Source organism: Pelobates fuscus, chromosome 3 (assembly GCF_036172605.1).
Source record: "Pelobates fuscus isolate aPelFus1 chromosome 3, aPelFus1.pri, whole genome shotgun sequence".
Lineage (NCBI taxonomy): Eukaryota > Metazoa > Chordata > Amphibia > Anura > Pelobatidae > Pelobates > Pelobates fuscus.
In genome coordinates this window covers 295,781,549-295,925,727 of record NC_086319.1, presented here as the reverse complement: position 1 = coordinate 295,925,727, position 144,179 = coordinate 295,781,549, and the positions used below count along the sequence as shown (strand labels likewise).

General features: G+C 42.6%; 2 protein-coding genes and 1 non-coding gene across 6 annotated transcripts; 1 reads left to right on the top strand and 2 right to left on the bottom strand.

Moving 5' to 3' along the window:
* Positions 1 to 33,134: 33,134 nt before the first annotated feature.
* MORF4L1 (mortality factor 4 like 1) lies at positions 33,135 to 52,563 on the bottom strand. Of its 2 annotated transcripts, none has more exons than XM_063448713.1 (12): positions 52,416 to 52,563; positions 43,125 to 43,171; positions 42,382 to 42,449; positions 41,366 to 41,449; positions 40,499 to 40,579; positions 39,917 to 39,942; positions 39,656 to 39,744; positions 36,859 to 36,960; positions 36,121 to 36,209; positions 35,822 to 35,994; positions 35,473 to 35,557; positions 33,135 to 34,819 (listed from the first exon to the last, which is right to left on the bottom strand). In XM_063448713.1, the coding sequence occupies exons 1-12, from the start codon at positions 52,453 to 52,455 to the stop codon at positions 34,735 to 34,737; spliced, it is 969 nt and encodes a 322-aa protein (XP_063304783.1). In that variant the 5' UTR covers positions 52,456 to 52,563; the 3' UTR covers positions 33,135 to 34,734. The 2 variants fall into 2 exon arrangements, with proteins under 2 accessions (XP_063304783.1, XP_063304781.1); XM_063448711.1 differs by having other exon boundaries at positions 41,366 to 41,452; positions 52,416 to 52,561.
* A 619-nt stretch (positions 52,564 to 53,182) lies between these two features.
* TRNAK-CUU (transfer RNA lysine (anticodon CUU)) lies at positions 53,183 to 53,255 on the bottom strand. The gene has a single exon. It is a non-coding gene; the product is annotated as a tRNA-Lys (tRNA).
* Positions 53,256 to 73,436: 20,181 nt separating this feature from the next.
* On the top strand, positions 73,437 to 142,152 carry LOC134603081 (A disintegrin and metalloproteinase with thrombospondin motifs 7-like). Of its 3 annotated transcripts, XM_063448708.1 has the most exons (24): positions 73,437 to 73,881; positions 100,827 to 101,188; positions 101,639 to 101,795; positions 105,699 to 105,904; positions 106,010 to 106,093; positions 106,430 to 106,554; positions 107,138 to 107,287; positions 107,803 to 107,946; positions 109,709 to 109,853; positions 110,033 to 110,125; positions 111,367 to 111,512; positions 115,628 to 115,797; positions 118,735 to 118,868; positions 118,998 to 119,118; positions 119,229 to 119,473; positions 120,039 to 120,180; positions 120,885 to 121,011; positions 121,279 to 121,492; positions 122,071 to 123,675; positions 123,907 to 124,059; positions 128,822 to 128,995; positions 129,875 to 130,021; positions 130,245 to 130,401; positions 140,995 to 142,152. In XM_063448708.1, exons 1-24 carry the CDS (start codon positions 73,818 to 73,820, stop codon positions 141,156 to 141,158), a joined length of 5,229 nt encoding a protein of 1,742 aa, XP_063304778.1. In that variant the 5' UTR covers positions 73,437 to 73,817; the 3' UTR covers positions 141,159 to 142,152. The 3 variants fall into 3 exon arrangements, with proteins under 3 accessions (XP_063304778.1, XP_063304779.1, XP_063304780.1); XM_063448709.1 differs by lacking the exon at positions 130,245 to 130,401 and having other exon boundaries at positions 140,995 to 141,134; XM_063448710.1 differs by lacking the exons at positions 73,437 to 73,881; positions 100,827 to 101,188; positions 101,639 to 101,795; positions 105,699 to 105,904; positions 106,010 to 106,093 and adding an exon at positions 106,095 to 106,162.
* The last annotated feature ends 2,027 nt before the right edge of the window (positions 142,153 to 144,179 follow it).

Here is a 144,179-nt window from a genome sequence, read left to right as displayed (position 1 = left end):
GGAACGATGGGTAGAACCCTGAAGTATGGACTGTCTCCCCGAAATCAATACAGTTGGGAGCAGTGGTGTAACTGCCAGGGTCATGACTGGACCCTGGAGTTTTGCCTGTCAGGGCAGCAGCAGTCCGTTTACTTTACTTACAATTCACTCGCTTGTTTCTGACCTGCACAGAATCCAGCTCCGGTCTCCACCCCTCCAGCCAAGGCCTAATGAAATTCAAATTATTCCCTGGTGGTGATCTCTCATGCTCTGCACTTTCTGCTGATACACTCTATACTATCCTCTCTCTGAAGGTTCTGGCGCTCAGTTAGTGAGTCAGGGCCAGGCCATGGCTCCTGGCAGCACTTTCACAGGTGCGACATTTTGCCACCCCTGTACCTTTAACAAATCGGCTGTGCAGGGCCCGGCCGTGTGTGTATGTATATGTGTGTATATATATATATATATATTGTGTGTGTAAAAAAACAAATTGTATCTGGGGTTTTTTTTTTTTTTTTTTTGACAATCTTTATTTTCAATTTTCAATTTACACATAGCAAGCAACAAGGACAGGCTGTAGCTCGTACTCATCATCAATAACATAAAAAGGTAACATGAATGAATGGCATAAGGATTAATGACACGGCATATTAAAATCACAGCAAAGACATGTATAGGGTGCCATAGAGTAACCAAAATAGGCAACTGGTAGACATGCATGCTTATATATTTGTAACCAGCGGTTGACACCATCGTGTGGTCCGTACCGTGCTACGTGGGGAAGACTTAGGTTGCCTCGAACCAATGGGGCGTACTGGGGAAAACTCCCAAACGTAAACAGTAGCATGCGTGATGGTAACGGTATTGATATATACCTCAAGCGTAGTTTCAAAGGCATAGGTGAGTCACGTAATAAGGGGACACAGTCTAAGCACAATCATTGGTTAGAAAACATTCAGGTGTACATGATCATCAATAACCGCTGGCAATAGAGCGTGTCCTGTATCGTGCTATGGAGGGGAGTGAGGGGACTCCTCTAGCCCATTGGGCATGTGGAGACCCACTCCCGATTGTGGGTTGTGCCTAGCATAAGGGTAACAGGAATGGAGCGTAGTGTACATTTAGTTTCAGGAAACATAAGGGGCTAACGCGGGTGAGCTGTGTGAGGATATATAGCCCAAAACAGCGAGATCAGGTGGGAATCACATGTGGGGTTTCTCAGATTGACCATAGTGGTAGTTGAGATTCCAGTTTATGCGGCTGTCAGTGACTGGGGCTACCGGTGAACGGCCTAGAACATGTCACATAAAGGAAAGGTGGGGTACCCAGGTTCAAAAGGATGTTTCGCCACACCTGGTCGTGGAGTGTCTGCGGGGCGGTCTGGTGAGTGTAGGTAGGGATCCAGGTCATACAGGGTCCGTAGTGTCGGGCTGTCGTCGGGGTTGGGTTCGGGACAGTCAAGGACGGGAGGGGTCAACGACCCTGTATCCGAGGTCGAGATATGGGTGTCAGGCAGTCAAAGCGGGGCAGGGCTTGGGTGACGGTTAGCCTATGTTTCATCGTAGGTAAGTGGGGAGGGTAGGGGAGGAGGGAGGGATGGGGACGAGGGGAGGGGGGAGGGGGATCCACGGATTCCGGCCCCGTCCATCATAAGGTACCACAGCCATGGCATCCAGATGTGGTCACACTTCTCTAATCTGCCCTGCAGGGCTGCCGTGAGTGATTCCATGTGGTGTATCTCCCCAACCCTGTCTAGCCACCGCTGGAAGGTGGGCGCGCCCTTTTGTCTCCACATGGTAGGTATGAGCGCTATGGCTGCAGTCAGTAGGTGTCTAAGCAAGGATTTTTTGTAGGCAGAGATAGACATGTCAGTATGGTGTAGGAGCATAGTGAGGGGGTGGAGGGGGAGTGTGACATCTGTTATGAGGCGGATAGCTTCTCTGATCCGTGTCCAGTAAGGGACAATATCAGGGCAATTCCACCAGATGTGGAGGAAGGAGCCGTCTGGCCCTCTGCAACGCCAGCATTCATTAGGGATCCCAGGGTCTATGCGGTGTGCAACATCAGGGGTCCTGTACCAGCGCGTGAGAATCTTATAGCCTGTCTCCTGAACTTTGGAGCTGATGGAGGTTTTGTGCGTCAGTATAAAGATCTTGTCCCATTCCTGAGCTGTGAGAGTAGTCCCTGTCTCCTCTTCCCACTTTGTCACATATCTGGGGTGTGTCTGGTGTTCGTTGTTTAAAAGCGTCGCATACAGCATTGAGATTCCCTTGTCTGGGTGGGTTCGAGAGATGCATAGGGATTCGAACTGCGTGGGGGGTCTGTGTAAGCACTGTTTGTTCGGGAAGGTCTTATAGTAAGCCCTTATTTGAGCATAGTGGAAGTGATCTAGTCCAGTGGGTACCCTATCACCCATGATGTCCGTGAGGGGCCTAATTTGCTGTCCCTGCAGGAGCTGTCGGAAGCTAAGCCAGTCGGGGTCGGGAAATGAGCGTAGGTCCGCTGGCGTGAGACCACCTCCCACACCCGGATTGTGTGTAATAGGTGTGAGGGGGCTGTCAGTAGAGGTGAGTTGACGTGTATACCTCAGTGAGCACCAAACCCGTAGTGTAGCGTCAATCAAGGGATTGCCTGTTTGCAGTGACGAAAGCGTGAGGGAGCTGAGCCATAGGCGGGAAGGGAGCGCTCCCCTTGCTTGCCCATGTTCCATGGGGACCCACAGTTTAGCCGTGGGGTGGGCATGCCAGTCTATCACTCTGAGTAGGTGTGTCGCGTGATAGTATCCTTGAAGGGATGGGAGGCCCGCGCCCCCCTTGCTTTTGGGGCGCTCTAATAGCGCCCTGCTGACCCTGCTCGCCTTCCCGTTCCATACGAACTGACGTATGGCTGTGTTCAGAGATTGGAAGTATGCTCTGGGGATAGTGATAGGGACGGCCAGGAACAGATACAGGAGGCGCGGCAGCACGTTCATTTTTACCACATTGATGCGGCCGAACCAGGAAACGTAGAGGTTCCTCCAACGTTGGAGGTCTGACTGTACTGTCGCGAGTATGGGTAGAAAGTTTAGTCGATATAGGAGTGACAAGTCATTGGGCAGCCAGACGCCAAGGTATTTAAGTTTGGATTCACACCAGGAGAAATGGAATTGCGATTTTAGGTGCGCGACCTTCTCTGCCGTGAGAGATATCGGCAGGGCTTCCGACTTGCTCAAGTTAAGTTTCAGGTTGGATATACCGCCGAAGGTCCTAAAGGCTCGGAGTAGGTTGGGAAAAGAGACTGTGGGGTTATCCAGAAAAAATAACATATCGTCCGCATAGGCGGCCACTTTGTGTTCTACGTTGTGAAGTCTGTACCCGCTAATTCCCCCATCCCGTCTGACCGCCTCCAGGAAGGGTTCTAGAGTGAGGGCAAACAGGAGGGGGGATAGAGGGCACCCCTGTCTGGTTCCGTTCCGGATGGCAAAGGGAGCAGACAGAGCGCCGTTAACCCGAATGCGGGCCGTAGAGTTCGTATACAGGGAAAGGATCCATGAGCGGATATGAGGGCCAAATTGCATGTGGCGGAGGGTGGCTTCAAGGTACATCCAGTCTACCCGGTCGAACGCCTTTTCCGCGTCTGTGGAGACCAGGATTAGGTTCCTCTTCATCGACCGGGCAGAGTGGATCATGTGTAGGGCTCGGGTGGTGTTATCACGCGCCTCACGCCCCGGAAGGAATCCCACCTGGTCCGGGTGGACAAGGGTGGGGAGCACACGGGAGAGCCTCATGGCTATGGCTTTGGCGAAAAGCTTGAGGTCGGCGTTGAGGAGAGAGATCGGTCTGTAGCTCCCGCATTCCGCGGGGTCTTTTCCTTCCTTCGGTATGACCGTTACGGTGGCGCATAGGGTATCTGTTGGGAACCGACCCTCTTCTAGCAAAGAATTGAAACCTTGCACCAGGCATGGGAGCAGTATGTCCCTAAACCTGCGCAGGTACGAGACGGGCAGTCCGTCCGGGCCTGGAGCCCTATGGGTTTTGGAACTTTTGAGTGCATTAGCTAGTTCCTCTACCGTAAGCGGTTGTTCCAATTCCTCAGCCAGGCCTTCCGGGAGCGTGCGGCCTATATGGTCCGTGAGGAAATCATCTATTTTGCGCAGATGTTGGCGCGCGTCAGTACTTCGGTCGGTGGTATCCAAGTTGTAAAGCTCTTCGTAGAAGAGCCTGAAAGTCTGCAGGATGTCTGTCGGGGTCCTTTTCATTGTCCCGTCTCGTCCTTTGATTTGGTGTATGTGATGCAGTCTCTGTCTCTGTTTCAGTGTGCGTGCCAGTGTCCTACCACATTTGTCAGAGAACTCATAAAAGTGTCTGTTGGACTTGCGAATGGTGTGTAATAGGTTCTGGGATAGGAGGTCCTTGAGCTGTCTACGTGTGTCCGTGAGGTGTCGATAAGTGTCGTCCGTTTGGTCAGTTTTATGTCGCGTCTCAAGGGTGGAAATCTCACGTATCAGAGTTCGGGTTTTGGCGGCGTGTTCCCTCTTCCGTTGAGTGCATAGCCTGATCAAATGTCCCCGTATTACACATTTATGCGCCTCCCATATAGTGAGGGGGGCGACATCTGGTGTGGTATTTTCCTCAAAGTATTGGGTCAGTGTCTGGGCTACGTGTGTGGTAATATCATTGTCCGTTAGGATATTTTCATTAAGTCTCCAGTGGCGTTCACTGGGTTTAAAGAGCGGAGATTTGATTGTAACCTGGACCGGTGCGTGGTCCGAGTCGTGTTGTATGCCAATGGAGGCGTCTATCAGGAAGGGGAGGTATTCCTGCGCAAGGAAGATATAGTCTATCCTGCTGTATCTGGTGTGGGCCGCTGAGTAGCATGTGTAATCCCTGTCTTCGGGGTGCGCCACCCTCCAGCAGTCAATCAGGCCTGATCTAGCTAAGGATTGTTTGGCCTGGCGTATACAGTGTGGGGGGATGGTGCTGGTGCCCGCGGATGAGTCCATCTGCGGGTCCAGAGGAATGTTGAGATCGCCCGCCAGGATCAGTGTTCCCTCCCGGAATCTCTCTAATAATGCAAGGGTTTTTGTTAAGAACCGGTGCTGTCCCTTGTTGGGGCAGTACACCGTGGCGAAAGTGTACCTATGGTCGGCGATTTCGCCCTTGACAAATATGTTCCTGCCCAGGGGGTCTGCCTGCGAGGCGGAGCTGACAAAAGGGGTACTGTGGGAGAAGAGAATGGCGACCCCCGCTCGTTTGGCTTCGGGGTGATTGGCGTAGTAGCCTAGGGGAAATCGTTTATCGCTAATCAGGGGGGCATCTTTACCTTGTAAGTGTGTTTCTTGAATAAATGCCACAGAGGTCCTTTGTGCCCAGAGGGAGCGTAGTAAGTGTCTCCTCTTTTCGGGAGAGTTAAGGCCTCGAACATTATGCGTCCGTAGGATCAAAGGCGAGGGCAGATAGCTCGATGCCATGGCTGAGTTCTGGCACGGAACGCGTGGGGGGGAGGTGGGTAAAGGAAGGAAAGGCGATATGGGGGGGAGTAGAGAGGGGTCGGGTCAGGGGTTATAGGCAACCGTGGCCCTAGGTCAGGTATGGGTGACCTGATATACAGGTGGGTCCGTTGCTGGGGGACTAGGAAGTCACGTGTGTGTGGTCCGTCAGGTGGTACCGGGTGTCACGCTCCCCTGGACCACATAGGGGCGGACAGCAACATTCAGGGGTCGTGTGAATCAGTACGAATAGAATAAACAGTATATGTGAAGTCAACGGTCTTAGTGAGGGGCTACGGAAGCATCAGACGTTGGGCGTTCCGTGCGGGCTGGCGTTTGGATGAACAGGGGACTAAGCCGTGGTACAGCGGGAGTCGGAGCTGGGGGGGGGCTCAGTCGCGTCAGGCTTGTTTCCATGGGGGGGGCATCTCCTGGGCATCCCAAGCATGGTGGGGATGGCGGGGTGCCAATAATGGTCTCAGTATCCGGGTCTTGGGGTGACTCCAGTCGGTCGGGGCAGAACAGGGGGGGGGGGGAGAGGTGCGCGGGGCAGGGAAATTGCACACATTCTGATAAAGGGAGAACAATTTTGCAGATAACATACAGTACAGGCAACATTATTCAGAATTAACAGTGAGTAAACCTTAGCTAAGTTCCCCCTAAACTCACTGTTCCCCATGTCTTAGCTACTGGGCAAAGGGAGGCCCGCCGGTACCCGTGGTCATTGAGAACTGCGGCAGCACGGGGGCGCAACAGGTATAACGGCCTTCCTGGGATCGCACTGTGTCTGACAGGGCGTGGGCGGTGCAGGCTGCGCGCTATCTTATATGCATCGCTCCGTGCAACTCCCAGGCCAATTCGAAACTCCCCGCAAGCCCCCCTCCCCCCTCCCCCCAACCAAGGAGCGGGCGGCCGCTCCATCACCAGCAAGGGGACATGCCAGATCCGGGAAAATGGCTACTTCAGAAAAGTGGCATGTATGGTGGTTATACAGGCTAAGATATGCATACAGTGGGTTGTGAGGGGAGCGAATTTACTAGTATCGTACATAACGGGCTACAATACAGTTGGCATGCAATATAACACTCATAACCAGAATCTCCCAATTCCCCCCTTCCACCCAGCACCCAACCCCAACCTGATGCTGGACCCCCCAATTCTAGCCGTTGAAACAGCAAACGGTTCCAGGGAATCCTGTAAACTTAAGGGGATTCTCGCCATTCGGCGTGGGCAGTCGGGCGGTTCTGGGCCGAACCCTGGGTAGCGTCCCGATCCCCGACCCTGGTGGAGTCGGATGTCAGAAAGAGGCAGAGTGCCCCAGTCCCCTGGTCGGGAAAAGGTCCGCCGGTGGGCAGTCCCGGTATAATATAGTGAGGGCCTACACCCGTTCCCCACCCAAAAGCCATAAACGGTGTGGGAAATAGAGTCCCCCCCCCATGCCCGGAGTGTCCCCAAAATGTCGGCCCCGGGTCCCCATGGCCTGCGTGGAGAGGGTAATAACTATGCACCCCTCATGAGGTTCAGAGTATGTACTTAGCTGTCGTCGATGCTTTCAGGTAGGCACATCATCATACGGGAGCAGTTCTGGAGGGCCAGGTGACACCGGGGCCGGGATCAAAACGGGTTCAATTATTCTTCGGGCCCATTAGGGCCTCCCCAGCGGATAGGCTGCGTGTCATTACGTGCTCGGTTGCGGAGTGGCTCTGGGACCTCAGGGTGGTCCGGGCGTGGTGGAGGTTGGTCCAGTATCCAATTGCGGACGTTAACAGGTGGCAGGTCCATCGATCTCAGGAAGCTGGGTATGTCGTTGGGCCACCTCAGGGAGCACCACGTGTTCCCCCGCTTGGCCTGGAGGCTGAAGGGGAAGCCCCATTTGTAGGGTATACGTTTCTCCTGGAGGATATGCGTGAGTGGCCGCAGCGCCCTTCTTGCATCCAGGGTGAGGGTAGACAGGTCCTGGTAGAGCGAAACAGCGGCATCTTGGAAGGTGATGGTCTGAGCACGTGTTGCTCTCATGATGGCGTCTTTAAGCTGGAAGGACAGTAGGCAGCAGATAACGTCACGTGGGAGGCCATCTCTCCTGGGGGGACGAAGGGCCATGTGGGCTCGTTCTATCTGGTAATCTTCTGGGGCATCTTCACCCAGAATATGGGTAAAAAGCTGTGTAAGGGCCGTGCCTAGGTTTTCATGCTCAGCCTCCGGCAGGCCTCTGATTCTTATGTTGTTACGCCGCCCCCTGTTGTCCAGGTCCTCCACCTGTCTGCGGAGCTCGAGCAGAACCGAGCCCTGTCTAGCAGTGGCGTGGTCAGCGGATTGGGAGTGTTGGATGGCCCTGATATTCTCCCCCTCCAGCTCCGTGACTCTTTCCTCCAGGGCAGTGAGGTCTCTGCGTACCTCTTGGATCTCTTCCCTGATCGCCGCCCTCAGTTCCGTTACAAGCGCAGTTTTGTCGCTTTTGGAGAGCATGTTGGCAGATATGGACGCTAGTTCAGCAGTAATGTGTGTTAGCTGGTCGCCCCCCGCCGGGCCCGATTCTGGGCCTGCAGTACTGTCCAAGTCCGACGGCGCGGCCGCCATCTTGTCCGCGTGTCTCGCGGCTCGGGGGCCGTCCGGGTAAGCTAGAAAATCATCCAGCGGTCCGGCGTTTTTCCTCACTGGGCTCGAGCCCGAGGGTCCTGGGGTGCCCTGGCGCTTAGTTTTCCCCATTTTAGAGGTGAAATGTGGCATAGATAAGGGGCTTTGTGGTCCGGGTTCGCGGAGCTCCGGCGATGTGCGACTCACTCCATGCACGGCAAGCCACGCCCCCCTGGGGTTTTTTTTTTATCTTGCAATACCTTTTTTTTATTGGATTCATTTTTTTAATGACAAGCTTTCAGGAGAACCTCCCTTTCTCAAGTCTGAAGCATCTCAAGACTTTCATTTAACCCCTTAAGACCGCAGCCAAATGTACAAGTTGTGAACGAAACAAAATGTAAACAAAACCTGGCATTTGCGCTATATGTCTGTCCAACCGTAATTCACCTCTTTCATATTAAATGCACCCCCCCTTATTATATATCATTTTATTCTGGAGAAACAGGGCTTTCATTTAATATCAAATATTTAGCTATGAAACATAATTTAATATGAAAAAAATGGGAGAAAATAAGATTTTTTTAATTTTTTTAGTTCTACATGACATTTTAACTGTCAATGTCATAATACTGTTTGCTTTTACTGCAATAAAATACACATTTTTGTATTCAGCAAAGCCTCACGTGTAAAACAGTACCCCCTATGTACAGGTTTTATGGTGTTTTGGGAAGTTACAGGGTCAAATATAGCATGTTACATTTGAAATTGAAATTCGCCAGATTGGTTACATTGCCTTTGAGACTGTATAGTAGCCCAGGAAATAAATTTACACCCATAATGGCATACCATTTGCAATAGTAGACGACCCAAGGTATTGCAAATGGGGTATGTCCAGTCTTTTTTAGTAGCCATTTGGTCACAAACACTGGCCAAAGTTAGCGTTAGTATTTGTTTGTGTGTGAAAAATGCAAAAAACGCCAATTTTGCCCAGTGTTTGTGACTAAGTGGCTACTAAAAAAGACTGGACATACCCCATTTGCAATACCTTTGGTTGTCTACTATTGCAAATAGTATGCCATCATAGGGGTAATTTTCATTCTTGGGCTACCATAGGGTCATAAAGGCAACGTAAGCAATCTGGCGAATTTTAAAGTGAAAAAAATGAAACACAAGCCTTATATTTGATGCTGTAATTTTTGAAAACACCATAAAACCTGCACATGAAGGGTACTGTTGTACTCGGGAGACTTCGCTGAACACAAATATTTGTGTTTCAAAACAGTAAAAAGTATTGCAGCAATAATATCGTCCGTGTAAGTGCTGTTTGTGCGTGAAAAATGCAAAAAAACTTCACTTTTACTGGCGATATCATCGTTGTAATACATTTTACTGTTTTGAAACACTAATATTTGTGTTCAGCGAAGTCTCCCGAGTAAAACAGTACCCCCCATGTACAGGTTTTATGGTGTCTTGGAAAGTTATAGCGTTAAATATAGTGCTAGCAAATTAAATTCCCTATACTTTCGGCATGGGTTGTCAGGCAGGTCCCGCTAATTGTAATTAATTAGGATACCTAATTATGTAAAATTATTACATAAATATATGTGTAGAATTAATATATGTATATATATACATATGTGTGTGTGTGTATATATATATATATATATATATATATATATGTATATATATATATATATATATATATATATATAATTTTTTAAAATATTTTTATTTATATATAGATATAGTGATATATACGTATATATTTATGTATATAGATATATATATATTATTTCGTTCTACGTGTATTTTGATATAAATATATATATATTAATATCACAATACAGTTAGAACAAAATAAAACACATCTATATATTTTTTAATATTTTTTTTTTAATTTTTTTTATTTTATTTTTTTTACGTATTTACATATATTTTTTGTTTATATTATTTATAAATATATATATAACAATAATTATATATATTTAATCAGTATCAGTCTACGTGTAATTTGATATCAATATATATATATAATTATATATATATTAATATTAAAATACACCTAGACAGTGTATGTGTGTGTGTGTATATGTGTATATATATATATACTTAGATCATATATATATGTAATATATATATATGATCTAAGTATATATATATTTTTTTTTTTACACTTATTTTATTTTTACACTTATTTTAATTTGATTTTCAGCCAGCAGGGGGACTAACTGTCATTACAGTTAGTCCCCCTTCTGGCATTGCTGCAGCCAGCTATCCCGGCCATGTGATTGTGAGGTCCTCGCAAGGACCTCACTCTCACATGACCGGAGGGGACCGGAGGAGGAAGATCTGCCGCGGGGGGGCTCCCTGGGAGTCCCCCCAACCGCGATCGCCGGCGTGGGATCACCGGCGACCGGGTAAGTGAATAAAAACCGGAGGGCGTACATTTACGTCCTGCGGCGTTTAGACCCGCTTTTAAAAGGACGTAAATGTACGCCCTCCGGACTTAAAGGGTTAATCAAGGATTTAATACATTGCTAAACACAAATACACACAGCAGTCAAGCCAAAATACTTGCTTTTCCCTCAGAAATCTCACTGTAACAGTGCTCTCACTACTGCAAGGGATTCCGGGTAGGCATATGCAAATTAGCTCAACAAAGAACCAAATTTTTGCCTCATAATTCCACTTTATACATGGATTCGCGTGTGTGTGTGTTTCTCCAAAATACCAGAGCATTGCATCAGACCTGAGGAAGAGAAGAAAACTATCGAAAGCTTGTCTTTGAAATATTATGCTAATCCAATAAAAAAGGTATCATTGCATACTGCAAGACATACTAAAAAGACCCATAAACATTGAAGCTGCACAATTTAAATCTTTCTTACTATTTTCTAACAAAGTCTTACGAGTGCCCATTCGTCCTAACATTTAATCTATATCTAAGTTCCATTTTGGAGTACCGGGGCATTTAAACTAAATGATTTACCTCACTGGATAAAGTGAGTGCTTTTTTAAAATGTATTTTTATATATATATATATATATATATATATATACACACACACACACACACACAAACCTTGGCCCCTGCTAGCGTGTCCTGTGAAGAAGGGGCCAATGAGTGTAATCTTGCCCCTCCTGCAGCATTCCGTCCTCTGCTCTAACAGCTCGCAATGGCAATGCTCACGCGATGCATTGAAAGAAAGGACCTAATGATTCAGGAGGTGCAAGATTATACTCCGGGACCACTTCTTCATAGAACACAGCAGGCTATGCCACTGAACTACCAGGGAAACTAGAGTCCCCACCCCCTGCCCACAGGTAAAAGGCAGGGAGGGAGGGAAAAAAATTATAACTATGAAAACACGTCTTTCCCCTCAGAGCCCTTATCCAACCCCATTACACTGCATCCACTACACTAACACAGACACTGCACGCACTACACTGGATCCACTACACGAACACAGACACTGCACCCAGTACACTGCATCCCCTCCCTCTCTAAATTAACCCCTTAAGGACACATGACATGTGTGACATGTCATGATTCCCTTTTATTCCAGAAGTTTGGTCCTTAAGGGGTTAAATCCTCTTGAATTCCAATAAAATTAGTAGTGCTCATTTATTTATTTAAAATTCTTTATTTGCCTTTATTTGCTTAGGTAAGCCTGCCAAACAACAATTACCCATTGAGAGATCCAACATCTGTCTCCTAAGTGGTGTTTGTACTTTTATCCAAGTCGGTTTCAATGTTTTCGATTTGACTAATGTCGCCTAAATTTTAAATTAACTTGAATTCTCAAAATTTCACATTTTAGTGAAAGACCTGCTTACAAATTCATGAAGCAACATTGTAATTTATACAAATATTTATGTGGTGATTTCACTATCCTTTAAAGTTAGAATAGTGAGTAGAATATCTTCTAGAATATCTTCATGAAAAAATATTTTTCTTATGATGCTGCATATGCATTTACTAAATTTAGATAAAGCAGTTTATATATGCCAAGGTACAGGAAGTTTTAGAAGAGGCAGTCCATCAACAGAAGCTTATGTAGGGAGAGAGGCATGCTAACAACTGTCATCTCTTCTACTATTTAACGGGTCTTAACAAAACTAGGGCCCACATGGGTATCTCAGGAATGGGTGACTCACACAACCCAATCTGAAGCCAGGCAATTCCTTCCGATAAGAAAACTAATTAATAAAGCTTCTTCTCTCCTTACAGATTATTATTTATTATTACTACTGGTATTTATATAGCGCCAGCATTTTCCGTAGCGCTTTACAATATTATCAAAGGGGGAGATGTAACAATAAATGAGACAATTACAAAAACTTACAGGAACAATGGGTTGAAAAGGGCCCTGCTCAAATGAGCTTACATTCTATAGGAGGTAGGGCGTAAAACCCAACAGGACAGGAGGTAGCAATCAAACAAGGTGAGACAGGTATGGGAGGCCATAAGCTTTCCTAAAGAGATGGGTTTTGAGGCATTTTTAAATGATTGAAGACTAGGGGAGAGCTTGATGGTTGTAGGCAGGCTGTTCCAAAGGAAAGAAGCCATCCGCAAGAGGTCCTGCAAGCGTGAGTTGGCTGTATAGGTGCGAGCAGCAGACAGGACAAGGTCATGGGCAGAGCTGAGAGACCGAGAAGGGGCATACTTGTGTATCAGTGAAGAAATATAGGAGGGGCTAGAATTGGTCAGTGCTTTATAGGTGTGGATTAGTACCTTTAATTGACTCCTATAGGATACAGGAAGCCAATGTAAGGACTGACAGAAGGGAGAGGTGTGAGAGGAGCGTCAGGAGAGGAGAATCTGTCTAGCATTCATTACAGACTGTAGCAGGGCAATATGACTTGTAGGCAGACCTATTAGTAGAGAGTTTTACAATAATCCATGCAAGAGATTACTAGAGCATGGACAAGTTGATTAGTAGCATCTTTCCCTAAAACGTACTAAGAAAAAAACAATGTTAACAAAATGGGGTTTGGAATGTGTTCAGCAGCTTCCTTTTGCATAGACAGCAATTTTCAACAGTTCACACAGAAGGCTCCTGCAGACTCTAGGAGGCTATTAAAGGCAAACTATACTGCCATGAAAACAAACTAGTTTTCCTGGCACTATAGCTACCCCCTCTGTCTAAAAACCCCTTCTGTCACTTACCTGGGTCCAGGGCCGATGTTCCTTGGAGCTGGCTCTGGTCCTCCTTCTATCCTCCCCTGACCCCTGTCGACTTCAGCCAGAGGGGAGACCTAATGTGCCTGCGCAGCAATGGAATCAATGCATAGCATGAGGATGTCCAGCATCAGTTCAGCTACCAAAAGTCACCGAACAGCCTGGAAGCCCATGTAGTGGCTGTCTGGTAGACAGCCACTAGAGGAGGAGTTAACCCTAGCAGGTAATTATAGCAGTTTATCAAAAACTGCAATAATTATCTGCTCAGGGTTAAGAGACCTAGGGGCAATGCACCCAGACTGCTTCAATTAACTAAAGTGGTCTGGGTGCCTATAGTGTCACTTTAACAGAAGAGTAGATAAGAAATTCTAAATTAAACAGACTTTCAAGATAGGAAGTTAAAACATTAGATCTCTCTTTTCAAGAAATGTGTAGGTAGGAACAGTGGCGAAAAGCGGCAGGCATGTACAATTGCAAGGGCATGTCAGGCTTACTGACAGCCCATCTGGCCATCTCCCAACCTAGAAGATCTTGCAGAGAATGCTGCTAAAACACTCTCTGCATGGTCCTAGTGCCGGTTCACATGTCCAGCATGTCTAATTTTGCCCTGGTGTTGAGCTGCCTGAACATGGTTCCCTGATGCCCCTGAATGCCAGAAACCAAGAAGCAAAATCAGGACTACAAAATCTGGACTGTCCTGCTAAAATCAAGAGTTTTGCAAGGCCTATTTACATGAACAACCGTTCTGACGCTGATCAGGCTACATATATATATATATATTTATTTTATAGAATTCTTTATTTTTGTAGTACATTATTTATCACAGAATTGATATTCAATATGCATATTACAGTCATTAATAGAAATAGATTAATTTTGTACGTAGCTGCAGTCAGGCACTATTTTATTTATATATATATATATATATATAAATATATATTTTATAAAAAAATAAAAATTATATATATATATATATATATATATATATATATAATTTTTTTTTTTTTTTTTAAAGGAACAAGATAATTGAAAACTAGGGACCTCTAAAGGATTTTAAACATTCCTAAGAGGCTTGAAGCTGGCAAACAGGTAGACTTTGTTGATTAGACTGCATATATATTTATGAAGCATATATCTATGAACCATACTGCTTTACTCTCATTCGTAAACCAGTCTGTGAGCTTTACTCTCATTGGTAACCATCACCTATGACCAGGTACAAAAACTTTTTTATCAATTACAAATAAAATTTAGCAACTCACTGACTTTGGTTGGCCTATACAACTTGTATAATACAGAATAACATGGAGGGTGTTGTGCAGGGTTTACAATGTCATGCATATTTAAAAATACATGCCAATGAGATTTAACCCCATTTTTGATGGATTTCTTTTAGATTAACAAAAACAAACAAGCAACACAATATATGAGGAATCGATTTATCAGTTTGGCTTATACAATGTATGGATATTTTTCATTTTAAAACGTGCAACAACAAGTTATGTTTGTAAGATGAGTGCACTTTGACTGCTCAATAAGAGAGAAAAAATGAAAACATTTTTAAACCTCTGGCATAATTATAGCCCAGGGATAGAACTCGACACCCTTTTGTTTGTAGAAAAAAAACAATGGCAGGTTCTCAGAGAATCATGTTTTACTGAGCCATTGTCCTGTAAGCTGGTCCTGAATGCTTACTGTATTGTATAGTTTTTAAATAAAGACAAAGAAAGTAAGTTACAAGAATGAAACCAGGTGTCTGATTATTCATTTTGCCAGCAACCATAAATTATATTATAAATACAAACTGTATGGTGTCTTAAATTGATATTGTCATAGCATTTCTCATAAGCCATATACCTTAAAGAGCGTGTGTAACGTGTAATAATAATTTTCGAATGTAAATATTTTCTAAATGATTCACTTTACACCTGGGTGTACATTATTATCTGTTTTATTGGAAAGGAAATGCACAATCTATAACACATTTAAGGACTATCTGAATTTTGATTTCTCTTCTTCTATATTGTCAGGGTTAAACAATAAAGAGCAGGGTCCCTGGAGATCATTTTAGATCAAGATAAACAAATTGCGGGGGAAAACAATAAAAAAAATCAGCTATGTGATAATTTAGGCAATTGTGGCGTTAAATTTTAAATTCACGACAATTGACGTTATATTCTGTAACCTTGTGTGTGTCTAAATTATTGCTATGCTATTATAGTGAATGTTATTATTATTATCATTATTATTGCCATTTATATAGCGCCAACAGATTCCGTAGCGCTTTACAATATTTTGAGAGGGGGGGATGTAACAATAAATAAGACAATTACAAGAAAACTTACAGGAATGATAGGTTGAAGAGGACCCTGCTCAAATGAGCTTACAGTCTATAGGAGGTGGGGTATTAGAAACATTAGGATAGGAAATATCAAGTAGGAGTGAAGCAGAGCTGGAGGAGAGAGCAAAGCACTATCCCATAGGAGAGCAAGCGACAGGTATGTAAGGGAGAGATTACTCTGGGAGGCCATACGCTTTCCTGAAGAGATGGGTTTTAAGGCCCTTCTTAAATGATTGAAGACTAGGGGAGAGTCTGATGGCAGTAGGCAAGTTATTCCATAGGAGAGGAGCCGCCCGTGAGAGGTCCTGCAAGCGTGAGTTGGCCGTACGGGTGCGAGCAGCGGTCAGGAGGTGGTCGCGGGCAGAGCGGAGGGTACGAGGAGGGGCATACCTCTGGATCAGTGAAGAGATATAAGAGGGGCTGGAATTGTTCAGTGCTTTAAATGTATGGGTTAGCACTTTGAATTGACTCCTATAGGATACAGGGAGCCAATGTAAGGACTGGCAGAGGGGCGAGGTGTGAGAGGACCGACTGGATAGGAAAATCAGTCTAGCTGCAGCATTCATTACAGACTGTAGCGGGGCAGTACGGCTTTTGGGGAGACCAATCAGGAGAGGGTTACAGTAATCCATGCGGGAAATTACTAGAGCATGGACCATCTCCTTGGTAGCATCTTGCGTAAGAAAGGGGCGGATGCGGGCTATGTTTTTGAGTTGGAACCTACAGGACTTGGCAACAAACTGGATGTGAGACTCAAAGGTGAGACCAGAGTCAAGTATGACGCCAAGACAGCGCGCTTGTAGGGATGGACTTATGTGGATATCACTGACTTGAAGGGAGAGTGAGAGAGGAGGATCAGTATTAGGAGGAGGAAAGACAAGGAGTTCAGTTTTTGAGAGGTTAAGTTTGAGAAAGCGTGACGACATCCAGTCAGAGATGGAAGAGAGGCAAGCAGTGACACGTTGCAGGACGGCCGGGGAGAGGTCCGGTGAGGAGAGGTATATCTGAGTGTCATCAGCGTACAGGTGGTAGTTGAATCCAAAAGAGGCAATAAGTTTTCCAAGAGAGGCAGTATAAAGAGAAAATAGAAGGGGACCAAGGACAGAGCCTTGGGGAACTCCAACCGAGACAGGGCGAGGGGAGGAGGTATCCTTGGAAAAGGAGACACTAAATGAGCGTTGGGAGAGATAGGAGGAAAACCAAGAGAGGACAGAGTCACAGAGACCGAGTGATTGAAGAGTTTGAAGGAGGAGAGCATGATCAACTGTGTCAAAGGCAGCAGAGAGGTCAAGGAGAATTAATATGGAGTAGTGACCTTTGGATTTAGCGGAGATTAGGTCATTAGTCACTTTGATAAGAGTGGTCTCAGTAGAGTGGAGAGGGCGGAAGCCAGACTGAAGAGGGTCAAGGAGAGAGTTGGAATTAAGGAAGTGAGACACACGAGTAAAGACAAGTCTTTCCAAAAGCTTTGATGAGTAAGGGAGCAGGGATATGGGACGATAGTTAGAGGGGGAGGACGGGTCAAGAGATGGTTTTTTCAGGATAGGTATTACAGTGGCATGTTTAAGGTCAGCAGGAACAGTGCCAGAAGAGAGAGAGCAGTTAAAGATGTGTGTTAGGATAGACACAAGACAAGGGGAGAGAGATCTGATGAGGTGAGATGGGACAGGATCAAGTGGGCAAGTGGTGGGGCGAGAGGAATGGAGAAGTGCAGCCACCTCTTGTTCAGTAGCTGGGGAGAAAGTCTGAAGGGTAGGGAAAGCATGATTTATGTGTGGTTGAGAAAGAGAAAGGCAAGGAGGGGAGAATTGTTTCCTTAGCTGTTCAATCTGTTAAATTGATCTTATCTTGCCACCATGCTAACTGGCTACATGGCACCGTAACACTGCTCTGACTACTGGTGCTTCCTAAAGGGATCATACTTTTTATTATATTATTTAATTTGATAATTTCATGTGCGTGCAAACACGCATGTGTGTACAGGAAGAGCAATCTATACACAAAATTGCAATTTTGTCTCGTGTTTCTGTGCTAGCTGGGCCATGTTTCAAATAAATGTTACACTTTTTCTTTTAACATGAAAATTACTCAGTAGAGGGAGAATTAAAGAGTTTATTGCAACAGATAACCAAGCAAGAGTTGCTGTAAAAGTTATTGGCATTGAATGAAGGTCATAAAAAAGAAGCTGCTGTTATTACGTGCTTCTCCAAGAGTCATTAACACTTACTCACTGACATATATACAGGAAGATCCAGCAGCAGGTGGCAGTGGCAGCGGAAGTTAATTAATCCTTGTATAATATTCCCTTTGGAAGTTGTTCATCACTTTGCTTTGCAGGCCAGTGCATCACATTTCAGGATCTGACCGCAAATGAGGGCAAGAAATGACTTCTGTACTGACAATTGAAGACTAAGAAACTCCTGGTCAATTTTAGGGGGAAACACATACACAGATAACCATCACACTGCACTCACTTGAACATGCACGTTATATGGATGCTGCTGGGGCCAATTGTAGATTATGCTAACGTAGTTTACCTATAATCTTAATTTTCTCTCTCTTTCTTTGTAGCGACAATAAACAGGTAACATACATAAACTATGAATAACAAGCGGATGGCAAAGTTCCAAATAATCAATGCTGAATTCCATAGATCCAGAAGGGGAAATAGCCGAAGAAGCTTGTAACTTTATCCTTGACTCCAGAAGAGAACCAATTACACTGAAAGAAAAAGAACAAAAAGAGAAAGGCATCTGAAATGGCCGAGTGTCCGCATATATTTAACAACTACATTATGCGAAGTCTTACGAACATATTAACATACATTCAAGTACACATTATCTGATTACTACAGAACCTTAGTGGGATCACTACAGAACCAAATAGTGGGATCACTTGCTCATCTAGAAAGAGTCCGTCTTCAGGCACCATGGGCATCAGGCGGCCCAGGGTGTCCTTGAGGAGACCTTCCTCCTTCAATACTGTTTCTCCGACATACTTAGAAGACGTCTAAAAGTGCCTCTTCACTGCCGCTTGGAAACTAGCAGGGCCTCACCTGCCACAGGGTAACTAAATCTTTTGGTGTATATATAAGCAAAAAATCCTTGCACACAGGCTAAAGGTTGCAGATGCCGGGTGCCAGCCAGGGCTGAATTATCCAAGGCAGAAGGGGGAAAAAACTGCACTCACGATCTTCCATTAAAACTTCAATTTATTGGATATGCATTAAAAGATCGACGTTTCATTTCACATCTAGGACTTTCTTCAGGATCAAACACACCTGGAGGAGCCTGCTTGCTAGCCTCCTGCCTCAGGACTATGGGCCGTGCTAAAAAGCTATTAAAAGACATTGGTTTGTGATATTCCCTTGGACTGTTCAGGAACTGAACCAACCCACAAACTGCGGACCACCTCTGAGCTTATTGACCCTTGTTAACCTTTCCTGACACTTCGATCAGTGTGGGTTCTAATTGTGCGGCTGGGTGGCCGCCATTCGTATGCATGAACGCGTGGGAACTGTTGGTTGCCATCTTGTTCGCGAAAATGCAGGCAGCGGTGTTTGTGCGTCAATCGCGTGGAACTAAAATCAGACACTGAAACTCCCGAACTTTGACGAACGTCTGCTTCTTTCCCACACATGTCAGGAGAGTGCGGTTTAGTACGTCTGTTCGTATGAACCATACGAACAAACGCTATCAAGAAGCCAGAATGTGGGTTTGGTTATCCTTTTACATGGAACTCCTGAAGTTGACCGGCCAAAAGCACATAACGCCCTGGAACTGTTTTGGTCATAGGAACATGTGTGTGGCCGGTCAGAACTTCCACACGATGGCGTATCGGTTCAGTTTGTGGGATCTGAGTGCTTTTCGGATATGTTGGGCGCTCAGATCCAGGCTATCCAGGGATGTATAGACTGTTGGAAATATGCATTTTTATGTGTTTTCATATTTTGTATTGTTTTGCTCAGTCATGGTGACACTGTTTTTCATGGGCATATTGTGGGTGTGTCACTGTACTGAGATTCTGTATATAAGTGAGCCATTTGGCTGGGAATAAACAGTTCTTCTTCACCCTTCACTAAGTCTCAGCTCATGGGTGATACTGCGGTTACCCCTTCAGCAATACCTATAATCACTCTGGAGCTATCACAACTAGGAAGGGGCGACCACAGGCGGTAGAAACCAATCTTCAGGAGGGTATACTGCCACAATATATATATAAATATCTTTAATATTAAAAAATGAGCGCACTCACTGGAGTCCAAAAAATCTAATTAGTTTATTAAATGTTCACAAAGTAGATCAACGTTTCGACCTTATATAAAGACCGTAAGATGGAAACGTTGATCTACTTTGTGAACATTAAATACACTAAATTGATCATTTGGAATCCATTGAGTGCGCTCATTTTTTCATATTGGATATATTTTCAACGCTGTGCTGCACCTTGGTATTGATCTATATATTTTTTCATTATAGAGGGTGAGTGCGAGACATAAACTCACACACACACACATAAACAATAAGGAAGTGAGACAGGAGAAGGGACAGGATAAATGATAGAGTGTCCTGCAGAGTGGTAGTTGCCTCGTTATAGAGGGGTGACCTTAGGATAGGTTGGGCTCGGGGAGATAACAAAAGAGGAAAGATAATTAAAACTTCACTTTTAATGTAAATAGTTCAAAGGGGGGTATACAAACAAATTTCAGTTCAAATAACTGTTGTAAGACATCCTCAAGTGATACAGTTACACTTCATTCAAATTACTGCTGTAAGAAATCCTCAAGTGATGCAGTTACACTGCCTGTTAACAGAGTGAAATGCCACTGTGGGAACAACAGCTACAAATTAGTAGTCTCAATAATGTATCGATAGGGGGCAGGGCCTGACCGCCGGTTGGATCAGACGTGTTTCGTCTGAGCTCCTGCTTCTGAGCTGAAATATTGGAGCTAACTGCGGGCCACAAGCAGACACTGACCTGAAAATATGATTACAGCACTGTTCAGGCGATGGGGATTCCGGTGATACCCGACAAGACCCCCAGCGGCACCAAAGTAACCCGGTAGAGGCCTGAGGCCTACAAGCTTGAGCCTGGGTGGGACGGCCGCTCGCCCGGTTCTCTGACCGGCGCTCTGCCCCCCCCCCCCCCCTGCTGGACCGGGGGGTCATCCCGGTCCCCACAGGCTACCACCACTGCATGCCGCAACACCTCCACTCCGGTCCAGCCGAGCATTGCGGTCCGGACGGCGTGCCCCAAGATGGCCTACCAGCACCTAACCAACGCACAATTGGTTGTGCGTTGCTTACTATCTAGGCAAGTGGAGCGGGGGGTCGCACCCGGTGGTGGGTTAATCATAGTGTGACCTGGTATGGGGCTCGGGCTGCTTTCTACTTAATTGTAGCGTTAGAGGTTGAAAGAGCTAAGGGTCTCCGGGTGTGTCGGCATAGAAATTAATTATACCAAACAGAGGGGCCCGGTGTGGCCATTGCATTACAGATCAACAAGGGAGGGAGCGATCCCGAGGCCGCCGCCGTGATTGGTATTAAACTTCTCGCAGCAGTGTGGCCCCGCGGCCCCCCCGGTTGGCACGCCGCGTGTACACCCTCTGTTAGCATAAAGTGAGACTTGGTAGGCGGCCCCGGAGCCGCGCCCCCAGCCACCCAGACGCCCGATACGAGGCCTCTCTTGGGTGGTGAACTGGGCCCGGACAACTGGGCCCGGACAAGTATTAGCCAATCCGTGGGGACCCCGCCAGCAGGAGCTGTGCCCCCACCGGCGGGGCCCTCCACAGGACATTGGAGATAGCGAGGTGACCAAGGGCCGCCCACGGCCAAGATACAATAACGCTTCAGGTTCGGCTTGTGGGGTATTATGTCCACAATAATAAGGAGCAAAACAGTGCAGAACGAGACATTATATTACATATCAGGCAACACTTCACATATCAAGCAATACGTCACTTAAGTCATACATCTCTTAAGTCCCCAGCCCCCCCACCCCCTGACCGAGGGCAGACCGTTACCTTCTGTTTCTACCGGTGATATGCAGGTTTTAGCAGGATCACATTGCAGTTAAAAGCCAGATTGAATATCTTACTGACTCATGCCTAGACTTAACCCCACCTAGAAAGTTACCTAGCTAAACGTATCACGCTTTTATTGTTGTTTTATATAAATTTAAAAATATGTGCAGCTGACACTGATGCCATGCTTGTTTTCATCTACTACACTATGCTGTCCTTGTACTAGCTGTCGTGGCAGTGCAAGTAATTGTGTTACTTCATTTTGCGCACATCAAAAATAAAGAATTAAAAAAAAATTCAAAAAATTAAAAAAATGTATCGATATACCAGTATCCGGGCTCAAGGAAATATAGCCAAGTCCCAGTAAGCTGCACTGAAGCTGTTAACAAAGCTGATAATATTTAACGAAATAGCAGTGTCTGGACTCCAAAACAAGCTTGAGAGTGCCAGTATACTGCAGAAAATAGCATCTCAGAAATGAGGACAGGGTCCTGTGTTAAAGACCGTGAGAAATAGCATCTAGAGGTATGTGCTGGCGGGAGTATCTGCAATATGGTAACTTGGAGGTACAAACTGCAAAATGTTGCCTGGTAGATTCTGCAGGGACTGGCTTAATGACCAACAGGCTATGGGTAGAGAGGGGTTAACTACAAAAACACTTGAAATCCTAGTGTTATGATATGTGCTGGCAGTATAGTAACTAGGAGGTGCAAACTGCACCTCCTGCCTGGCTCCGGTCCCCTGGCCTCGTTGCCCAAAGCTGGCTACTCCTGCTCGCCCCCGGCGTCCCCGACCTTGACCTGGGAGGTGACCCTGGGGACATGCTCTGTTCCCGACATCTGCCGAGGGGAAGGGAGACTCGCCTATCCGCAACATGGGACACCGCCCACTGCCCTGAGACTGACCCACCAGGATGGGGGACGACTCACTGAGCATGAGACCAGCTGCCGCTCTTTCGTGACCAACACTCCCAGCACCAATCCCGCTTGCTGCAGAGCCTGCCGTGCCAGTGGAATTCCTGTTCGCCTGAGATGTTCTGCATACATGGCTCGACTGGACAGCCGTATGCGCCAACCTGGATTCGTGGGCCGAACCTGCACCCACATCCGTACGATCCCATTCATGGCCCGAGCGGCCCTTTCCGTGGACAGCCCGAACATTCTGGCGATTTCCGTCTTACCTGTTCGTGCCCACCCTGTTCACTGAAACCGGCATTCGCCTGTTCGCGGCCCACCCGTTCGCCACTTCCAGCTGCCACTTGTTCACGGCCTGAACGTCCTTTCGCTCCCGAATGCGGCCCAAATGTTTGCACGCTCCCGAACAAGCTGGATCACGGCACGAACATTTGCCAACTTCCCCATGCTCCTGTTCGCGGCCCAACTGTTCACCATTGTCCGCCGATGCCTGTTCGTGGCCCGAATGTGACGGCACGACCTCTATCCCTGGTGACAACGGCCGCAAGCTTCTGAACTCCCAGGCTTCCTGCCTGCCTCCACATCCTTCGACCTGGCTGTCAGCGATGGGCTCACCCTGCTACGCCCAGTGGATCCATCTCCAGGGCTCAGGCGTTGAGGCGGTCGGGTCCTCCGAGCCGGTCGTCCAGGCCGCGTCTTGGCCGTCGTGTTGGACCCCACAGCAGCAGGCCCAGATGGGACCAGGGCCTCTCCTAACCGTTCCAGTTCGCCTACCCCTCTCTGCTGGACCGCAACACGCACACCAACCAGCCAATCTTCCATTCTTCAAGACATTAGCACCTGAAAGATGAGACACCATACAGACCTGCCACAAAACAGGTAAGTGAGGATTAATTAAGATTGCCCTTGATCTAAAATGGCCGCTATGTATACTCCCATAAGCCAAACCCCCACATTAACACCTCCTTTTCCTGTCTCCTAGCCATGTCAAGGCCCATTCCACTTAGCTGCGTTGCTCCATGGGCTACAGTATATATTATACTTATACACATAAACACAAAACTGATTATATAGGATGTTTTATACTTTGGGTAATGTTTAATTTTCATTGTTATAGACAATTTATCTTAAAAGTCCTAGTTGTCTAATGTTGCACATGTAGGGGTAACGGATATAGATCAGCTTAAAGAACTGAAATTACTTTATAATGCTTTCTTGTACACCATAGGACTTATTTCTGTAAATTCTATTTCTGTCATGTAAGAATTTAGTATCCCTGCATTTTTGTACACCTTAGCTTTCCTTATTCCAGATTATTTGTTTTGACTTGTTACTTTTTTTGTTTGTTCTTGTTCAGAATGATGTTAATGTACTCACACAATGCACCATGTTTTATTGTGAAGTTTTGAGGTGGAAAGATATAGGAAAAAGTTTACTCAAGTCCACTTCACTGAATATATTGTGCTTCAAGTGGGAAATAATAGCAGGATGTCCTATCTCAGACATTTAATGCAATTTCAAAAAGGGATTAAAATAAATAAATAAAAGAATTGAAAATTACATGTGCGTGTGTGTGTATTAGTTTGTAATGCATACATACAAGCTAATACCTCTTTTTAATGCATCTCCAGGTATACCATTGCTCTATCAGGCATTTATCTTTAAAGGGACACTATAGGCACTCAGACCACTTCAGCTCATTGAAGTGATCTAGTTGCAGTGACCCTGTCACCGTAACCATGTAAGAAACTTCAATAATTACACTGCAGTGTTAAGACTGTCTCTAGTGGTTGTCAGACAGCCACTAGAGCAGGGCTGCCCAACAGGTAGATCCCCAGATGTTGTTGTAGAACTACAACTCCCATGATGCTTTGTCATTCTAAACTCTAAAGGCATGCAAAGCATCATGGGAGTTTTAGTTCTACAACATCTGGGGATCTACCTGTTGGGCAGCCCTGCACTAGAGACACTTGCTGCTTGCTTTTTGTCGCTCTGCATGAGGACATCCATCTAGTGTGCATTCATGGAACTTATCATGTACAAGCTCAAGACATCTCAATAATGCATTCAGACCTTTATATTGTCCCTTGTTTTAGCAATTAAAATGTGATTCTGCCTAAAGATGGAGCATTGGTATGTCGGGATAAGCACAAATAGACATAGTTTTCCTTTAAGAAAGCCTCCACTCTCCATAATCTGTAATGCTTAAGATGGGTTGCGGTAAGTCCAAGGGAGGGGGTTCAATGAAGTATAGACATTTTACTACAGTAACACAAGGTAAGGATGTTATCTTGTTAATGAATAGTGCAAACATAAGAAGGCCAATAGGCATTGGACAATTGCTGCACTCTTCATAAGTTGGGGGGGGGGGGGGGGGGGGTGGACGACATATTCCGTTATTTTACATGTTCTTTACTGTCAAAGAAGTAATATAAAAAATATTCTATATTTGGAAGAAGTGGTACTAGCAGGCTGGACATTTCCAACACTTGAATCTTTCTCAGGACAGTTGAGACAAGATGGCCCTGTTAAAAGGCCTTTTGTTGATTATTAATTATCCAGCAATGGCAGTAGGTTAGTGGCTCAAATTATAAAACCAGTTTATACCATATGTTACAAAAACTTTTAGACCAATCTGTGCCATTTTAAAAAATAAATACAAAATTAAATAAAATGGATTTAATGATGCTTAACCACTAGATAGGCAACAGTACAATACCAATGCAATAACCCCTTAACAACCAGATGATGTCTATGTCATCATGCAGTGCAGGGCTTTAAGCCCCAGTGACGGCATATACCGTAATGCATTAAAGGCACCAGCAGGGTTTAAACCCCTGCTGGCACCAAGGAACTCATTGGCCCCCAAGTTTCAGTCAGACCCCAACATCTGAAAATACCCTGGGGAGGGCTCCCTGGTTGTCCCTGTAGCATGATCAGTACTGGATTTTGCCAGCTGTCCAGCATTGATCTCTGTGTGCTGCAGCATGAGAGAGCTCTCCCTCTCATGCTGCATTCACATAGATTAGAGGGCTCACTGATTTTGATTTGTATGGGAAGATTTTTGGTGTTTGGTTAGTACACTGTAATGAAAAATTAGAAGCTTTTTTTATAGCTCTATTTACATTCTGATATTCACCAGGAATTCTACATTTGTTTTGACTGGTTCATCAAAATCAAATTTCTTTTAATCAGCAATTTAGTTTGTTACTGGAGATATGTTGGCAGGACTATATTTTGTATTTCTCAAACATGGCTCACAGGCTAAATAGTAGATTTCCTTATGTAATTTTTGAAATAATAAAAAAAAAAGGACTTGCCAATTGTTGGAAAAGACCTAGATTAACAAAAGCATTTAAAACCAGCGGATTTACTAACCAAAATGGCAGTGTTTTGTGGATAGAATATAAGATAGAAATGGATCCAGAGACAAGGTGCAAATAGATATAATCTATAGGTGAAAAGCTGCCACTCAAAATAGGCTCACCCCAGTAAAGCCTAAGAAACAAAGGATAAGAACAAAAGGGGAGGGTGCAAGTCCCCCCTAGTGAGGGCGCTAATCAATACTGACAAGTACGTGAATATATAGAAGTATCAAAATGTATTACCATAAAAAGAATACAATGAAATAAAATACTGGGCAATATAAAACAGAGAGCCAACACCAACCACTGAGCTAGCAAATACAAAGATGAAACAAACAACCCTGGGTCGCGACTCCTAGGGCTGAATATACTTGCGGCTCCTATTACAATAGTGGTGATGAAGTCTCTGGACTGCAATGTGAAGGCTCAACGCGTTTCGTCCTGTGTTTTTCGGGACTTCCTCAGGAGCTGTGGATGCTGTAATATCTTCTCCGGATCTCTCTCTTCTTATTTTTGTGGATAGAATTTCCCACCCCTCCCCCAAAGTGCACTAAACATCTGGAAAGATGTATTTGTTGAGAGAATCCGGACAAAATTAACGTTCGTCTTTAGTTTTTATTTTCTAGCAATTTCAAGCAATTTCAATAATAAGCCCGGATCCCTAAAACAGTGGCTGTCAAAGTTGCAGGGGGAGCCATACACAAGTTCCCCATGGCCCGAGTCCACCTGGATTGGGGCTCGGGAAACAGGCATTTGAATGTCGGCCTTATGAAAGACCTTCCTGCGGATGTATTACTAGGCAACAATGTGGGGTGCATGACCTCCCAGCTCACTCGCAGCTCAATGACTGAGTCGTTTCCCGTGACTACCAGGGCTCAAGCTCACAGAGAAGAACCAGCACACTCCGAGGAACCTCAGGTAGGACCCTCAGTCCCTTCCCATACCCCATACTGGGATACCCCTGCAGGTTTTGAACAAGAGCAAAGGGGTGACCCCACACTGGCAGGGTACCGAAGGGAGGCCGACAAACCTCAGGTTGATCAGAGTCAGGAGCGTTTTGCATGGGATAAGGGCTTGTTATACTGGGTCACAGGGGGAGCGGGGAGCAGGGACACCCAAGTCTCTAAGCGGCAGTTAGTGGTACCCCGGAAGTTCAGGGCAGAATTACAGAATAGAAGTTGAGCCATGATATCCCCTTAGCTGGCCATTTAGGGCTTACCAAATCCAGAGATAGGTTGACCCAAACCTTTTTCTGGCCAGGGATATCCCAAGATATCAAAATTTATTGCAGGACCTGTGACGTGTGTCAAAGGACAGGGAGCAGGGGAGATCGCCAGAGGGCCAAGCTTCACCCGTTACCCATCATTGAGCAACCCTTTCACAGAGTAGCTATAGACCTTATAGGCCCACTTAGCAAGCCCAGCACCTCCGGGAAGCGCTACATCCTCACCGTGGTAGACTATGCTACCCGGTACCCAGAGGCAGTAGCCCTGTCCAACATCGAGGCGGATACCGTAGCTGAGGCATTAATCAAGATTTTTACTCAGGTGGGCTTCTCCAGGGAAATCTTATCTGATCAGGGAACCCAGTTCACCGCAACTGTAACCCAGCAGTTATGGCAAAGTTGTGGTGTCAAACCCCCGTTTAGCTCTCCGTACCATCCCCAAACGAACGGGCTATGTGAGCGTTTCAATAGTACCCTTAAACAGATGCTTAGAACGTTCACAGCGTCCTATTCAAACTGGGAAAGGTCTCTCCCTCACCTCCTGTTTGCCTACTGTGAGGTGCCGCAGGCTTCTACAGGGTTCTCCCCCTTCGAACTTCTCTACGGGAGAAAAGTCCGGGGACCCTTAGACCTTATTCGAGAACACTGGGAGGGCAATACCCTATCGTGCAGTACGTTCTGGAGTTCCAGGATCGCTTGCAGGCGCTCACGGAATCAGTCCGGGAGCACATGCAAGCGGCCCAGAGCCGCCAGAAGCGATGGTACGATAAGGGGGCTCGAGATAGAGTCTTGGAAATAAGGCAGCGAGTGCTGGCTCTGAAGCCCTCTAAAAAGGACAAACTTCAGGCCGCATGGCAGGGGCCTTTTAAGGTGGTGGAGAAAATTAGTGACACCACGTACATAGTCAGCAAGTGTTCAGATGAAAGGATCAGAAGAGCCTTTCATGTGAACATGCTGAAACCTTATTTTGAACGGACAGGGGATGTGGCAGCCGTATGCACCCCTGCCTGTGAGGACAGCGGGGGCTGCCATTACCAGACTTACTAGCTCACAGCCCCAACTCCATAGATCAGGTACAGCTGGGTGAGACGTTAACCCCCTGAGAAAAGGGCGAAGCCTCTCAGCTGCTTCAGGAATACCGGGCCATGTTTTCTGCCTTACCTGGGTACACCTCAGCTGCAGTCCACTGCGTGGAGACCCAGGGAGAGACCCCACTAAGGCAGCAGCCCTACCGTATTCCTGCAGCCCTTAGAGACAATATGCTCTCTGAGATACAGGAGATGCTCCAAATAGGGGTTATAGAACCCTCCTAGAGTCCTTGGGTCTCCCCGGTGGTACTGGTACCGAAGCGAGACGGCACAACTCGCTTCTGTGTCGACTACCGGAAGCTCAATGACCGAACCATAACAGATGCCTACCCCGAGCCCAGAATAGATGAACTCTTAGATAGAATGGCTGGGGGAAATTCTCACTACCCTGGATTTATGTAAGGGATATTGGCAGATCCCTCTGGAGCCCGCAGCCATACCCAAGTCCGCATTCGTCACCCCATTTGGGCTATACCAGTTCAAGGTTATGCCCTTTGGGATGAAGAATGCCCCAGCTATATTTCAGCAGATGGCTGACCGACTCCTAGAGGGATTTCAGGACTTCGCATGCGCCTATCTAGATGACATAGCCATCTACAGTGGCACATGGGAGTCTCACCTCGAACATGTCTCCAAGGTACCAGAGAGAATTCAGGCAGCAGGGGTTACGCTTAAGCCCGACAAATGCCATGGAGGAATGGCGGAGGTTCAGTACCTCAGGCATCGGGTGGGTTCAGGCAAACAGTGGCTTGAACCCGCCAAAGTAGAAGCTATCGCCAATTGGCCCCAACCGCCCACCAAAACCCAAGTGCTTGCGTTTTTAGGGAGGGCAGGGTATTACCGGAAATTTGTCCCCGAGTACAGTGCCCTGGCCAAACCCCTCACTGACCTAACCAAGAAAGCCCTTCCAAAGCAAGTAGTTTGGTCCCCGGAGTGTGCAGAAACATTTCAGAAACTAAAGGCAGCACTTCAGCGAGGCACCTGTGTTGGCCGCCCCAGAATATAACAAACTGTTTCTTGTACACACAGATGCCTCCATGTTTGGGTTGGGAGCCGTACTAAGTCAAGTGGGAGATGATGGGATGGAGCACCCGGTGGCGTACCTTAGCCGCAAACTACTACCCCGGGAGGTCAGTTACACCACCGTGGAGAAAGAATGCTTAGCCTTGGTATGGACCCTCAAGAAGCTCCAACCCTACCTGTATGGCCGCCCATTTACTTTAATGACTGACCACAACCCCCTAGTGTGGTTAAATCGAGTAGCCGGAGACAATCCTAAACTATTACGCTGGAGCCTGGCCCTACAACCGTACAACTTTACTATGCAGTACAGGCCCGGCAAACAGAATGGAAATGCAGACTGTTTATCACGCCAAACAGAGATAAAACCTTAACCTTTGCTTCTCCCGGTCATCCCCTAGCTAACCCGGCAGGGTCTAGGCATGTATGCCGACCCATGGACTAAGGGGGAGCAGTGTGAGAAAACCCACCGGGAGTTCAGGATTTTCTCTGAACCTTAATCTGTTCAGCATTCGGTTAGTTTATGCCACATTAGTTCGGTAGATTGAAACTACCAAACACAGACCACCCTCCTGGCTCATTGACTTCAAAAGAGCCCGTCAATTAAGCGCTCTCTCAAGGTGGCCGCAATTCGTATATACGAATGCCACGTGGCGGGGAAAACGTAACTATTTTGGGCAAGAGCTTCGTGTGCAGTCGGTAACTTAAGACTTCCACACTTTTTAAAAACCCCTGAACCGATCTGGGTGAAATTTGAATATGTTGCTCCCCCAGATCGGGGCTATCAGGGGATGTAACATTTGTGTCGATACCTTAACCATAAAGGGGTGTTCTGAGTTTTGGGGAAAATGCGTGCACTTCGCCTAGAGATAATTGGGTTATTCCTTAACTTCTCATTATCTCACAGGCGGAGACAGGGAGTGTTTAAGTGTAACTATACCTTATGATTGGCTATTTGGTTTGTGTACTGTGGGAGGTCCTCCTGCAAGGGGACCTCCATAAAAGCCTGTGTGGTCTCATTAAATTTGAGTCTTGTTACACCCTTCATCATGTTTCAGCTGGTGTTTGGGTACCGGATTGCTACTTGGGGAAAGCTGTACTAGAGGATTTTGTTTCTTGGGAATTTAACTACTGACCAGAAGTACCAAACGGGGAGCTATAATCACCCTGGCTCTCAGCCGTTCGGCTCAAATCATACGAACCCATAGCTACCACTTCAGGTTTCGTTACAAACCAAAACCTAGAATTTGAGCTAACTCCACCTCTAGTCGCTGTCTACCATGTGTATATCAATGCCTCCGTACATGTTTTATGGGGGTTTTGAAAAGATACAGGGTCAAACCGCTTGCTCATTTCAGCTTTTACAGATTGAAATTTGCCAGATTAGTTTGCTGGGCCTAAGTTGCCTTTGAAACTGTATGTCAGCCCAGGAATGAGAATTACCCCCATGATGGCATACCATTTGTAAAATTAGACAACTCCATTCAGAAGGTCCAGTTTTTTTAGTAGCCACTTAGTCACAAACCTCTAGTACATCACCCATGTACATGTTTTATTAAATTTTGAAGTTACAGCTTAAAATGTAGGTCTTACAAATTAAATTATATGGGAGCTGTCTAAGACAGCCCCCAAAATATAAAATAAATTTAGAGTTGTATATACGTGTATACATAATTATGTTTTTCATTAGTTATATGTTGGGGGATCTCCCTTAGATCCCAGGCAGTCCTCCTGCAGACAATGTCAACCACGCCGATCAGAAGCCATGTGATCTGACATCGATCACATAGCTTGGACTGGCTGCAGGGAGGCTGCCTTGGTTGTCAGGCGGTCCCCCTGATCGGATCCAGCGAGGAGGATAAGTATATAGGCGGCAGGGAGGGCAAGATCATTAGGTGTGTTATGCCACCCTAATTGCATTAAAGCCCTCCTTTAGTAGGAGAGCATAGCACGCCCTAATATTGGGAGGGGTTATATATTTAAAAAAAAAACACAAAAAAAAACACAAACACCCCATCCTAATTCAGTTTTTAACAAAACCACGACTTAAAACAATTATTTTGCCAGGTACTGGCCTAGTTTTGTTTAGCGCAACAAAGCAGGCAAACAGGTTACAAAAATTTGATTGAAAAAAAAAAGTTCTATTTTGAAGCTGAATATCTGACAGTCATCACTCAATTTGCAAACCACATTGGATCTTATCTGCATCAGTTAACATCTGTAGAGAACATCTATTGTGGTAATAACGAATGCTATAACATTTCGGTACATAGGCATATAGCTCTGAGTCCTAACAAATATTCGTACTAGTTTTCTTGAATCTAGTAAAGCAGGAGGACATGACAATTCTCTAACGGAGGGAATTAAAGTTTTTAGGCACCTGCAGCAAGTCTTGAGGCAAACACTAACAAAAAAAGCTGATCTCTACAGTCATGCATCACAAGTAAATTAGGGTGTGTACTCAGAACTATACCTCCCCACCACACATTAAGGACAAAACCTTATGATGGCACCTGCAATACTGAGGCAACATTTGTTTATTTTCCTGAAACCATCTGGAGTCATTTTACTGAAGCTGCCACACGTGGTTAAGTCTAATGGCATCTAAAAGGATCCTGGAATCTTCATCAGAAACCCAAATACTCTGCACTACTGGTAGCGCAGTTCTGAATTATTTGAGCTATAATTACACTAGATATTACTTGAAAAGCTTCAAAGAGCATTGTTACACAGTGAATGCTCTGGAACTGCATTCAACCCAGGGGTAACCTCAAGTACACCTGCACACTTTTCAATGCAAACCCTGCCTTTTTAGAGAAAAGGCAGTATTAACAGTGTTGCTTAGTAACACTTCTAGTGAGTCACTCAGACGGCCTCTAGAGTGCAACCTGCGTCAGTGCTGTATAGGGCACAGCACCTACGTTCAGCGTCTCCATGCTCTGCGGGGAGGGGCTGAACGTTCCCCATGGAAATGCATTGATTCAATTCATTTCTATGAGAAGATGCCGATTGGCGCAGCGTGGCAGTTTGCCACACATGCGCAATAGCCTCCCAATGCTTTCCTACTTGAAAGCATTGGATTGACGGAGATCATAAAGATTGATTATCAGTCATGGAGGCAGCTTTGGCGAGACCAGCACAGCATGGGGGGGGGAGAGAGAAGGGGAGTAAAGACCCCTTTTCCTTTACTATTGGATGGGTACCGGTCACCTAAAACACACACTGAGATACACTCACTGAGATACACATTAAAGTGACCACGCAGCCTCCCTATCTTTTGGTAGAGCTAGAGTGGTTCGGCTTTCCCTGTGGTCCAGTGGGGCTTCAGTCATCTCCCTGCTCTGCTCCATAGAACGCTGTTGAGTGATGCTGGGGTCGGAATGAAGTCATATTCCAGCTCTCGGCATCACTAGAGGGCACGTGAAGGAGCAGGGACATTACAGCTCCCTCGTGCGCCTGCCCGTTTGGCCCTATCTTCCAGGAGCCTCCCACCCGCACGCCCTTCCACCCTCTTTCAGCTGGCTGCCCGCACACAGCAATGCTCTTCCTGAGCAGGCTGACAGACTGCATGCCTATGCTCTTCCTGAGCTGACAAGCAGCACTCATAGGTAGCCGACCACCTCAGGGTCTAAATGGACCAGCAAATCCCAGGTGCTATGACAAAAATCCTGGTAGCCATGGCAACCTGGCGCCCGGGATTTGTCGAGCCCTGCCGTACGTAATGGATAAAGGATTTACTAAATGGCAATGAGGAAAATGGGTTGAAATATAGAAAGGAATTGGGGCTTACAAACAATCATTTATTCACACACCAACCCTCAAACACAATGCCACTACAGTCAAACATTTTTCTTTACTATATTTTCCATTTACATTAGAAATATACAACTTTTTTATAGATGCAGCCCTAATTTGTTAAAATGTTTAAATGCAAAATACTGTCTTTATATGAAGAGGCTTTGGTAAGGAATACTTTATTTTCTACTTTAAAATGCACAAATGGCATGACAGCGTTTTGTTTTTATACAATCTTTCATACATGTGTATTTCAAAAGCAATACATAGAACATGCACAAAGATGAGATTATAAACACAAATTTCCAGCTGTGGATTACAGTGTATATAGATCATTCGAAATCTGCTAAAATAAATCTTTTCTTAAGTGACCTTAGAAAAAGAAAGTACAAACTCAGCATGTGCAGCTTGTGAAAGTCACATTAAGGCTGGCAGATTTCTCACATTCCAGTTTATAGCAATTTGCTGCCTTCATACTGTGTGCTGAGGTCCATTGCTTTTAGTGTTCAAACACTGCACCATTCAGATGTTGCAATAAAAGTTCTAAGGCATTGCAATCTTTATAAATACGAAATTTATTCATAAAGACTTAAACTTTTAATGTTTTGACTACCAAAGATGGAAAGCAACTTACCCACAGCAGGAAATTTATATGTTTTTTTAATTAAAGTAAAAGCTATATACATAATGTGTTCTCACAATAAGTGGAATGAAATACTAACACCCTCCCTGGGGGGTAGAAACACAAAAATCTGTTACAAGAGAGGCAGTGACTGTTTGGACATGTCAGATACATGAACAGGCTGGCGCATGGCTGCAGTGCTCAAGTAGAACACTGATCAGCAAGTTTCAACAATCCTGCAAAGCCACCAATGAATCCACCAAGGGTGTTATCTTGCTTCTTTCAAATTCTCTGGTGAGCACATATTTTTTGCACTCAGCAGTCCCAATAACGCTTTATATACAAAAAAAGTACAACCACCATTTGATATGAGGGTGATGCCTTCAATGTTTCTCTGAGACTTTTCCGGTTTGTTGGTGCAGTGCTATTCACAATGTAGATTTTGCAACAGCAACACACTTGTATGAGCATTAAGTCGTCTTTACGCAAACATACAGCGGTCATCTCATTAGTAGCTTGCTCATGGCAGCTTTTAGAAGAGAGGAGTCAAATGGCCAAGGCAGCTGTTGAAAGTGTACAGGTGTTAGAAACTCCATGAAGTTTGTCCTGGAAACTGCAATGTGGAATATCCAAAAAGGAATACTGAAATGATCCATGAATCATAGGTAAATATGGAAATTATGAAACGCTGTGCAGTCTGTTCCTATAAATAGAAGGTCCATTTGTTACATATTGGTGTAAAAGCATAAAAGCTTCCATGGTAAATCTTTAGAAAGAAATGATTCCCCCCCTCCCAAAACAGAATATGTAACCATATGGGAACCATGGCAGAGCCATCATATTACAGAGTCAAGGCTGCCATTGTGCTTTGAGGGAAGCAAGTAATAGTGTTCAGAAACATCCATGGATCACGGGTGAGTTCGGGTGTTGCTTACGGTTTTAGTTCAATGAAGCTGCTGTTCAGTGACATACTTTCCACAAGCTCTTTTCTAGCTCTCAAATATTTACTCTATCCAATCAAATTGACGTAGAGAAGCAGTGACATGCACAATGAAAATTATTCCAGGTATTTCTAGTAAGTCATGGAGCAAGTCTCTGATGCAAAAAACCTCGTCCAAGGCAGAGGAAGCCTTTTATGACACTATACTGCCTTCCTGTGGTATTCTGGGGGTGCCACCTCATAGTCACTTGCACTAAACAGCATAGAGGAATTTTTGGCCAAATACCTGAGGGAGAGAAAAATTAAATTGTTAGATACACTATTAATTGCATTAAAATTAATTTAACATGATGCTGACAATGCTTACATTTTTCATCAGCAAGATTTGTTTTTGTTTGAAACATCCACAGCATTAATAAAAATTTACTATATCCACAGCTAATTATATTTTTGCCCTAGAATTTATCCTGTAATCAATAGTTCTTAACATTAATTTCTGACCTGTTCCCAAACATGTTCGATTGCAGCAGCTGGCAAATTATTCTTTAGTTTTTAATTATACAGACATTAAGTTGACAAAAGAGGTCTACAATGCATTTAGAATCACTAAGCCAACTGTCAGTTGCTGGGTATCTTTTTAAAGGGATGCACCTGTCCAGATCAGTTGGGTTCTACCACTATCATTGCCAAAGAACAACTTAAGTATGACTAGTGTGCCAAGATACATTTAATAAAAAAAAACTAAAATTTAAAAGTATACTGTTTAATACTTAATAGAAATACAGACAGACTACAGCACTAGTTCTGAATTCAAGCCTTTGACTAGCCAAATCTACACTGGAGGGAAATAAATAATGTAAAAGCTTTCAGTACCTCACCCTGACTCTACTTGAAACTGGTGCACATGAGAAATAACGAGCGAATATTGATTTTACTCACTTTAGGAAATCATGCAGATAGTTGAGTAGCAGGGCCAGACTCTTTTCGTCTAATGGAGTGTAGGATAACATTGCTCCAATGCGAACTAAAAGAAATAGTAAACAGATGACACGAAGTTAAAATTCACAAACACTGCATTACATAAGCAATGAATGCACAATTCTATTAAATAAATAACAAGTCTAGAAATGTGTTCAATCTGGGCTGACCAAGATTTGTAGTTTGTTGCACTATGTGGGGCAAGCACTTCATACTGTACTATATGGGTCGCTATCAACTCTTTAGAGGAGGAAAAAATAAATTAAAAAAGCGCTGGGCCAAAAAATAAATAAAAAAAAACAAAACTCACCAAATAGACGCAAAAGATGAGGTGCACCATAAACCTGAGACATCGGAGCATCAGGGTGATCTGCCAAAATGTCGGCATACTGAGGGCGTTCAAATTTGTAGAGCAGTTGCGTGCCCAGCATGACATTAAAATATTCCTTTATTCCAGCCACAACCTCATTCACAGCATATTCCCTGAGAAAGATGCAAAAAGTATGTCACCAGAATCTCATGAACAAAATAAGAGGATCTTATTTTTTAAAAACAGTCAATAGACTAGAGATCTGTTTAGTAGATGTACTCAAAACAGGAAAATCTTACTTGTTATCGGTATTGCCACGTGATTTCTTGTATGTAGCATAATCTTCTAGAATAGCTTCCACATTTTTCTTGGCAGGAAGATTAAAGAGCTAAAGGGAGAGGCAAAATAAGAGTGGTAGAACAGTTACAGATAAACATTACCACACTGCCAGTCCAATAGCGGAGAGCGGCAAACTGGCGTTTTACTCAATTTATAAGCAAAACATTAGGTGACAGTCTGGTAAATAATGAATATAGGTCTGGGATCACTTGTGTAGTCTATGAATCTTACTGAAATGGATATGTTGATCTCAGATTTCTAGTTCCTTTTATCCCTACATTTCCAATCTTTTGGAATAGACCTTTATTGGACATAAAGTTGTGTGTAAGCATGTACCACAATATTAGACAGAATGCACAAATGTGAAGGCAAGGCATAACGTACAATGTCCATGCACACGTTTAAGGTTTGTTTTGAGACTTCTAGTTCTGGAAGTCCAATATATTGAGAGCAAAGTGTAAAACAATTACTCACTCTTTATAAATGCACAAACAAAACCAAGACATTTGTAAATTAATTCTATTTAATGGACCGCATCAGTTAGGTACTGCACATGGAGCTTTATTTTTACATAAACTGGAAATACACACTAAAGTGCTCTGGGTGCATCTAGAGTCCCTTTATCTCAATGGTGTGGTCTGGGTATTAAGTCCCTCTAGTTTTAACCATGCAAGTCAAAACATTTCCATTCTATATACCTGCTTCTGCCGTGTGATGAGATCCCAGTCATCCACAAGCCAAGGTTTCAACTCCTCAGGAATTTTCACTTTCACCTCAACCCTGTTCATAAAAGTCTCCTCCTAAAAAAAAAAAAAAAAATAAGTCCAAAATATTGAGATTTCCAGTTATGTTTAATCTATGCAAGACCAGAGGAAGAAACAAGAGACTGATCTTAAAGGTTCATGTTTTAGAAGCCCCATCACTTTCAGTGAATAAAATGTGCAGCATGACAGACAACACACTAGCTTATTACTGCAGAATACAACTTGCTGAGAAATACTTCTATTCTGCCTTTTAACAACTAATCTCTCCAAAACCATTTACTTCTGCAAGATTATTTTTATCTTAAGCATTTGCAGAAAAATTCTCCCACTCCTAAGAATGCTGCAATTGGATCTCCAGGCAAAGTCCCATTTTGGCATTGCAGAATTTAAGCAGTTAAAATGTAAGGTGACCCTGCAAAACCACCAGGTGCAATTTCTTTTAAATTCATGCGATTACACTTTATTCAACTGCATAAACCCTGTTCAGCCATCTTGTGACATTAAACAAATGATACAACAGAGGCCTCCCCCGTTGACAGTTTGGTCTACGTAATTCTTGCAGTTTATTAAACCAGAGGACCTGACGTTCACGGCCCAGGACCGTTCTCGGACCTACGTAGACATATGGATGCACTGGTTACTGTAGTTTACCAGGTAGACTTTCAGAGACTTAACCTAAAGGCAACTACCAGGCCTTTCGGAGGAACGTGGGGCCTCGCCTAGCAGCTCCCCAGTTTGGGTTGAGTTGACCACTCACTTCTGAGTGGCTGAGTAAGTCGGGTGAATGTGACAGTAGGGTGTTCGGAGATGCAGGTGTTTGGCCAATGGCTTCCAACTACCACTTTTTTTGAGAGAGAGAGTTACTTGTATGTTCATATGGAATGTTTGCCTCATAACAAGAAGCTTCACAACAGTAACCCAACATTATTTTACATCCTGCATTAGGTTAATCTAATAGACCTGCAAGTCCGCATTTGTAACAGGATATTACTTTAATGGCCCTGCGAGGCCACAAAACTGGAAAATACAACATTATGTGATCGGCTTTTTGCAGAGGACCTGCGTGCCCCATTGCCTTATCAGTTTTCTTTGCTTTTCGATTGCAATAAAAATAACTCACAAAACAAAATATTAAAAATTAAAAAGATTCTCTGCCATACAGGGAGAGGTAGTACAACTAATCTAAATTAACAAGCTTAACTTGAAGAGTGGTATTCCTAATTACACTATCACGGCAGAGATCTCTACCTCTGTGTAGAACTCTGGACCCGGAGGATCTGCAGACAAGAGCTATCCCACCAGGGAATAGATTACTGCATTTCATTATTATTATTTTTTTTAAATTGGGTAGTGTGGGGAGGCAGGTCACACTTTACATGTCACCTTCCACATACATTGTCAGCCCACCACACAGATGCTATCAACTCCCTTCACCTTGCCACACTCAAATATTCCCCCCCCCCCCCCACAGCTCTGCCACACTCAACTCTTCCTAGCCCTGTAACACTCACCCCCCTCCCTCAACTATGCAACTAAACACCCATAATCTTTTCACACTCAACCATTAAACAGTGCTTGAAGGGACACCAGAACTACTAATCTGCCAAGTTGTCTTTTCACTTGATGTTAGCTGCGTGAAATTCTACATTTTAGAACAAGAGAACCTGATTGGTTCCTCCTGGTCAATTCAAATATACAGTGTAACCTGAATGTACTGGTCTTTAAATTGAAAAATATTTTTGTTTTGGTCCCAAAGACCAGTTCTAAAATATGGGCAGCCCAACCCATGGCCCTGGGCTCATCCTTAGTGAGGATGTCTAAACAGTTGTCACAAATTGACCCTTTCATTACCACATTGCCATTCTTGACCCCCAGGGAGAGAAGATCCATTACTTGAGAATATTTTTGTAATTGACTTATTTGTGGCTTTTGTCCATGTGAACCAAGAATAGCCAATGGAACTCTTACTCTAATAAGAGAAGGTTGAAACGTTTTTGTCTAAAATCAACATTTAGAAATATTCTATGGAAAACCCAAGCCCTCTGATAATGTAAATAAACATGAACTAGGTAAGGATCCTCCACAGGAACATTTCGATTTGGACTTAAAAAGGTTACCATGCTTTGATTCATTTTTACAATACACATCCAGCAAATAAGGTTCAGGTACTGAAGAATTTGTCTTTAATGCTGCAACGTGGGCATCTAGAAGTTTGTTTCAGATTGAATTAAAGCAAATTTAAAGAGAATGATGCCTTTCAGCAGCAGTTTTTAGCAAAATGATTCCAAAGCTTTCCCATACAACACCCCAGCGACGGTGTTACAGATTGCAGAGTGTAGAGATTTGGATTGTAAAACTGCTTTGGTGAATTCGGTTTCATTTTAGAGATCAAGCTGAGAATATACTACTTGTCCAAACAATCAATATATTTTTTATTGATGAAATTGATATATATTGATATATAAATAAAGCCATTTCAAACTAAAGCCCACCCCCCTTTTCTTAAAGTGCCAAGAGTGCAAAGGGCTAAAGTGAAGAACAGTTGGCAGGGTATTTAAACAACTAGAATTTAACTTCCAATTTTGAATCTTTGTGCCAAGTACCAGAGATTGTTTTGTGCAATTTATTTAAGTCATGCGTGCATTTCACAGATTAAACGGTCCCTTTCCACCGAAATAGTTTGGACTACTGTTACTAACAACTAATCAGTATGTGTTGCAGAGATACTCACGCTCTCTACGGTGGGATCAACACGCGCCCGTTTCTTGCGTGGAGGCTGGGGCGCCTCGCTGGTGCTACTACCTTCCCCACTCCCTGGTGCTGTAGACAGATAAAAGCAGATTAGACAATACTGGCCGCCTACTTTTTCATGGGATGACTTAAATCAAGTCAAGATAGTGCTAAAAGAGTGATATAATTGAATGCCTACTAAGATCTTCTCTAGACAGGTCAGAAACATATGTTAAAGACATAAAAGTTGTAATGAACGTACCTTTTTGCTTGTTCTTTTTTGTTTTCCTAGAAGACAAAGACATCCAGTTTAACGCTAGACATTTGGTAAATGCATATCATCACCAGTCAAGTCTCATCAGGTCCGACACTGGTCTGTTTACAGTGCTGTACACACAAATTCTATCGCCTAACAATGATACAGCGCTATTGTCCTAACTGATAATGTAAATATGAAGTGATATACCTACAGTTATATTCTACGGTATAAATAAGCATTTAGGGCCAATTGCCAGTTTTAGGTCAAAATCACCACGCTGAAAACAGAACTGATAGAATTTTTTTCTAATCCAGCTATAAGGACCAAAACATTTTTAAAATGCACTATGAACCAAAGACAATTTAGACTTTGGTGAATAACCCTAAGAACGTTCATTTATCCACATTATTTAGTACACACAATAACACTACAACCAACAGGTCTTATTTTTACTTCTAAGATTTACATCTTGAGCAGTATACTACAGCACAATTGTGACATTTGAAAGGACCCCACCCAATAATAAAACAATTAAAATTGTAAATAGAAACCCAAAACTATATATTGATAGCCATGAAACCTTACACTTCTACATTTTTCTGTTGAAGCGCAGCAGTCTTCTTTCCTGGAGCTGCAGCTCTCATCTTCCCTTCTGCATACTGATCCCTGCAATAACAATTTTAAATAAGTCACTGGGTCAGAGCCTGAGCCTTTGGAATAGAAAGCCTGCTATTCTCATAAGGACTAGGCACAGATATTAAATGTGTGCAATTCCCCTGAAATCAGAAGCATACAAATTTCTGAAAACTTTACAAACAGAAAATGATTTTGGATCAATTAATTTTCATAAGGATAGCTAGTTAGGTACTTCACTAAGCAATTGAAACAGGAAAAGAAAAAGTGCTTTTTTCAGCTGTGTAGTAGACAGTCCCCTAATTGTGAATTGGAATTTTATTGGTATCTACTAAACACAACAGCTCCCTAAATTAGTACCTTTATATGAGGGAGCCGTTTAGTAGACTGCTCCCTAACGCAGTACTGCCATATTCAAGCATATTAAATTAGAGTTCTGTTTAGTAGATAGCTCCCTTAATATTGCAGTCCCACGTAGCATAGTTATCTGCTAAACAGCTGAAAGATCATATAATTTATTATTTTGACAATTCAGATGTGTTTGGTAGATGACTCCCTAATTTGAGATCCTTAAGTGGAATTACCATTTTTAAAAGGAAACCAAATTAGGTAGCTATCTGCTAAACAGCACCCTCCCATGGTATAATTTGGAATAATAGTGCCTTCCAAAATGTTTCCAAATTGACAATGTAAGAATTTCAAACAAACTGAAATTAGAAAATCAACGAATTGAAAGAAATGGTTCGTCTGTGCACATCTTTTAAATAGACAGCATAGCATGCCCTACAATAAATGACTAAGTGATATGTTTATACTCACTGATTGGCCTTCTGAAGTTCTTTCTGCTTCTGTAGATTGGTGTCAACGTATTTGAGTACTCTGCTCTCTGGTACCCACTCATCCCAGCTGCAGAAATGGAGGAACAATCACCAGAGGGTCTGAGAAACACAGCTATTTGCTGTGCACATTTTTTACACCACACGTGTACTTTCAACCTAATACAACTATTGTTATTCATATTAATGACATCTTACTGGCAAGGTTTTATGAAAGTATTTGACGACAATATGGCGGATTTACAGATTTGTTATCAGGAAGCAAACATATGACCCACGGAGGGTGATATTAGCCAACTAGTATCCGTGATCCATTTAGACAAGGCTGATTAGTTGCTTGTCTTCATTTAGGAAACTTTTGCATGAGTTCAGCAAACTGTGGCACGTAGGGGTGATTGACTGGAATGAGCCTGTTAAGGGCAAGAGAGAATCTCCCCCACTGGGTGAGAGCACCCCTCAGAGCACAATTGAGCCTATGGTCTGCATCAAGCCAGTGTACACTTCACATGTAACCCTTGTATGCCTCTTAGAGAGTCCGGGCTTTGCTGTGGTTACCATGGCAACACAGTCTCACCCAGCCAGACTGGAGACAGAGGTATGAGTGGGAACAATGATGATTCGTACACCCGCCCTTGGGAAGAAGTAGGCACCTCCTGTTTCTCACCCTTCCAATGCATCTAGAATCTATTCCCATATGATCTTATAATCTAGAGTCCTCAACTCCTGCTGCATTTCTTTGTGACACTTTTCACTTCTGGTTTAGCTGACTACTCTCAGCCTATGACTGACATTATGTGCACAGAATTGACATTAGCCTGCCCTGGATTCTGGATGATGACACTCCAATGACGCTGCCAGAGGTGGAGCTAAACCTCCGGCAGCAGAAAGGTTACAAAAACCAAAATGCTGCACAGACTCATGCATTCTAAAGATTTTTACACATAATTTAGGAAAGAGTGTTCTGGTAGAGTTCTTATAGGCCACTTGTGGTCCACTTACTTCTTATTCCACCCACTGTAGTGAATGAAGTATTTTACTTGCTTGTCTTTAATGGCAACCTTCACACACTGAGGAAAGAGAAGTTTAAATGAATATGGGTCCAGAGAAAAAAACAAAACAAAAAATGATGGAAAGAGGAGTAGTCCACTAAACCTGCAGAACTAGAATATTGTTAAATTCAGAAGTCTGTGCAGGACCATGTGAATAGAGAACATCAAAGAAATGATATACATACTTTCATAACTTATTTATATACTAGCTTCCTGCATTAGCAGAATGGTGGTACTGCATAAATCACATCTTATGTAAAAAATAATTGAAGGGCTATTAAGTATGGAATTTAATAAATAAAACATGGTAGATAATGTGAAAGAAAAAAATGCAAAATTAATTGAGAAAGAAACGTTTTTTGCTGGAGAATCCGTTTCATTGTTCGTCGGTCTTGTAATCTCATGTAAGAGGAAGGGTGGTGGGGGGGAAGCCAGATAATCAATAATCTGAGCAGTTTTTGCCAAAGTTATTATAGTCCTCCTCTGACAAGGTATAAATAATCTAATGTAAACATTTTTTAGATTCGTAAAGGAATATGCTGTATATAAATATGAGTGTTTACTTTTCTGAAAACCACAATGCTTAACTGCTTGGGGAGCTTTGCGTTCAAGATGTGACAAATGCAGGACAGAATAAAAAAAATACTTGGGTAAACTCAATACGAGCGTTTCACAGAGGCAGGGTAGACTTACCTTTGCTTCATATAGGAGAGGCCCATGAAAACACAAGACACGCTCACCTGGGAGAAAAAGAGGAAAATTGACATGTTACATGCAATAACTGCAGGGCAACCAAAACCATATTAAGTGACAAGCTCACGTGCAGAGTATATAAAAACACTTACAATCTTTTCAGTGGTCACTGACAGGTCCCTAAATTATTTTTTTAAGTGTTACTCTAAGCACTAAAACCACTTAATCTTAGTGAAGTTGTTCGGTGCATAGATGCCACCACTTGTTTGGCAATATACACCATTGTCATTTCAGAGAAACTGAAACATTTACATTTGACTAAACCATGCAACTAGCAGCTGACAGCCACTACGGGCACTGGCTCATTAGAGACCTTCATGATTGGAAGGACTTCCTATTCCGCATACAGCACAATGATGCTGACAGCAGCCAATGAAAAACAATGGTTTCTAATTGTTCTTTATGAGATGCACTGGACTGGATAAAAGTTATCATAAAGTGAGGACTTCACCAGAGACCAAGAAGCTGCAAAGTAGAATATCATGGGGCTGAAAAGCATTTTTTTTTTTTTTTCACATTTTATATAACAAGGGGGCTCACAGCTCAAACATCATGTGAAACACTAGAAAGTTAAAATAAAATCTTTTTAACATGAGCTTTCCTTTAATTTTCATTATTTATTTACAGGGACACTATAGTCACCAGAACAATCACAGCTTATTGCATTTGTTCTGGCGAGTAGAATCATTCCCTTCAGGCTTTTTGCTGTAAACACTGTCTTTTCAGAGAAAATGCAGTCTTTACATTAAAGCCTAGGGATAACTGTAGTGACCACTAGAGGTGCTTCCTGGGGCAGTGCTGCACAGTGAGCAGCACTGCCATTCAGAGTCTACACCCTCTGCATGCAGACACTGAACTTTCCTCACAGAGATGCATTGATTCCATTAATCTCTATGAAGATATGCTGATTGGCCAGGGCTGTGTTTGGTTTGTGCTGGCTCTGCCACTGATCTGCCTCTTTGACAATCCTATGGGGAAGCATTGTGATTGGCTCAGACCACCACTTCTGATGTCAGCAGGCAGGTCAGAGCCAGAAGCATCAACTTTAATACACGTATGATTTTACTATATTTAGGGAGGCAAGAGGGACTAGATGGTGGTTTTAAGACTTTAGGGTCAGGAATACAGGTTTGTGTTCCAGACCCTATAGTGTTCCTTTATATAAAAAAAAAAAAAAAAAAAAAAAAAAAAACTGTGTAAAGGAACAAATGAGAACCTTATAAAAATTGAATAACAGTATTAAGAGTGTGTTACATACTGAATAATTCTGGGACAACGTTCTAAAAGTCAGTCAGATAGAACATTCTATTGCAATTGTGCAACTTTGACACACAAGTACTCTATAATTGTGCTCCAGCAAACAGTGCATATTTTCAGACAATGGTTAAAACCCAGAAGAATGTGTGGCAATATCTAGCTAAAAGAACTGTCGCCAAATAATGGATCATAACTTTGGATGAAGATAAAATTATTTTTCATTGGCTCATCCAAAAAAAAAAAAAAATATACAAGTGTGCAATATTTTACATATAAACACAATTTAGAAGTCACATTTTACTGAGAGAAGAAGCTAGGGGAGGGGACACTGTTCCCATAAAACAGAATATAGGACAGGGGAAAAGAGACTTCTGGATTAATAGAATATGTGCAGCTCTCTATCTCAATCTCCAAATAACTCACAGAGAAACTTATCAAGAACTTACACTACCCATGTATAGAGTTTCAAAACTAGATTTTCACATACCCACCCACATCCCTTCTGTACCCCTAACCCACCTTACAGTCCCTAGTAATTTTCTGTAGTAAGTAAATCAACATACTTCTCAACCCAAGCAGTGAAAACTCTGGAGTCTCCTTACTAAAAAAACCTTGCAATGACGTAAATGTTCATCAAAAGCAGAGGAAGAGCCTAACCTGCGAGGAAACAAAAGAAATCAGGAACATTTTGAGTCTCACAGGGAAACTGCACGAGTTGAGAAGTATGAGTTAGATAATACAGTAGTTATTGCAGTTAATTTGGTATAGACAGCCCATGGATGTCACCAGTACCTCGCACCAATATCACCCATTCTAGCAAAGTACAGGCATGCAGTGTGCGAGGAGATCGCCAATAAGTCAAGTAAGAGGTCAGCCAAATACCTGGTCACCACCAGTAATAAATATCCCTTGCTTAAACAGGCTGCATATCTTCAACTTACACTTACCACTGAATGGTCACTTAATTGAAGCCCAACTCATCTTCCACCCACCTACTGCAATGCCACTCTTCACCTAAGCCCAAAACTCATAGGTTGTTACTCTCCGGTCTATACCATTTCAGTATGCTAACCTGCCAAGTTATGCCGGCCCGGCTCATTTAACAGAAAGACGTTTCAAAAGATTGGAACAACTAAACGTGAACTACTTAAAGGGTTAATCGATGCACAATGATCACTTTACTGCTTTCAAATGGTCATGGTGCAAAGAATCTATATGTGAAGCATTTCAAACTGATATGCTTAACATGTAGAGATATATTGCCATCTCTGGTAGAAACATTAGCCAGCACGGAACGAGAAGTTTTGTGCAAATTGGGTGTCTGTCAGTAAGCACAGTATGCTGGTGACACTACCAATGGAGGCACAGCCACCCAAGTCCTCCCCTAAGCCGGTCCTTTTACTTTACATCCCCAACTTGCTATCACTTCACCATGTAGTGATCATCAAGGTAATAAGAGTCAACATTATGTTAATTACTATAGGAAGGTTGGGCGTTGTGTTACTCATCACTTTTTTGTACTATAAGCCGAGCCTCTCAGCCAATGATGTTCAGATAGGGACAAAATTGACACTGCAGAAGTGGTCAGAGGGGCTCTAGTGGTTACGTCGCTTAGAGTGCTCCTTTAAGGGAGTATCATAATGGAAGCAATGTCCTGCTCTGGTCACAGCTAGCTAAAAGTGCTTCAATGGCTGGGAATTTTAACCAAACTTTGGTTCATAGATGTACAATTTTAGTTTGTTTTTTGTTTAGGCTTAATATTATAGGGTACTAGAATTCCAACATATGGCGGGAGGGGTGAATTTAAGTCTTCAGGAGATTTTAATTGGGGTGGGCCAAAACGTAAAATAAAAGCGCACATCTAACTTTTTTGAAATTTTTTTTTTTAGAGAGTGTGTTCCTTTAAGAGGGGTTAGCATCATTTACATAGAGACCACCTACTACGCAGCTCTTTAAGTCTTTATTTTAGTAATACAGTGGAGATTTATAACAGCAAATGACAGGTACCCTCCAAAGCTCTTTTGTTAAGGATTTCATGGTGCTACCATACACAGAGTGAACGTACACGGATTTTAATACACTTAGTAAGATTTTAAAATACAAATGCTGCACTAACACGGTTACTCACGAAACCACTAATGTTAGCCAATGAAAGGAACACAAACCTGTATTTCTGACATTATAGTGCCAGCGTGGCTGTTTGGGCCCTCGCCTCCCATTAGATTGCTCTGAAAAGGTAATTTTACTCACATTTTCCCCCAAGCTGCATTGAATCAATGCATCTCTTTGGGGAACATTCAGTGTTTCCATGCAGAGCGTACAGACGCTGAACACAGTGCAGCACTGACACAATAAGTACCTCTAACTAAAGGTGTTATTAGCCAGCAATTTAAACACTGCCTTTTCTCTGAAGCATGCAGGGACAGGCTAAAGATACCAGAACCACTACACTAAGCTGTTGTTGTGGTGGCTACAATGGCCCATTTCATATTTTCCTATACTATTCATATTTTTTTTTCCAATAGCAGTTTCATGAATAAACCTGTAAGCTAGGGCTTGACAAAACCCAAATGCCTGGGATTTGTTAGCCTGTTGCCACCGAACGGGGAGAGGGGGCAACCAGAAAATAAATGGGCAGTGAGGGAGCTGAAATGTTTCGGGGCCTCTTTATCCCTCTCTTGCCCAGTTGTGATGCCAGGAGCCAGAATATAACTTCACATTGGCTCCCGCATCACTAAACAATGTGCAAAGCAAGAAGATTTTAGCAGCCACACAGCATGCTCAAAACTCTGTGCCAATCAGCATCTTCTCAGTAATGCATTGAAACTAAGCATTTCTACAAGGAATGTTCAGCGCCTCAATGCAGAGTATGGGGATGCAGAACGTAGATGATGCACACTGTGCAGCACTGAGATAGAAAGCTCCTTTAGTGACAGTCTGAGTGGCTGCCACTAGAGGTGTTACTAGGCAGCAATGTAAACGCAGCGTTTACATTCAAAAGTCTGCATGGACAGGCTACAGACACCATTAAGCTGTAGTGGTCCTGGTGAATGTGGCCTTCTAAAATATGTATTTTTTGTTGGAATATAAAGCTTTGTCATTTAAAAAATAAAAACCTGCTTCCTCATTTTTTTTGGTGGCTCCTAGATACAAAGCAAATTTGTCAAGCTCTGCTGTAAGCAAAACCCATCTCAATAATTGAGAGCATGTAAAGATACATTTATTTTATTTAAACAAACACTATAGACACAAACAATGGAATGAAGGCATTACGGTGCGAGGTCCCACATCATTGCCAATTGCTTTACTCACCATTTAGCAGAGATTGGTACCTGGCAGCCTTCATACTAGCCTCCTGGAGATGGAGCAATGGTTCTCTCACGTTACACAAATTCATACCAGGGATTGAGGCAGTGATGTTACCATTAGCCAATAACTGCCCACTACCAGTGGTATGCTGTGAAGCAGAGCATGACTCTGCTGCCATCATATCATTGGAGGCTGGACTGCACGGGACCTAGAAGCTCTGATAAACAGTGAGTAAAAAGTTTAGCATTGATGCAGGACCTAGCACCAAAATCACTTCAATCCGTAGTTATAGTAAATACAGTGTCCCTTTATAAGAAAGCTAAGCACCATAACAACCTGCACTTGATAATTAGGTTACAGGGCAAAAGAAAAAACTATTTTCTGTGACCTGGAGCGATAAGATTGTTCAATCCGATGGCAAAGGTAAAACTACAACTTTTTACAGAAAAAAAGCCTCACACCATGCAAACACGTACCTCCGGAGAGCAAAGAAACGGGGTGCAAGAATATACTCCTCCCTACCCAACCTCCTGGGAAATCTCAGCCAATCCAATGCTTTCCTATGGGAAAGCAGTGTGCTTGGCTTAGATGATCATGTCAGCCATAGGAGGCAGATGTCAGAGCCAGAACACTGGAATAAAGGTAAGATTTAATGTATTTTTGCAGGTCAAGGGGGCCTAAATAGTGGTTTTAATACAGTGTTCCTTTAAGGATACCACTAGAAGTTTAAGTGGTCCAAGATTAACAACAGTTTATATTGTGGGCCTCAAGAGCCATCCACATCAGTCTCGCAAAGCCTAGTTTAGGGGATGCTTATTCATTGATGATACACTCCCTCCTCCACCTCACATACACCATAATTGCAGTAGACATTTTAAAAATCAGTAGATTTAACTTACAAGCGTATGTTCTTAAAAATGGCCACTATACGCACCAAGACAACTTCACTTCAATGTAGTGGTCTGGGTGCAGTGGACATGTAGATGTCCTGAAAGGTAAAAAAATTACTGTTTTGTAAATACATCAATATTTACATTTTAGGGCTAAACAAACCACTTGCTGACAGCCACTAGTGCAGGGGTGCTCAAAAGGTAGATCCCAGATGTTTTAAATTACATCTTCCACGATGCCTTGTCATTCTAAAGGCATGCAAAGCATCATGGATGTTGTAGTTTTACAACATCTGGGGATCTAACTTTTGGGCACCCCTGCACTAGAGGGTGCTTCCTTTGCCACGAACAAGTAAGAATTGAACGTGATATTCAACATCCTCACGCATTGCACCAGGACGTCAAACATCCTCAAATATCACAGGGAAGCATTTGACTGCATGAGCATGCCACTCTACATGCATGCTCTCGTCCCCAATGCTTTTTTATAAGAAGAATTGGATAGGACAAGAAGACAGAGGAGACTGATTGCAGGACAAGGTCACCAAAATGGAGCAAGTCTCAGAGATGGGAAAAAAGGCAAATACTCTTAATTTTGGGGGCCCTGAATCTAAATAGAGAATAGAAAAATATTACAATATGAACAGGTTTGTATGCCAAACTCTATAGTATTACTTTAAATGGGAATTATGTCCACCATAGCCACATTATATTGATTATTAGACTTGCACAAAAATCTATTCAGTGAATAAGACACCACAGATAAATCCCAGATAGATCAATTATTTCAGATGTGTATTGAGGAATTTGAGTCGGATGAACAAACTCACTCATTTTTGCACAAGTCTAGTCTAGTTGAGTGTGATATCACATGTAGCTTTGAAAATGTGTGTATATATCACATCTAATTGTTTGCTTTGCTCCTGCATTATAAGAAGTATTTTTTGTACATGTGGAAATCAATTTTAAATTGATAAATGTCAATGTGATCGACTGAACAAAAAACAGTGGCAGGATTCTGGTAAAGTAACTTAATGGCGCAGTACAGTAAAGAGATGAGAGATTTTGCAAAACACGATCCTGAAAAAGGTTTTCCTGAATGTTTAGAATGGTTAGATTATCTCATTATTCAACGTCACTTTGCTTATTGAGGGTTTTATAAATAAAGAGAACCTGGGGGAAAGGGATAATGACGGAGCTATCAACACGGAAACCAACACAGTTTTGCCTCTATGTGCCAACATTACATAAATGTCACATAAAGCAACTGCTTCATGGGTCTAGTATGACATCAATACGCACAGCAGGCCTTTATAGACAGAGCATTTCTTCTGTTAGTTGTAGCTCAGCTTATTTCAGTATACAACTAAAATACAACTTCCAGAAATCACTGCAGTGAAGCAGGTCAGGATAGTACAATGTTTATATGGGCACATGCAAACAGTTTACCTCCATAACATAGTAGGATGAAGCATGGGTTATGCTGTAGCATTTGAATCCTACAAGTAGGATAAATACCCGGTATGAAAACCTATGCTCAAAGTATTGCCATAGTGCATGAAGCCCTTTCTTTATGAAAAGAGAACTTGAAGCAGAAATATGGTGGCAACTAGCATGTTTAAACAATGTGTACCTTGGTTTCAAATGCAGTCATTGCATAAGAAACAGGATGACTAAGACATCATTCATTGGGCAACACCCAACTTCAGCACCATGCCCTGTCAGAACCCTGAAAGTTATGCACGGGCAATACATGCCACCTGTCAGGTGGTGCTGGTATGTGTTTCCCGCTTGGTGTAGGAATTCCAGTTTAAGAAAGCACTTCAGTTAGGAGACAAGGTAAAACTTTACTAAGATTATTGCATTGTAGATCGTGCCCAAACTCTCTTCCCTGGCTAATCTCTCCTATTGAGCTCTTGCATTAGCAGTAGTGGCATGCTTCATCCCGTTTACCTGGCTAATATCTCCTGAACATGTCTTTACCTGGCTGTTATCAGTCAGGTAAAGGGTGGTAAAGTCATGTTGAGGAGATTTTGGCAAGTTAAAGGGGGGGTGGTAAAGCCATGTACGGGAGATAGCCAGGTAAAGGGGGTAAAGCAATAGGAGATATCGCCTGTACATGGCTATACCCCCCTATGCCTACGCCTGGCTTTTCCACACACGCCTGGCTGTTATCGGCTGACGTTTCACACGCCTGGCTGTTATCGGCTGACGTTTCCTACGCCTGGCTGTTATCGGCTGACGTTTCCTACGCCTGGCTGTTATCGGCTGACGTTTCCTACGCCTGGCTGTTATCGGCTGACGTTTCCTACGCCTGGCTGTTATCGGCTGACGTTTCCTACGCCTGGCTGTTATCGGCTGACGTTTCCTACGCCTGGCTGTTATCGGCTGACGTTTCCTACGCCTGGCTGTTATCGGCTGACGTTTCCTACGCCTGGCTGTTATCGGCTGACGTTTCCTACGCCTGGCTGTTATCGGCTGACGTTTCCTACGCCTGGCTGTTATCGGCTGACGTTTCCTACGCCTGGCTGTTATCGGCTGACGTTTCCTACGCCTGGCTGTTATCGGCTGACGTTTCCTACGCCTGGCTGTTATCGGCTGACGTTTCCTACGCCTGGCTGTTATCGGCTGACGTTTCCTACGCCTGGCTGTTATCGGCTGACGTTTCCTACGCCTGGCTGTTATCGGCTGACGTTTCCTACGCCTGGCTGTTATCGGCTGACGTTTCCTACGCCTGGCTGTTATCGGCTGACGTTTCCTACGCCTGGCTGTTATCGGCTGACGTTTCCTACGCCTGGCTGTTATCGGCTGACGTTTCCTACGCCTGGCTGTTATCGGCTGACGTTTCCTACGCCTGGCTGTTATCGGCTGACGTTTCCTACGCCTGGCTGTTATCGGCTGACGTTTCCTACGCCTGGCTGTTATCGGCTGACGTTTCCTACGCCTGGCTGTTATCGGCTGACGTTTCCTACGCCTGGCTGTTATCGGCTGACGTTTCCTACGCCTGGCTGTTATCGGCTGACGTTTCCTACGCCTGGCTGTTATCGGCTGACGTTTCCTACGCCTGGCTGTTATCGGCTGACGTTTCTTACGCCTGGCTGTTATCGGCTGACGTTTCTTACGCCTGGCTGTTATCGGCTGACGTTTCCTACGCCTGGCTGTTATCGGCTGACGTTTCCTACGCCTGGCTGTTATCGGCTGACGTTTCCTACGCCTGGCTGTTATCGGCTGACGTTTCCTACGCCTGGCTGTTATCGGCTGACGTTTCTTACGCCTGGCTGTTATCGGCTGACGTTTCCTACGCCTGGCTGTTATCGGCTGACGTTTCCTACGCCTGGCTGTTATCGGCTATTTCCTATACATGGTTTTACCCCATCCCAGGAAGCCCTGTTTATGACAGGCTCCTATACACTTTAATGCCGGCTATAAGTGAAGCCGTTGTGGATCACTCTCCTCATGACTCTCAGCCAGACTCCCAGTGTATCCCAGCTCCAGCCCCAATAATCTTATCCCCGGTGCCCGCTGCTCTTACCATCCAGCCCCTGGAGCGGGTGAAGAGAGCCGTCAAGGTACCCCAGCAGCAGACAATGGCCGAGCCGTCACCGCTCACCGCCCTCCCGCGAGCCCTCACCCCCTGCAGACCCCGCCCCTGCACGGGTTACGCTGAGAGCCAGTCGCCCCGTGTTTACCTCTAGAGCTGGCATGCTTTACCGCCACCAAGCCCCGCCGCCATGTTCACTAGGGGGTACCCCCCTCTCCTAGGCATCGTGCTTACCATCTTGGAACTTGGGCTTTGGGTCCTGCTTCGGCGCCATTTATAACGTCCGCGCGGCTCCCGGGGACGGTACCGCCGCATCTACTCACCGCGCGGGCCCGCACGTCACCGCGCACACTGCGCACGCGCAGCTCCTCTCGTCCCGCGTCACTCAGTCATCCAACCGCGCGTGCGCAGCTCCGCCCCTTCCCTCACTGCCCCCAACGGGGGGGGTATGGTGGGGTGTTTTCCCGCCATGTCGAGCCCTCAGGATCTCCTCCGTAAATGGAGCCAGGGGGGGAGGGGAATACCCGCGAAATAGCGGACTCACAATAACTCACACGCAGATAATAATGTGGGTTAGGGTCTTTATCGCTGATTCAGTTCAGCTAAACTTACCGTATAGCGAATTAACGGCGTAAAATACCCCGGCGGGGCGTTAGTTTGATAAATATCGGCGGTAGCCTGCGCGTGACATAACGCGGGAACGTGAGACACTATCCACCCGAAACCCAATTCTAGTTAATGGCCGGCGGTGTATCGGATACTTACCATTTTAATGCTGCTTCTCTGCGTAAAACACAGGCGCCATAGGAAGTTAAAGCATTACATATATATATATATATTATACAGCAAAACGGAAAGATCTAATAATGAGACAACACAATGAGTGCCTGCTTCTAAAACCAATGCTTCACTATTTTAAAAAAGAAATTATTGAAACTATTTCGTATTATTATTATGTAAGTCTGCTAAAATAAGGGCCAGGGGAAAAAAAAAAAAACTTGCGCCCAACGTGGGGCTCGAACCCACGACCCTGAGATTAAGAGTCTCATGCTCTACCGACTGAGCTAGCCGGGCACTTGTGCAGCTCCTCTGAAATGCAGATATTGCAGATTGCCTAATATGGGTGGGTTTTGTCAGTAGGGAAAATGATTGTGGTGGACTTGAGCCCTTTTTTTCCAGTTTATTGTGATATATTACCATTAATCGTGGACATCACTTATACAAGCATGCCAACTTTAGTTTTTGGTACGTTTCTAAAATTAAAACAGATCTTATTCCTTTCCATGAATTAATTCCAAAATAAAAAAAAAAAAAAATTGAGGTGTGCAAATGTTTTATTTTTGTGTCTCTTCCTCCCCCCAGTCCCTCTATGTGTCTCATCCTTCCCCCAGCTCCTTCATGTATGTCCTTCTCTCCCCAGCTACTTCATGTGTCTTATTCCCCCTTAGTCCCTCCACATCTCATTCTCTCAGCCCCCAGCTCCTTCATATGTCTAATTCCCCCACCCCTCCATGTGTCTCATTCCCCCATCCCCCTCCCCTCCCCTCCTGTATCTGCCCACCATGTAGTCTGGACGAGTGGACCATGGTACCTGGTCTGACAGGAAGTGATGTTGCTCTAAGTGAGCACTTACTGTCAGGCCGCAGTCCGCTCAGCCTCACTACTGGCAGAAGGGGGAGCACTATGCTGTGGGCTCCCTTCCTGCCGGTCACCTGGCGACTGTGCGCTCTGGGCTGGTACGGCTATGCACCGGCCCTGAAGTTATGTCACCACACCGGGAACTTTCCCAGTATCTCGGTGGGCCAGTGCATCAGCAAGGATTGACAGGGCAGCCAGGCCCCCTGGAGTGATGAGCCTCATCTCAGCACTGCCTCCACTAACACCAAGCACACCCCATGTACACTATTTATCTTTTTACTAAAAGGAACCCAGTGTCCCCCTCTTTGCACTCACCAGTGGTGGCCCTAATAATAATACTAAAGGATGGTGACCTATTGTCCCCAGCCCCCTCTCCCACAGCAGGGCTAAAGGCCAACAAAAATTGCATGCCTGGTGCCTGGAACTACATGTCCCAGCCATCGGACATTATAACTTCCCCATCCCTGTCTATATTGATTCCTACAAACATGGGCGTAGGAACCGGGGGGGGGGGGGGATGGGGGGGACGCATCCCCCCAGCAAATCATGCGGGGAGGACAGGTTATGGGGAAATCCCCCCCAGCTCCGCCGGCCTCCCTCATGCTGCAGCCGCCCGAGCGCTCTGTAGAGAGCCTCAGGCGGCTGCAGCTTTGCCCGGGCTGGTGCGTCCAAGAGGGCGCACCGCCCGGGCGCAGCATGAGGAGAGGGGCTGACAGGAGGGAAGCGCTCAGCGCTCCCTCCTGTCACTCCCTCACTGTAGCGTGGCCGAGCCCTGTATGGTCCGCGGGTACAGGGAGCATCTGTCTCCTGTACCCGGCCGGACTAACAGGAAGTGCACACTGAGTGTGCACTTCCTTTTAGTCCAGCCGGGTACAGGAAACAAAAGCTCCCTGTACCCGCGGACCATACAGAGCTCGGCCACGCTACAACAGAGGTAGGGGAGGGGGGGAGAAAAAAGAGAGTGACAAGGGAGGGAGGGGGGGGAGAAAAAAGAGTGACAAGGGAGGGGGGGAGAAAAAAAGAGAGTGACGAGGGAGGGAGGGAGGGAGGGGGAGAAAGAGTGACAAGGGAGGGAGGGGAAGAAAAAAGAGAGTGACAAGGGAGGGAGGGGGAGAAAGAGTGACAAGGGAGGGAGGGAGGGGGAGAAAAAAGAGAGTGACAAGGGAGGGAGGGGGAGAAAAAAGAGAGTGACAAGGGAGGGAGGGGGAGAAAGAGAGTGACAAGGGAGGGAGGGGGAGAAAGAGTGACAAGGGAGGGAGGGAGGGGGAGAAAGAGTGACAAGGGAGGAAGGGAGGGGAAGGAAGAGAGTGACAAGGGAGGGAGGGAGGGAGGGGGAGAAAGAGTGACAAGGGAGGGAGGGAGGGGGAGTAAGAGAGTGACAAGGGAGGGAGGGGGAGAAAGAGAGTGACAAGGGAGGGAGAAAGAGAGTGACAAGGGAGGGAGGGGGAGAAAGAGAGTGACAAGGGAGGGAGAAAGAGAGTCACAAGGGAGGGAGAAAGAGCGTGACAAGGGAGGGAGGGGGAGAAAGAGAGTGACAAGGGGGGGACTGAGGGGGAGAAAGAAAGTGACAAGGGAGGGAGGGGGAGAAAGAAAGTGACAAGGGAGGGAGGGGGAGAAAGAGTGACAAGGGAGGGAGGGGGAGAAAGAGTGAAAAGGGAGGGGGAGAAAGAGTGACAAGGGAGGGGGAGAAAGAGTGACAAGGGAGGGAGGGGGAGAAAGAAAGTGACAAGGGAGGGAGGGGGAGAAAGAAAGTGACAAGTGTTATGGTACTTTTTAGCAGTAAACAAAGATGTTTAAATGTCTATCTGTTCCTGTCCAAATTAAAGAAAATTGAATTGCGTATATACGCTGAAGTAATTCAGACTGACACACGGAGTTCAGGTTAAAATAACTTCGAGGAAATTTATTGGCAAGTGAAGCAAGAACGGCCCTTTTAAGAGGCCCTTTTAAGAGGCATTTTGCGTCATCATTGATTATCAAGATATCAGTAAATAAACATCATTAATTGGATTAATTGTTAAGTGTCTGGGTTAGTGTCCACCTATCAATATAATTAATTGGCTCAAAAACTAAGTGGTTAGCTAAGTGTCCACCCACCGAGAGGTGGTATTGTTTTGGACACGGGTGGGGACAGGGGGCTCAAGCGCCATCTTCCCTAGCATGAGGTTTACTCGGTGGAAAGGGGGGCTTGAGCGTCATTTTACACAGTCAGTGATGTCAGGTCTTGTGGTCAGGTGCAAGGTCTCTTATGAATAGAACATTTCATTAATACAGTGTTCTCATGGCCTTCAAATTATACTATGTTGCGAGTTAGGGGAAATTCAGCAGTTTCTGAGTTAGTCATGTCTTTATAGAAAATACAGTCTTTGTCCATTGTGTTAGATGTGCTGGGAAATTCTGTCATGTAATGTAGTTTTAAAATGGAGAAGTCAGGTTATGAGGACAAAATGGAGGATTTGTCTCAATGTCAGGTTAAAATGGAGTTAGTACAATAATTCAATACAAGTTCAATAAAGATTTTTTAATAATTCTACATCAGTCCCCCCTATGAAATGTTAGATTCTAAGAGATAAAACTTTATTTGTTAATACCAGAAGACGTGTTAGCCCAAAGGCACAGAAACCCCATGGCCGCTAGCTAGGTGTTAATGCAAAGTGCAAGTCTGTCCCTAAATCTGACCCTAATAGGCTAACTCATCGTCAGTATGGCTCTCGAACACTTCACTCCCATGGGTGGCCCATGGTGGCTTGCCCACCACTTCTCCACACGGGGTCTTTACCATTCACTGACAGATGCTGTCCCTAAGCTGGTCCCTTCCTAGAATTCTCGCACTTTATCAACAAAAGGAATAGTTTGCAGCGGTAAACAGGGTGAGTTGAGATCTTGGAAATCTTGGTCATCAACTTCGAGATGTGTGAAAGTGGGTGCCGCTTGGTCAACAGTCTTCATGAGGGATTTTCTTAGACAAGGGAGGACACAACAAAAGAGAAGAGCAAAGATAAAAAGAAAAATTAGTATTGCTATACCAATATGCATTAAAGCCTTTTGCCATCCTGTCATCCAACCAAACCATCTTTTATCCCAGAATTCCTTTTTAACTCTTCAGAGAGTTCATTTAATTTTTCTATGGCTAATGTAACTTTACCATTAGGGCCTGTGTTTTCTGGGATGTAGGTACAGCATGTCATGGTGTCGGGCAAAATTTTACATACTCCTCCTTTTTCAGCTAGAATCATGTCTAAGGCCATTCTATTCTGGAAGGCCATTTGGGATGTGGCCTGCAACTGTTCGGCTAATCCCTGGAGGGCATCTCTGGTATAATTAACAAAGCGCTGTTGGTTATAATAAATGTAATTTATCCAATTTAAATTCTTGTTTGCGGTAACTATGGTAAAAAGTGATTCAAATCCTGCAGCAACTTCATCTCTTGCTTTAAATTCATTGGGCACCCCCCTAGGCACCCCAATGGCATCAATATAAACGTGAGGATCAAAACTTCCTTTCACTGGGGCTTCGCGCTTAACCTTAGTGTGACTGGACTCATGGGTGTTGAGGTGTGTGTCAGAGATAATATGTATGGGCATAATGGCTTTAGCCAAAGTACACTCCCCCCACCATTCTTTGTCCATTCTGGATCTTAGCTGTAAATCCCCACACAACCAGTAAATATCCCCTAATGACCTAGTATGAAATTGCAACAAGTTCATGGAGACATTTCTGTAGGTAGCCAGGGCCGTCTTTAATATTGATTGGGCCCTGGGCAAGCATTTGCTTGGGCCCCCTGGACCCACTCCCTGGCATGCAATCATGCCTCCACCCCAACGCAGTGGGCGAACTAAAGTAGAAAGAGTCCTGGTGCAAGAATTTCATTTGGACCCCCAATTGCAAGGTTGGAAAGAAGGTAGAACCCTATCTGTCGTGCAACTCCAACAATGTATTGACAGCTGGGGCTCTACCAATTTCCCTTGCTTGCAGGGTTGTATTTAGCACTGTGTTTGTATGTAAACATTTTTTTGTATGGAGTATGATTGTGTGAATGTGTTTGTATGTAGTATTAGAGTTTGAATGCAAGTGTACATTTAAGTGTAATGCTGGTTTTTGAATGTAGGGGTTTGTTTATATATAATTTTGGTGTTTAACAGAGGTGTGTTTGTATGAAGTGTTGACTTTCAATGCAGGAGTGTGTTTGTATGTAATGTTGAAGTTTGAATGGAGGGGTGTATTTGTATTTATTGTTGGTGCTCTGACACAGGTAAACACGCTGACACACAAGCAGATACACACACTGACTACATACAGATACGCACACAGATAAACACACACACACAGAGATAAACTGAGACATACTGACACACATAAAAACATAGAATGATAGACATACTGACACACACACTGCCACAAACTGTCACACAGGCACATACGATGACAAACATACTGACACACAGATACATATACTGACACACACACACAGGCACAAACACTAATAGACATACTGACACACACACACAGGCACATATACAGACATACTAACACACACACAGTATCTCTATCAGCATAGGTGGCTATGTGTGTGTCAGTATGTCTGTATATGTGCCTGTGTGTGTGTCAGTATATCTATCAGTATAAGTGCCTGTGTGTGTGTGTCAGTATGTCTATCAGTGTATGTGCCTATGTGTGTGTGTCAGAATGTCTGTCAGTGTATGTATCTGTGTGTCAGTATGTTTGTCATTGTATGTGCCTGTGTGTGTCATGATGTCTATCAGTGTGCCTGTGTCAGTATGTATATCAGTGTATGTGCCTGACACACACACACACACAACAGGTACACACACACACAGACACACTGGAAGACATACTGACACACAGGCACATACACTGGCAGACATACTGACACACACAGACACATACACTGATAGACATACAGACACATACACTGTCAGACATTCTGACACACACAGACACATACACTGTCAGACAGACATACTGACACACACAGACACATACACTATCAGACATACTTACACACACAGACACATACACTGTCAAACATACTGACACACAGACACATACACTGTCAAACATACTGACACACACACACACACACATACTGACACACACAGACACATACACTATCAGACATACTGACACACACACAGACACATACACTGTCAGACATACTGACACACACAGACACAGACATACTGACATACACACACAGACATACTGACACACACAGACACATACACTATCAGACATACTGACACACACACAGACACATACACTGTCAGACATACTGACACACACAGACACATACACTGTCAGACATACTGACACACACAGACACATACACTGTCAGACATACTGACACACACACAGACACAGACATACTGACATACACACACACAGACATACTGACATACACACACACAGACATACTGACATACACACACACAGACATACTGACACACACAGACACATACACTGTCAGATAAACTGACAAACATAAAATTTACATTTTAAGCCCACCCTCCAGTTTCCTACCTTTTGCTGGAGGGTGGCATCCTTGGCATCCAGTGTGCTGCCTGAGGATGATGTGAGTGAGGAGCCCCCATCCTCACTGGCTCCTCCTCCTCCCTCCCGTGCAGGTCCTTCTTCTCCCGCGCAGCAGCTCTTTATGGGAGGAAGTGACGCTCGGCACTCACTTCCTCCCAGTGCTGCCGAAAAGCAAGGGGCCCGGTCGCGCTGTTAAAGGGCCACAGCGCCCGACTGGGCCCCTGCTGGTACAAGCCCACTGGGTGGCCCCAAGTGCATGGGCCACCCGGTGGGACTCCTTACAGGGCGGGGCCCGCCTAAAGTGGCCGGGAAACATTTTTTTTTTTAGGGCAGCGGGGCCCACGGGACAGTTGCCTTGGGCCCCCCAGGAGTAATTGGGCCCAGGGCAGCTGCCCCGTTTGCCCCGTGTTAAAGACGGCCCTGTAGGTAGCACAATACCCCTTAGAGAAGTTACCCAAGAATTTACCAATTCCATCATAATTAGCATAACAAGTGTAGTTACCTTTATATACTGTAATACCATCTGGGGGTTTGACATCCTTGGTTAGAAGAGGATACTCTACTGTCCATGCTTTACATATGGACCTGTTGAAATCGTAGTGATAGGCAAAAAGACTCAAAACACATTCTTCTATATCTACTGGCAGGGTTAAAGGCACAGTGCCCAGGTGAGGCCGGGCACCGCCACACACATAGCATGCGGTTCTGTTATGCTTATTAGCATTATATTTCATCCATTCTAACCATAGGTTAACATCATTAAAACCTGTTTCAGCGGCCATGGTATCTTCAAAGGTGGGGTTAGCAATGGCCATCATGTCTTGAAAGGTCTGGATGTGTGGTTTTAATGGGTTAGGGACCATATGAGTGGCCCCTTGCCACTCAGAAGAGTTGCACATATCTTTGAGGTAGAAATGCCCTAACTTGTGGTAGGAACCCTTTTTCCAATACATCCCCATTACATATTGGTCTGCATCTGTTGGACTTGGATGCTCAATATTAAGGATTAATTTCATTGGTGTACCCCCCCCCCAGGCTTTCTCAAAGTCATTCTCTGGAGAAGGGATCTACCATGATCATCTACTTTAGATAAGGCACTTTTTGGTTTGTAACCCCAGGCAGGCCCGGCATTCCATCCCGCCGCCCCCCAATGGTCACAATTGTGCCCCCATTGTTTGTCAACTACACAAACATATGGGTCTTTCGCATGAGGGATATCTCTATAGATATTCTGAATTTGTGATGTAGGGAATGGGCATTCTACGATGTCACAATAATCTAAGGTATAAGTAGCCACGTGGGTACATGATGAATTATACCAGAAGGTATACCCACTAATATCTTTGGTGATGGCTACTTGCTGGGCCTTAATTGAACTAATTAAGGAGATGATGTACCAGAGGTACATGCTTGTGCGGTATCTGCTTCCTCTGGGGCAGGAGACTTCTTGCAGTGGGAAGCGTGGATCCAATGTGGCCTGCCGGCCAATTTGACGGAGGTTGCGGTGATCAGGAGAACCTGGAATGGACCGTCAAATCTTGGTTCCAGGGTATTTTTCCGCACAAATTTCTTAACCAGAACCCAATCTCCGGGAAGCAGGTTGTGGGTACCTGTATCCAAATCGGGATCTGGAATTGAAGAGAAAACTTGGGCATGTATTTTGTTTAAGGCACTTGCAAGTTCAGTTACATAGTCTACTAAAACATCTGATTGAAGCTGTAACTGTTGCGGATAATAACAACCTAGTCTGGGTGCTGTCCCAAATAGAATCTCATATGGGGATAATGAGTGCTTCCCTCTAGGTGTGTGCCTAACGCTGAATAAAGCTATTGACAGGCTTTCTGGCCAGGGCATCTTTGTTTCTTGTGACATTTTTAACATTCTGGCTTTTAAAGTGCCGTTCATGCGCTCTACTTTACCACTACTTTGTGGGTGGTAAGGGGTGTGAAAGGCTAGGGTCACCCCCAGAGCAGTCCAAATTTCTTTAGTCACTGTTGCTGTAAAAGCTGGGCCCTGATCACTTTCAATTACTTCTGGAAGTCCGAATCTACATACAATATCTGTAAGTAGGCGTCTTGCGGTTGTTTTTGCAGTGATATTGGCCACTGGGTAGGCTTCTGGCCAGCCTGAGAACATGTCCACTATTACTAGTGCATATTCATGAGGCCCACTCTTGGGCATTTGGATATGGTCAATTTGAATTCTCTGGAATGGGTACATGGGTTTTGCCAGGTGTTTTGAAGGCACTTTGATTGGTTTTCCTGGATTGCATTTTGCACAAATGACACAGGCCCTGCAGAAGCTGTTGATCAATGTTATGATTCCAGGTGCTTCATAATACTTTTGTATGAGGGCGGCCATTAAGTCTTTTGACAGGTGTGCAGGCCCATGTGCCCATTGGACAACTGCTGGATATAAATTTTTGGGAAGGCAGAATTTAAAGTTGTTGTAATATATTCCGTCCTTTAGGATAGCTCCTTTCTTCTTCCATTTCTGGATTTCTTCAGGGGTAATTCCTGCTTGCTGTTCTCGCAAAATTCTTAAATCAGTAGGAAGGGTTTGCAGAGCAAAAATAGGAACTTCTTCTTCTTGTCCGGACACTTCTTCATCCACTTCCTGCAAATCTCTGGCTGCTTGCTTAGCGGCCTGGTCAGCCAAATGGTTGCCCTTTGCTTCATCTGTATCCAACTTCCCATGTGCCTTGACTTTCAAAACGGCCACTTCTTCAGGGAGTAGGAGGGCATCCATTAGTTCCTTGATTGCATAGCTGTGTTTGACTGGTGTACTGGCGGTGGTAAGAAATCCTCTTGTCTTCCAAATGAGGCCGAAGTCATGTGCCACACCCAGAGCATATCTTGAATCTGTATAGATGTTGGCACGTTTTCCTTCGGAAATTTTGCATGCTGAAGTCAGGGCTTGTAATTCAGCTTCTTGCGCAGACATTGCTGGCGGTAAAGATGATGATTTGATAACTTCATCTGTTGTGGTTACGGCATACCCTGTATGGTATTTTCCTTCTTCATCAGCATACCTTGAACCGTCCACAAACAGGGTAAAATCTGGATCTGGTAATGGATTCTCATGCACAGTTGGTAAGTGCACTGTTTCCATTTTCATTTGTTCAAAACAGTCATGAGGTGTTTCTGGGTCATAATCATTCACTATGACCAGGTCTTGAAATTCTTTTTCCAGGAAATGGCGTGGCCATGCTTCAAGAAGATCAGTTGTTGGGTATTTGGCAATACCATTTTCCTGTAGCTGTGATTCATCCATGGTGGCCCATAATTTTGCCATGGGCCCAAGATCATTCCATGACCTTGTTTTCAACTTGGTAACGGGAATATGTGGAATAGCAGTATCCCAATGACGGTACAGGTTCTGGAGGTAGTTGGATCAGAACCATGCTATTGCCTTCAGAGTCACAATAGAAATCTTGAGCAGTGAGCTTCACATCAATCCAGTGATAAAGCTCATCTTCATAGCAAGGTTCAGGAGTAATGTTTGGCTTGTACCACATGGTACAGAAGGCATAATCCGGGCCTTCACAGAGAGGTGTCTTTTCTTCATAAAATGTTAAATCTGGATGCATTTTCTTGATACACCCACAGAGAAGGTAGATGTAGGTTTCATCCGTGATAAACCCATAGTAGATACCCCCCTCAGGGAGTGGAAGAAGAGTGGATGGATTAAGAACTTGACATCTTTGTATGGAAATGTTGTCAGGCAGAAGAAGATGACATTGTAGGCGCAGGTGTCTGGCAGGAGACACGTGCTTGAGCTGGACTTGGTTGATAATGGCAGAGATGTCATGAGGGGCCAAAACAACCAGAGGGTGGCCGAGGACTAGGTCTGCAGTTCTTTCAATGAGTTCTCTTGCAGCAAAAACAGCCCTAAGGCAGGAAGGGGTCCCTCTGGCCAGTTGACATGAGAAATATCCAATAGGCCTCTGGCGGCCTCTTAAGTCATTAGTTTGGGTAAGAACTCCTGTAGCATGGCCTTGTCTTTCAGAGACAAATAATTTGAAAGGTTTGGTATAGTCTGGGAGGCCCAAGGCAGGAGCAGAAGCTATGGCACGTTTAAGGGATTTGAAATTATCCAGAGCTTCATTGGTCAGGCAGAATGGGTCTGACTTGAGTGCATCATAGAGAGGTTGCATAAGCAGAGAGGCTTCTGGGATCCATGCTCTGCAGTAGGAAATGAGGCCTAAGAAGGCATGAAGAGATTTTGAAGTCCTTGGAGGTGGGATATCCAGTACTGCCCTTACCCGGTCCCGAGTAAGGTGTCTGGTACCTTGAGATAGGCAATGACCAAGGAAAATTACTGAAGGTTGGCAGAATTGCAGCTTGAGGAGTGAAGCTTTGCATCCTTGTTCTGCCAAATAGCAAAGGAGACTAATTGAACACTTTTCAGTAGTGGGTATATCATCTCCACAGAGCAGTAAATCATCCACATACTGGAGCAAAACAACTTCTGGGTGTTCAGCTTGCCATGGGTCAAGGATGGTGCACATGGCTCTTGCAAATTGACTTGGAGAATTTTGTGCCCCTTGGGGCATGACAGTCCAGGTATACTGTTGCATTTCATGGGTGAAAGCAAACAGGTATTTACAGGTTGGGTCCAGTGGAACACTGAAGAAGGCATTAGCCAGGTCAATGACCGTGAAGTACTTTGCAGATGGTGGGACTCCAGAGAGCAGAGTGTGAGGGTTTGGTACAAGAGGGGTGTCCAGGACAGTTGCTTCATTGACAGCACGGAGATCCTGAACCATCCTGTACTTCTCTGGCTCACCTTTTGGAGTTTTCTTCTTCACAGGAAATAATGGAGTATTACATTCTGATTTACATTTCACTAGAGCACCCTTCTCTAAGAGTGCTTTGATTTGAATAGAAATGGCTGCAGCCTGTGCTGGTTTTAAAGGATATTGTGGTTTTCTTGGTAACTTAGCTCCTGGAATAAGCTTCACCACCACAGGTGGGACATTTAGGTGACCTATGTCCTCTGGGCCTGAGGACCATAATTTAGCAGGCACCTGTGTTTTTAACACATCTGGGAAATTGGACCTTGGTTCTGCTGCTTCCCTACGAGGTCCTTCTAAATGCAGCATCAGAGGTAGGGAGCACAAGGCTGAGGTGTCTGATTCAGATAGAGGTGTAGACATTTCTACTTGTCCATCTGGAGTGAAGGTGATAGATGCCTGCAGGCGTGAGAGGACATCAGCGCCTAACAGGTTAATTGGGCATGTGGAGGATACCACAAAACGAGCAAGCAGGCTAGTGCCAACTCGTAGTGGAGTTGTTAAAGGACTGTGTCTTGGCTGGCCATCCACTCCAACACAAGAGACATCAATATTTGACAGAAAAGATGGGTCTGGCAGGTCTTGTTCTCGCAGAACACTTCGGGCTGCACCTGTGTCAACAAGAAATGTGGTTGGTTGGCCCTCAATGGGTAAAGTCACTGTAGCAAGTGGCCCCCCCTTATCCCCTGTAGACACTGCCATGACAGGGGTTACAGACACAGGCTTGCCAATTTCCTAATCATCAGGTTCCTCAACTATTGGAACCGTTGTCTCGGCCTTGGGGGCCGGGGCAGGCTTGAACGGCTTTCTTGGCTCTCTTTTAGGTTTTGGGCAATCATTTTTAAAATGTCCTTTAGCCTTGCAATTAAAGCAATATCCATCCTCTGGTTTGGTGCCTTTGGGAACAGGGGTGGTGCGGGACACCATAAGAGGAGCGGAACTGGGCCTTCTGGGGGTCTGGGCAGATTCCAGACCCCTAGCAACTAAGAGTAAAGTATCCAGAGGAACAACCTTATATTCAGGGCGTGCAGCAATGATTCCCTTGCGTATGGAGTCTTTAACACCTTGGACAAATGCACCAGACAGCATTTGTGAATGAATCTTATCAGTAAGATCAAACCCCAAATCTGTAAACATTTGATACAGTCTTGCATGAAACCTTTCCACTGATTCTCCTTTATCTTGTATAATATCAGTAAGGCCAGCAGCCTGATCTGCAAGTTTGTCCTTAGCCCATTCTCTCAATTGGTTGCAAAAAGTTACTCCGGAGGGGTAATCAACATCACTGGTGAGCAGATCTGTACTGAGGTGGCGGGCCATGCTGGGCCAATATGCATCCCCTGCTTTAATAGCACAAATGCTCAGTAAATCACGCCATGCGGCGGAATAAGTCTTTTGAATTTGAACTATCCCTCGGTAAAAAGGCATAGGCTGCTTTTCTGGGTCAGGGAGTGATTTCATTAAAGCACTAGCTTGAGTGGGGTTAAAGGCAACATATTTAGGAGGGGCCCGTTCTCCCCGACCCTTGTGTCCAAAAGGATCATCGATGGAACGGTAGGCTGAGGCTCCCGCAGCCTCCAATGAGTCCTGGGATACCCTGTCATCCTCTTCCTCCTCTATTTCTACGATCTGGGCCCTTCTACGTGAGGGGCCCGCTTGAGGTGACAGAACCGGGGGATGGGAGGGAGTCCCAGATGCGGGGGTGGCTAGCGGGTCATAGTCTTGGGATAAGTAGTCACCGGGAAGTACCGGCATCAGGGGTGCTGAATGACTGGGGGCCGCCATATTGGGGGCGTGAAAGGAAGCTGCATTGGGGTTAAGGGAAGAAGTGGCGGCCATGTTGGATGTGGGCACATCCGGGGCAGACTGTGCCGGACTGGGCATGACCGGAACCTGGGGAGTGGCTTGGGGAAGGGGGTATGGATAATTTGGATAGGGCAGGGCCATGGGATATGGGAAAGGGTATGGCCAGGCTGGGGAGGGCAGGAGAGTTGGGTGGGGATTTGGGAAGGAGGTGGGATATTGGGCCGGGGTAGGGGCGGGTACAGAAGAGGACGGAGAGGAATTGGTAGGGGTGGGTGTAGTAGGAGGAGCCGGAGCAGGTGTAGTAGGATTGGCAGCAGCAAGGGAGGAGGGGTTAGTTAGCTGGGCGGATGCAGATGGGAGGGTAGGGTTATCAACGGAGAGAGAGTGTAGAGAAGAAATGGCAGAGGAAATATTAGGACTAGGTACAGAAGATAGCGTAAGGATGGATGAGGATGATGGGAATGTTAGGGATGGGGAAGGGGAAAAGAAAGATCCATCAGAATTCAGGACCGGGCAGACAGGGGAGGTGACGGGATGGGCATCGGGAGGATTGGGAGTGGGGAACATAGTCAGCTGGCTATCACCTATTGCTGACTGAACCTTGGGGATAGACATCCCCTGGGCGCCATTTTGGGGCGCTGGCTGAGGGAATACCCCAGCAACACAGTTATTATGATACACAAACAATTTCACACCTTTGTGATTTATTTCTTCCTCAACCCAACCTTCCTGCTGAATAGCCTTCGCTACTCTGTACCACGCTTCAGCAGTCTTTAATAAATCGTTATCTGTGAGCTTGCCTTTCTTCTCTGTCAGTAATCTACGCCAGCTTTCTGGCTGCAATCTACCACATGAAGGCACAGCAATTTTACACACTTTAGCAATTCTTTCAACACCTTTAACCATCTCCTCTCCCTCTCTGTCTTCAACTAAATCACATGCGAGCCAGCCCCTACCGGGCTTACTCAATTCCTGTCCCATATTCCCCCTCCCCCTACACCAGCGTCCTAGATATAGGGAAAGAAAAGGAAAATGAACAAGAACGTCTACAATGCTCGACTGCCACTCGAGGAAGGGTGGGTCCCCCCTCAAGTGCGTCTTCCCAAAACGTAGACTAGTCACTGAATCCGCCTACCCGGGGTGGTAGACACGGATTGGAGCGAGGTGAGAAGTGTGTGACCAATCACTTCTCTATCAAGAGAAATAGGAGTGGATAGAGTAATAATATAGGAAGTGTAGAGAAGGTAAAAAGGTAAGGAGAAATCCTTAGAGACAGACACAGGAGTTTGAATGACTCCTAATTAAACAAACAAGACAACAATACAATTGAAATACAGTGCATGCATCACAGTTCAAATAAAATCAACAGTAATCCTTTCCTTTACTCGTGTGACCGAGGTCACCTCCCTCAACCTCGTAGTGTCCCCGCTCGGAGAACGACTTCCTCAAGTCTCACTACCAGCGGCCACGGAAAACAACTGACACCGGTCCGAGATCCGTAAGCCTCCCTCGTTACAGCAGTCCACTAAGAGTGGCCACCTCTATCCTCACACTCGTAGTGCCCCTATGAAACCCACTCATAAGTCCCACTACCCCGTGGTGATGAAGACAGCAATGCCTGCCCGAATCCACGCACCACAAATAACAATTGGAATGACTCCAGCTCAGCGCTCAAAGCTGGAGGGTACCACCTCTCTGCAAGCAGAGTTATGTGCACAATGAGGCTAGCTAGGCTATCAAAGTGACACCAGAAGGATACCCAGGAAACTATGAGTCTACACAATCTCCACAGATCCAACACCCCTCTTTTTCCATACAGCCACAGCCACGAGGCTCCTAAAAGAGGTAAACAGGCAAAGAAGACCCCCAGGAAAACTTCCACAGGTCAACCCCCCTTTTTCCCTACAGCCACAGCCACGTGGCTCCTAAAAGGAGTAAAGAGGCAACAGGACTCCAGGCAAATCCCCCGGGTCCACCCCCCTTTAACCCAAAAGGGGTAAACAAGCAAACAGGCAAACAGAGGACCCCAGGCAAAAACCCCGCAGGTCCACCCCCCTTTATCCCAAAAAGGGGAAAACAGGCAAACAGAGGACCCCAGGCAAAACCCCCGCAGGTCCACCCCCCTTTATCCCAAAAAGGGGAAACAGGCAAACAATTCAAACACACCCAGGCAACAGATAGACTAAATGCAGGTAAACAAGTGAGTAACGAGACACCGGGCAAGATTTTACCTGTCTTTGATGTCCTCCCGGGAAGCAGTCACAGACACGTGGACGGGTCAATCAAAGGGGCCGGAACATACCGGTGGCTCTGCAGAAGTCTCTATCGTGTACCTGGAGGTGATCAGTCTCCTTTCCTTCCCCCCGGATTCCTCCGTCCAACAGCGTCTTCCTTAGGACGGCTCACCGGCCAGACATAGCCCGGTGCCCCACGTTGGGCGCCAAAGTTGTTATGGTACTTTTTAGCAGTAAACAAAGATGTTTAAATGTCTATCTGTTCCTGTCCAAATTAAAGAAAATTGAATTGCGTATATACGCTGAAGTAATTCAGACTGACACACGGAGTTCAGGTTAAAATAACTTCGAGGAAATTTATTGGCAAGTGAAGCAAGAACGGGCTCGCAGGCCCTTTTAAGAGGCATTTTGCGTCATCATTGATTATCAAGATATCAGTAAATAAACATCATTAATTGGATTAATTGTTAAGTGTCTGGGTTAGTGTCCACCTATCAATATAATTAATTGGCTCAAAAACTAAGTGGTTAGCTAAGTGTCCACCCACCGAGAGGTGGTATTGTTTTGGACACGGGTGGGGACAGGGGGCTCAAGCGCCATCTTCCCTAGCATGAGGTTTACTCGGTGGAAAGGGGGGCTTGAGCGTCATTTTACACAGTCAGTGATGTCAGGTCTTGTGGTCAGGTGCAAGGTCTCTTATGAATAGAACATTTCATTAATACAGTGTTCTCATGGCCTTCAAATTATACTATGTTGCGAGTTAGGGGAAATTCAGCAGTTTCTGAGTTAGTCATGTCTTTATAGAAAATACAGTCTTTGTCCATTGTGTTAGATGTGCTGGGAAATTCTGTCATGTAATGTAGTTTTAAAATGGAGAAGTCAGGTTATGAGGACAAAATGGAGGATTTGTCTCAATGTCAGGTTAAAATGGAGTTAGTACAATAATTCAATACAAGTTCAATAAAGATTTTTTAATAATTCTACATCACAAGGGAGGGAGGGGGAGAAAGAGAGTGACAAGGGAGGGAGGGAGGGGGAGAAAGAGAGTGACAAGGGAGGGAGGGAGGGAGGGAGGGGGAGAAAGAGAGTGACAAGGGAGGGAGGGGGAGAAAGAGAGTGACAAGGGAGGGAGAAATAGAGTGACAATGGAGGGAGGGGGAGAAAGAGAGTGACAAGGGGGGACGGAGGGGGAGAAAGAGAGTGACAAGGGAGGGAGGGGGAGAAAGAAAGTGACAAGGGAGGGGGAGAAAGAGTGACAAGGGAGGGGGAGAAAGAGTGACAAGGGAGGGAGGGGGAGAAAGAAAGTGACAAGGGAGGGAGGGGGAGAAAGAGAGTGACAAGGGAGGGAGGGAGGGAGAGAAAGAGAGTGACAAGGGAGGGAGGGAGGGGGAGAAAGAGAGTGACAAGGGAGGGAGAGAGATTGACATCCATCACACACACACACAATCACACAATCATGCAACCCTTACACACACAGAAACACAATGCATTCCTTACACACACTCAATGCACCCCGTGCACACACACACACACACACACACAATCACACAATCATGCAACCCTTACACACACAGAAACACACAATGCATTCCTTACACACACTCAATGCACCCTGTACACACACTCAATGCACCCCTTACAGACGCACACACTGCATCCCGTACATACACAGAAACACACCTTGCAGCCCTTACACATACAAACACAGATTCACACAATGCATTCCTTACACACATATCAGGACATCCCCTACACACTCCACCCCCTGTGAGCAAACTCATTGGTGGAACATGAAGGTGGACCCTGGGATCCAGACCTTGAGCTGTGTAAAGGGCCCCCAAAAAATGGAGCTGCTTCCCGTTCTCCCAGAACATTGATTTTTGTGACCACAGTTACAAACAGCCTCCAGAGAGCCTGTTCTACACCAGACCAGTGGAGCTAGACTGCAGCTAGAGCCCATCATCATCCTCATCTGGTTGTAAGTAGGCAATCTAGTATATTATTCGTGGCACTAATCTCTAATTAATCTCATATTAAAGAAACACTATAGTCCCCAGAACCACTGCAGCTTAATGTAGTGGTTATGGTGTCTATAGCCTGTCCCTGCAGGCCTTTTAATGTAAACACGGCGGCACTCCAGCACTGGCGTTAGTTAACATGGCAGAAAAATAATTGGAAAGGGTTAGGGGGGCTACTAATAAGGATAGGGGGAGAGGGGTAGGTAGAAAAATAATTGGAAGGGTTTAGGGGGGCTACTAATATGGGTGGGAGGAGAGGGGAGGTACAAAAATTATTGGAAGGGGTTAGGGGAGTACTAATATGAATGGAAGGGGTAGGGTGGGTTCTAATATGCATGGAAGGGGTTAGGGGGTACTAATATGCATGGAAGGGATTAGGGGGTACTAATATGCATGGAAGGGGTTAGGGGGTACTAATATGCATGGAGGGGATTAGGGGGTACTAATATGCATGGAAGGGGTTAGGGGGGTACTAATATGCATGGAAGGGGTAGGGGGTTAATATGCGTGGAAGGGGTAGGTGGGGTTCTTTTGTGCATGGAAGGGGTAGGGGTGGTTCTAATATTCATGGGAAGGGTAGGGGTGGTTTTAATCAGGAGGATCCCGGCGCTGTATCCGGGTAAGTAAAACCCCTTCCCTGTAGTGACCCTTTAATGTTATTATTTAATCATTTATATAGCGACTGCAAATTCTGTAGCGCTGTACAATGGGATAAACAACTCCTAGTTTACGGAATAAGAATATACCCGGCGAGTAAAAATGCTATTCCCCCCAGATTTTTGGGGGTTCCTACGCCCATGCCTACAAATATAGATTGCTTTGCCTTTGAAATAGGGCTTAATTCACTAAACAGTGGATTGAAAAATGTAAGGCCAAAAGTCTGAATAATTTCTACATTAATTGCATACTGAGACTTCAATCTGGTGAAAATGTTGAGATAACCATGTGAAATTTGGAGAAATTGCATAGTTTGCTTATTTTCTTCGATTTTTTTATTCTGACATGCTCTGAAGAACCACATTTTGTCAGTTTTATGCCAAAAATGAAGTACTATGTAAATAAGCTCCAATTAAAGCATCCAATTAAATTATCACAGAGCAATATAAAATACAAAATAATGATTATATATATATACATATATTTATTATTCACACACTGCTTTAACCCAATGAAAATGTTTTGCCCATTATAAATTTGTTTAAAAGTTCAGTCATTTTAACAGAGATTTCCTAATCGTGTGAACATTTGGACTGTAGTGAATAATCTCATTACAGTGTTATTCCTTGAAGCATAAATATCAAATTCTGTTTGAACTGCAAAATATCTGTATGTCCATATTTCGCAATACAGCCACTAATTTAGATTGAATGTAGCCTGAATTCAGCCTGTCCATATGCAACTGAACCACTAAGATTCATAATCAAATTAGAGAAATCTAGATTTTTCAAATCTAGAACCAAATTACGAAAATTCTGGCTATTTACCTGAGCCCCAGATAACTATGGTAGGATAAAATAATTCCTTAGCACTCGCCATGCTGCCATGAGTTGCCAGTGTTAAAGGGCCATTTCACAGCCATAAAGAAGTTCAGCTTGCTGAAGTGCTTTACGGGTAAAGAGTATACTACTTTAATTTCAGTTTTAAAACATGCAGATTTATATGAGAAATCTGCACTTTTATAATTAAAAGGACACTCCAATGCACAAATACAAAAAATAAAATCAAAACCACTGTTTAGCATATATAACCCCAAAGAAAACTTGCCTGGATTCAGTTATGCATTTTCCTTATTGGGGGTATAGCTACAAACAGTTTGCAAAAGCTGCATATCTCTTGTCTGCTGCTTTTGCAAGCCCTCCCCTTCCAACCTATCCCAAACTGTCTGTGATTGTTCAATCACAGACTTCCCAATGCAGCGCAACAAGAAGTCTTTGCAAGGCAGGTGCTCTGAACAATTGCTGCCTCTTGCTTTTAGATCCATTAAACTAAACAACCAGTAAGTAACAGGACCATTTAGCTGATTGACCACCAAGGGGTGTAGCAAGGTTCATTTCACCAGTTTCTATATAAATCTGTACTTTTTGTGAAGAACAGGAAGGCTTGCAAAGGCTGCAGACATAAGATCTGTAGCATTTTTAAACTCTTTTTAGATATACCCCCAATGACAACATGCAGCAAAACAAATGCATGCATGGTTTCATTGGTGATCCATGTTCTAAATAGTGATCCCACCACCCATTTTTGGAATAAATTGTTTCTTTACGTTACTCCTTGACCAATGGAATGTGAAATTGTGGATGAGGGCATGTAGGATCAACGGACATTCCTCCCCTTAATGATATTTCAGCACCACCCAGTGTCTCTGTGTAGGGACTCGTGGCAGGTACCCCCACAATATTTGGTGTATTGTTACCTGCCACCATAGATGGAAGCAAGTCTCCTTCCAGATAATTTTTATTTTGACTCACTTGTATGAGGGCATGGTAGGTACAACTAATATGTCCTCTGTTACTATATTAAAGGCCCTATTCCACTGCTAATTGGATGGGCCCTTTAGTGACTGGACAGCAATAGTTGCACAGTTGTGAGCTGGTTTACCAATTAAGAGCATAGACAGGTCCCCACTTATTCTCAATAGCAGAAACATATATCCATGTATTCTCATTATTAGATTAGAACAATCCACTTCTTAGGCTGGAGAATTAATGCTGACTGTTAACTGTTTAGGAGACATGCCCCTACCCACAGCATGATGGTTGTGGGCTTTGGGTCATTGGCCCTCATGGCTAGTGGAAATTGACCAGCGGGCTAATAGCACAGATTTTGAAAGATCTGCCTGCAAAATGATTTGCACTGTTTTTCCGAGAAGCATCACTAGATGCCGCCACAGCTTCAGGACAAAACTCCAATTTCAGCCATCAACAATACATTGGGTGAGAGGGCACTTATCCCTATGTGAATCGAGGACAGAACAGCAAGCTTCTCGGGTAGCAATAAAGTGTGAGGTGGTTGGGGTATTTGCAGAGGAAAAGGAAAGATAATTAAATTTAACATGAGAATTAAAGTTAGTATGAGACTTATAGAGGTGGGGGAGTGAATTGTATTTGTAACTTGAGGTGAAATTAATGTAGTAGATAGGGTGTGGGCTGGGCGACAAGATAGAGGGCTGTACTAGAGGAGGATCTGTGAAGTTTGAAGTAGTAGACAAGAAACAGATGACAAGAGACAAAGAGTTGGAGGATCCCACGGTTGAGGGATATAATCTGTCACCAGGGAGCAGGACTGGAACACCGGCTGTGACAAAAGGGGAATGTGTAAGCAGGGACACACTACAGGCAAATCCCTCCCATGCTACCCATCACACGCACACCAGTATATACACAGCACTGCACACTACTAACAAAGCACACATGTATCAACACTAGCTCACAGAGGTCAGCAAACATTCCTCATCAAACATTCCACATGCACAATAGCACCCCACACTGACTACTACTAAGCACAGCAAACATTAAAGTCCAGGCTGAGGACCAGTTCTACAGAATGACTCGCTAGCCATCCAATTCCAATCTGATCAGTCTGAGCTGCCAGGATGTGGATCCATCTGCTGGCTCTTTTTTGCTTTGTTCTCCGTGATGTTGCCACCCATGTTCCAGGTCAGTAATCCCACAATATTACCTTTTATAATTACAGTAAAATGCACTTATATATATACTTTTGGTAGCTAGCTAACCCCTAAGTACACACGTTACTTTGCTAGGAATGCACGTTTTTGGGACAATATAAAGGCTATTTCAATGTTATGATGCACTTCAGTTTTTATTTTCGAATGAATGCACATATCTGCTATTGTTATAAACATAGTACATAATGTATATTCCAAACAGCTGCTGATATTGTTAGTTAAACCTCTGTTTTGCTTAGATTTTAAGCTTTTGGGACAAGGATGCTCATTTTTTTCTGCACTTATATCTAGAATATAAAAGTACTTATCTGCTTTTGTTGTAACCCAAAAGTGCATAATGTATGTTCCAAATAGATACTCGTGTTATTAGTTAAGGTCACCTTTTCTTAGATTGTAAGCTTTTGGGACAAGGAAGGTCATTCAGCGTTATCGTCTACCTCTATGCACGTTCAAGTAAGAATATAGTTACCTTCATTGCAATTATCGTCTGTAAGCAAAGAGTTAATAGTGTGAGGTTCCCCCTACACTTGAAGCTCTGCCCACACTGCAAGGGATTGTTCCCGTTTAACTATTTAATTTCTCACTGCCAGCTGTGAAGCAGCCGCTAGTCAGTGTTATATACTGTTAGACTATGTTCACAAAATAGAATCCCCTACGCAAAACCTCATTTATTCGTTTTACTGATGCTATAGAAGCATGCACACGTGCATGTATGATCTACAAGGGGTAGGCAACCGTCGGCACTCCAGATGTTGTGGACTACATCCCCCATAATGCTCTTAGACCCACAATGCTAACAAAGCATCATGGGAGGTGTAGTCCAACACATCTGGAGTGCTGAAGGTTGCCTATGCCTTGTACAAACACCAAGAAACTGTGTTCTGCTCGGTATACAGTTATATGGAGTGCGAAATACAAATTTATTGTATATGCCTTTTCCTTTACAATCTTTGTCTGCTGTGCCAGTTACTAAGGACAATAGGGTTTGTTGAGCTGTATTTGCAGTGACTGCCTACGCTTGTATAGTGTTGAATACTCTAAACAGCACACTGCAGGTGTATGATGCTTTGAATGTTACAGGTGTGCTACAATGACTGACAGGTGTAAATGACTGTGCATTTCCACGGAAATCATAGTCTCTGTATGTATAGGTGTTATTTGAATCCCATCTTTTCCCAAAAATAAAAATCAGCATTGCGCTAATTACAGATGATAAAATTAGGGTTATTAACTAAAGTGAAATAAACATTTCAAATTTAAGGTCAAAACAGCCAAACTGGAGATATTCTCTAAGTCAGCCATGCTTTCTGTTCAATTGGGCCTTCAATTTGAAACTCACTTTGAATCTCTACTTTAGTCAATAACTCTGAATGTATTCTAACCTGAAAATGTTATGGATTGTTACCACAGATGGATAGATAACCATTAGTTATGGATTGTTACCACAGATGGATAGATAGCCATTAGTCTTAATGTTGATTGTATCCGGGTATGAAATAAGTGTCTGATAAAATTGCAATTGACATCGAAATAGGCTAAATGGGTATAAAATATTATGGTTATCATCAATCTGTTATAATTTTGGCAAAACAATAAATTCTGGTTGTAGGGTATGACCTGCTGTGCTTGCTAATAATATCCAGAGTTTGTTCAAAATGTGAGATTATTTAGAGAAGAGCAAAAGTAGTTAAAAGGTCACCTAGTACCCAACAATGGCTTGCCAATTATAGCTATTACCTGTGCCAGTTGGTGTGCTAATTTCTATCTAATCCCCTTGCAGCTCTGCTCTGGTGGTGTAATGCTTCATATTTATTAGAGGACAAAGATTTGTTCAAAGTGTAGCCAGCAGGGCCTTCTTCGCCTTTGTTCACACGTTAGTGTGAATTTAGATCAATTTCCCCCCCAAATGATTTGTTTATTATATGCTTGTATTTTGGGGCAGGGGACCTAAACTAATACAATCTCAACCCTATGGAATTTGTACAAAAATAACCCTAAATTACATTACAATATAATCCTCACAGAAAGTAACCCAAACAATCTCAATAAATGTTATTTGTTCCTAGTAAATAATTAACTTGCTGTAGTTTTGCGACCTTAGGCTAGTAAGCGTAATGCTCATCTTATTAGACACCTGGGGCATATTTACATTCCAAAAGCAGAAACATAGTGTTCACATTGTTTGGTGCAGTGACCCTGTACATGGCAGCAAAGGGGCTGCTTCCATTATCTGAGGTCAAAAACAGCTCTTTGTACCTAAAACATGAGAGCAGACAGTCTGTACACAACCCCCAACCTCCAACATACTGTTAGTTTCGCAAGTTGAAACATCAGAACTGCAAATAAAACCACAACTATTAAGGGAGGATAGCATAAAAAATAACAAGATTCATTGTTCTGCCCCAATAAGGGCTTGTTCACAAAATAATTATTTTAGAGCTAAAATCACAGTTTAATTAACTTTAATATAATTAGTATTTTTAATAGCACATTAAATAGCTAATTGTTTTAACCAACCTAAAAATAAACAAAACAAACCGGAGTCTTATTTAAAGATACTGGAATGGCAGCAAAATGGGACAGAAGTATCTGGCTACCACCAGGATAAAATCCTTGTGAAAACTAAATGTCATATGAGAGCAGTGATCATTTACCACCGCTTTCTTTATTAAATGTACAGGGAGTGAGGGCTGCGATAAGGAATGGGAATTCCAGGGACTACTCTAATTGGGAAGTATAGAATCCCACCTCAGGAACCCCGCTAATTAAGTATGCAAACAGGAAGGAGCCACATGTCCTCATATACCTCATATTTGCCTTGGGTATTTGTTTACTAAAGGCTCACCCTGACACATCCAACCTACTGTTTTGAAAAATGACTACATTGCTCCAAAGCTCTAGGCTATGGGATATAGATGCATGGAACAGGATAGCCATCCTTCACAATGAGTTGGGACCCTACCTTGAATTATCATATTTTGTAAAATAAATTGATACTGAGGATACTGATTTACATGCATGTTCATAGTCCAGTTACTGACCACAACAGGAAGTCAGTCTGAAATATCAAAAGACAGACAAGATCGGAAACAGAAACTCGGAAAAAGGTATATAAATATATTATTTGCCCAAGACTTGTAGTGGAGCATGATCTAAATACTTAGGTTTCAAGATAGGAACTATTGGAAGATATGGGATCAGTATGATAAGTCAGGGCCAGGTTGGGGTGTGACACCATGCGCATCACTGGTAATGTGAATTGTCCAGAATGCCTTCCAAATCACCAAGCACCAATCTGGGATGCCTATATACAGAGGGCGACACCAGGGAAAAAAACCCACAAAAGGTTCTGAGGTACCAGCCTCCAAACCAGGAGAAAATTAATTGGCAGGCTTGTATGCTTCAGCTGGATGAGTCCAGATATGGCATCCCATGTGTTGTATGAGATATGAAACACAACATTAACATGGTTATTTAGTTAACTGAGATTTCAAAGTGAATTGACAGTGAATTCTGAAAAAAAAATTCAGTTCAGCTATTTTGGGAATCAAAGTTTTTTATTGACTGCAACCAGGATGAGCATATACATGTGGCAAAGGTGTTTTGAGTAGAAGGGACACAAAGGTCTCACAGACAGTATCATAAGAGCATAGAGTGATCGATAAAATTCTTACAAATAGATTTCCAGCATGTTGTTTGTACATCATGGTTTAGCCACAGGAAGTGTGAAAGTTATAATCAAGAAAGAACTAGAAGTTATCCATTTTACAAGTTAGTGGATAGGTTGTACGCATGTGAGCCAACAATAACCTGAGGAGAATGACTCAGAGGTATATATTATATAATGCGAACAATATGTATCATTTGGTGTATGGAGTATCTGACAGCCACGTGTCAACCAGTAAAAAATCTCCAAACCCTCTTCCTGCTAAGCAACGATTGTATAAAATAGAAGAGGGAAAGAGAAAAGAAAATGAGGGAGGTGAGGAAAAGGTAAGAGAGGGGAGTAGGAGGACAAAAAAAGGTAAGAGCAGGCCTGGTTGCATAGGGTGTTAATGTGTGGAGTGGAGGTCCCCCTCCAGGGTCTAAGAATTCCACTCTTGGTATAAAATCTCCCCCCTCACAAAATAATTTCATAATGTATCTTGTAATATGGAATAAGCGATGTGGGAATTAGGGTGCATGGAGAGCTTCTTCTACGGAAGTGAATCAGAGGAGAACGGGAGCAGTCCATCACAACCCTCTAAGACTGTGCTGCCCCCATTCCCCCCGCATCCCCCACAGCAACATAAACCAGCCACAGCCGCCAGCGCTCCACATGTTTCTCGTCAGTTCCATTCAGGGAGACCTGGAGAGACTTCGCCATGTATATTTCTTCTACCCTGTCCATCCATTGTCCTATCGTAGGGGTCGTATTTTGCTTCCAGTGTAATGGAATCAAGGATTTGGCTGCGTTTAGTAGATGTCAAAGGATCAATTTTTTTTGTATGCTACGACAGTTGTCGACGTGGAGTGTAATAGGACTGTCTCCATATCTAGATGTCCCATATTGCCAAGAATCTTTTCCACCTTTAGCTTCACTTCCTCCCAGAATGTCTCTATGCTTTGGCATTCCCACCATATATGTGTTACCGTTCCCGGTTCCACTCTGCATCTCCAGCAGACATTGGGTACGGTCGCGAAAATTCTATGTAAACTGTCGGGTGTTCTGTACCAAATTTCTAGGAACTTATTGTTTGATTCCTGATATTTGGTGCTAGGGGAGCACTTGTAGTGAAGTATTAGTATCTTCTCTCATTGAGCGTCGGTGAAGGACTTGTCTAGGACCCGTTCCCATCGCCTGCTAAAAGTGTTTTTACTCTCTAGATGTCCCACGAGGGGATGTTGTTATAAGTGAGACACTGTTCTATCCAGATTGGTTTTGCCATCGTAGAGATCTTTAACCCCTTAAGGACCAAACTTCTGGAATAAAAGGGAATCATGACATGTCACACATGTCATGTGTCCTTAAGGGGTTAAACCATGTGAGGTCGCGGTGTATCGCATCCCTATTTGGAAGCTTCTGGTGTTCAATTCTCACTTTAGTAAATAACACTGCAAATATAAAACATACTTCCCTGCCGCAGTATTATGCAGCATTTCTTCTAGAGTGGCTGAATTCACCTCCAGACTTTTTACTTCTAGCCTTCCTAATGACCCCCAAGTTCACTGAATTACTATGGGGGGAATGCATTTTTGAATATCCATGAACATACAGATGTATAGTAAGATGTATCTAAATTATCAGCTTCATCTTTAAAGAATCAATTAAACCACAGGTGCCAAGCCTTCGATCAACTAGGGAAACAGAAGCCTCAAGGTTAGACATGATGGTTAATAATTTTATCAAATATTTATTTGTCTCGGATTTTGCACATTGGGTATCTCAAACAATTGCCTGATTTTTCTGATTATGATAAATGTGAAAAATTAGCATTTATTCAGAATGTAGGGGCCAAATGCTTGCTGGTTTTCTAGATGCAATATATGCATAAAATAGCATCTAATAAACATGGATCCCAACTGGTATATAAGGGACTGTACATGTTTTTTCATTTGGACATTTTCTTTGGTTTTCTTTGTTGTTTTCCATGCATCTGCTATTGCTCTGCAAGATGAAGGGGCAGTTCTACCTGCATATTTGCTGTCATCCCTTTTGAAAGTTCTGGATGTTCTACACCACTGGTCTCAAGCTCAGTTTACCTTTGAGCCACTAGCCAAAATGTCTTTTCACCTGGGGGCTGGAGATCCCTACTCCCTGACACTAAGGTCGGACTAGGACAAAAATTCATCCAGGGTATTTAAATACAGAGCAGACCAATATGAGGAGGGCAGGCCCAGAGAAGGGGCATGTTGTGTCATCACCAATTACCAAGTGGGTATGTCGGTTTGATGCCTCTACAAGGCAGCCTACACACAGAGCCATGCTGAATAGCTCTTGACCTGTGTTTGTTATGCACAGTGCAAGCAAATTTAAAGACACACTTGTTCTGCAGGCAACTTATCTCAAGATGAATACTAGAGGAGAAAAAGTAACAGGGTTGAGAGAGGGTGTTGTATGGGTGTTGTCTGTGGTTTTGTATGCATTTGAAAGTTAAATTTGACATTGGATGTGTAAGGTAGGCTGCTTGTATGTGAGGTAGACTACCTGTGGTGTGGAGATCCTGCTTGCGTGTGGAAGGCTGCTATGAGCTTGCATGTGAGGGGTAGACTACCTTTGCTGTTTTGTGTGTGTGAGGAGGCTGCTTGTGAGGTTGTGTGTGGGGGGATTCTGCTTTTGTGGCTGTATGTTGGGGGGATGCTGCTTGAGGAGTTGCGGAAGATGGTCGGCTTTTTGTGGAGTTGTGTGTCTGTGAATGGGGCTGTTTGCAGTGTTGTGTGGTTATAGGGGCTGTAGTGTGTGGGGCATGGGGGGTGTAGTTTATGTATGAGGAGTTAGTAACTGTGAGATATGTATAGCGGGTATATAGACTGTGATGTTTAGGGAGACAGAGGCTTTAATGCGTGGGGAAATAAGGACTGTAGTGTCGGGGAGACAGTAGCTGAGGGACAAGTATGAAATTACATTTTAATTTAAAGACAGCTTCTTCCTGCCTGCAGGATGAATTAAAAGCATTGCCTTGTTAACATAAGATATGGAATCGAGAGCAGTTAACTTTGTCTACATGGTTCAATCTTTCCCTTCCCTCCCCTGAAGGCATTATGGTCTGTGAGGGAGATCTTTGAGCTGTTGCTCACGCAGCACCGACCCTGCTGTGGCTGGACCGAGGTTTTTTGATCTCCCCTGTCGGATCAGTCCCATGGCCATCACTGCCCAAAAAGCATTCACCCGGTTTGCCACATAGCACTCCTTGCCTGCCCGACACCCACACACAGAGATTTGTACTCCCAGACATGCACTCACTGATCTGCATTGATAGATACACTGTCAAACACACAGTTAATCACACCATACCCACTCACAGATACACACTTAGCCACATACACAAACATTTACAAATACATCCACTGATCCCTTCTCCCCGATGCCCATACTTACAGATTTGTACTCCCCGACATACACTCACAGATCCGTATTGACAGATACACCCTAAGCACACATATAAACAGTCCCACACACCCACACCTACCCAAACACCCACATACCAACATACCACACAGTCCTGTCAGGAGAAATAGCTTTCTTCCTCGGATTGGTCATGTACCATTAGTGGGAAAGCAGCCAGCAGCTCAAGTACCAGACTGTACAGTTGCCAGATCTCTAACAAGACAGTCTAGTAATTGAGGTGCTATCAGCTTCCCCCCTATCACCACAAGAAAAAGATTTCTGCAAATGGCTCATGGGTGGGTAGTTTAAGATGCCTGTTCTATGCAGATGAAGTAACCATTGCTTTTGTAGGGACCTTAAAACTGCTTATAGCAGTGTTTGTTTCACACAGATCCATCAAGTGAGTGTAGTTACCCAAGTTCCTGCACAATTTCAAACACTGATTAGCAGATATTTTGTGGTAGGTTGCGATTATTATTTTATTATTTGTGCCAGAAAATTCTGTAGCGCTGTACAATGGGTGGACTAACAGACACGTAATTATAACAAGACAAATGGGCGCACAGGAACAGAGGGGTTGAGGACCCTGCCTCAAGGAGCTTACATGCTTGAGGGAGTGGGGTATAGTGAGACAAAGGGTATAAGAAGGGCCTAATGAAATAGGTTGCTAGAAAAGTATTCACTGAGAACTTATTTTTGACAGTTGAAGAGAGGAGTCATGGGGTGGGGGGAGAATGAAAATCCGTGAGCAGTTTAAATGATATGCTTTTCTGAAGAAGTGTGTTTTCAAAGATTTTTTTTGAAGGAGTAGAGACTGGGTGAAAGTCTAACGGAGAAGGGAAGGGAGTTCCACAAAAAAGGTGCAGCCCTGGAGAAGTCTTTAAAATTTATATAGTGCCAGCAAATTCCGTAAAGCTGTACAATGGGTGGACTAACAGACACGTAATTGTAACCAGACAAATGGACGCACAGGAACAGAGGGGTTGAGGACCCTGCTCAAGGAGCTTACATGCTAAAGGGAGTGGGGTACAGTGACACAAGGGGTATAAGTAGGGATAATGAAATACCGGTAGGTTGATAGAAAAGTATTCACTGAGAACTTAGGTTATTTTTGACAGCTGCAGGAGAGGGAGTCAAGGGGAGGGGGGAATGAAAACCTGCTAACAGTTTAACTGATATGCTTTCTTGAAGAAATGTGTTTTCAAAGATTTTTTTGAAGGAGTGGAGAGGAGTGGTGAAATTCTTACGGAGAAGGGAAGGGAGTTCCACAGAAAATGTGGGATGCACGGACAGAGGATAGACGTAGGTCTTTGGCAGAGTGCAGGGGCCTCGACGGGACATACTTGTGTATTAGGGAGGATAGGTAGGTTGGAGCAGCATTATGTAGGGACTTGTAAGCAAGCACCAGAATCTTAAATTGAGCCCTATACTGGAAGCCAATGTAGGGACTGACAGAGGGGGAGGTGCGGGCGGACAGGAAAATGAGCCTTGCCGCCGCACTCATTATAGATTGCAGCGGTGCAATCTGGGAACACGTAACACCTCTGAGAGGGGGATTGCAGTAGTAAAGGCGAGAAAGAACAACGGCATGGACCAGCACCTCAGCTGCGTCTGGTGTTTTTGAGATGGAAGCGGCAGGATTTGGTGATCGACTAGAGACATAAGGGGTGAAGGAGAGGTCGGAGTCAAAGAGAACACCTAGGCAGCGAGCCTGCGAGGTAGCGATGATGGTGGTGCCATTGACTTGGAGGGAGACAGACATGGGAGGAGCAATGCTTGAGGGAGGAAAGACAAGAAGTTCTGTTTTGGACAAGTTAGGTTTAAGGAAGTGAGCAGCCATCCAGTTTTAAATCACAGAGAGGTAGTCAGAGACACGAGCCAAGATGGGTGGAGAGAGATCAGGAAAGGACAGGTAGATTTGTGTGTCATCTGCATATAAATGAGAATGGAAGCCAAGGGAGCTGATGAGTTTACCAAGGGAGGCAGTATAGATGGAGAACAGCAGGGGACCAAGGACAAAACCTTGAGGAATGCCAACAGAGAGGGGTTGGGGAGAAGAGGCAGAGCCAGAGAAAGAAACACTGAAAAAGCACTGGTAGAGGTAGGAGGAGCACCAGGAGAGAGCAGTATCTCGTAGTCCGAGATTACGGACAATGAGAAGAAGCTGTCTCCTACCTCTACCAGTGCTTTTTCAGTGTTTCTTTCTCTGGCTTTGTGAGGAAGGCTGAACTTGATGGACGCTAGTCTCTTTTCAGCTATGTAACTATGTAACTATATGTAACTATGTAATGATCAACAGTGTCAAAAGCAGCAGAAAGATCAAGAAGAATTAGGATAGAGTAATGGCCGCGAGATTTAGCAGCCAATAAATCATTGGATACTTTGGTCACAGCTGTTTCAACAGAATGACGAGCGTGGAATCCAGACTGAAGCGGGTCAAGCAGAGAGTTGGATTCGAGAAAGTCTGTCAATCTTGCATACAGAACTCTCTCAAGGATCTTGGAGGCAAATGGTAGTAGCGATATAGGGCGGGATGGGGAGTTGGGGTCAAGGTTGGGCTTTTTCAGAATTGGCGTTATGGTTGCATGCTTGAAGGGTGAAAGAAATGTGCCGGAGGAAAGGGAGAGATTGAAAATTTTAGTGAGAGGAAGAGCAAGAGAGGGAAACAGTGCGGGTGAGATAAGAGGGAATAGGCTTGAGAGAACAGGTGGTGGAGATGTCACCTAACCAGAGTCTTTAAGGCCTGCTTTAAGTGGTTTTAAAAAAAATTGAATCTATCCTGAAGGTAGAACAAAGTCTTTTGACCATCTTGAATAAAAAAGTATTTGCCATGCGAGACAAACACAGAGCAAAGTTTAACAATAAGTCTTGAATTTGTATCATATTTCTGAATTGTCTAGTAGGCCTAGAAAAAAAAAATATTGATGTTGAAATCCATGCCAGTTTTAGAATTTACAACACATTTTAAAGTTATTTAATCTTTATTTAAAGATACAGTGAGGGGGGAAAGTATTTGGTCCCCTGTTGATTTTGAATGTTTGTCCACTGACAAAGAAATGGTCAGTCTATAATTTTAATGGTAGGTGTATTTTAACAGTGAAAGACAGAATAACAAAAAAAAAAATAAATCCAGAAAAAAATGTAAAAAAAGTCATAAATTGATTTGCATGTCACAGCAATACGATCTCTGAAAAATGCACACTCCGAGACATAGACAGATGTGTATTTATAAACATATATAATTGCCCACACATATTAACATGTATAGGTAATTAGCCAAACACATATAAGTAGCTACTCACACATTTACTTCACAACACACACAGACACACATATATATATATATATACATAAGCAGACAAATATTCGTGCACAAACACATGCATATACCCACACAGACACTTAAACTTTCACTATTTAAAAATGCACCTTTTCCTCTTGAACTTCTCTCACTTAATTCGTAGCCAAACCCTAATCTAAAACTTTAGCTACCATAAAGCATAGACTAACAATATTTTCTAACCATCACCCATAACCACTTATCCTAACTCCAGACTTAACTCACTTAACTCATGGTTTTAGTCTACTGTCTCCTAATCTTTATCATAACCCTAATCTATAACCCTAACCTCTTATCTCTAACCAAAAAGGGTTAATAACTTTTGCAAAGTCCACATTATCTGACTGAGAATTATGGTTTTTATTTAATAACAAAATACGCACATTAAACACACATTCAAATGTAGGTAGGTTTACTACGGACAAATAAATGATTTATAGTGATGCATTCAACTTGTTTGTTGGACTTTTTCAATCGTGTAGGAGCATTCGGTCCAATGTGCGGTTATGTTGGGATATGAAAAAAAGGGCTAATATTTAGTGAGGAATGATTTAATTAACAATAATAGACAGGTTGTGGTGGCTCAAGGCACTAAAAAAGTGTGAGAACCTGGAAAGGCCTGCTATAAGACTGGGATTCTGGCTGGAGACCAACATTTGTGGGAAACTTGTTGGGCCTGAGGGTAAATTCTCATGTGCAATTTATTTCATTGCATGGTGTTGTAATGACAAACTATTCTTAATAGTTTTAGTGTGTCATTGGAGCAGTTTGCATGAGCAACTCTATCTGCAGTAGTTATTTTTAGATGCTGCTTATTCCCAGCCAAGGAGCCAGTTCTCATCAGTAGTAAGGTCTTATTGACTTTAAACATATGCATGTCAAGAGGGTGTTCCTAGCATTATATTGCCACGCTTTGGAACTCAAGGGATCTATGAGACTCAAGTTTGGATTGTATAGACAAGGAAGTGTTGTCAAGGAAGTGTGACCTCTCTAAACTCCCTGTATTAACCTCCAGACGAGGTAGCTGAGCATCATGGGAAATGTAGTCTACAGAAGCTAGACGACAGGAAGTTGCCTAGCCTTATTTGTAGTACTAGCAGGTGACTGATATTAAAATTACTTTTTTACACTAGTAGCTGCTATGAACATGTGGAAAGCAATATTACACCAATATAAGCTTGTCTGTTTGTTTCGGGCTTAAATGTAGCTTTTATAGTTAAAAGTAAAGGGTTAATCCAAGCAACATAGCCATTTCTCCATTTGAAGTGGTCATGATGCTTGCAGTCTATATGTGCAGTGTTTTGGTTTGATAAGCTGCACATATAAAGTTAGACCACTTTGCTGCTAGAGTTGTAACTCCACCTCCTGCACCATAATCAGCTAGCCGGGAACAAGAGTCTCAAGTGGTCGAATGTTAAATCTGTGCATAATTGGCATCTGTGATCAGCTTACATTGAATACTGCTGATAGACCTCCAATGGAAGCACAGCCCCTTCCTCCATGTTACCCAAGTCCCCCCGATAGCCTGTCCTGTGGATCATCCTTTCCCCACCAGCAATGTCATTGCATGATCAGGCTGCAGGTAAAACTTTTATTTTGCATCACAGGTGATTTCAGATAAGTTTTTTTCTTTTTCTTTTAGGTAGGGGGGCTAGCATGCCAGTAAGGGTAACTCTAACCAGAAAACCGTGATTTATTAAAAGACTTTTTTAGTTGAAACAGCCCTTTTAGATGATTCTTGGAGAAAAAGTCACATTTTGTGTTTAGTACTTTTGAATGCATGATTGATCATTTTAAGTAGTCTGGGACTGAGATTTTATTAGTTTATCAGTATTTAGTGACATGTAAAGTTCCACAAATGTACTTTTTGGTTGATGAACAATATGAGTTCATAATTAATAGAGATTGAAGCTATGTAAGATTAAGAAGGAGGCAAAGAAATCGGGTTTATGGACATAAACTCAGACTTGTAGTAGATGGATATCTAAAATACAAAAAAGTGGATTTGGAAGAATTTTTAATTTGCTATTCTGAATTCAGTTCACTACAATTACTAGTAATTGACAATTAATCAGAGATTAGCAAACAACCTTAGATGAATACTATAGTATAAGGAATGCAAACATGTGCCCGAAAAAAAATCATTAGGTCCCCAGGCACCCTTTCTGTTGAGGTTAAAGGTGATTTTACTCACCTTTTCTCCCACGCCTTCATGGCTGAGATCCCATAGGAAAGCATTGTGAGGCTATTGTGCATACACAGCAAACGGCCACTCTGCACCAAACAGCATCTCCACATAGAGATGCATTTAATTAGTGCATCTCTATGGGGAACGTTCATTGCCTCCATGCAGAGCGTGGATTTGCTGAATGCGCAGCACTGGACTAGGAAGCACCTAGTGGCCGTCTAAATTACTGTACTAGAAGTTTTACTAGCCAGCATTGCAAACAATGCTTTTTCTAGTAAAAGGCAATGTTTAAAGCGCTAATGCTGCAGGCTGGGCTAGATTAAGAGCCCATTGGGCATGGTGCTGACAAGAATGGTGGGCCTAATTACAGAATCTTATCGACAGAAAACACTAAAACAGTTTTACCTCCCAAGTGGTATGTATCTGATGGAGGTGGTGCTGGAGGGAAACTCACAGGATGTAGCTATCAGAAAACAAATACCCTATGCTAATCTCTCACAAAAGGTTGGGGCACTGATGTGAATCAAGTAACCAGAAAGGGTTATAAACATGCCCAAAAAGGGGGCGTGTCTGCACATAGAATTAGATGGTCAGCCTGGCATGAATGCACGTCAGGCTGCCTGCCAATCATGCAGGAAGACCAACAAAGGGCATACTGTGCAGACAGCACCCTGAGCTTGGCATAAATGCGTCTAATGATGCGCTAGCTCTACGCTTTCTGAGGACTGTCCCCTAGCACTCGCTGGTCCATTCCTCTCCTAAACTTCTTACTAGCAAGCAGAAGCTCCTGTTATACACTCTGGGAATGAGAAAAAGTGTATGTAGTGAGTGTAGACGAAAGGGAACATGCCACAGTGTTAGAGAGATAGTTTCCCCTGAAAAACTTGTGAAGGGGGAGCATGACTGCTGCCCATGCCTAGTGGGCTTGGTTAAAATGGATACTAATGTTGCAAAATTATGTTTTTTTTTTGTAAGATTCTAGGAGAGGAGACTTACCAGTCAGCAAAGTCAAGGAAAATGAGCAGACTGACTTTCCTGCCCTCCCACCCTGTGTTGGGCTTTGGTGGTTTGGTTTGGTTTGGTGTTGTGTGTTTCTGAAGCCCATGGAACAGCAAGCTAGGTGGAATGGGCCTTGACAGAGCTAGGAGGCAGGCCTATGGATGAGGTGTGGCGTGATTGGTGGAAGTCAGTTAGGGGAGTGGCCTAAGTTTCCCATATAAAAAGAGGCCATTTTAATTCAGGTTCCATTTTAATTTTAAATCCCTTACCTGTTGGTAGCTGTTGCTGTCTTCCTGGTGGGCTTTTTTTTTCTCTTTATTTCTTGCAGATGGATTTCTTGGCAGCTGTGAGGGATATGGCGGCGATTTTAGAAGGTGTCAGGGCAGCAGTTCGTCAACATGGAGTGGCATGGATGGAGCAGCGGCTGGGAGCAGCACTGAATATGGCGGGACCATCTGTGGCGCCGGCGCGCAGGACATCGCGGCGGACAAGGCCGCCGCAACGTCTAAACCCTGAGTGCGGTGCCGGCGTGGTGCGGGGTCGAAGCCCGTCAGCGGGCATGCCGAGAGCCAGCACGACGAGCGGTAGTGGCCGGGCGCGGACCCGCAGAAGTGGCGGCTCGGGGGCGGCTGCACACCACGGACGTCAGCCAGAGGCAGAGGTGTGCGGCCTGGACAACATGGCGCCGGGCCATCCGGCGGCCGGCAGGAGTTCCAATTCACCGGCTGCAGCAGGCCCCTCCACTGCAGCGGGCGCTGCTGGGAGCAGGGATCAGCCATCTGGGCGGAGCACACCCGGTGAGTCGCCCCCTGGGGCTGTTAAGGCAAGAAGGGGAAGGAAGCAGAGGTTGGTGAGCGAGGCCCCCTCGACCCAGTCAGGTTCTACTGAGGATGGGGCAGCCAGTAAGGGCTTGGGCAGCAGGGAAGGCATAGCACCTGCAAGTGAGTCCGGGGTAGGGGGTGAGGAGTCCCAAGCACTCAGCAAGGTAAGGCATGGGCGGGCCAGGATGCAGGCACCCCCTTCCAAAGTGCAGCAGCCACAGGTGTCAGGCCAGAGTGAGGTGCACAGGGCGCTGGTGACAGGTGGTGGGGTCACAGCAGGGAGCAGCATGGCCCCTTCCCGGATTGGCATGGGTACTGGGCGCTGTAGGCCAACTGACCAGCGGGTGGGCAGGGACAGCCGCACTCAGGATAGGGAGGCCAGGCCGCCAAGGCGGCGTAGGGCCAGCGGGGGGGACAGGAGGGCTTCTAGCCATCGCTCCAGGAGTAATTTGTGGAGCAGGCAGCGCAGTAGCAGCGGGGAGTCTGTGGAGGGGCGCTGCTGTGACTCACCCATTAGGGGATCATCCTCACAGGGGAGTGCCTCCAGGTCAGTTAGCGGGGGCTCCCCGACAGGAGGTACAGAAGATTTTCGGGTGATAGTTACGGCCGCAAGGGTGAGGGTGCCGGGAGTCGCAGGCCGCATAGAGAGTCACCGGGTGAGGTCAGGGGTGATCGGTGTTCTGATGACGGCCTCCCCAGGTGTGCTTCTTCTGTTCACAGGTCATTGGATATCTGTTCGGCGGGCCGGAGGAGGCCTCAGGACGGCGGGGATTTCCAAACAGCTTCGCCAGGACCCCTCACACGGGTTAGTTTGGTTAGCAGCCCCAGGATCGCGGGCACCACGGGGTTTGGCTGGTGAGTCCCACAGTACACCACACTCGGGAGACTTGTTAGAGGGCTTAAAATCGTTTCTTACATCGTGGAGTTCAAGTTTAGATAGTGGGGCTTCGTTTAGCAAGGTTTGGTTGCCAGGGTCGTCGGGTTTGGGGACGGGGGAGAAACTAATCACAGGACGGGCAGGGAGCAGTGCAGGGGAGGTTGTGGCAGCGTCATCGGCGTCGGTAGCCACAGAAGTAGTAGCTGAGAGGGACCTGCTACTGGGTGATATCCCGGATGCGGCACGGCAAAATGTGCATGTGTCGTTTGCGGGTCCGCTAGGGTGTCATCTCAAATTGGAGGTTAAGGAAAAACTGTGGAAAGGGGAATTTGTGGAGATCTTCTCCCTTCTCCCACTAGAGGAATACTTAGACTTGAAGGAAGAGGATAAAAAGGATTCCAAGAAGGAAGAGGAAGAAAAACGACGGCGGTATAGAAAAATCCTTAAAACTTTCGGGAATTGGCTGCGAGCCTTTGGCATCCTGGCGAGTGTCCTGGGTGAGAAGGCGCCTGAGAAATGTTCTCAGCTATTCTGTTACCTGGACGGTGTGTGGGAGTCATATCGCACTTGTGGGGGACTGGCTTGGTGGCGGTATGATGAGCAGTTCCGTCAGCGGTTATCGGCTAATCCGGGAATGCGGTGGGATCAGATGGACCTGCCATTATGGATGAAGCTGATGATGGCGCAAAAGGCAGCTCCCTTTCAGGGGGGGCCGGCGCCGGTCCCTCTTCCACCTCGTCGGCTGCTCAAAGGAAGGGATTCTGCTGGCTCTTTAATGAAGGCCAATGTAGGTGGGGCGCCGCATGCCGTTTTAGGCATGGATGCTCCGGATGCGGTGGGGGGCATGGTTACAACCGGTGTTTTAAGCGGGGGAAGCCCACGGCAACAGGAAATGCCGGCGGTGCGGCAGCACCATCCACTTCCTCTGGGGTGCTTGCCGGTTAAGGTAGACGCGATGCTCCCGTGGCTAAGCAGGTACGGTAATCGGGAGGATGCCCGATTATTGCTAGAAGGGTTCACAAAGGGTTTTATCATACCATTACGGAAACGGGTGGTGGTTCCTCGTTTCCGTAACCTGCGCTCTGTGGGCGAACATCATGACGTAGTATGGGAGAAATTGCTTCATGAGGTTCGCCTGGGGCGGATGGCGGGGCCGTACTGGGAGCCGCCTCTGCCAGATCTCAGGGTTTCTCCTTTAGGTGTGGTGCCCAAAAAGGAGAGGGGGAAATTTCGCCTTATCCACCACTTGTCGTACCCAAAAGGGTCATCAGTCAATGATGACATTGACGGGGCTCTTTGTTCTGTTTCGTATGCATCATTTGACCAAGTGGTCGAGCTGGTAAAAGAAGCAGGACGGGGAGCGTTGTTGGCAAAGGCGGATATAGAAGCGGCTTTTCGCCTGCTACCCATCCACCCGAAATGTCACCATTTATTAGGCTGTTATATTGATGGAAATTATTTTGTAGATCTTTGTTTGCCAATGGGATGTTCCATTTCATGTGCTTACTTTGAAAAATTTTGTACCTTCCTGGAATGGGTGGTGAGGGTGGAAGCGGGCACCAAGTTTGTGGTCTATTATTTCTTGTGTGTCGGGCCGGCCGGCTCTAGCGCTTGTCGCTTCGGGTTAAGGTGTCTCGAATGGGTGACTCATGTTTTTGGGGTTCCTCTGGCTTGCGACAAGACCGTAGGGCCTATTACATGCCTTAGCTTTCTGGGCCTTGAAATAGATACGGTCGCCGGGGAATGCAGGTTACCACTGGATAAGCTGGAGTCCCTCCGTGGTGCTATTTCGGAGTTGCGCAGGGCAAAAAAGGCGACACTACGGACCGTGCAGTCCTTATTGGGGCGGTTGAATTTTGCATGTCGCGGGAAGGGTATTCAACCGTTTCCGAGCTAAGGCCACTGCGGGAGTACGGTCCCCTCATCACTTTATCAGGGTCACAGCCCCGATGAGGGAGGATTTGGGGGCGTGGGAGACCTTCCTGAAGGACTTCAATGGTCAGGTCTTCTTTAGGGAAAAAAGTATTGAATCGCCCGAGTTGGAACTTTTTACTGACGCATCAGGAAGCGTGGGTTTTGGGGTTTACTTTGCGGGTCATTGGTGTGCGGAGAAATGGCCCGAACATTGGGCAGCCAGCCCACTTATTCGGAACTTGGCCTTTCTCGAGTTATTCCCATTAGTGGTAGCGCTCTCATTGTGGGGCCAAGTCTTTCGCGATAGGAGAGTGATCTTCTTTATGGACAATATGGCCGTAGTGGAGGCGGTGAATAATCTTTCGGCTTCATCGGTCCCAGTGGTTCGACTCCTTCGTCGGTTTGTTTTGTATTGCATGCAGTTGAATATTGTTTTTCATGCACGTCATGTTCCGGGATTCTTGAACGTAATTGCTGATTCGCTTTCTCGCTTTCAGTGGGAAAAATTTCGGTTGGAGGCTCCGAACGCACAAATGGAGGGTCTGTCATGTCCAGATCACATGTGGCGGCTCGGGACCTCTTGCTTGGAGGACTGATCAGGGATTCGTTGGCCCCGGGCACGTGGGCGGCGTAAAGCAAAGTATGGAGGAGTTGGGACGAAGCTTTGGGCTGTACGGGGAATCAGGTCTCCGCAGAGGTACGTCTCGATACGCTATTATGGTTGCTTTGCCGCTTATTCGCGGCAGGGGCTTCTCCGGCGGTGGTCGGCCGGAACCTCGCAGCGTTGGCGTTCCTCTTCAAGCTCAATGGGTGGGAGGATTCGACAAGGGCCTTTATAGTACGGCAGTCAGTGAAGGGTTATCGTAAGGGTAAGTTGGAACCTGACACTAGGAGACCGGTGTCTTTTGCATTGCTTCAACAACTGGTGGGAGTCCTTCCGGGTTTATGTTTCTCCTCGTTCGAGGTCTTGTTATTTACGGTTGCTTTTGTGTGGGCCTTTTTCGGGGCTTTTAGGGTGAGTGAAATTGTAAGTGGCAGCAGAGTTAGGCAATGTGGTCTTCAGTTAGCGGACGTGGAATTGGGGGTGGAGCAGGTAGCCATTCGATTACGGCGCTCGAAGACAGATGTCTTTGGGAAAGGTTGTACAGTTAAATTATTTTCACTGCCTCAGGTTGCGGCTTGCCCGGTGAGCAGTGCTCGCCGACATATGGAGCTCCGTCCAAAAGGTCAGGGTTCGTTTTTTCGGCATGTGGACGGTTCGGCGATGTCTAAGTTTCAGTTTACGAGGGTCTTCAAGCTGAGTTTGGAACGCCTGGATCTGGATCCCACGCAGTTTGGCACCCACTCGTTTAGGATTGGGGCTGCCACGGAGGCAGCGAGGTTGGGTCTAGGTGATGATTTAGTTAAAAAGATTGGGAGATGGGAATCGCTCAGGTTCCGCTCTTATGTCCGGCCTGATCGGTTAGTGTAAATCAGGTTTGATGCTAAGGGATACACGTTACGATGGCCCGGTGGTTACAAGTTATTTCTTTCATTTTCAGGTGGAGTCGCATGGATAGTAGGCCATTCCTATGTCTACTGGGCGGAACGAAGAGCGGCAGTTCGGAGACAAGGCACGAAGCTGGGCTTTCCGACGGATGTTTTACGATTGTTATGGTTTGGTTTCCGGGGTTTTGGTTGGATAGACATATGTTTGGAATTATTTCGGAAGATCGGTCAGGGGGAGGTTCCCGAATTCATATTGTTACACGCGGGGGGAATGATTTTGGTCTGGTACCACAAAGGGAATTAGTTTGTTGTATAAAGAGGGACGTGGATAAGTTGAGGTCCTTACTTCCCGGGGTGGTTATTGTATGGTCGGAAACGGTACCGCGTTTCCATTGGCGTCATGCACAGGATTTCTCAGCTATGGCGAGATGTAGACGCAAGTTTAATAAGTTGGTGGCGATTTTTATTAAAAGGTCTGGTGGGGTAGTAGTAAGACATAGGGAGCTGGAGAATATGTTGCCGGGATATTTCAGGCGTGATGGCGTGCATCTCTCCGGGGTGGGTTTAGATTTTCTCAACTTGGGCTTCCAGGAAGGCTTGAGACAGGCGTTGTTCATTCGGGGTGGGGGCGCCCAGGTGGCTTGAGGTGGTCAAGCTCTGTGCTGTGGCGGGGGATGGATTAGGTTAATTGGGGGGTAGGTCGGTTTTTGGTAAGTGGGATAGGTCAGGAGGAATACTTACCTTTGGATTTGGTGGTAGGTTCGAGCTCGTCGGTAGCTCCGAACCTGGGGGTGTAGGAGTGTCTCGGTATGCCCCTACACTGGAAATGGATGCCCTTGGTGGCTGGGATAATGGTGTAGGGGTGTCTTGGTATGCCCCTACAGTGGAAAGGGATGCCCTTGGTGGCTGTGATAATGGTGTAGGGGTGTCTTGGTATGCCCCTACAATTGGAAATGGATGCCCTGGGTGGCTATGTTAATGTTTATGTTATTTATACTATGTTACATGGTTATATGGATGTATTCTGTAAAATGGTTTAGGTCATTGTCTTGGTGTATAGTTATGTTAATTGGGGGGATGTCTTTCTAATCGTTGTTGACAATGACCTTTTAAATTTATATTTTATTATTTATATATTTAATAAAGCCGTAGAATATTTTGCCGTGGAAATTCATGTGTCTGTAAGTCTTGAAGGTCTCTAATTGATTTATAACAGGAATAGGCCAAAAGGACGATAATGCGCATGTCATGTTTTGTCACAGCTTGGGAGTATCCTGGACAGCGCAGAGGGAAAAAAGGATAAGACAAAGAGTCGCTTTTGTGAGATGACAGCCTGCAAGGGAGCTGATGGCAAGTGCCAGCTGTTTAGACTCTTGGTAAAAAGGTTGGAGAACTGTCTGTTGGGCATCCACTCAACAGCTGACAGGGTTTTTGGATAATGTTAAAGATTAAAATTTAATAGAGCTTTGGCCGTTTCCCTTACCCACTAAGAAGGTGTTCGGTGTATTAGTGGGGAGGGGGCAACGGTGGTAATATGTGTGATGGGTCAGCAGTCATGAAGCAGCAAGAACACTTGCAAAGTCAGCTTTACCTTAACTAATTTCATTGTCAACCAGTCCACACCAGTTGTGTTCCCCTACATTCCTCTTAAGTTTCCATACTTAAGCAAGAGCATGTGAAGAGTAGTAAACAAAAAATGTTTTTATTAAAAATTATTATTATTATTATATTTATATAGCGCCAACAAATTACATAGCGCTTTACAATAGGTGGACTAACAAACATGTAGTTGTAACCAGACAAGTTTGACGCACAGAAACAGAGGGGTTGAGGGCCCGGCTCAATGAGCTTACATGCTAGAGGGAGTGGGGTAAAGTGACACAAAAGGTAAGGAAAGTATTGAGGAAGTAGATTGGCAGAATAGTATTCAATGAAGACTTAGTGATTTAAAAAAAAAAAAAAAATTCAATGGGCCTATTCCATAGGCATTGGCCTGGACCATCAGCCCCTATGTTAATCCGGCCATGGCTGCAGGGACATGCTATATACACCAAAACTACTACATTAAGCTGTAGTGTTTCTGTGACTATAGTGTACCTTTAATTTTAAGTTAGTGATGGTGTGTCGACATGCCAAAATTCCAAAGCTTTACACGTAAAGTCATTTGAGCCTGCAGATCAGAATATGCAAAGTTGTCCCTTGCGATGCTATGCTAATGTTTCGCCAAGCTTGCTAAGATGCCAACTTGGCATCTTATAGATATAAAGGGTATTTACACTCTTACACCTTGCCCTGCATTGTGGCTTTTAAACTTGGTTAACCGCCGCAAATCAGCATATAAATGGAGGAAGTATCAGGGAGTGGAGTCAGCAGAGCTATAACGGTGTCAGTCTAAGTGCCACTGCTGATGTATGCTAGAAGCACTTGGCTAAGTAATGTGACATGCATTCCAGTTCACACAAGGCTTTTAAGGTGATAAGAAGTGTACACGGAATTCTCATTTGAACACAAATTCTTATGAGGTTTCAAATCAAACTGTCTTTGCTAAGACTTGGACAGGAAGTTTAGATCAATCAAATTAATGAATAATGTAAAGTTTTGGGGTAATAAGCAAATAGTTGTCCAGCTGCTGTGGAACTACATCAACAACTACGGAGACCAAAGCTTTATATGAGTGTATTACAAAATATACACAGTTGATATCAATTCCGGTAGCGCAGTTTGAAAAAGAAAAGTTTCCTTTTTAATGTTAAATAAATGTGTGTACTATAACAAGCACACGTCAAAATGATTACATATGACAAGGGTGTGAGTTTATTTACATATTGTGACGGAGCTCCTATACTCGGACTGAGTATCTCCGCCAAGTATTCCCTTTCCTTGGTACAGGAGGTTTAGAGTGATTATAGCTAAGATTCCAAATCCCAGCCAAGGATTGATGAAGGGTAAAGCATAAACAACTTTAGCAACAGGCCAGTTTATATACACAGATCCACAACAGGGGGTCATCAAAGCACACTATACATTCCCCACCCCGACGCCTTGGTGTCTGGGGCATAACTGAATCACAACCAGATTATTTCATTAACTACCAGACATCAGGGCGCTTACTACAGAATCCCCAAAATAACACATTTCCCCAGGTTATCCCCAAGCCGCACACATACCAGGAAAGCTCTCGAAGTGCAAGAGCAAACCGTCCACAAAGCATCTGGATTGGAGGCGTCTCGCCTGAACAATCATTAGGAGAAGTTTGGTCGGGGTGCAACCATTCTCCGATCTGGTGCTGGGTTCCAGGCTGTGTGGTTGGAAATCCTGGTCACTAATGATGGCTTCCTTTAGCTACGGAGCAGGGAGCTCCCTCAAGTCCTTGGTGTCATCAGATGCCTTGTCACCTCCTTTATTCCTCTTCCAATGATGGTCCTGGGACTGAGTACTACCCAAATGGTTTCACCGGATTGTGGCATCCCGCGATCCGATGCACAGTTCCATGTTGTTTCTGGTTAGCTCCCAGGCGGGTGCACTGTGCCTGAATGAGTTCCCTAATGGTAGCGTGCTGACTTATTCGGCTCCCAAATGTCCGGCAGGGCAAAGGCACAGTGTGGAAGGGACACATATGTGATTATAGTCATTTTAGGGACGTGTTGGCTGGGAGTCCTACGCCGGTTGTCATCCTGTCCTGACCAGGTTGGACCATCATGCGTACATAGTAAGGTTTTTTTTTTAAATTACATTTAAGCTAATATTCAGATTGCAAATATGCTTTGAACTATCCCTTACCCCTTTCTGATTCCTTCTGACACCTGTGGCAGTGTTTCAGTAGCATTGTTCAGATACATAGCATTAGAAAGAATCTGTTTTAGTTCACTATATTTTTGGCCTGAGGACCATTACTGGATCTGAAGAAGAAGTTAATTAAGAAGTTAATTAAAAAATAATAATGAATAAAAAATGTATAAACTCAACAATATTTTGTTGTCCTCATCTGAAAAAAAGGAAAAGTGTGTCTATTTAGAGGTACCACTGGGGAAACCGCAATGGTAGCCTATAATGTAAGGAGCTTTGTAATGCCTGCAATATTGTTCCTTTATGTGGATGGATTCTCATTGAGTAGTGGACTAACACATCTGCTATTGTTATAATACATTTCTGCTGTTCTAGTATTTCTTAGCATTATGTTAACTAACAATCAGGAACGGATTTCCTAGCACTCAAAGCCTAAATCTGAAAGTAAACTCCTCATGTACCTCAAACTAAATTTAAGCCACCTCTAAACTCCATAATCATAAAATACCCTTTGTACTCAAATGGTAAATTTACCCCAATATTCCAAAAGGGCCTTTGTACTTGTACTATATCTTTAACCCCTCTCATACTTTTAATTCCCCTTTAATGAAATTCCCACAGGCATGTGGGTCTGACAATTCAGAAAGGCATCCTTGCTGAGACCAGGGTCATGCTATATCTTCCACCCCCCCTCAGTGCGGAGGCCTATCTGCTGGTGCCTTCTTCTTCCAGGCAGGGACTAGCCATTGGTGACATGTCTTTACACATGTGGTGAACACCATTTAATATAGAAATATAAAGAATCATTGGAGAACACGCAATTATAATTAATGCATCAAATATATAATACAATCACAAGTTTCTAACCTATGGACAGATGTAACTGGTTACTTGTTTGCAAGTTCCTAATTTGCATATTGCAATTATACAAATCAATGCATTTTCAGCTTCAGTGGAGAGTCTACACCCTCCCCCCCCCCCCCCCCCCCCTTACCCAAACCACTTCTAACATTATATTTATCTTGGCATGCGTTTACTCAGCTGCATACATTCACTTATAGATTCAAACACATATTATTACAAGCAGTTCAGAAATATGCACAGACATACATACATACATACATACATTTGAACTCAACAGTTGTCAAATAATGCATATATGGTTTTTAGATTTCTTTAGGCCTGCAATATCTGGTTAATAAATTAATTTATACTTTATCTGCCTTATTTTTGGGTTAGTGAACAGTGGCCACCTGTTTTGTGACTACAGGCACCTGACATGTAAATCCGTCCCTGCTAGCAATGCAAGCTCAACTCAGTTTGGCTAACAAGAAACTCAATTTCATGAAGTTAAACCTGTCACGTGTGCTATGCTGAATCAAAATATGTGTCAAGAGTCAGATAATAATTGTTGAAATAACTGTTCTGGCATTGTTTTGGCTGGTTTAGCACATTTTCATATCTAATTTGTTACGTAAATGTTTTTTTGTTTGTTTTAAGGCCAACAATTAGAATCAATTAGGTTAATATTATCTGTAATTCTGCATATTTAGTAGATATATGAGTCTTTGTACAATGCACAAAGCACACTCTTCCATATTAATTTTCTTTTCTTTTTTTGTTTTACTTTGGATGAGACATATTGCAATATTAACAAACAGATCAGCCCATAATGGGTTACTTTAACCCCCTTTTTAAAATATATCTTTTAGTTTAGAATGCCCTTCTTGGCATTACTCATATTGTATATACTATCAGCACTTGTTCTATGTTTAACAGGTTTCACTGATGTAGCTTGATTACTGATAATTATCCACTCCGGGGTTTACCTGCTGGTTTTATCGTGAGCAGTTATTTAAACCCTGGGTGGTGATCTATGCACAAGTACTGATCTTGATAAAGTCCCACAGTTTGGGACGAAACGCGTCGATCTGTGGGCTGCTGGCTGTTCCTTTCTTTCCATTTCCCCTGGGTCTGACGTCCTGTCTTCATCTTTGGCTGAATACCGCGGTCTTTTTTAAAAATACCGACCGCGGGCTCTATCTACTGGTTGCTGTCTGGGCGGTTGCTGTATCACTCTGCACCTACTTTGTTCATCTTCCCGGCTTCACCTCCACTGTGGTCTTTTTTGAAGATTCCGACCGCAGTGTGAGAGAGTTGGCGTTCCCATAACGAGGGTTTATTTGGTTGCTCTTTGATCCGCCCGACATCACCTTTATTCTGCCTACCCAGGGAGGACTTCCGGACATTTACTGTTTTTTCATTTTATTTTATTTCACTTAGTATTATTGTTTCTTGTCTTTTGTTTTTTATTTATACATATTTCATTTATTTATTTTCTGGTTATATCTACCTCAGGTGGGGGCCCACACCGAGGACAGATATATATTTTTCCTACTTATTATTATTATTGTGTTTATTGGTATATAATTTTTTTGCTTTTTTGTATCCACCCTACCTTCACTTAGTGATCGGACCTCTATATATTCTTTATATTGAGGTCATTCCATCTTTTCGGCCATTCAGTGCAGTTAGTTTGTGGATACATTTGGTGTCATTTATTTTTTGTTATTCTGTGTTATGATACTTTTGTATTTAATTGTCCGGTTAAGATATAACAGTGGTGATCGGAATTAGTCCTCTGCTTATTTATTTTTTACCTAATTAATAAATGGTTTTTGATAATTCCTATATCATTTATCCAGTTTTATATTTTTAAGCGCACACACCCTATTTTCCATTTCTGAGTATATAACTCATCAAGTCGCTAGAGTGGGTGTGTAGCTGCTACTCTTCTTTTTTATTCATTTATTTATTATTTTGTGGTGTTATCACTGCATGTACCGTTCTTTATAAGTTTTATTACTCATAAGGCTCCCACACCCCCCTCCCCCCATAAAACCCTACTAAATAACCTAGAAACTTACCTGGAAGGAATGCCAGGTGAAGCTCCACTTTCTGGAAACGACGTCCCGTCCGATGTCACAGCCTCCCTCTCCATCGTGATCCAGTAAAATGCTTCTCACAGAGAGGCATTTTTTTGGACTGTTTCACTGATTCAGAGCGCACGGGCGCACTCTGATCAGTGAGGGAGGAGATGGAGGGGATTTGTTTTAAAAAAAATCCCCTAGCAGATGCGCAGCCTGCAAGGGAGAACCTCATTATGTATGTTACCAGTGTGCTGACGACAGGCTTATTTTTTGTACATGTGCTATGGGGTCAAAATAGCCCCCAGGCACTAAAGTGCAAATATCAATGGATATGCAGAGTTTCAGGCAGAAGTTCTGCACATACAGACTCTGAAAACAATGACCACATGTAACCTTTGTTTGCAATATTTAATCTGGATTAATTTTATTCCCTACGTAGAACAAACCCATCATGATTGGATTTACACCACACTACTATATCACAGATGCTTGTAATGAACGCATACTTCAAGGTGCTGATTTATAACATAAAGACTGGAATTAATGGATTAACTAAAAGTTTTTTTTAAATTTCACCAGGAATATTTTTTTTTCCAATTTGACAATTTTTATTTTGCTGTTCAGGGTGGGGGTACAGAAACAAGAAAAGGGTATTAGAGTACAAACTTGTCGCTTTGTTTACAGTATGTCTCTTTAACCTGGACAGTATCAGTAATGGTTCTTTCAGTACATGCAACCCGCACACCTTGTGTTGTATTCTTCAAGTTTAACCCTTTATAATGACATGTTTCGTCTTAGCTCTGGATCTTGTGCTCAGGGCCTTAGCCTGATTGATAACTTTTATCGGTCTAGGAGTTGCCTGTGTTGGGACATATGTCCCAGCATGTACCTCCCGTGTCTCTGTACCCTAGTACGTGCCTTGTTATGGGACAGGCCATGTTCACTCTCGTCTGTGAGAAGTGAGCCTTGGTACTTGGGCTAATGTAGCTGCAGTTTTGACACTGTCCTGTTTTTTGGAGTCACCAGGAATATTTAAAAACTATTGCAACAACAACATCAAAAAAATAAAGGAGTACAAGTAATTTTCTTTCTAGTGGTGAGGAAGACAGCACTCTGTTATAGATTGCAGAGTGAAATGCCAAAGGGTCCCCTCAGCTGCCAGTATTAGCATACAGAGAATGGAGACAAGCATCATAAATAATTTTACACCCTATATTTGGTATAAAAGAAAACATCTTAAAAAGCATAAAAATGTCATGCTATATACAGCATAAAAACAGAGTTTCCGCAGCTCTATAATTAGACCTGCATTATACACAGTTTATAGGTTTCCAGGTTATGTTCACAATCATATCCCTATATAAAAGGTGATTAAGGATACCGTTTGGCACAACATTTTCCGAATTTGTCATTTTGTTTTAAGACTAATAAATAATATTCCTTATATATTAACTTTATAGTGTTGTCTGTTTTGATTTTCCCACAGTTGCAGATGTTCCTCTCCGATTCTCTTTGGACTCTGAAATTGTTCACCCTGTCCGTGTGGATGAACAGGGCTCTTTTCTGACCTTTGATCTTTCACCCCGGATAATAAAAAAGAGAGGTATATCTCCCCATTCTGCTCCCCCTGCTTACTATGCAATCAAGTACCAGGGAGTCGAGCTGATCTTTAACCTTACCCAGAACCACCAGTTGCTGTCCCCTGGCTATGTAAGTGAGTGGCACAATGGAGGTATACGAGAGGCGAGAATACGTACCTGGACCCCGAGTTACTGCCACATGAGGGGGGAGGTGCAAGATCAAAACCACTTCATGGGGAAGGCTGCTGTCAGTATATGCAGTGGACTGGTAAGTTTAATGTTTGTGTTAATTGACTCAATTCATATAAAATATCTACACCTTAACATTTTTGAGTGAGACATTAAAAAACACGTTGTTGCACAGGGTAAGCTACAGAGAGAAGAGTGCATCTGGCTATTATTTGGGAATGAATTGGGATTGGTGTGTTTAGTAGGGAATTCCAGATGTACAAAGTCTAACATGTCTGGGGGGGAGTAGAATTCCAGGTGTGCGCTGTCTGATGTGTTTGGTACAGTGATGAGATGCCAGGTGTCCGCTGTCTGACGTGTCCACACATCTGGTTTGTGATGTTCAGTTTATTATCACAAGTAGTGGTGCATCCATTTCCCCTCAGGGGATACATTCACTGTCACTTTCTTCCTTAACTCTTGCAGTGACCAGCAGAATATCCTTACAACATATCAATTATCCATCCTATCCATGTCTTTTATGTTACAGAGGGGGGTTTTCCAGCTGGCACAAGAGGACTTCCTCATTGAACCAATGGAAACTTCACCATCTTCAGGAGAGTCAATGCCCCATCGAATCTACAGGCGTCACCTGGAAGAGTTTAAGACAGAAGGACCGACTGGCTACAAACAATGTGGTGTTAGGGGTAAGAAGACACATACAATCTCATGGCTCATATTTAGCCTTAACACGGGCCTGCTACTTCAAAGACATGTATAGCAATGTGTAGAATATCAAAATGTTCTGATTTGGTTCATGATTTGGTTCATTATGTCTTCACATATTTTAAATAGTTGCATTTATAAGAACACTCTTGTATTTAGAACAGGGTTTTTTTTCACTTCAGATTCACTCAAAAGGTGTAAATCACAGTTTTTTTTCAGGTAGATAGTGATACTTAAAGAGACAATGTATGACCAAAAACATTATTAGTGAGAATTGTCAGGAATTCAAAGTGTTTTTTTCTTCTTCTTGACATAAGTAGTCAAACTGAAAGCATAGCTTATTTGTTAGATTTAAGATACACTATAAACACCAAAACTAAAACAATTTTGGCTTAATAAAGTGGTTTTGGTGTGCAGATTATATGCTTGTTGTCTTCTCAAATTTTGGCAAGCTGATTTGAGCTGGGCCTTCTGCACTCTCTGTTCCTGTGCGTCCAACTTGTCATTGTTGCAAATACTTCTCTGTTAGTCCACTTTTTTTGACTGCGGTGCGGAATTGTTTGGTGCTTTATAAATAATAATATAAGCGTTAAGTCACTTTGTTTACGCAGTCTTAGCCAATTCTTCCCTGGCTCTGACTCACAGAACTTACATTTAAAAAAACAACAGATCTTACCCTGCACAGTGTATTTTCTGTAGAAGTTCCCTGTTAATTTAACATTGCTCACACACATAGTGCTGCTGCAGTCTCAAGCAGGCAATTATCAGAGTAGGAGATAAGACATTCTAAATAAATCGTATTGTTCATTTAAAATAAGATTTATTTTTCAGGACATGTGTAGTGAGCAGTATAAGTCACAGCCAAGGCAGATATGTCAAGAACTGCATACTTTAACTCCCACATGGCTAAGAATTCAGCATCTAGACTGCAGGGGAATGATATATACACCAAAACCACTTCTTTAAGAAAAAGTTGTTTTGGTGTGTAGTATCTCTTAAATATAATGTATTGCACCTCCAAAGTGAACATTATCTAATCTGCTTCTATATAGCTCCTTGTGTCTGAATTTATTTTAATTTTTTTCCTGAGCACTCTAGCTTTCATAAATTAGATAAGGAAAAGTAGGAACTGCTTGCCAAAACTTCACAATGAAGCTTTAAGGGATTCTTCACTCTCAAAACAACTTCATCTTAATAAAGTTGTTTTGGGACTGGAGTCCCTGGGTGCAATATAACCGTAAGATGTTAAACCGTTTTCAAACAGTTTAACACCAAAGTTGGGTCCTCCAACATCTGTCCACACTGCCTCATACCCTGCTGTTACTCACAATAGATGGCCAGTGAGAGGCAGAGAGAATGTGACTGACAATGTGCAGCCAGAGATAGGTAAAACCCTCAACCTATCACCGGAGTTCCAAGAGAACATTTTTTCATCATTATAGCAGTAAAGCTAGGTGAGTGGAGGCAGTGCAGAAGGGTGCCCAGAGACCCAATTAGGGTGTTAAATTTCCAAATGGTTTAACAGCTTTAGCAAAGATGCTGCCCATGGACTTGACACCTGAAACAACGTCTTTGAGATGACACAGAGAGTCCACTTAAGTAAAGGTTTGCTTAATTTGGCAGTTAAATCTATCCAGAATTCATCCGTAAAATGAATTTCACTATAGGGCAAATAGCAGACATTATGACGTCCTGCAAAAGGAAGAAAATAAATTAATAAATAAAGATAAGATGGGTGGGAGGGGGGTCATTAAAATACATTTGGCATAAAGAGAGAAAAAAAACTAAAAACAACGATAAGGACATTTTGAGGACATACACTTTATTGTTATAAAACATGATTGATTAAATAAACATGGATTTAATTAACTTAAATTAAAGTAATGAGTTTGTGATAATTCTGTGATGATAACAGATAATGGGTATGGTGACATTCTTTTTGGCATTTTTGCATTTTTAAACATGTCTCTCTAGACAAATTTTGAGTACTAAGTTTGACAGTAGGATATTGTGTGATAATATTTGTCGTCATGTGTTCAAATAAGGTTACACCACTCGTCTCAATCAGAATGCTATCACCCGAATAGCTTTTGTGGAAGACAATTAGCTGATTGTACTTGCCATCTTTATATAACAATGCACAATTAATTGTTCACATGAAAATATTGGCACATGCTTAGGTTGCATTACCCATATTGCTCTTGGCCAATACAACCCTGGCATTTACAAATAGATGGATTGTCCAGTTTGAAGTATTCTTGTTCAGAATATGTAATAAGACTGTAATACATTGAATTTATTTCATTGAAGAACCAATGCTATAATGTGTACTTACGTTCAGTTTAATAAGTGTTTGGTTAATCATCCACATTGATTTTTTTTTTTCTTTTACTATTTTTCTCCATAACCTTCCCTCATTTTCCCTGTCTGAGTCATTTTGAGTGATCTTGGGCTGGAATCAACCATTATCTCACTTGCCTGGTTACTGTGTCTTCACTAACAATGCACAGCAGAGTACCTCACACTTAATAGAAAGGAGAAGTGAGAATTGCTGGGAAAGTTGCCCGGCTGCACATTGCGTTGTGAATGTGCACCAGCCAGCCAGGCAGGTGAGAGTGATTTTGTGTTGGATAATGACTTAAGATCACTCAAAATTGCTGGGGGCTGCAGGCAATAGTGGAAATGAGGTCCAAAAAGGGTCCAGTTTAGTAGACAGAAAGATCTTCACAACTGGAGAGCATTGACGTTCTCCACTGGAGCATGCCCCTCAACTGAGGGCACTGCCCGCTCCCCTTCAACTTAGCAGCAGTGTTGGTGGGATGTTACATTACATTACCTTCTCGAAGTACACAGTGCAAGAGGACCCACCAACATGTATAATGGTGAGCACCAGGCCCAATGGGCTTTTAATTCGGCCCTGGTGAATGCTTGTGTCTGTCTGTGGAAATGTTTATGAGCATGTGTCTGTGTAGCTGAATATTTATACTTATTTGGGAGATAATGACTGGGAGGGGCCCCAACTAGTGGTTTTATAAGAGTCCCCACATTTCAGGATGGCAGTCCTGGTTAACAAAGAAAAAATATTTAAAAAACAAAACATTCAATATAGATGATTAAACAAAACCTGCATAAAGGTAAGTGCTTACAACTTACAAAAAAAAAACATCTAGTAGATAAAAATCCTCTATGAAATCATGCATGTATTTAATTATTCTTTTTTTTTAATTGGGAATACATTGAAAAAAAGCCTGCAAAAGCTGCAGATCTCTTGTCTGCAGCCTTTGCAAACCCTCCCTTCCTTCATCATCCCAGCCCTGTGGCTGTCCAATCACAGACTTCCCAATTAAGCTCAATGAGAAGTCCTTTAAAAACAAATGCTCTGGGCAATTACTGGCTCTTGAGTTTAGCTCCACTGAGCTAAACAGCCAGGAAGTAACATAACTGCTTGTCTTCTGGTCTGGTGGTAATGGGCGGTGTAACAAGGTTAATTTGTATGTGCAAATTTCTGTTAAAATCTGCATTTTTTTGGTAAAATGAATATAGTGGACATTCCCTTAAAGCACAGCAAGCTATATGCAACCAGTTTGCTTTCTGTTTATTTGCGATTTCTGCAAAATAATTTTTAGCCAATTTTGATGACTGCTAGGATGTTGGCTAACCATCATGCTCTGGGTTTTGCACACAATGCATTTTTGGGCCATCATTCTAGGATGGCCTTATGGTGGAAGGTTCCCAGTCTGCCTTCCAGTGCTGAAATACACGCTTGTCACAGGTTTGAACAATAGCAAATAAGTTATTATTTAATGTGTGATTTTAACAAATCAGAAAATATTAATTTTTCTTTTTGTAAATAGGCCTATTAAACCTATATTTCTAAATAACAGAGCATCCAAATTCCCAGAACAAATGGGAGAAAAGAAGAGAGCGCTGGGAGCACTCACAGCTTAGAAACAACCAGACACGTCGTATCAGGCCACGTTCCATTAGCAAGGAGAAGTGGGTGGAGACACTAGTTGTGGCTGACCAGAAGATGGTAGAATACCATGGTAGAAACCACGTGGAAAACTATGTCTTAACTATCATGAATATGGTAAGAAATTATGATATTGTTAACGTTTTCCATTATTTTGTCTGTATTTCCATACATCCTTTTTTTGTTCTGCTTGCACTCACTCTTTTGATTCATTTACTGCAGGTAGCTGGACTTTTCCATGACGCTAGCATTGGGAACAGAATAAACATTGTCATTGTACGCCTGATCCTGCTAGAGAGTGAGGAGGTAACATGAAGAGACTTCCTACTGACATGCACCAACCACTGGGGAAGTGGTGCAAGAAAATAAAGGGAGGTAAACAAGAGAGAGCTTAGAGTAGTTAATATAGCAGAGGGGAGGAGGAGAGAAAGCAAAAGACAGACGTGGGAGTGAGGACAATAGGGTTAAGAATGAAATGTGTGGTTGACTAAATAAAATAGTAATGGGGGACAAAAGCTATGGATCTGGGAAATGGTTGAGGGGGAGTGCAAAAGGCTGAAAGAAGTGACTGAGACAGGGTCATGTTAGACAGAAAAACATATTTTCTTAATGCTAAAGTTCTTGGAATTTTCATTCTTTAAGGAGGAATTGAAAATCACTCATCATGCCGATAACACTTTGCGTAGCTTCTGTAAGTGGCAGAAGAGCCTAAATATGAAGGGCGAGGAGCATCCGTTACATCATGACGTTGCCGTGCTCCTTACCAGGTGACAAACTAGAAAGTAATCAATATGTGGACAAACTAGAAAGTAATCAATATGTGGATTCCGTGGAAATCTAGAGCTCTAACTGATACAGTTTTGCATATCACAGATGTTTCTGCACAGGGATTCCAGTATAAACATGAATATGGGCCAGCTCAGTCTGATATACGCTGAAAACAAAAGTTGTTTGAGAAAACATTAAGACAAAACATTAATTTTAATTTTACCTCCCTGCATCCATAAAGGTTCTAGTGGAAGTGAAATAAATTCTTCTGGTATAAATTTATGCAAACGTGAAACTATTCAATAGGTGACAAAAGAGGGCCTACAACATTATTCAAAACAATCTTCCATCATGCCCATCACAGAATCCACAATGTCTTACATTACACCAAACCAAAATGCTGCTTTACATCATATCCCTCTAGTAAATTAAAAAATTCAGCACTATCTGGTATGTCGCCATTATTTACTTTAATATTTACTTTCATAAGGATGGAAATTTCTAACTTTGCTTATATTTTTCTTGCGAAAATTAATATATTTGACCCATACATGCATAATTGTGTGTTTCATGATGTTGCAGAAGAGACATCTGTGCTGCCATGAATCGCCCCTGTGAAACCCTTGGACTCTCTCACGTGTCTGGCATGTGCCAACCACATCGCAGCTGTAACATTAATGAGGATACAGGCCTACCCACCGCATTCACAGTTACTCATGAGCTGGGACACAGGTACCATGTTTTATGTTACAGATAATATACAATCCTCAGTTTGGTAAATCTTTCAGCACATATTTAATTCCTGTTTAATAGATAGTACTGAGAAATTTATTTTTAGATAACTGTTAAAGGGGAGTTAACTGTTACTCCTCAGGTGGTTTTGCACCAGTCTTTCTGTCTAGTCAATAGAACCCTTTCCTCCATGTTTTTTTGTTTTGTTACGGTATTTCAGTGCTCTCGTCATACTCTTTGCTGTATTTTCCCCTTCGTATTTTTTTCTTTTTCTTTCTCTGCTTAGAGTATTTTTGATAACTTTTATGATGAGACTTTTGTCTCTAGACAGCCTCTATGCCAAGCGTGTAATCTGTAGAAGAGCTGGTATATAATTTGTGAACTTCACTTCATTCTCAGCCGGACGAGCATCATGGAATACACAGAATACAATAGCTACTGATCCCAAAATAAGTCATGATTGCTCTCTGTCACTTGATCTCACCTGGCTGATTTGTGTACTTGTTATTTTTTAGCTTTGGTGTACAGCATGATGGCAGTGGCAATGAATGTCAACCAAAAGGAAAGAGACCACACATCATGTCACCACAACTTGTATATGATACAGCCCCACTCACCTGGTCTCGCTGTAGCAGAGATTACATAACCCGCTTCTTGGAGTAAGAGATTTACTTTTATTCTATTTTATTTTCCATGTTTATTACTTTTAGATTTACTTTGATTTTGCATTAAGCTTTCAACATTAGGCTTATACAATTACCGTATATACTCGAGTATAAGCCGACTTGAATATAAGCCGAGGCCCCTAATTTTACCCCAAAAAAATGGGAAAAGTAGGGAGCTGACAGGAGCTGCAGGAGAGGTAAGTAAACACTCTCTGCCAGCCCCCACAGCCCCTTGTCTGTATTATGGCAATGTAAGTTGCCATAATACAGACAGTGACTCGAGTATAAGTCGAGTTGGGGTTTTTCAGCACAAAAAATGTGCTGAAAAACTCGACTTATACTCGAGTATATACGGTAAATGATAATCACTTATTAGACATTCAGTTTTTACATACGTTTATATAGGGAGTTTATATAGGAGTGAGAGCTTCGGATACACATCACGTGTGTTGCATGTTAAAGGAACACTATAGTCACCTAAATGACTTTAGCTAAATAAAGCAGTTTTAGTGTATAGATCATTCCCCTGCAATTTCACTGCTCAATTCACTGTCATTTAGGAGTTAAATCACTTTGTTTCTGTTTATGTAGCCCTAGCCACACCTCCCCTGACTATGATTGACAGAGCCTGCATAAAAAAACTGGTTTCACTTTCAAACAGATGTAATTTACCTTAAATAATTGTATCTCAATCTCTAAATTGAACTTTAATCACATACATGAGGCTCTTGCAGGGTCTAGCAAGCTATTAACATAGCAGGGGATAAGAAAATCTTAATTAAACAGAACTTGCAATAAAGAAAGCCTAAATAGGGCTCTCTTTACAGGAAGTGTTTATGGAAGGCTGTGCAAGTCACATGCAGGGAGGTGTGACTAGGGTTCATAAACAAAGGGATTCAACTCCTAAATGGCAGAGGATTGAGCAGTGAGGCTGCAGGGGCATGTTCTATACACCAAAACTGCTTCATTAAGTTAAAGTTGTTCATGTGACTATAGTGTCCCTTTAAATAAATGCTTTCATAATTTTTTATATATGCATGTTTTCTTATAATAAAATTAGATGTATACAATTGTTATTAACGATGAGTAATGAATGAGACAAAGTCCTAAGTGAGGCAATTACAATAAAACAGTAGAATTGACTGGAACTAAATAACTTGTGGTGGTCAGCTAGCAGTTGACTTAGCTGAGCATCATGGGGAATTCAATTCACAGAAATCTGTAATGCAACGTTTAGCAATTATTGGCCTATATTGTACTTTCGCTGTATTCACTACATAAGGCTTACTGTTCATGTGTATGTCAATACAAAACACTTCAAGTCCATCTGCCTATCTGCAGGATATTTCATGTTGAGTACAAAGATGGAGTTCCTGGCTAGAAACTGAACAGGATACTGTTTCTTTGTGCGGATTCCCAGCCAAATCTCTGCTAACTTTATCTGTCTTTATTTACATCAACATAAATCTTACTGAGCAGCCTACGCACCCCTGAACTGACCAAAAAATCACTGCTCTTTATGTCCCCCTCACACTGACCTTCCCCCCACTTGCTTCCTCTTACATTTCCAAACAAAAACAAGATCAGCCACTTCCTGCCACATCACAAGTACAGACTGCTTTGCAAAATAGCCATGCATCTGATAAATGTGTTCAGATATAATACAGATTTCAAAATAATCCATCCAAGTCTGGGATACGATTTTACATTCTAATTGTGTCCACTGTTTTGTCATGATCTGCATATATTCTTACAGCCGGGGATGGGGGCTCTGTCTAGATGATCCTCCCAGTAAGGAGTTGCTGAATTTTCCTTCTGTGCCCCCTGGGGTGTTGTATGATGTTGGACACCAGTGTCGCCTGCAGTACGGATCTACTTCCAGTTACTGTCTGGACATTGATGTAAGGAACCTACCTAAAAATATGCCTTTGTCTACTTAAAATGTGGTTCTTTTCTATAAAAGCACAGCACAATTTTATAATAATGTGTTCATTGATACAAATGAAATGCTCTCAAAACACATAACACTATTTGAAAGTGTTTAATTGCTTTTAATATTTGCTATATTCTCTCCTTGCAGAATGTTTGTAACACTCTCTGGTGCTCGGTGGGCTCAACATGTCACTCCAAGCTTGATGCTGCTGTAGATGGAACAACCTGCGGGGAAAACAAGGTACTTAGTAAAAGAATTCACAACTCCAGAAACATTATGAGGAAAAAGTAAAACAGTATATAGGAGATAATTAGGTGGATAGCCCTTAGGAGTGTTTACAAAGTAATTGGAATGTTGTAGATTGTATGGGAAAGTTACACTTCTGCATTAGCATAATCAATTTTAGCCATATTATAAAACCTTTGACTACCTGAGTGGGTCACCTATCTAGGAGCATGTAGGTTGTAGGAGAGTGGTAGGATTAATGCTATATCTAGAATCTTGGAGGTGTAATACCATATCTTAATATTTTTTTAAATGAATGCTGTTTCTATAAGCATGACGAATGTAACTGGCCCGACATAACGCAGTCTCTAGGAGGGATGGGACTAATGGTATGTCTAGGAGCATAGTGGGAGTAACTCAGGTTTTAAGATCATATTGGAATTAATGATGTATGCAGGAGAATAAAGAGTGTAACCAGGAGTGGTCTGAGCAGTCGGCCACTTTGAAAATGGACCGAAGGCCAGGCCAAGTAAGGAGCCTGTCATGGGCCCATTACACATGGGAATTTGGGATGGGAAATGTCATGGAGTCAAAGAGACCTGTATGGGATAGATGAGTATAATTAGGTAGATGAATGTAATGATGTGCCTATACATAAACAAAATAGCAAATAAGAAGTCAGTAACAAGCTGAAGTGAAGGAGTGCAGAAATAACATGAAAAATAAACCAAGCTGAATCAAGGGGTTCCCAGAAACAGGAATATAATGCATAGTCTTCTTTGCAAAATAGGACATGGTGTAGCAGCATATTGCTTCATAATTGTCACAAAAAAAGATGCATGGTATGGTGAGTGGTGCAGGTGGCCACAAATAGTAATGTTTAACATTGCAACATAAATAGAGAATATGAGAACTCTGAGAATGGGCAAAAACTTAGAGAAACCTCAGTAGCTTGCACTTTTTTTTTTTTTTTTTTGCTGACTTATGCCAGAGAGAACCTATAGCATTTGCATATCAGACTGATCCCACCCATAAGGGCAATCCAAAACCGACAAGAGATACAGATACTCCGGACGATCATTTTGGCCTTCTGTGGGCCTCGTCAGTGATGTGTAACTGTGTAGCCACTGCACTTCATTGAGATGGACTGTAAACCATATTTATGGATTTAGAAATGTGGTGGAAGTACATAGCTAGGATTACTGTGAAGATCATTGTAAAATTAGTAAGACACTCCTTATCCATCTTGTATGCAGTGGTGTTTTAGTGGAGACTGTGTTCCTGTTGGCCATCGCCCGACTCCTGTAGATGGTATGTGGAGTTCATGGAGCTCATGGTCATCGTGTACTAGAACCTGCGGTGCTGGAATACAGAGTGCAGAGCGTCATTGCAGTAATCCTACGTAAGTCACTTGTTCACCTGTGATATGAGTTCACACAAAACACATTTCACTGATTTTCATGATTTATATGCATTGTATTCATAATACAATGTGTAAAATGTATTACCATGATTTGCTGTAAAGATACAGCTTTAGATGCTTTTACTTGCACATTTGGCATTTGTACTATGTCTATTTTCCAGCTTTCTCATTTCATGCATCAACACATATTATATACCATTTTAAAGGACAAGAAGGGCTTTCATTTTATGACATGAAAAGTTATTCAAATAAATTAATGTATTTGTCCTGATTTACAGGGTATCTAATATGTCTAGGATTTCAGTTTATTTTGGTAGTACAAGTTCACAGAGTAAAATGAAATTTCAGTGTTAGAATTAGGCATGTTTTTCATGTTTCTTCTTAAATAGCCATGACAGAAAACAAAATTGCCACACAAAAGTACACATTTATATAAAATACCACAGTCTTTTTACCATACATAGCCATTTAACTGATAAGCTCTGCTAAGTATTGTATTAAAATTGTGTTTTGTTTCTGATTTTTAACATACACACAAAAAACAAGGTTTTTGTGAAACTACAGTGCCATATAAGACTTTACCATTTCAGTTTTTTGTATGTATTTGATGAGTCTATACCACATTGTGGGTCTTTGTAGCAGTCTGACAGTTCAAATTACCCTATAAATGCATACCATTTGAGAAAGTGGTATATGACATGGTATGCTTACCACAGGGTATATCACCTGGTATGTTTTGAGCCGTATTATACAGCCATTTCAGTACCAATTTCTTTAGAAGTTTATGGTATTGTTGAATTTTGCCTTTTTTTTTTTTTTTTTTTTTTTTACGTGTATTGGAATTCAGCTGTTTTTTTTTGTAGACTTAATATGGGCTACTATAATAGAAATCACACAATTTTGCTCAACTATATCTCCTGAGTACAGAAGGACCCCCTTTGCATGCACTTGTCAAGTTTTTGTGAAAATACAGAGCTGAATTTATAAACTGCCTAGCTCAGTTTTTAAAACGAAGGTAAATAAGAAGAATTAGCTATTGAAATGTGAGATGAAACATGGCAATGTAAATTCAGCCAATTAGCCCAAGTCACTTGGTAAGTGAGACATCAGTGTTTTACTCCATGTCAGAGTGTTAATCCCCTTCTTAATGTCTTTAACCTATTTTACTCAGTCAGAATGGGATATGATTTTGTTGAGTAAGTGAATAGGATAGGCTGATGTGTTCTTGTGCCATAAGACCATAGCAATGGTTTATAGAATGTCATCAAGCACACAAAGATATTGACCTGGAGACGGAGTGCATCTTATTAGGTCCAATTATTCTGATGTATCTGATATTTTGATTTGTTACAAATCTTATTTGACCAGCCACTACAGTTAAATATAGAAGAAGTCTTTACTTTCTGTATCATCTTAACCTCTTTATTACATCTCGATTCCAGAAGAATTACAGTTGGTATATTTGAACTGTGAAATATCATGAGAGTTTGTGGAATTTATTACTTTGCCAAATATTATTCTGATTTACATTTGCATCATTTTTAATAAAATTATAATCCCTGCAAATGCTTCCAAGATTATTTCAAGATTAATTTTGTGCTCTTCTACGTGAAAGGCAAAGTGTCTTTAAAGAACAGTGACAGTGGAAATGGCATATATGGCCTTCACTGGCCAGGAAATGTAAAAAAAAATAAATAAAAATGAAATGCCATTCAATGTCCGTTTGTTTGAGAGAATACAATACACATAGCTTTTGCAAAAGATTGTTATGTTCAAAAATCAAGGAAATGTTAGTAGAACACTTACTGAAGTCACAATTCAGAAATGCTGAAAATATTAGAACTGATGTCATCATTTATGGAAGTACTGCCTCTGGCTAGACTATATGACTGTTTTTAGACACAATCCCCAGCAGTTGGGACAAAAGAACCGAATATTTAGACAAGAAAAGTATTCATTACTGTGAATCCTGAAGCAATCAAAAATGGTGGCAGCAAAAACAGATGTTGGCAGTAGGCTAATTGCTCGTGCAGCTGGAACATTTGATTGAAAAAACAGACGTGTTCCTCTAAAAGTTTCCCAATTTCTTTCAGTTTGGCAAATAGGGATCTGTATGAAAGAAACTAGTACTCCCAATTATAGGGATTTAAGAAGATCCTTTCTATTACTGACAGAGAGAAAAGACTCTTCTTTTTACACTATAGGTACTTAAACCTCTCTAGAGATATTGCTTCTGTTTGAAAGGAAACACATTGTTTATGTGTGTGCTGTTCCTTAGGTGGTAGTTGATGTGCTTTTTGGAATAAACCTAACATCCCTTGTGATTTGTAGAAGCTGAGTAATTACATGGGGAGATGAGAAACCACGATGGAGGGAGACAAGTACAAGGGATATTTGTATTGACAAGGTTACTGTATGTTAATCATGTTGTAAATGTTTTTGGCACCTTAGAGAGGTTTTGTTTTAACATATTCCTTTTCCAAATCATGTGGCATTTTGTGTTTTACAAACAATAAAATAGCTTGGGAACAAACTGAGATTTACCTGTTTAATTTCACACTACTCACCATCACTTCCCATTTTATTTTTCCATGCTTGACTCTCTGTCAAATGGCTGGAGTTTTTAGGGGCCCGTCTTACTGTACAATAATGTTACTATATCTTGGAGGTTTTTATATCTTGTCTGGGGCAAACATAAATGTAACCCTGTGGGTCTGCTTGCATTACTTCCACACCTGGAAGCACATGTATTTCAGAATTGCATTTATGATGTTTCAAACAGAGTTATCCTATAAATACATCCATGTCATTCTACCTGTGGTGGCCTCATGTGCTTCTGACATTTTTGGTATTCAAATAACTATTTTAATAGTTTTTTAGATGTCACATGGCTAGATTTATTCTTGTTTCAATGTCCAGTACAACAATGTTACTCTCCAGCTGTCACGCCGCCTGCCAGAGAGCGGTATGGGTCCTGGCGGGCACGCAACGCTGGGGTGGCAATGGCATTCCCAAACATCAAGGGGAATGCCGCCGAATACTTACCAGAAGTGGAGGCACCCGCCGGGTCTGCTCATGCCCGAGAGCGGACTGGGACCCGGCGGGCGCATCACTCACCTCAAGCCTCTGACAGGAACTCCTCCCCCTCATACAGCGGCCGGGTCTGTAATCATTAGGGCCGCCGGCCGCTGCAGATTATATCCATTATATCATAGCAGGAGCTATGATATATGAACATGTAATAATTTTGATGGAAAATATATATCTAATTAACAGAACATGGCTTAGACCTCCATTGAGACCTTTAGTACACCTGGACCCCTGTCCTAAGTCTGCATCCTTCTGTGACAGAGTCCATGTCCGTCCTTCTTCATCTGGGTATAGGAGACCTTTTATGTTTCAGGGAATGCAGAGACTGTTTGTAACCAGACCCTTAGTATTTGTGCCATGTGCTTTCAAGTTGACACGGTACTCTTTTATGCTATTATGGCACAACCTCTTCAAAGCAAAGACTGTGAAAGCTGCCACTATTTAAGGGAATTGGGATTACAAATGAGCTTCATTACATTAATTGGCATCAAGGAATGTGAATTTGTTTTTTGATCAACCATTTGTACAAAAATGTTCTATACAGAAAGTAAATGACATAATCTTTATTTAATGATGTGTGTATCAGTATTATATTGAGACAAAGAGTGCTATATAGATCAGCATTAAATGGAAACAAAGACTCCTGTGTGTAACTGTATTATATTGGGGCATAGTGTAGTAGTGTGTATTTCCATATTATAAAGACGCAGGGTGCTGTGGGTATGTATTTAGGAAGACAGGGTGCTGTATGTTGAATATTGTGGCTGACCAGTCTATGTATATGTATTATAAGGAGCAGGGTGTTATGCTTATCTGTCCTATAAGGCATTAGAGTTCTGTGTACATCAGGGAATGGTGAGTATATCATCCTGGGTACAGTATACACTATAACACAGCATTTTCCCATACTATAATGGTGCTTCACCATTATATATCCCTCAATACTAAATAGCATGTACATTGTGAGACAGTATTTTTGCAGACTTTGACTCTTATTTTTGCAGTCCTAGATATGGAGGTCGATACTGCCTTGGAGAGAGGAAGAGATATCGATTGTGTAACATTGTTCCCTGCCCCCGGAATACTACATCTTTTCGCCAGCAGCAGTGTTCTCACTTTGACTCTGTTCCTTACAAGGGAAAGCTTTATCACTGGAGCCCAGTACCAAACAACAGTAGGTTTCATTCATTCATTAATTCTATGACATCTATTATTAAATGTGTATCAATTTCTGGGAGATAAACATCTACCTGACCCAAGTCCCAGCTTGCTTTTCATTTCCTGTTAGAAGAGAGGGACATGGAAGTGGTACATCTACATCTACAGTACATTTGTGTACCTGCTGCTTTAACACATGCTTATCACAGGTGTCCTTTTAGGTGACCTTCATTGCATGTACCAAGCAGGAATGATTAAACAGGCTTGGTTGAATTTTAGTTGTTTATTTAGTTTTGGGCATATAGCTATTTACACAAGACAATGTACTAGAATTTCGGCTATTTAATCCCAAATCGGACACCTCTGCTATGGAGATATACTGTTGTATGTTTGCCATAAAAGCCTGCTGTGAGGTGTTTTGTTGAATATGAACAACTCTTTAATAGCTCCTCTGTAACTGCAGCATTAATGGGCACATTAGAAAAGGTTGGAAGTTGTTTCATTTATGAAACAACATGAATGAAAGTATACTATAATATGTTTGTTTTTTCAGGAATGAAACTACTCATAAAAAATGAGTACGTTATTACTTAATCTATAAACCTCTGATGTGCAGTATAAAATAATTCACAGTGAGGTCATCTCATTAAGTGCATCATATTAAAGTATTAAAGCAATGAGACATTAAGCCCTTTGAGGATGAAGGGACTCATTTGGATGTGAAACAAGATGTAAAAGACTGTCATGCTGGAAAGCCCAGTTGGAATGCAATTATTCAGAAGATTAGGCGTTTCATAATGGTTTTCAACTTCTCCTAGTAGCCATTACCCAAAATAAAGAGACATTATAGTCACCAAAACAACTTAAGCCTAATGAAGCAGTTTTGGTGTATATCATGCCCCTGCAGTCTCATTGCTGATTCTCTGCCATTTAGGGGTTAAACCATCTTTGCTTATGTAGCCCTAGACACACCTCCCTGCATGTGACTTACACAGCCTTCCTAAACACTTCCTGTAAAAGTCATCTGTTTACACTTCCTAAATTGCTAAATCTGTTTAATTTAGAATTTCTTATCTCCTGCTCTGATAATAGCTTGCTAGACCCCGCAGGAGCCTCCTGTATGTAATTAAAGTTAAATTTACAAAGCAGGACATAAAAGCGTTTAAAGTGAGTAACCATCTGATTGAAAATTAAACCATTTTGTTTTAATGTAGGCTGTCAGTCACAGCCAGGGGAGGTGTGGCTAGGGCAGAATAAACAGAAAAAGAGAGACTTCAGAGGCATGATCTATACATCAAAACTGCTTCATTAAGCTAAAGTTGTTTTGGTGACTATAATATCCCTTAACAATATTACAACTTTTGCCATTCTTAAATAGACCAGTCAGAGGGTATCTTTGTTCTGTATGATGCAAACAGTTGACAAATTGTTTAGTAGTGTGGTCATGGGCATCCGCAGGAATTTTTCCGGGGGTCTGGGGTGAGGGGATAATTGTAATGACATCCATGCTTGGCCCCTTTTTGACAGTGTCATGAAGGGGAGGGGCATAGTCATTATCACATAAAGCCAGGGTGAATAGCGTTTTCACAACTATGCTGTCAGGAATACATGTTTGTTTTCCTGACACTATAGTGTTTCTTTAATCAAGTTAAAGGAACATTCTGGTAACAACTTCATCTAAATGAAAATGCTATGATGCCAGGAGGCCCCTGGGTGCTCACTTTACTTTAAGGAGTTAAACCGCTCTCAAATGGTTTAACCCCAAAGGCTTCCTCCATCTCCAGATCTCCAGGTCGCTCAGTAGTAGTTTGTGAAACGGAGTGCCAGGAAGTGCAGATTGATGTCAGGCATGGGGGCTGCTGTTTGGCAAGAGTGGTCAGCTAATGCTCTAAGCCAATCGCTAGTTCCCGGTTCATAAAACTTCTTTACTTTGTTATGAAAGGGGAGTTACTGATTGGCTTAGAGTGCTTTACTTTACTTTACTTTCTTCTCCTACTTTACCTTACTGCTCCTTGCTGACCATACCTGTAGGCTGCCCCCCCATCCCTCACTTACCTGATCTGTAGGCTGCCCCCCCATGCCTCAGTTACCTGATCTGTAGGCTGCCCCCACCATCCCTCACTTGCCTAATCTGTAAGCTGCCCCCAATCCCTCACTTACCTGATCAGTAGGCTGCCCCCCAACCCTCCCTTACCTGATCTGTAGGCTGCCCCCCATCCCTCACTTAACTGATCTGTAGGCTGTCTCCCCCTATCCCTCACTTACCTGATCTGTAGGCTGCCCCCCCATCCCTCACTTACCTGATCTGTAGGCTGCCCCCTATCCCTCACTTACCTGACCTGTAGGTTGTCTCTCCCCCATCCCTCACTTACCTGACCTGTAGGCTTCCCCCCCATCCCTCACTTACTTTATCTGTAGGCTGCCCCCCATCCCTCACTTACTTTATCTGTAGGCTGCCCCCCATCCCTCACTTACTTGATCTGTAGGCTGCCCCCATCCCTCACTTACCTGATTTGTAGGCTGCCCCCCATACCTCACTTGCCTGATCTATAGACCGCCCCCCCCCCCATCGCTCACTTACCTGATCTGTAGGCTGTCTCTGCAGTCTGGGAGTTGCTGGCTGCACTCTGTGCTGCTCCCCTGCGGTTTCAGTCAGGAGAGAGAAGCAGGAATAAGATGTAGCTTCCTATCCCTGCCTCTCTCCACACACAGCGCCACCTACTGGCCTGCGGATGCCCATGAGTATGGTCACACTAGCCGCCAGTTATGATGTTTTATTTTCTGGTAGCCTAGACTTTTCCAAACTTGAACAGGAGTTAATCCAAACATTTAAAAATGTAATACAAAAACAGTGATTAATCTGAACAGGGAAGTTTATCACACTATCATGTATTTTATTTTTGAATTCTGCTGTCTTTGTGATACCTAGTCATACTCTTTTCATATTGGTTAGTTAATCCCTGTGAGCTTCACTGCCGGGCCGATAAAGAGCACTTTGCAGAAAAGCTGTTGGATGCAGTTATTGATGGAACTCCATGTTACGAGGATAATTCCAGAAGGGACATGTGTATTAATGGCATCTGTAAGGTATGCTGAAAAATGTTATGTCCCTGATCCTATGTCGTAATCTTTTTGTCAAGCATTGCTACATAAGTGCGACAGGGTACCGATATTCCTGTTAGGAAACCAATTTCAGAAATGTGTGCTTTGTTGCAGAACATTGGATGTGACTTTGAGATTGACTCCAACGCAGTTGAGGATAGGTGTGGAGTATGCCTGGGAGATTCATCTTCTTGTCATACTGTCCACAAAATGTTTGAGGACAGTGATGGTCTTGGTAAGATTCTGAATATAAGGATGTGTGAAATAAATATTAGTTGTAAGAGACCGAGTTCATGTGACAGTTTGGTGATTAAATTATATGAACTGGTATCTTATTCCCTACAGGTTATGTGGATATTGGGCTTATTCCCCCAGGAGCTCATGAAATCCACATTGAAGAAGTGGCAGAGGCAGAAAACTTCTTAGCATTGCGCAGCGAAGATCCAGAGAAGTATTTTCTGAATGGAAAGTGGACAATACAATGGAATGGTGATTACCGAGCAGCAGGAACAACCTTTACCTATACCCGTACTGGAAATCTTGAGAATCTAACTGCCCCTGGTCCAACATATGAGCCAGTCTGGATTCAGGTAACAGAAGGAGACATGTTCATGAGCAGTTATTTATCTGTCTAAAATGTCAAGTGGAACATAAAAGGGACACACTGGTCACCAACACATCATAGACGCATTTCATAGCTTTTGGTCTCATATCCATGCTGTATGGTCCTGCACATTCTAATCTCCCTGTCTTTGCTTCAGCTTTCTGCCGCATAAATCTGTCATGCTTAGCCTTGCATCCCCTTTTCACAAAACAACTTTTCAATTGAAGATGCTCAGTGTAATTTGGCCAATGAAGAATCAGTGTGAGCTAATCTGCTGAAATAACCCTTTGCCACAGCCGATCACTGTCCTCTTACTATCTGTATAATATTTCAAAGGTGAAAAGGGCAGATAATAAAGGACATTGACAAGCTGTGGGGCGGAGGCATGCCGACAGTTCACTCACACTGATATCTCATAAATTACCTCTTCTTCCACCCAGTTATATGTAGATGCACAGACATCATTCACATTCATATAACAACCCCTTAACCAACATGTTTGTATAGAAAATTTAAATGAAAATATAGCTGATCAGTTAGTTTGGTCATAGCTGCTGTTCCAGGAGAAGAACCCAGGAGTTCGTTATCAGTATACCATCAGAAGAGATCCAGACAACAGCAATGAGATCCAGCCACCTGACTTTTCTTGGAGATTTGGCTCTTGGACGGAGTGTTCTGCCACCTGTGGCACAGGTAAGACAAAAGTAGTCACCCACACCATTTAATGGCGGAATCTTAAATTTATTGTTAAGGAGTGCATAAACCTCTTCACTGTCAAAAACATGTACACATGTTAGAAACATGCCTTCATAACCCCTGGTATACAGTTGGGACACTCAGAAATTTAAATACTTTATTATTAACAAATTCCAATTGCAAAATATTCCCATAACATTTATGGACAGCTCATTTAAAAGCTGCAAGGGATGCCAAAGAACTGTGAGTAGCGTCTCCAGCTGCTGTTTGAGCATGACAGACACGGAGAGATAGGTAAGTAAAGTTGTAATTATTCATACATCCATAGCAAAAAGACAGAGCTCCTGGAGATCCAGCTGACTATTTTGCAACTTACACCGCACGTGTATTGCCTCTCCCTCTGTTTGCTTATATATGTATCTCTCTTCCCAGTGCTGGTATCTGTAGTGGCTTTAAACCAAGTAATCAGGCAGCCTTATTGAGGGCAGAACGTGCAATTTGACTTTGTTTTGGTGTTCAGTAGGATATAAATTGCTTTCAGTAATTTGTCTGTTTCTTCAAACCACCATTGAGGCAGAACTGTGATTATTGAGGAACACTTTCAATGTTCCATGTTAGTGAGATATATCTTTCAATGTGATATATCCACAGACACCTTCTAAATTATTTCAGGCCTAACATGTCATGCTCATCTATTTTAGGAGTGCAGAGACAGCTGGTCCACTGTGTGGAGAAAGTGGTTGGTCTTGTGGAAGAGAGATATTGTGACTTTCTGACAAGACCAGATGACAGACATAGGACTTGTAATGAAGAGGCTTGCCCTCCAAGGTGAGCTACACCCCAGTTCTTTGCTAACCACACTCATGCTGCACTTACAGGTGGAGAACAAACATACTGAAGCCATTTTTATTCCAGATCAGATAATTTAGCTCTATCATCCAAAGAATTGCATGCAGACTGCACATTTGTGCAGTCATTCTTACTCATCAATTCACAGAAGTGTATGCTAACCCCCTTACAGATATAAAGAGCAGCTTGTGCAAAATATTTGTGTATCTCATTGTGTATCTCTTTCTTAATGCTTGTCCTTCTCAGGTGGTGGGTGGGAGAGTGGCAGCAGTGTTCCATCACGTGTGGCATAAATGGTGTCCAAAAGAGAACAGTCCTATGTATCCAAAGAGTTGGGCTGGACGAGCAACGTGCATTACAACCCGTAGACTGTGTGCACCTCCCCAAACCTGAGGCCAGCATGCCCTGCAAATACCCCACACCGTGTCGTGCCACTTGGCATCAGGGTAACTGGAGTGAGGTAAGTGTGGTGAGGCAGAAAAACAAACTACTCACTAATTATCTCACAAAGGTGTATTTACTAAACATTAAATTATAGGTAATAGAAAATCAAATCGGCAAAATAGCTGACTTTGATATATTCTCAAACTCGGTCATTGTCACAATTCGACTTTTTTTAGTCCATATTCAGCAGTTTGTTTTTCAATTCATTCAATCCAGCTGATAATATTTTTTCTTTCTTTACTTTTTTTTTGCATAAACAGAATATTCAAAGATATAATTAATATGTATGTAAATAGGTTGTTGATCCAAGTAGAAATATGATTGTGATGGTGGAGAAAAGAAGGAATTTTTTCCCTTTTTGTGGCATATTTAGAAATGGCTACAACTGGATTTTTTTCCTTCTTTTGGATCAACAGAATGGGTTTGAGGTGGAACTTGATGGACTTTAGTCTTATTTCAACCTAGACAACTATGTAACTCTGTAACTTACTGAACTTCATTACATATTTTTACAGTGTTACACAACACTGTGCATTATATCTGTTGTACTGTTTATCTTAATATCTAAACCTCTATGCATCATTACGTTTCTAGTGTTCTGTATCCTGCGGGGAAGGAGTGCAATATCGGGAAGTGTATTGCTCTAATGATGTTGAGGGAAATGTCTGTGATCACTCTGACCGTCCTGTCAGTAAGCGTGCATGTGTGCTATCTTCATGCCCATTTGACTCCTTTTCTCGAATTGATTGGACTGGTAGCGGAGGATCCAGCAAGGAAAATTTCAATGAAATTTTTCCAGGTCAACCTCGGACATTTCCTAATAACCAGCTTCCCCCAGAAGACAACTCAATTTCAGAAGGAGATTTCTCCAGTGTGGGAGAGGGAGGACAAAGGAAAGGAGGACGAGCATTTGTTGATGATTTCTATTATGACTATAATTTTATCAATTTCCATGAAGATTTAGACTACGATCCCTTAAATAACAATGATATCGATGGAATTGGAGATGTAGGGTGGCGGGGAGAAGAACATCCTACCCAAATTCCTGAGGTTGAGGTTTCTGAAAAACAGGATGAAGAGCAGAAGAAAGAAATTATCCACTTTACAACTACAACTGTAAAACTGGCCACCAAAGAAATGGATATATCAGTTTCTAGTAAATATTTTCAGATCTCAAACATACATAGTAAAACAAACTCTTATGTTTCTAAAGAAGAGGACCAAAGTGGATCCAGCAAAAGGGATAACAACAATAACTTAAATCATCAAGTGGAAAATACATCTGATGAGTTACACACAAGTCCACCCAGTAAGGGTATTCAAAATACCTCATTTTATCAGAAACCACATGATGCATCAGTCAACCTCCCCGAAGAGTCATTAACTCATCTCATTATCAATCCCTTGCAGGGTGGCACACAAGAACCCACATATGTTACTACAGATTTATCTAAGGTAGCACAAGATCTCTCAAAAAATCCACCATCGTATCTCCCAAACCCTACAGAAGTAACAACATATTCCTCTCCGTATTCATCCTTTGACCCATTACCAGTTACAGCACAGGATATTTCACAGTATCCAACATCCACTCCCTGGCCTGTAATGGATAGTTCACAATTTCCATTGTATGGTACAGATCCGGTACAAGACATAATGCAGGATCCAACCACATATCCTTTGAAAGCTCTGAACGTGAATCCTGCTCCAGGACATGTTCAGAATGAGCAGCTCTCATCAAACAACAATTTGACAAATCCAATGCAAAATATATCAAGTGCCTCAGAGGACTTCGTGTTGTTTGACCTATCTGCTGATTATGTTCCCCATGTTACATCGAAGAACATGCCAACTGAAGCCACTTTACCATGGGATCCATGGGTGTCTCAATTAGGAGATTCCATGCGCCCTCCCTCCTCTGAATCAGCATTTACCAGGGAACCAGAACTTGATCATACGGTCTTCACTGCTCTTCATATCACATCTTTACCATCTACTGAAGCTGCCCTGTTTCCAGTGAACTCTAATGATAGTGACAAAAGCATATCATTCGACATGCTAAATACTCAAAACTCTAATGATGGGAACTCCCTTTTTGTAACTCCTGCACCATCTGTTGCAATTCATACCACTTCTTTATCATCCGTTGGCAACAGTTATCTATGGAAGGGCTACTGGGAGGTCGGAAACTGGAGTGAGGTATTTCAAAACTAATTATTTCTTCATTTTATTGATGTCCACCAAGTTTATTAACCAACATAAAATGCAAAGTTCATCTCCCTACAGAACCGATTGTTTAGTAATTAAATAATCAGTAAATTAGTCTATTCTTATTCAGAGTTACTTATAAACGTGTGTGTGTGTGTAACCAGTAAATACTGTGTCGATGCATTAAGACTGTGTAAAATATTCTGTGTCTCTGCATTATAGTGTTCTACATCTTGTGGTTTGGGTGCAAAGTGGCGTCCAGTTTGGTGTTCAGGAGATTCGAATAACACATGTGATCCCAGTGCTAAGCCTCCACCTGCTCATCGCTGCTTTCTGCGACCATGTGCTTCCTGGTCTGTGGGGACCTGGAGCAAGGTAATCTTTTCAATGTATAAATGAAGGTATGTGAGAAGTGAGAAAAAAATGATTTGTTTCTCACTTTCATAACTAAATATTGCTGGGGAGCCTTACTCCTGTTTGTTTTAGAAATCTAATCTGTTCCGGTTACAGCGCCTTAAATAATTCTTTAATTAGTTAAATGTTCTGCTGTTAGCGATTTTAATCAAGGCCAAAAGAATCTAGCCTGCAACCATGTGATGCATTGGAGAGAGCACTGATTGTTTGAAAGAGTTTGTTGCCATAGTAGCAGAAAGTGCTTTTTTAAAAAAAAATTTGACAGAGCATAGAAGCAAAACAAAAATTGGTGTGTTTATAGATGTTGAGGAAACAATAGATTAACGCATCTACTTTATTTGTGCAGAAAAGGCACTTTTAATGCAGTTTAATACTAAAACTAATACATTTTAAGAACTGAACACTGTCCTTTTCGATGCAATTTATCAGCGTAATTTGAGTCTGTTCCTTCAGCAGTTATACGCTTTATCCAACTATCTTTTTTTTAAGGTGTTTGTGATTCCAGGTGCCGTCTTATTTTATGGCAATGAAACTACACCTTCCAAGAGTCAGTTTATGCAATTGTTAGTTGTAAAGTCTCAATTGATAGTCTTTTTCTATTCTTAATTGATTGACAATTGATTTAATATACAAAGTATGATATGCTACATAAATATATTATTCAAATGCCAATTAAAGGTAAACTCCAAGATGGAGTTAAATATACCTCTTTCTAATTTATTTAATGTTTTATGGGTATACTGTACTCACTTATCAATTATGCTTGCTTAAAGGAATACTATAGGCACAAAACCAACTTTAGCATAATGAAGCAATTGTGGTGTATAGATCATGCACCTGCAGTCTCACTGCTCGATTCTCTGCCATTTAGGAGTTAAATCACTTTGTTTATACAGCCCTCGTCACACCTCCTTACATATGACTTACACAGCCTTCCTAAACACTTTCTGAAAAGGAACTTAGATATTCTATGTTCCTTTACTGTTTAATCTAGAATTTCTTATCTTTTGCACTGTTAATAGCCTTTTAATAACCTGCAGGAGCCTCCTGTGTGTGATTAAATTTCAATTTACAGAGCAGGAGATACAAACCTCTAAAGCAAGTTAACACCTGAATGAAATTAAGTCCATTTTTTTTCATGCATGCTGGGCAGTCAGGGCAGGTGTTGATATGGCTGCATAAACAGAAACAAAAGTGATTTAATTCTTAACCTCTTAAGGACTGGACTGTTTTTGCGATGTTGTACATTTGCGACCAGGCCTCTTTTTACACTTTTGTGGTGTTTGTGTTTGTGTTTAGCTGTAATTTTCCGCTCTCTCATTTACTGTTCCTATACAAATTATATATTGTTTTTTTCAGGACAAAAAAGGCTTTCTTTACATACCATTATTTATATAATCTCATGTAATTGAATTTAAACAAAATATGATGAAAAATTTAAAAAAATACATGTTTTTTACTTGAAAAATCTTTTACTCATCTACAAAAGCGAATGAAAAAAACTGCTAAATAGACTCAAAATTTTGTCCTGAGTTTTAAAATACCCATTGTTTACATGCTTTTTTTGCAAGTTATAGGGCTTTAGGTACAAGTAGGATATTGCGGTTTCAAAACATACATTTTTAAAATTTATCAATAATGACATTGTAACACTATTATCTGTCATAATCTCTGAATAACACCCCACATGTACATATTTTTTTTAAAGTAGACAACCCAGGGTATTCAATATGGGGGATGTCCAGTCTTTTTTAGTAGCCACTTAGTCACAAACACTGGCCAAGGTTAGCGTTCATATTTGTTTGTGTGTGAAAAAAGTAAAAAACTAAATTGAACACTAAGTTTGGCCAGTGCTTGTGACTAAGTGGCTACTAAAAAAGACTGGACGTACCCCATTTGCAATACCTTGGGTTGTCTTATTTTGCAAATGGTATGCCATCATGGGGGTAATTCTCATTCCTGGGCTACCATACACTCTCAAAGGCAACATAACCAACCTGGCCATTTTCAATGTAAAAATATTTGACCCTGTAACTTTCAAAAACGCTATAAAATCTGTACATGGGGGTACTGTTATACTCGGGAGACTTTGCTGAACACAAATATTAGTGTTTCAAAACAGGAAAACGTATCACAACAATTATATCATCAGTAAAAGTGATGTTTGTGTGTGAAAAATGAAAAAAAGTCACTTTCACTGACAATATCATCGCTGTGATATGTTTTACTGTTTTGAATCACTAATATTTGTGTTCAGCGAAGTAAAACAGTACCCCCCCATGTACATGTTTTAGGGTGTCATGGAAAGTTACAGGGTTAAATACAGTGCTAGCAAATTAAATTCTCTGGACTTTCGGCCTGGGTTGGCAGGCAGGTCCCTCATTTGCAATTAATAAAATTACTTAATTATGTAAAAAATATTACATAAATACGCACGTAGAATTTAAATATATATGCATATTTATATATTTGAAGTCTTCGTGTATATTTATATAATTATTTATGTAGTTTTGTATAAGGACATATGTATATTTCGTATTATTTTTATTTATTTATATATACATAGATATATATACAATTTTATTCTAAGTGTATTTTGATATAAATATATATATTTTAATATCAAAATACAGTTAGAATAAAATTTCATATAGATATATAATTTAAAAAAAATATATATTATTATTTTTACATTTGATTTAATTTACTTATTATTTGTATTTTATAATAATATATATATATATATGCACAATATATATAGTTATTATATATATTATATATACGTGTGTAATTTAATTATAAGTGTATTTTTATATTAATATATGTACATATTAATATAAAAATACACTTAGTGTGACATTATATGTATGATATATAAAAATATGTATGATATATAAAAATATGTATGATATATAAAATAAAAAAAGTTAATGTTAATAAAAAAAATATATTATATATGTGTAAATATATATATATATATATGATATATAGACATATATTATATCTATATAATATATGTCTATATATCATACATATATATATATATATATATATATATATATATATATATATATATACACACACATATATAATATATATATATATTTTTATTAACATTAACTTTTTTATTTTTATTTTATTTTACACTAGCAGGGAGACTGCCTGTCAGCACAGGCAGTCCCCCTGCAGGCAGACACATGGACACCTATTGTGACCATGTGATCGCTCTGTTAAGCGATCACATGGCCACAGGGGTCCTAATCCGCCATGGGGAGACTGTCTGGGCTGCAGGCAGTCTCCCCACACCGGGAGCGCCGCCGATCGGGTAAGTACATAAGACCGTTAGGACGGTTCAGGACCGTCATCGGTCGGCAACGCTAAAATGCCGATGACGGTCCTGAACTGTCCTCAGTCCTAAAGGGGTTAAATGGCATAGAATTGAGCAGCGAGACTGTAGGGGCATGATCTATACACCAAAACTACTTCATTAAGCTAAAGTTGCTTTTTTTCCTATAGTATCCCTTCAATACATTTCTGCAGCTTTTGTTAGGGCTAGGAAAGAACTGAAATTTTTAAGTCAATTCTGGACTCCACATTATTTAGAATTTTCGTTTTGTGTCTGATAGTAATGATATTCCACAAACTAATAGAAGCCACGTGGCTCTCTGTAAGACAACATGTCAGTTAGACTTTGTACAATGTGTGCGTGCCCTGCACAATGTTGTAGAAAGTGGTGGGCATATAACTGCTGAAAGATTTGAAAATCTCTGCAGCTATAATACGTTTAATAAGATTGTGCTCCTTGCACCACAATATATGTAAGGAACAAAGATGGTTATGGTATTTGGAGTGTGCTTCTAAAATGTCAATACAAGTGGAACAAAGAGGAATTGGGGTACACCTGGAACATGCAATTATTTATCTGCAGTGGTGCTGCCTTAAAGGCCAAAAGTTATTCAAAATGCAGATTAAGAAACAGCGCACACACAAAGATACAGCTTAAAATTTTACAAGGCTTCTTGAAGTCACATATCTCAGCAAACAAATATAGGGATTCAGTTCTATCATATGGACATATTGTGTTAAAGCCACCACTATGTTCCAGGTGAGCCCACCATTCCCTTTTTTGTGTATATGTGGAGTTCAGACCTTTTGGGTTGAGTACCCCACTCCAACCCTCTACTTCCTTGAGATGCCGCTCTGAAGATGACCACATGAAAGTACAAATTTGAGGAGGTTTTAGATGGCAATATCACTTTAACAATATTCATTTAATATAAAGCAGAGTCACAACAATGCATTGTTAATATGTACTTAAAAGCACTATCACTTTTGTTATTTAGTAATGGTACTTTATTTTTCGAATGGTATTTGCTCACATTTTGAGTGACATATTAACAGTGCACTTACAATGGATTAATTTAATGCACTTTAATTTAATTCAATTTATATTCATTTAGCACATCACTTTTTAAGTAATTGTTTGTCTTTCATGTTAAGATTAATGTAGGACCCACCAATATTGGGGTACTGTGACGTGGTGGTGGCCCTAACACAATATGGCCATATGTTGGATCTGAAACCCTGGATTTGTGTGCTGAGATAGCTGATTTTAAGTAGCCTTGTAAAATGTACTGTATTTTTGTGTGTGTACTGTTCCTTAATCTGTATTTAATACTAGAATATGCTCTAGTATATTTATTAGTTGTGTTGCTCCTTACAGTGCTCCCATAACTGTGGAACTGGGGTAAAGATGAGAGATGTTCACTGTGTAAATATTCGGGACAAGAGGATTTTGCGTCCATTTCACTGTCAAACTGTTGCCTCCAAACCTCGTACTCAGATACCTTGCAAAGAACATCAGTGCATGGAGTGGAACGTTTCATCCTGGACTGAGGTAGGAATATGAAATCATGTCGACTCCATAAAAAAATACTGTGTTTATATGTGAATTGAAGAAACAACAAATTGATAGATCTACTTTAGTAGCCTTGGTAAACATTTGATGCATTCAATTAATATTGCCAGCGATTTGACTACTGCATAGTATAGTGTTATTGATGTGCTACTGTCTACAAAATCAACTAAATACAACATCAACTAAAAAAGAATCCTACAATATATTACCCATTATATATATTCAGACCCATATAGACATTTCACAATAAAGTTTAAAAAATGCAGAGATTATCCTATACAATCTCCCTGTTACAGGGATGAAACATTTTTGATGCATCACCTTATGAATTAAACATTTTTAAACGTACTTGTCTTACGCTTTGTAGCACATTGTGGAAGGAAGAGCTTGTTACTGTGGAATTGAATAAAGGGAAAGAGGGAGGAAAAAAAAGTATGGTTGGAGGGCAGGGGATGGGGGAAGGTTGGAACACCATGTCACAACTACAGCCCTCGTAAAGCATCAATACGCGTTAGCGAAAGTTTATTCTCACTACATTCCCCCCAACCCCTATATTAATTATTTGGGCTAGCTGTTATATATTTTCCTCGGCAACAAGAACAGCAAAGCTTCAGATCCGTCAATTTCAGCTACTCTGAAATTAATTTAATGTCTCCCATTAAATTATTAAAAACATGGACTGCAAATGGTTAACATGAGCAAACCTTGGTATGTTCTTAGCTGCTGATAGTAAAAGTTAGGTACAGCTTATTGAATGTTGCAGTGTTCGGTGATAGTACATGAAAATGGAAATTCACTGTTTCTCCTGTTCCTATTTTTATTGATCAGACTGTATAATATTGTGTCATGTCCACACAGTGCTCAGAGGAGTGTGGCGAGGGGACTCAGGAGAGAGAGGTATCATGTCCAGAGTCTGGAAGCTGCAATGACAATCTGAAGCCTGGCTCCAGACGCACATGTAATGATCATCCATGTACCACCTGGACTGTGGCTCCATGGAGCCGGGTGAGTAAAAGCGTTGGCACACATCTCCACAATGTTTCCTACTATAGAGGAGAGGCTGCAAAACATTGCTTTACTGACAATTCCTGACTGCACTAGTCAGGGCCATAGGGAGGATCTATTAACTAGTTCCCTGCTCGAGTGACTATATGGGCCCCTCACCCCGCTCACATCCCCTTTCTATCTCTCCTATCTCTATGCTGCCCTCACGCTTGGCTGTATGCAGTGCACAGCGTTGTGTGGTGGTGGCATCCAGGAACGGCAGGTAAAATGTCTGAACACAAGGACAAGACTGACAGAGGAAGATAGCAGCCTATGCGACCACCTGCCGCGGCCTGATAACACCCAGAAATGTAACCTTCAGGAATGTCCGCTTCCTCAAAGTAAGTGAATGCAAGTGCTTGTCTGGCTCATATAAATATATCTCTACAAACCTTTCCCTCAACTGTATTTCACCTACTCTTAGTACACAAAAATGCTTGCTGCCTTTTACCTATAAATTCAATGCAGTACATGAAAGACTAATTAATAAAATGTTTTAAAGCGATTTGGCAGAGAGGCTATGGTTCACAATACAGAATACAAACTGTAGTGCCAGTACAAAGGCAGGTAGGAAGAGCCAAAACGTAGAAAGGCAAATGGGTGAAGTCAATACGGAGACGTATGATTGAAGGAATATAAGTACGTTAATGGGGGAGAAAAGCTAGTAAGTGAATGTGGAAATAGCCAATAAATATAAGGTTGGTGGCAGAAGCCAATGAGGTGCACATGTGGGAGGAGTCAAGTACAGGTGGGAGGAACATATATGTTTCAATGCAAATGGATTGAACCAATCAGTATATTGGCAGTAGGAAAAATAGTAACTACAAAGAAAGGTGATAGGTGGTAAGAAATAGGAGGAAAAACACCAAAGTTTAATTGAGGCCAAGACACCAAGGGGCCACTCTCACACTTATTTGAGGGGATTTTGTATAGATGACATAACTATCCATCTATTGATTAGAGATATAGTTCCCAATTTAATGTAAGAGAAGAATTGAGAAGATGATGACACTCTAGAACTTAGTTGGCACACCCAGGGCCATAATTACAAGAATATTACAACCACTCTCATAGGCTAATAATTGTAATAGTAGCAGGACAAAACCGGGGGTAAGCATATACTGTACACTGGTAGATCTGGGGTGGTGGGATCTAATGTCCCCTGCTAGTCCCCACCTGTGGGTAGCAATCCTTGTGAGATTGCCATAGGGATAACAAAAAGGAGCTGTCTACTAAACAGCTCCCTATCTTGTTACCCTTAAATTTGGCAATCCCACAAAGATACCAGTTTAGGGAGTTATCTACTAAATGGCTGCAAAATGCAGCTGCGGCAAGGATCAAACTTTCATTCATGCAGGAACGACTGAAATTTAGACATAAAAAGTCTAGTACTCATAGCAAAGGTTATCGCAAGTTAACATGAATACTAGTGATGTCCCGAACAGTTCGCCGGGAACGCGCGATGTTCGGTCCGCCCCCTATTCGTCTTGGAGGTGGGAGGGTCTGGGAGGGTGGGTCTGCTGCTGATTGGCTGGAATGTGTCTGCTGACGGTGAGGTACAGTGCAAAGTTTACTCAATGAAGACGAATAGGGGGCGGACCGAACATCGCGCTATGTTCGCCAGCGAACTGTTCGGGATATCACTAATGAACACTGATGGAATGCAGAGAACAACAATCTAGCATTGGAGAATAGCTAGCTATCTTGTGTGCGTAACATGATGTGACACAAAGCATTCTAGAATTATTTGAAGTGGACATGAAAGGCAACAAGGCAGATATTGTGCTGATAAATATATAAAAAGGGCATGGTGTTATCTACAATTGTATTCAACAGTTTAATCATCGGTAACTTTCCATTAAAATGTACAGTGGTTGATATGCTTTTAGAACTCTGCTCCCATATACTACTAGTGAGATATTTGTGAATCCAAGCATAGTTCATCTGCGATTCAATTGATCTGCAAATCCATTCATCTGGAGTCTTCAAGTTGTCTACCCCTGGACAAAATTACAGAGATGGGCAGGATCAGCACTACAATGAAAGCACTGTTTACCAGCTCCACTGGGATTGGGCTATGCAATTGCATACCATAGTGAAAAATATTGGGAGTGGTCAGTAGCTCCAGCCTGCATGTGCCTGCTTTGTGTTCTTTGATTCTTCAGATCTCACAGCTGTAATAGCCCTTCTACTCCATGCTAAGCAACAAACATTCATGGGTTTATTCAGCTGAGTTTGATACTTTTTTCCAACTCAACTATTTGGATATAAAGTTTGCAATACTGTTCTGCACTATCCAAGCACCAAAACCACTACAACTTACAGGGACACTATAGGCACCCAGATCACTTCATCTCTTTGAAGGTAGTCTGGGTACAGTTTCCCTGGCTTTTTAACCCTGCAATGTAAAACAATGCAGTTTTTGGGAGTGTTGAGAAACATAATGACAGCCACTAACTGCACTCCTTCAGCACTGACAGAGTAAAACTTGGTCACGCAACGCAGAATCTCCCATAGGAAAGCTTTGATTCAATGCTTTCCTATGAGCTAGTTGGAATGCACTCGCTGCTCATACTCATACCCATTAAATAATGATATTCGAGAAAACGCAGTGGCTACCAGATGCTAAATTAAAGTTGTGTTTAAAGGCTCTTTTTCTGCATTTCTAAATATGAATGGACAGAGGGACTATACTCTAACACAATAAAGGAACACAATAAGGTTAAAAAAATAAATGTATTTTTAACCTTAGAATGTTCATTTAAGTGAATAAATCCTTACATTAACATAACTTTACAGTGAATATAAATCCTGGTAACCAGATTTCCAGTATTAGACACCACTGTTAGTTTTGGCTTCTGTCCAAACATCCTCCTGCCTTTTGCCCTTAAATTCGATCTTCAACATTTTTCTCATTCATAGTCAGTGAATGTATTCTTATTTAAACCTTCTTTGTTCTATCTGATGCAATATCATTTCTGTCTAGTCAAATGGTGCACTGTACAAAACTGAATCAAAGTACTTGTCGGAGTTTGGCAATTTCTTCAACTAATCCTTCAAAATATAATCTCGGTTTACTTTATCACTAATCTGTCAGATATAAATATTAAGGTATGTTTCATTAATTTGAATGGTGATCTGCAACAGAATTATACATTTTTTACTATAATATAGCTCAGTTGGAGAAATGTTCTAAATATTGACTTAAATGACGCATCTTGGTTTATCAGTTCATCACAATTCACTCATTAGTCTATAAATCCTGAATCCTGTACACTGATCTATGCAGTAGTAACTACAAATCACATGAATAATGTCTTACCCCTCTCTCCCCCTCTCCATCCTCCCAGTCTTTCAAATTGAATGACTTTTCAACCTCCTGTAGTTCAATATCCCCTTGTCATTCAACTCCCTTTTATTTATTATTAATTGCCTCCCATCAACCAATGTCTTATCTAGTCTCGGATCCCACATTATCTTTCAAGTAAGCCCAGTTCATTTTCTCAGCTCTTTTGTATATACAGCCCTTCTCACTCTTATTAAATATTTCTGCTGCCCCCTTTCTCAGGGATGGACTAGCTGCTCAAACAGGAAATGTGAGTGTAAGCCAGCAGTCCTCTAACTCTTGTGTAGTGCACAGTATTATGATGTCACAGCGATATACTCCATGTTACTTGTGGCTCTGCAAAACAAGCTATACTCAGCTTGTCAAGTTGTTAATTGCACCTGTCGTGTCTATTTTGACTTGGCATCTAGTCAAGAGCTTAAAATTACATGTATACAATGTGCTAGCCAAATTGTAAGTATAGATAACCTACATAACTCTATGGAACAAAACATATATTTATATATAACTCCCTACAGACTCTGTAGGAAGTGCTTTATTATAAAATGTTTTACTCCATAGACCTGCAAACTGTGTTTTACTCACTGAACAAGTTTTAGACGGGCATCAGTTGGTGATCCAGGTCTGGAAATCTTTCACTTGCATTCTCTTCTTCAGTTGCTCATGGGCATGTTCCCTAAACAATAAGCTGTGGTGAATTGACAACAGAGTTACAAAATATGTAATATGGACGAATTGCCCTTTTTTCAAAGTCTGCTATTTTAACTATTAGTTTGAAATCCAGTTTTAATTTTCTCACTTAGGGGTTTATTCACTAAACATCAATAAACTCAGATTGAATTCCTTCACGGTTTCCTGGTTATCTTTCAGTGCTGACAAGTATGAACCTGAATGTTTAGAATAGGCCAATCAAAGCTCTTGGTAAATCCACTACCACCCTGTCAGTAACAGTTATTCACAGCCAGTTTATATATGAGCTTTTTGTACATTAACTCTGAGCATCTGGGATAACAGTGTGGGATTCAGGTTACAAAACACCCCCTTATTGGTCTCAAGATAGAAAACAGAAATATACAATTAGTTGCCCTTCTCATCAAAGAAGAACTCACCTTAGAAATAAAGATACTTTCTAATAGCTAACTATGGGAGAATATTCTCATTTTTGACAATTATTTGCTGCCAGTAGTCCGTTAATTTTGAAGTGATAACAATCTGTACTTTTCAATCCTTTTCCGCAACACTTATAAGTTTGGTGAAAAGGGGCTCTTAAGAGGAGGGTGGATCAAAAGTGCCCTGGGTTTGAGTATTTACGGTCAGATGGTGCCAGGGACCTTAGAAACATAGAAACATAGAATGTGACGGCAGATAAGAAGCATTCGGCCCATCTAGTCTGCCCAATTTGCTAAATACTTTCATTAGTCCCTGGGCTTATCTTATAGTTAGGATAGCCTTATGCCTATCCCACGCATGCTTAGACTCCTTTACTGTGTTAACCTCTACCACTTCAGCTGGAAGGCTATTCCATGCATCCACTACCCTCTCAGTAAAGTAATACTTCCTGATATTATTTTTAAACCTTTGTCCCTCTAATTTTAGACTATGTCCTCTTGTTGTGGTAGTTTTTCTTCTTTTAAATATAGTCTCCTCCTTTACTGTGTTGATTCCCTTTATGTATTTAAAAGTTTCTATCATATCCCCCCTGTCTCGTCTTTCCTCCAAGCTATACATGTTAAGATCCTTTAACCTTTCCAGGTAAGTTGTATCCTGCAATCCATGAACCATGTTAGTAGCCCTTCTCTGAACTCTCTCTAAGGTATCAATATCCTTCTGGAGATATGGTCTCCAGTACTGCGTACAATACTCCAAGTGAGGTCTCACCAGTGTTCTGTACAATGGCATGAGCACTTCCCTCTTTCTACTGCTAATACCTCTCCCTAACTTCTGGCACTATTGTCATTACAACAAGCTGTAATGTTTATAGTGCTTCATTGACCTCATAATAGGCAGAGTTTTAAGCCAATGTATGGCAGTAAACAAATTGTGAATTTTCAATTGTAATCATTTTAAAACTTTGTGATTTCAACAAAAGTGATAAACCATTAAAACCAATGCTGAATTTTAATGTAGGAAGAGAAGGAGACTGGACAGGGATTAGAATGGAATCCTCCCAAATTCACAGTCCCTATACCCCGAAGTAATATTCGTTCATAATAGAATGGCAATAAAAATGCCCGTATAGAACTTAAATGAAATATAACGAAAATAATAAATTTTTATTAATCCCTCTTAGGGAGAAAATAAAGATAGGTGAGAAAAATCCGTGAAAAGTGTGTATAAACGTAAAAACATATGTACAGGAATCGTCTAATGTTTGCTCTGTGCACCTTTTAATAATAGTACAAGCCACTGGCATAAGTTTCTGGGATAGACAGTGTAAATATGTATTCATATGATTTGTAACAATGTCTCAATGCCCCCAGTAGCTATCTAAGTATGCAGGAGAGAGAAGTTACATCACTGTACTGCCAACTCCCCCAAGGGTTATAGACTGGTATATAAAGCCCCTGAAAAAAGATCAAAGGGTAATTAGATGTCTGCTATACATTGAGGGTACACCCAGAGAGCAGGGAGCTACTAATTTGCCTAAATCTATGGCTGCAATTCGTCAGGAGAATCACTCTAAGTTTAGTGATAACGGGTCCCCTTAGAAAATAGATACAGCAACGAATAGGTTTAGTATACTCATAAGGTAACCCTGATTGGGAGAAAATGGGGTATAAATACAGGATTATGAGGACCTCACCAAAGAGGCTCTTTAGGTGACAATACTGGCAGTAGAAAATCGTCGCTTCCCTGGTAAGCTTAAATGTTTGAATATGAGCGTAATCACTACACAAGCTAAAAAAAGGGCGACGTAAAGAACTGAATCTCAGCCGAAATTCTAAGTCCCAAATTCTAGAGTACAGTCAGATCAGCTCCTATTCCTCTCCTATTCTAAACTGCAGTGCACAGGAAACCTAGACTACCTGAACTAAATAGAGACCATGTGGTCGCGGTAAAAGCTCAGAGCTACTGCCCGTAAAACTTATATAAACTATTTGAAATCATCATTCATGTATGAATGCTGCCATATGTAGTGTCATGCATTGACATCATTCTATTTCAGTTTTTTAAAAAGAGATAAAAGTTGTTTATGGACACACAAGGAAATGTCCTAAGTAAGATATCCTGTCTAATAAGAATCCATCTCTCATTTAATATATAGTGGCTTGTGGTTAGCGATGGTGCAGTATGAGAGCCAGTTTAATCCTAACTTGTCTGCACTTGGTTCTATCTTTAACTAAGTCAACTGTATTAAAACAAAAATTCCAAATATGACATGTTCACCAACATTAATGCCATCTTGGCTGCCAAACCAGCCAGGAACAGATACTTTGGTACATGTACCATACAGAAGCAATGCACTCTATTTGCCAGAAAAGGTTATTACTTAACCCTGTATAGGCTGGGCATACGCCTAAGATACAGAAATTATAAATAAAAAAATCTATCCAGAAAAACAAGGGATTTAAATAAGTTACTCATTTTTTCAACTTCATATAACTGCTTTCTACGATCAAGCATTCTAAATAGTAGTCCTTAGTGTTAGTGATTCATCCAAGAGATGGGATAAGCACTCTATGGAAACGGCACTGACCAAAGTATCCAATGATCTACTTGCTGCAAAATCTCGTGGTCACTACTCTATCCTAATTCTCCTATATCTTTCTGTGGCTTTTGACACTGTTGATCATCAACAACTTCTCATTCTTCTCATCCTCCGCAATATCAGGCTACAAGATACTGCTCTCTCCTGGTGCTCCTCCTACCTCTCCCAGCGCTCTTTCAATGTTTCTTTCTCTGGCTCTGCTTCTTCTCCCCAACTCCTCTCTGTTGGTGTCCCTCAAGGTTCAGTCTTTGGTCCCCTACTGTTCTCCATCTATACTGCCTCCCTTGGTAAACTCATTAGCTCCTTTGGCTTCCAGTATCATTTCTATGCGGATGACACGCAAATCTATCTGTCCTCTCCTGATCTCCGCCCGTCCCTCTTGACTAGTGTCTCTGACTGCCTCTCTGCTATTTCTAACTGGATGGCTGCCCAATTCCTTAAACTCAACTTGACCAAAACTGAAATTCTGGTCTTTCCTCCCTCAAGTGTTGCTACTCCATTGTCTGTCTCCATCCAAGTCAACGGTGCTACCATCAGCTCCACCACACAGGCTTGCTGCCTAGGTGTTCTCTTTGACTCCGACCTCTCCTTCACGCCCCATGTTTAGTCTATCGCCAAATCCTGCCGCTTCCATCTCAAAAACATTGCGCGCATCCAACCCTACTTAACGCCAGATGTGACTAAGGTGCTGGTCCATTCCCCTCTTCTTTCTCTACTTGACTACTGTAATCCGCTTCTCAGTGGTCTTATGTGCTCCCAACTTGCGCTGTTACAGGTCATAATGAATGCGGCGGCGAGGCTTCCTGTCCGCCCGCACCTCCCACACCTTACCCATATGTCAGTCCCTACATTGGCTTCCTGTAACATATAGGGCTCAATATAAAATTCTGGTTCTCGTTTTCAAATCTCTACATAATGCTGCTCCCACCTATCTATTCTCCCTAATACACAAGTATGTCCCGTCTAGGCCCTTACGCTCTGCTGAAGACTTACGTCTATCTTCTGTACGTACTCCCACCTCTGATGCTCACCTTCAAGACTTCTCGAGGGCAGCACTGTTCCTGTTGAACTCATTTCCCTCCTCCGTTAGATGCTCACCCAGTCTCCACTCCTTTAAGAAATCATTATAAACCCACTTCGTCTTAAAAGCGTATCAATTAAACTGTGAATAGCTCCCGACTGATTCCTCTCTTGCAACTGTCATTAGCCTAATACTATCCTTACCTTTTGTGTCACTTTACCCCACTCCCTCTAGCATGTAAGCTCATTGAGCAGGGCCCTCAACCCCTCTGTTCCTGTGTGTCCAACTTGTCTGGTTACAACTACATGTCCGTTCGTCCATCCATTGTAAAGCGCTGCAGAATTTGTTGGCGCTATATAAATAATAATAAAGGGGGTGTAGTGCGTCAGGTGCCTTAGCTCACCAGGCCTTACCCATATGTCAGTCCCTACATTGGCTTCCTGTAACATATAGGGCTCAATATAAAATTCTGGTTCTCGTTTTCAAATCTCTACATAATGCTGCTCCCACCTATCTATTCTCCCTAATACACAAGTATGTCCCGTCTAGGCCCTTACGCTCTGCTGAAGACTTACGTCTATCTTCTGTACGTACTCCCACCTCTGATGCTCACCTTCAAGACTTCTCGAGGGCAGCACTGTTCCTGTTGAACTCATTTCCCTCCTCCGTTAGATGCTCACCCAGTCTCCACTCCTTTAAGAAATCATTATAAACCCACTTCGTCTTAAAAGCGTATCAATTAAACTGTGAATAGCTCCCGACTGATTCCTCTCTTGCAACTGTCATTAGCCTAATACTATCCTTACCTTTTGTGTCACTTTACCCCACTCCCTCTAGCATGTAAGCTCATTGAGCAGGGCCCTCAACCCCTCTGTTCCTGTGTGTCCAACTTGTCTGGTTACAACTACATGTCCGTTCGTCCATCCATTGTAAAGCGCTGCAGAATTTGTTGGCGCTATATAAATAATAATAAAGGGGGTGTAGTGCGTCAGGTGCCTTAGCTCACCAGGCAGCAACTAAGTAAATAAAAAGTGTCGTCCGTTGTCCCCTGCAACCCGTGACATCTGTTTCAATAATCTATTCACATACTTCAGCCTAGTTGCATTCCCTCATCCATACACTTATGCAATTCCACACCCCCATTAACTCACATTCATTCAGTCATTCTCCTACCCACCCAGTCACATACCAAATAAACTACCGACAGTCACCTACAAAGGTACCTAATAAAATCCTGCAGCCTGGCACCATTAATTTTTGGCACACCCCTGCGAATAGATAAGACTGGAAGCTGCTCAGAAAACACTTGGCTATCACCTTGTGATAGAATCATTATTTGCAGATCTCAGCTTTTTATTATTATTATTGCCAATTATATAGCGCCAACAGATTCTGTAGCGCTTTACAATATTATAAGAGGGGGGATTTAACTATTAATAGGACAATTACAAGAAAACTTACAGGAACGATAGGTTGATGAGGACCCTGCTCAAACGAGCTTAGTCAAGTTTAAAACATATTGATTTTGTCCAACTGCTGTACTGAGTGTGTTTCACAAGGTCATTTTAAGATCCATTCAGATGCCTGTGACTACTTCTGGTGTTGATTCAGACATGTGTGGGAGAGTTATCAGATGAGGTTATCATCAATTATAAACCCAGGCACTACTGAGAAAACATATTCGGAGCACATACACATTTGTATGTGCTCCGAATGCATGCATAGATGTCTCCAGATTCAATTTGATCACTGAACCTTTGATAATATGTAAAACGATATACTTTCACACGGAAGCAATGCATATGGTTTACAATTATTGAATAAGCAAAGTGTTACAGGATTTGCTGCACTTTAAATTTTAGTATAACTATATTTCATATATTAGCATCATTATATTAGCTACTGAATTGGGCTATTATAAATGACATAATCAGAAATGTTTCTCTTTTCTAATCAATAACCAGTAGAATCAGCACTTTGCAGTTATGTGTCCCTAATGTCAACTTTTCATTTAACCAAACTAATAACATTTCCTATGAAATATCTCTAGTGAAACTGAAATATTAGTGAAGTGCATGGCTATTTCAGAATACCACGTAAGTTAAAAGAACACGCTAATTTATTTTTATTAACAATTTAATAGATACACCCCACACGACAAGATGCATTTGTTATTGTCTGCATGTTTTCATTGGGTTTATATAAAAAAAAAAAAAAAGAATCAGCTTGCAAAAGATGCAGACCTACTATCTGCAGCCGTTGCAATCGCTCCCCCTAAAGTCAGCAAAGGTTTGAGAAGAATTCAAACATTTTTACCAAGATGGATACATCTGCGATTTTTATATATTTTTTTCTAATCTGTCTTGGGATATAGATGTTGTTATTGTTACTATATTAAATGGAAACCTTTGATGTGTTTTTAAAAGAGACTTGAGGCACAGGAAGTATATCCGGTTTCTTTCACACACTTGAGACACAAAACCTTTAATTTCCTGGATATTCTTCTACTACGGCGATATTCAGAAATTGTTGGATCCCAGGGGATGTGCGGATAGTCTTTGAGCTTGTGATAAAACCAGGAAGGCATAGACAAAGCAGGTTTATTCTCTTTAACTAGCAAGAACATTGTGTTCAATTGCCAAGGAGTTTGTGAGGAAGTATTTTGAGCAAAGACACAATGAAATTACTCATCGTTATAGTGATTCTGTAGAAGGCTGATGCCACGCAGTGGATTTATACATTTTATGAATTTCTCAACAGAAAAACTCTATTTAGATAATCATTTGTAAATCCATTAAGTGCCCTATAAGGCAATACCACTCCATCTCCTGTTTATTAAAGTGTGTTTGTTTCTACAGATATCTCTTGCTCCGGAGACCGAATCGCATTACCCTTCTGCCAGGCCTTGATGAATCTAGATCGCTGCTCTTTACCAATGGTCCAAACTCTATGCTGCAAGACCTGTCAATCCCATCTCCTAGGCCCTCGTGAGCATGGTAAACAGCAGCTGTCCCGGAGGTGAGAATGGGAGGCATGTCTGCTGTCTCAGGGACTAGATGGGCTGCACTCAAGGCTCACTACATGAAAATGCTAACATTGGTAGGTTATACTTGGCCCTTGCTGGAACAAATACATGGAGATCTTTCTGCATCCTCTTTTTTACACCACTTGGGTGGTATGGTTGAAGCAACCCATATGGCCTACCAGTCACGACCATCTATATGTATTCATATAAATATCAAAAAGAGACTGAAAATAAAGTCCCAGCAAAGAAAGGATTAATATAAAGCTGCCATATATCAATATAAGCCGTCCAATGCTACAAAACCTCTGGACCTATGGTGCTAGCTGTTGGCATGTGACCTCTATTTGACCTCGGTTGATGCCCCGCTGGCTGGCCAGTGAGGGACCCAAGTCTTCCAACAATATTGGACTTTCTGGTGCTCTAGATGTGTAATGATGCACTATGGCATTATTATTTTTTAATAGTATAATCGTGTTTCATGTACAAACTGTGAGGAGGTCTGTGTCCATTCTCTGGTTTATAATATGTATTATTCATTTTACTAGCATTGTGCACAGATGATTGGCATGCATGAGGGGGCATAAGAAACCCTAAATCTACCAAGGATTTGCACTCATTGCTGCAGAACCCACCTGCATTAAGGAGTAGTAGGAGTGCCAAGAGAAACAGATGAGTTAAAACACAAAGCCACTGGCTGCTTTGCTTGTGGAAATAAATTCTGCACTAGTTACTGGATTGAAAGGAGAGACTTTGAGAATTGTACACTGTTTAAGAGAAGTGAGGTCCTATATAGGTTTATAGTTATGCAATAATTTGCTTTAAAATATTGGTGCTATAAAACAAATCATTTTTATATTCCTACATGTTATGGTGTGCCTGTAAAAACCCACATGTGATTAGCACACATGTAAAGCCCTACAGCTGAGCCAAAGTACTCTGATCCTTATAACATGGTACTTACTGGGACACTACAATCACCAGAACCAATACAGCTTAACCCCTTAAGGACCAAACTTCTGGAATAAAATGGAATCATGACGTGTCACACATGTCATGTGTCCTTAAGGGGTTAATGTAGTGATTCTGGTGTCTATAGTATGTCCCTACAGTGTTAGCACTGTAAACTCTGCCTTTTCATAGTAAAGGCATTGTTTACATTGCTGGCTAGTAAGACCTCTAGTGGCAATCACTCAGATGGCCACTAGTGTGCAGCACTGGCATTCAGTGTCTCCAAGCTCTGCATGGAAGCGTTTAACCTTCCCCATAAGACGCTGATCAGCGCAGCGCTTTGCCGCATATGCACATTTTCTATGGGAAAGCATTGTATTGGCTGAAATTATCAAGACTGATGATCTCAGCCATGGAGGCGGAGCCAGCCGCAGCAAGGGAGAAAAGGTGAGTAAAGTAACCTTTTTACTGCAAAGAGGGGGGCAGGTCACTTAAACAGCCACTTGTTCCTTTACGATGTAGTAAAATAAAGTGATTGTTCTGTGATAAAAGGCGCTTAAATTAAATAGATTGCAGTACAATACACAACAAAGTGGTAGCAGCTCAGACACCAAAAGTAGGAACTCTCCAACCTACTAACAATCAAATGTGTACAGAAAAACGCTATTGTGCAAATGCGTGCCAAATAGTGCAGAATGTGGAGCGCTTTAACAATAAAATAAGCACTTACTCCTGGAATTCTCAGGAGGTATATGTGGATAATAGGGAGGTCCTTATACATCCATGATAGGTAGAAAACCTCAAGATGGAGACAAAAACAGAGAAAACAGGGAAGCAATGCTAACCCTGGTGCAGAAATCCTTGGTATAATGGTTGTCAGATATGGATAACAATTGGCTTCTCACCTTGTCAGGAGCCTATAACTGGGCTCCAAGTTTGCAGATGTAGTGTCAAATATAGAGTGACACAGCCCTTCTTTGAAGCAGCATAAATATATCACTAGTCCACTTGAATAAAAAAAATATAACATTTATTGTAGCTTTAGCTTTAAAACAATAAAATCAATATACTCAAGTGTCAAGTGTGCTTGATCCAAGACGCGTTTCACCTGTGTAATTCGGCTTTATCAATTGGTAAAATAATGCTGCTAATACACATTTTTTAAATATCCCCTAACGGGAGTTAATTGGAGGATGGCGTCCGTGATACATCCAATCACGGCGCTCATGTTGGTGGGAGTGTAGAGACTCAGCTACGTCACACGCGGAAGTAAACATTTCGCATAAGTCCATCCCACATCGGTGGTATTTCCGGAAGAAGTTGCGCTTGTCTAAAATGTCAAAATGTCGAGTTGCGCTTCCAGGCGTGACGTGGGCGTTTTACTTCTCAAGATAAAGTCCGCCATTTTTCTTAAGGGCAATGTGTTGGAAATCAATGTCCATACATAGTCCGATATTAATCCAGTGTCAGAGAGTATTCCTAGATGATATTAGTTCTCCAACGGACATAATCATAACAAAAATGGAAAAAGGGAATTATACATTATCCATAGAAAAAAGATTAATCATAAAATGACATCTTGATTACATATAACAAGTAAATGAATAGATCCTATTTGATGATAACATTGCATAATGGATAAAGAAAGTGCAATTAGTGTGGCTTGAAATGATGACTTCATACATATATAAAAAATATATATAAAAAATATATATTGTATTGGTGAATTAAAATAGTAGCTAAAAAATATATATGAGGCTAAAAAATATATCTTAAAAAATGATAGTGAAAGCACTATAAAAAATGGCAAATTTTGAAGTCATCATTCAGTCCATATGGTTGCATTGTGACTCTTTGAATTCCCATGAATTCCATAAGGCGGGGGTCACAATTATGTTTTTCTTTAAAATGCATAGAGACACTATGTTTTTTGAAACCATTTTTTATATTCCTTATGTGTTCTTGAATTCGTGTGTTCAGTGTTCTAATAGTTCTTCCTATATATGTTAACTTACATGGGCAGGTGATTTTGTATATGACTCTTGTGGAATGACTAGTAATTAATTGTAA

Bases quoted from the DNA above. Each gene is read 5' to 3' on its own strand.
- MORF4L1 (XM_063448711.1), bottom strand. From the start codon at position 52,455: ATGGCGCCGAAGCAGGACCCAAAGCCCAAGTTCCAAGATG. The intron at 43,172-52,415 runs GTAAGCACGATG...TTTTTCTCCCAG, and splicing joins AAAGCCCAAGTTCCAAGATG to GTGAGCGTGTCTTGTGTTTT. The intron at 40,580-41,365 runs GTGAGTATAAAC...TTGTTATTGCAG, and splicing joins GAACTTCAGAAGGCCAATCA to GGATCAGTATGCAGAAGGGA.
- LOC134603081 (XM_063448708.1), top strand. From the start codon at position 73,818: ATGTGGATCCATCTGCTGGCTCTTTTTTGCTTTGTTCTCCGTGATGTT. The intron at 101,189-101,638 runs GTAAGTTTAATG...TTTATGTTACAG, and splicing joins TCAGTATATGCAGTGGACTG to AGGGGGGTTTTCCAGCTGGC. The intron at 110,126-111,366 runs GTACTTAGTAAA...TCTTGTATGCAG, and splicing joins CAACCTGCGGGGAAAACAAG to TGGTGTTTTAGTGGAGACTG.